Source organism: Hyperoodon ampullatus (assembly GCF_949752795.1).
Source record: "Hyperoodon ampullatus genome assembly, chromosome: 1".
NCBI classification, from domain to species: domain Eukaryota; kingdom Metazoa; phylum Chordata; class Mammalia; order Artiodactyla; family Ziphiidae; genus Hyperoodon; species Hyperoodon ampullatus.
In genome coordinates, this window is record NC_136914.1 from 31,696,246 (window position 1) to 31,840,424 (window position 144,179).

Sequence of the window (144,179 nt, forward strand, 5' to 3'; positions counted from 1 at the left end):
TCTGTGGACACTTTAGTTAATTCCTCTACCAAACTTATAGCTGCTAATGTCGGAGCTCACAGGCCTGCAGCTCCGCTCTGCTTATAGTTTCTGTTGCCCGGTAGGGTCCACAGAGAAGTTCATCTTATTTTCAAGAGCGGCTTTTAAAGAAAATCATCCCGTTTTATATTTCTTTTTGCTCTGCTTCATGGGAGAGACTGGGGAAGAGCTCAGAGCATAAACATTTCTTAAAGACTTCAGAAAAAATTTTAAACTTAGTAGCTCATTGCCAGCTCTATACCAGCTCTATACAAACCTCAGAGGACAATTTATTATTCTGACTGATGTAAACTTTTAAAAGCCTCAAGAGGCTGAAGTCAATAAGATGGAATTTTTAGCATTAAAATAGTGTATTTAGTTTTAAAAGTTCCTAGTATGAAATATGCATCAGACACTATGCTGGGAGCTTTATAAACATTATTTCATGAAACCATATTAGCTCTCTGAGGAAAGTGATATTATTCCTATCTACAGAATAGAAAACAGGCTGAGATGAAATAATATGTCTGAGGGCCTCTGACACCAAAACTAATATGCTTGTCTATAACATACCTAGCTACCTAGCTTTTGGTTAGACCTATTAAATTCCAGGTTGTGATTTTATTTACTCTTCTCATGCAATGGTTTATGTGTCAACTTGGCTGGACCACAGGGTACCCATATATTTTGGCCAAACATTCTGGGTGCTTGTGTGAGGGCATTTTTGGATGAGATTAACAATTAAATTGGTAGCCTGAGTAAAACAGATTGCCCTTCATAATCTGGGTGGGCCTCATTCAATCAGTCGAAGGCCTTGGAAACATAGCTCTTCCTGCCTGATGACCTGTGAACTGAAACATTAGCTTTTCCTGGTTCTACAGAGCTTCTGGCCTTTGGACTTGAACTAGGACATTGGCTCTGCAGGTTTTTGGACTTGCCAGCCTCCATAATCACATGAGCCAATTCCTTATAATAAATCTCTTTATATATGTAAACATATACATATATATATATATATATATATATATACACATTTGTTGAAAGCCTACCACATTCTTCATGTGGAAAACGTATTGGTATCATTCCGTGTAAGAACAGAAATGACTCAGACAAGCCATATTTTTAACAGAATTAAAGTTTGGGTAGTTTATTTTCAAAAGAAATCTATATAATTATTCAATAAATTTGTTATGTTTTTGATTCCAGTATTTTCATGTTTCAGACATTTGGGGGGTATTTGAAACTACCTGAAAACATTTTATTCCTGTGTAGTGTTTTCAAATTATGAAAGCAAAAAATTTCAATAGCTCAGAGCTAAAAAGTGTCTGATGAACTTGCCGACCACATGAACAGAAGGTGAATTCATCCCCTGATGACTTTCTCTGTAGAGTAAAAATGTCCTATAGGGTAAAACATGCAGATCTTTTCCCCCTGAAGTTCAGGTCCTGAATCAGTGCATTATGGCCCTTTTTTTTCTTTTTCCTTAACTGCTTTATTGAGATATAATTTACATACCATAAAATTCACCCATCTAAATTGTACAATTCAGTGACTTTTCATATAACCGCAGAGTTGTTTATCTACCACTACAATCAATTTTAGAACTTCTTTTTGCCCAAGAAGATACTCTGTACTTCTCAGGCATCATCTCCCCAACCCTCCCACCTCAGTAACCTCTGATCTACTTTGTCTCTATGAATCTGCTTATTCTAGATATATCATGTAAATGGAATCATACAGTTATTTGAACTTTTTGTGCCTTGTTTATTCGCGTTCATCATGTTATAGCATGTGTCAGAATTTATTCCTTTTTATGGCTGAATAATATTCCATCATATGTATACACCACAATTTGTTTATCTGTTCATCAGTTCACGGGCACTTGGGTTGTTTCCGTCTTTTGGCTGCTGTGAATAATGCTATGATGAGTATCTGAATACAAGTATCTGAGTCCTGTTTTCTTCTGGGTTTATACCCAAGAATGAAATTGCTGTATCATATGGGAATACTATGATAAGCTTTTGAGGAATCACCAAACTGTTTTCTACAGTGACTGCATCATTTTACATTCTGACCAGCAATGTAGAAAGGTTTTCAATATCCACATCCTTGCCAATACTTGTTATTTTCTGTTTTTGTTTTTTTTTCAAATTATAGCCCTCCTAGTACGTGCAGTGTTATCTCATTATAGTTTAATTTGCATTTTCCTAATGATTAGTGATATTGAACATGCTTATTGGCCATTTATGAATCTTCTTTGGAGAAAAGTCTATTCAAGTCCTTTGCCCATTTAATAAATTGGGTTGCTTGTCTTTTTTGTTGAGTTATAAGAGTTCTTTATATATTCTGGACATTAAACCCTTCTCAGATATATGAATGAAACTTCTTTCATTCTGAAGTTTGTCTTTTCACTTCTTTTAATAATGTTTGTTGATGCACAAAAGGTTTTAACTTAGATGAAGTTCAGTTTATCCATTTTTTCCCCTTTTGTTGCTCATGCTTTTGTTGTTATATCTAAGAATCCATTGCCAAATCCAGGGTTTGGAAGATTTCCCATATATTTTCTTCTAAGTGATTCATGTCATATTTATGTCATCGATTGGTTTTGAGTAAATTTTTGTATATGGTGTAAGGTAGGGGTCCAAATTCATTATTTTGCATATGGATATCCAGTTGTACCAGCACCATTTGTTGAAAAAACTGTTCTTTCCCCATTTGATTGTCTTGGCATCTTTGTTGAACATCAACTGACTGTTAAATATGAGGGTTTTATTTCTGCACTCTCACTTCTGTTCCACTGATCTAAATGTCTATCCTTGTTCTAGCTTTTCTGATTCATTCCTTTGCCATACTTTTATTCTCTTTTTATGATCTCATATAATGGTGCTCATTTAAAGCAAAAAGACAACTGGGAAGGAAGTGACAGAGAGGTGCTGTTTTGAGTTAATATCAGAGCTCTTTTTTCATAGTAATATGTTTATTGGCTCTCAAGTATACAGACTTGAAGAGAGGTAAGATGAGTTCTTAAAACAAAATGTCTGTACTTTGCTAATAATCAGACATTTTCTCTGATGCTAGTATACTGATTATTCCAAAACCGTAAACCTTTATTTAAGAGTGTCTGTGATTCTTACTTTTGCTGGTAAGCAAGACAGACAAAGCTCTACCTTAAACTAGGAGCTGCAGATGGACTTTTTATATTCTTGTAGTTAAATACAACTTAACACTGCAAATTGAAAAGATTCTATACTGTCTACTCCCAGGAATTTACTGCAGTGCCATGCACATAGTGGGTACTCAGTAAATGCGTGGTAAAAGAATGAATGAACCTTGAAGTAGATTTCTCTTAGTTTCCTATCCAAAATATGTACCAGTTTATACACATTATCAATATAATTTATTTCCCTTTACATGGGTATCAGTCATTTTGATTTTTTCCCAAATAACCTCATGTCCATGTAAGCTAATTTATTTTAGCCGTTATTATAAATTATTTTGTGGCATTTATTTTATACTAATAAATCCATCATAAAGCATCCCACAGTATTCTCTGTGTAGAAATAGGTTTCAGTCGGTTATGAATAGGAATTGAGTCTAGTTGATTGAGAAATGAGTGATAATTCACAGGGGTCTGTGAAAAGAGCTGGCTTCATTAGCTCAGAAGGCATCTCCTGCAGGGGCCACATTTCTACCCAGATGAACGATGGAGCATATGTCTTCTGACTTCCTTTGCTGTCAATAGATCTTCTCTGTCTGTAGTTATACCAAAACTGATGGATCATTTCTTTGAATGGTCTTGTGGTCAGAGTATAGAGAATTGGGTTCAAAGCACTGTTGATAGGCAGAATAAAAATCACTACCCAAGACGTTATGGTACCTGGAAGAGAAAAATGAAATTCCTTGACTGTTTATGGATGTTTACAAGGTATGGACACACCTTGTCCTTGTTTCCCCTAACCCCCAGCCCCCCACACTGACTTTTGAGTCTTAATTTTTTTCCCCTTGATGTCACATAATTAAATACCAAGTCTGTATGTGTTTCCAGGATGCCAGTGTTTGAGGGAGGTGCTAACACTATCAAAAACCAGGTTTTTTTTGCTAAGTAGCTTTTCTCGAATACATCAACAAAAGTATTCTATTGGGTAGAAATGTGTTTTACCAAGTGATTATATATTACTCGGATATGATTCCATCTTAGGAAAAACAATATTGTTTAGTATTTAAATCATACCTTTTCAAGTGTTTTACTTATTAGATAGTACATGTAATATTTCTCAGAATATATAAACTTAGCTTTAATAGATTTCTTTTCTGCTATTTATTTGGTTTGAAAAACAGGTATGCATTTTTAGGCTTTTGACTAAATATTTATTTCAGTAAAAACATCTTTGGCTAACCTTATCTTAAAATTACTGCAGTATATATGCAACTACCTAATACTCAGATTTTTATTATAATTTAATTTATGCTCTCTTCCCTCTTTTACTTATAAAATGTAAGGCACTATCACCACCAACCATGGGATAAAGCAAAATTAAAGTAGTATGTTTATAAATTTTTAAAGTGTGAATATATATTGCAGTATACATACAGTTAACAGGATTTTATACATTTTTTATTGTGGTAAAATATACATAACATAAACTTTTCCATTTTAACCATTTTTAAGTGTACAGTTCAGTGGCATTAACTACATTCACATTGTTGTGCAACCATCACCACCGTCCATTTCCAAAACTTTTTCATCTTCCCACACTGAAACTCTGTACCTTTAAACACTACCCCCTCCCCCTCCCCCCTCCTCCCCCTAATCCTGACAGCGCCATTCACAAACTTTTCGTCTCTGTGACTCTGACTACACTAATTATCTCATATAAGTGGAATCATACAGAATCTGTCCTTTTGTGACTGGCTTATTTCGGTAGCATAATGTTTTCAAAATCTATCCATGTTGTAGCATGTATCAGAATTTCCTCCCTTTAAAGGCTGAATAATAATCTGTTGTGTGTATATAACTCATTTGCTTTAAGCATTCGTCTGTTGAGGGACCCTCGGGTTGTTTCGCTCCCACATTTTGGCTACTGTGAATAATGCTGTCATGAACATGGGTGTATGAATATCTGTTTGATTCCCTGCTTTCAGTTCTTTTGGGTATATACTCAGGAGTAGAATTGCTGGGTCACATGGTAATCCTATGTTTAAGTTTTTGAGGAACCACCATACTGTTTTCTACAGCAGCTGTGCCATTTTACATTCCTACCAGCACAAGAGTTCCAATTTCTCCATATCCTTGCCAGTACTTGTTATTTTCTGTTTTTGAGAACAGCCATCCTAATGAATGTGATGCGCCTTATTTTTAAATATCAAGAGTGCCTTCTTCTGTCGTCTCTCACACTCTGGTGTAATGTTCCCTAAATTGCTATGTATTTCAGGAAGAAAAATTTCTTATGTTCTAAAAAAAAAAATGAAGTAATTATTTGATAATCATTTTGACCTGTGTTCCTTTCTGGTCATCTTAAGCATGGGATTATCAGAATTTCAACACAGTGAGTATAATTTATTGGAATCATTGTTCCTTTGTTCCCATAGTCATTATGTTTTTTGGCATTTGTGGAAAAAATTTGAACACGTGGCAGCCTGCAGCTTGCACCAGGAGAAGCTGTAGCCCCCGCCATGCTCTGGCTCCAGCCCACCACCCCTCAAGGCAGCAGCTGCCAGTGGCCCAGGAGAAGCCCTGGCTCACATGGGGCTCTGACTGTAGCCCCTTCATCTCCAACCCCCAAACCCCCACCAAGGCGACAGGCCTGACATGCCCTAGGAAAACCCTTGCCCCTGTTTGTTTCAGATTCAGCTCTCCCACCAAAACCACTGGGCATGTGCAGACCGCATAGGGGTGCTCCCACATAAGGACACAAATCAAGCTCAGGATAGGCAACTGTTTTACCTAATTTCACAGAGACAAACAGAGAAAGTCAAACAAAATGAGATGACAGAGGACTATTTTCCAAATTAAAGAGCAAGATAAAACCCCAGGAGAAAAACCAAAAGAAGTGGAGATAAGTAATTTACCTAACAAAGAATTTAAAGCAATGGTCATAAAAATGTTCACCCGCCTTGGGAAAGGACTAGAGGATCACACAACTGTAACAAAGAAACAGAAAATGTAAAAGAGAACCAATCAGAGCCAAAGAATACAATAACTGAAATGAAAAATACACTAGAGGGTATCAACAGTAGAGCAAGTGATACAGAAGAATGAAACAGAAGAATCCTTAGCAACCTGGAAGACAGAATAGTGTAAATCACTCAATCAGAACAGCAAAAAAAAAAAAAAAATGAGGATAGTTTAAAGGACCTCAGAGACAACGTCAGGTCTTTGCATTATAGGGTTCCCAGAAGGAGAAAAGAGAGAGGAAGGGGGCAAAAAATGTATTTGATTAAATAATGGCTGAAAATTATTTCATTTAACCTGAAGAAGGAAGCATCTGATCCAGGAAGCACATAAAGTCCCAAACAAAATGAACTCAAAGAGATCCACACTAAGACATATAATAATTAAAATGGCAAGAGTTAAAGCGAGAATTTTAAAGGCAGCAAGAGAAAGGCAAAGAGTCACAAGGGAAACCCCATGAGGCTACCAGCTGACTTTTCAGCAGAAATTTGCAGGCCAGAAGGGAGTGGCATGATATATTTAAAGTGTTGAAAGAAAGGAAAAAACCTGTAATCAAGGATACTGTACCTGGCAATGTTATCATTCAGAATTGAAAGAGCAGCAGCAGCATAGCACAGTGAGATCACCTCGGTGCTTTGTGGTGACTTACAGGGGTGGGATAGGGAGGGTGGGAGGGAGGCTTAAGATGGGGGGGATATGGGGACATATGTATGCATATGGTTGACTCACTTTGTTGTACAATAGAGACTCACACAGCATTGGGAAGCAATTGTACTCCAATAAAGATGTATTTTTAAAAAAAGAGTTTCCCAACAAGCAAAAACTAAAAAAATTCATCACCACTAAACCAGCCTAACAAGAACCGTTAAAGGGACTTTTTCAAGTAAAAAAAAAATGACCGTAATAAAAGGTAAAATATATAAAGGAAAAAAATCTTACCGATAAAGGCAAATATAGAGTAAAGGCAGTGGATCAGGTACTTAAAAGAGCTAGTACTAAGATTAAAACCAAAAGTTTGTAAAATCAAAATCAACTCTAATTACAATAAACAGTTAATGGATACATATAAAGATGTAGAATATGACATCAAGACAAAACTTCAGGGGGGAATAACAATGTAGAGCTTTTAGAATGCATTTGAACTTAACTATCAGTTTACGTGTGTGTGTGTGTGTGTGTATACATATATATAATATATATATAATATATATATAATATATATTATATATATATATATAATATATATATGGCATGGTAACTACAAACCATAAAACAACAATAGATACACACACAAAAAAGGGAAAGGAACCCAAACATAACACTAAGGAAAATCAAGGGAAGATGCTAAAAGAAGACAAGAACAGAGAAGAACTACAAAAACAACCAGAAAACAAGTAACAAAATGACAATAAGTACATACCTACCAATAACCACTTTAAATGTAAATAGACTAAATGCTCCAATAAAAAGACATAGGGTGGCTGAATGGATTAAAAAACAAACCCCATCTATATGCTAGCTACAAGAGAGTCACTTCAGAGCAAAGATACACACATACTGAAAGTGAAGAGACGGAAAAAGGTATTCCATGCAAATGAAAATGAAAGCTGGGTTAGCAATACACATATCAGACAAAATAGACTTTAAAGAGAAGTGTGTAACAAAAGACATAGAAGGGCACTTATATAAAGGGGTAAACCCAAGAAGAGGACATAACATTTGTAAACATATGTGCACCTAACATAGAAGCACCTAAATATGTAAAGCAAATATTATCAGACATAAAGGGAGAAATTGACAGTATTAGAAGATGGTAGGAGACTTTAATACCACACACACATCAAGGGCTAGATCATCCAGACAGAAAATCAATAAGGAAACAGTGGCTTTAAGAGACACATTATACCAGTTGGACTTAATAAATATCTACAGAACATTCCATTAAAAACAGGAAATTAGGGCTTCCCTGGTGGTGCAGTGGTTGAGAGTCCACCTGCCGATGCAGCGGACATGGGTTCGTGCCCCAGTCCAGGAAGATCCCCCATGCCGCGGAGCGGCTGGGCCCATGAGCCATGGCTGCTGAGCCTGCGCATCCGGAGCCTGTGCTCCGCAACGGGAGAGGCCACAACAGTGAGAGACCCGCGTACCGCAAAAAAACAAAAACAAAAACAAACCCCAAAATACCAGGAAATTACACATCCTTTTCAAATGTGCATACAACATTTTCCAGGATAAATCACATGCTAGGCCACACAACAAGTCTCAGTAAATTTAAGAAGGCTAAAATCATATCAAGCATCTTTTCCAACCACAATACTATGAAACTAGGAGCCAATTACAGGAAGAAAAGTGGAAAAACACAAGTGTGTAGACTAAACAACATGCTACTAAAAAACCAATGGGTCAACAAAGAAATCAAAGAGGAAACAAAAAATTACCTTAAGATGAATGAAAATAGAAACACAACCCTCCAGAATCTATGAGACACAGAAAAAGCAGTTCTAAGAGGGAAGTTTACAGTGATTCAGGGACACCCCAAGAAACAAAAAAATCCCAAATGGACAACCTAACTTTCTAATGAAAGGAACTAGAAGAAGAACAAACAAGGCCCAAAGTTAGTAGAAGGAAGTAAGTAATAAAGATCAGAGCAGAAAGAAATGAGATAGAGACTGAAAAGTAGTCGAAAAGATCAGTGAAACTAAGAGTTCGTTTTTTGAAAAGATAAAATATTGCTAAATCTTCAGCCAGACTCATCAAGAAAAAAAAGAGAAGGGATCAAAATAAATAAAATTAGAAATGAAAAAGTAGAAGTTACAACTGATATCACAGAAGTACAAACAATCATCAGAGAATACTACTAACACTTATATGTCAACAAATTGGACAACTTACAAGAAATGGATAAATTCCTAGAAACAAAAACTTATGAGTGAATCAGGAAGAAATATGGAAAAAGGTATTCCATGCAAATGGAAATCAAAAGAAAGCCAGAGTAGCAATACTCATATTAGACAAAATAGACTTTAAATGGAAGACTCTTACAAGAGACAAAGACTGACACTACATAATGATCAAGGGATCAATGCAAGAAAAGGATATAACAATTATAAATGTATATGCATCCAACATAGAATCACCTAAATATATAAGGCAAATATTAATGGACAGATTTTTTATTTCTTTACAGGAAGAAAAAATTCATACCTGGTATTTCTACCTGAAGCAATGAGAGAAATTTCAGTATAAAGATGGGTATCCAGCATAATGCATCGGTAAATACAATAAAGAAAAAACGTTTGGCAAGGATCATCTCCTTCCTAACTTGATTCCGTACTTCGGTTGCTGTTATGGCACTTTGATGGATGCTGTAAAACATGCTTCCATATGAAAAAACTATGATGATAAATGCTGCTAAGTTAATACCTATGAAGAACACAAAGATGATGATTAATGAATAAGAACATTCTTTCAGAACAAGCAAACATACCCTTAGCTGTTATTGTAAAGGAGAAGATACAAAGACCACAATGTGTTTTTTGTTCTTTGTAAGAATTACTAAGGCACAAAAATCATTAATTAAAAAAATTTAAATATTGTTGAAGCTATAAGAATGATGAGGGCTTCCCTGGTGGCGCAGTGGTTGCGAGTCCGCCTGCCGATGAAGGGGACACGGGTTTGTGCCCCGGTCCGGGAAGATCCCACATGCCATGGAGCGGCTGGGCCCGTGCGCCATGGCCGCTGAGCCTGCGCGTCTGGAGCCTGTGCTCCACAATAGCAGAGGCCACAACAGTGAGAGGCCCGCGTACCGCAAAAAAAAAAAGAATGATGAAATGTTTAATTTTAAAATGGCATATTAAAATTAGATTATAGTGATTCAATGACTATCTTGGGCTTATTAAATTAATCTGTCTTGTGTTAATTTTTTTGCTAATTCAATTGCTTTATTATATTTTGAGAACATTTTTCACAAGAGGACATACTTGGTTGTCTGCTCCCAAGCCAAAGACTTGTGTGGCTACTTTGAATTTGTTCATATTATAAAGGCAAAGAGTTAAAATATGTTTTGCTTAGTATTATTAGGGTGATTGCATGAAATCCAAGTGTTTAGCATCTTGTCTTTTATTAAAGTGTATCATATAAGAATTAATATGATGAAGTGGTAATTTAGAAAAAATAATCCCTTTAGGGGATTCTGATACAATCCACCCTCAATGTCCATTCTGGTTAGAAGATCTGAAATAGAAAGTTGTAGATATTAAAAAGCATAATGAGATTCAGATTGTGATTTATTCTAGCATTTGAATGAAAGGGCTTCTAATACAGAGTTTCTTACCGAGAAAAATAGCCACTGAATAAATCTGGGCTCCAATACTTTCTGTATCTTCTGAGTGAAGAGGGAAGCATACACCATTGGTGCCGTAGTAGTTTTTGAAAAATTCTTTATTGCTCAGTGGAATGAAAGCCACGATAAAACCGATAATCCAAATGAGAATCAGAACTGTAATGGTTCTGCATTTTCCAGGTCTTAAACATCTGAAAGGATATACAATGCAGATATATTTTTCCACCGTCAGAAATGTTAAAAGTAACACTGATACTTCTGTGGACAGAATGGCCAGGGACCCCAGAAGCTGGCAATGAATACTCTCCATCCACAGCTGTGCGTGCTTGTTGTATTCTCCCCGAAACTTCAGGTCAAAGGCTCCGATCACAAACAAATAGATTCCCATCAGGCAGTCGGCACCTACAGGGATCAGTGAATTTCACAAATTTAGAGAAATAAATAGGTAAGATGGAATTATCATTAAGCAGAATTAAAAAATTTTTTTATCTATTTATTTTTGGCTGCATTGGGTCTTCATTGCTGTGCGCGGGCTTTCTCTAGTTGCGGCGAGCAGGGGCCACTCTTCGTTGCGGTGCGCGGGCTTCTCATCATGGTGGCTTTTCTTGTAGCGGAGCATGGGCTCTAGGTGCGCGGGCTTCAGCAGTTGTGGCTTGCGGGCCCTAGAACACAGGCTCAGCAGTTGTGGTGCACGGGCCTGGTTGCTCTGCGGCATGTGGGATCTTCCCGGACCAGGGCTTGAACCCATGTCCCCTGCATTGGCAGGGGGATTCTTAACCACTGCGCCACCAGGGAAGCCCCAGAAATATTTTTAATATTAGCCCCAAATAGCCAAGTTCCTTCTATCTTGGGGGCGGGGGAGGGAAGTTTTATTCTAAGAGTTCATTTATGGGTAAGGACCACTTCATCAACTCTCCCTGCTAAGCACTCTTACAGCATCCTCTGCAGCCAATTATGTAATCATTCCTCTGTTTTCGTCTAACACACAGTCTGTAAGAGCAGGAATCTTGTCTGTTTTGCTTTCTGTTCTAGTCCCATCACCTAGCAGTGCTGAGTAAATGAGTAAAATGCATGAGCATTCAATTAGGGACAAGATTGGGATGTTATAATTTGGTTCATCTCTTCCATGGAAAGTCTCCCAGCTTAAGAAACTTAAGTAATTCAAAATCCCAGAGAAAGTAATCCAGAAGTTGCTATGACAGAGTAATGACTATGAATTTTGAGGTCTGTCATTTTGAAGATGTGAATAATTATGAAATGCTCTGTAGTCAGTATAATTCTGAGGGGCTTAAATGAGTCACCCAGGGGTGGTCAAAGCAACACTGTTCTCTCTGATTCTTCCCATCTGAACATCTTTCTCTGTCTCTTTCCAGACTCCTCCATCCCCCACATCAGCTGTTAATGTGATACACTTCTTGGTGTATTTGCTTTTTAAGCAAATATTACATATCAGAGAGTAGGTGAGATTTTTTTTTGACCGCACAAGCATTCTATACAACGATCCTAAAGTCACATCATTGTATACATCGTAAGGCAGGCCCTAATCTTTAAACACCGAGGTTATATTCTAGCCTTTATCAGAGAAATTGAGCAAACTCAAAATTGTGTGGCTAACAATACAAAGTAGTAAACCATTTCTGAGTTCTGTTTCTTGGGTAGCTTGCAATGAAAAGGCAGTTCGACATTATACTTTGAGTGAGGGCGAGGGTAAGACATGGCACAGCACTTGTAAAGAGTAGAACATCATATAGATTGATTCTTGCTTGAGGTAGTATGGGTAAATTATAGGCCACTTGACCAAGATTATAAACACCTTGAGGACTGGTTTCTTGCTTTTATTTAATTAATTAATTTACTTTTGTATTCCTCATTTAACAATACCTTGCAATCACGTTTCAAAAACTTAAAAAATTGAATACTACCTAAAACACTTTCTTATTTAAATATTTCAAATTATGAATGGAAAAGAATGTAGAAGCTCAGAGACCAGAAAAACAATGTTTGAAGTCAGCATCCATGAACTGGACATTCAAACAAGAAATAAACACAGCTCTGGAACCATGAAAGGGTCCAATTTGATTATAGTAAAAAATTTTACATGCTTTGATAAAATATTATTATTTTATTGAATAATAAAGATATTATTTATAATATCTTATAATTTTAAATAAATTATTTAATAATATTAAATTCCCTTTCTTCTTCCTTCAGAGACGAAAGCAAATGAACAAAAGCTTCTTTATGAGAAAAAAATTAATGAATGAGCACTTCATTAATCTGTGTAAGGTGACTGAGTTTTCTTATTTTAAAAACTTATTTTCTTTCTTATTGCTAAAGTAATTTTATTTTCATTGTAGCGAATGTGAAAACAACATATAAGCAAAGGGGAGAAATTTTAAAAATCTCATAATTCTACTGCACTCGTTACTTATTGTCTAATAGCAACACTTTCATATATTTTGAAACTGTAATTCCTCTTCAGCCAGGAAATACTCACAGCAGAGGGAAATGATTGACATGGCATGCAGCTTGTTCTCAGATCTGATATAAGGTCGCATACAGATGACAAAGATGTTTCCAAAGCACGTAACTGCAGACACAACCCAGACGAATACTCTCTGAATAATGCTCGCCAAGAGATCCTCTAAAGATGAGATTCCATCAGTGTTTGGTTTACAGCTGCGAACATGCGGTGCATAGCCACAGTACTGGAATTTCTTAAAATAGCTGATGTGCAAAGAGAAGGGAAAAGAAGATTTTAAACTGAAGTCAGTGTCACTCTACATTTATATCTATTTTCTACATTCTCTCAGTAGAAAGAAAACATCTTAATATGAGACTCAGAGGAATGAATGTAAAACATTAGGGATACTGAAGATTTAACCTTAAGTTTAATTCTCATTAACTTGGTTTTTAAAAGAATGTGCAGGTGAGAGCCGCAAAAAGGCGTAAAAAACATACAAGTGTTAGAAATGTCTTAGAATATAAATCAAATGTTAGCATGTGATCAGGACAATCCACCCAAGGAAACTTGTTACTGGGTTTTCAGTGTTTAGTGCATGTGTTAATAAATCCACTGTTACATAACTCCTATGGTTGCTGCAACTGATTTTCCTTCTTCAAACCCAGGGGAAGAGAATTTGTCCTCTGTGCTTCTATGGCTTTTCTAGAATAGAATTTGTGTGCTCTGTAGCTACTTGCCAACATGCTTATCCTCACACTAGAGTTTGGTACATAATAGGGTGTTTGATAAATATGTGTTGAGTGAATTCTTTCATCAGTAGAGAGACCTCCCTTGTTAATAAAACACCACCGGGATAATCAGTAATTACTACTGTGCTACCACCAACACCAGCACCGTTTATTGAGCATCTTCCAAGTATCAAGAATAACTTCTCAGATCAGCTCCATGAGGTTGAGGTCAGTATCACCATACAAGAAGATGACTCTTCAATGGAGGCAAATTATCTGCTAGGAAATTTTCTAATAAATGCAGAAATTAGGATTTAAATTAGATCTTTCTGCCCCTAAAGTGATGTACTCTGGCAAAAAATATAAGTGATCTTTATAGTGTAAGGAGTTGTAGTAATACAAGATAAAAACTTGACAATTACAGTATATTGTCCTGTTGTTTAACTCTTGCTTCCTGGATCCCAGGATCTGCCATGGTTTCTGCTCAATTCAGTTCTGCTCCTTGTTTCTTGGGTTTTATGACCTACACCATTTTCTTCCAATAAACTCTGCTTTGCTTAATTTAGTCAGAGTGTTTTATGTTGTGTGCAACCAAGGAAACTCTTATAAGCATGCTCTCTGAGGAATTATGGGAAAAAAACTCCCAGTATCCTCTGTTAGATTTAAAATACAAGCAAGATTATAGAGTGGTGGTGACTGCCATGCCACTTTCTAAATTATTGGGAATTAATTACCTTGGCATGCAGACCATTCTAATATATTTCATATATATACTGCTATATATTACATTCAATTAAAGAAAATGTTTCTGAAGCATGTAATTGATGGCATGATGAGACACACTGTTTGAATAAAAGATTTTTCATGGTTTACCATTTTATCTGTACACCCTTGCACATCATGCCCTGACATTGTGGGCAATTTTCACTGAGGAGGGTTTCTCTCTTCCCTTCCTCCATTTACATGAATTATTTATAATTATTTTATGTTGTTTATGTAACTTCCTCATCTGGTCGCGTTTGTGCCATGTGCACAAATTACTAGCTGAGTGGACAAACATGACTATCAGTGAGTGGCATCAGGGCTCGGGAGAGTTTACAAGCCTGAGTGGGTTCCCTCCACACTCCTGCTCTCTGACATTCAGACAAAACTCCTTTCATTCTGCCAGACCATGGAAAACTAAAAATCACCCCACCCAATACCAACGCTTTAAGAGTTAATTATCGTTTAGGCAAATTAATCAGTAGAAAATATTAATAGATTGGATGCATTGGGTATGGAGGTATTAGCACAATACATGTGGAAACATAAAAGACTAAAATCAAGGTGAAGAACAAGAAAAAACATCTGCTTACATGTGAGAGAGATTCGTGAGAGGTCTAAACATCCTTTGTTGGATATTTGAAATTTCAATTCCTTCTAGGCTGCTAAAAATATCAAATTAATTATCAAACAAAATATGTTATGCAGGGTATAATAAAATGAGTTTTTGTGACAGACAGTTTAGTTAAATGCTGTTAGTTAACACTTATTTGGAATGAAACATTTGTACTTAACCTTCCCTAGGCACTTCCCCAACTCCTTAAAACATTTTTTTATTAAAAAATTTTTTTTATTGAATGAAATATTCTTTAAATTCTACAGTGTTTTACAATTTTCAAAAGTTTCACACACATGATTTCATATGATCCCATAATAACCCATTTTTTTCTCCCAATGCCTTTTTGATTCTGCTATTTATATGTATATATCCTGCTTATTTGAATTTTTTGGCTTCTAATAGAGAGTGGAACAGTGTTTTTTGCATAGTAACTACTCAATATATATTTTTGAAATAAATGAACAAGCATTATCTTTTAGACAATATTGCAATAGCAGAGGCATTTTACGTTCTTGAAGTTTTTCTAATAATTTTAAATAATAAATGTTTTTCTAATAAAATGCCATTTTACTGAGGGAACACTTAAAAGAACTGAAGCTTACCTTCTTAAGGCAATTCTTAGATCCTAACATAATTTGTGTGTGTGTGTTTATGTGTGTGTTGCAATTAATGACTTATATCATCTAGAACATTCCATCTTGGGATAACAATTGCTATAATAAATTCTTAGATACCCAGTGCTAATGAAGGAATAAATATGCATAGATGTCTTCAGAGGATCAATCAAACAATCCAATATAAGCTTCTGGTGATTACAGAAATATATGAAATTATTAATCATTTTCTAATTTGTAGCTTATAAATACGAAAGATTAAACTAATAGCTATCTGTTTGTAGCCCAGCAAGCACTCATCCTATATGATTTTCTGGAGTTCAACCAATATCCTGGGACTAAAGCTTCTGATTTGAGATCCTATCAATCTTATTTTATAGAATTTATTAGCTATTAGTATGTAAATAAAAATTACATCATAAAACTATCCCCATAGGTGTATACTTACAGAGACTTGAGTTTGACAAGGTAATCAAATTGGTTTGCTTGAATTTTCTGGATTGGGTTATAGGAAAGATTCCTGTTTTAAAAAAAGAGCAGCAATAGGTCAATTCTTAAAAAGTATTTGAGTAAAGAGAAAGTGTGTCTCTTGACTTAGGGTTACTTTTAAACAGTAACAAAAAAAATACAACAATGTCACTTGACCCCTAGGGCTCGTTGGACATTCAAATGGATTAATGGAAACAGAACTCTTAGGCCAGTGCATGGCTGTCAGTAAGTGCATTAATGACAGAGCTGAGAGAACATAAGCGTGAAGGTGGGGAGGCCCAGAGATGGTCCCACCAGAGGAGCAGCAGGGTACCCAAAGGGAAGCTACACCACTTCAGGTTTTGCCTATCATCAGGTGTGGTTTAAATGAAAGAAAGAAGAATCTCATTTAGCCAAAACTTGAATTAGTGAAATCACATTGAATGCTTTTTACAATAAATCATATCAAAGAGTGGCATATTGTGTTAGCAATTTGTGAGGCATGAAATGAAAAGTAAAAGGCTCTATAGTTAGAAACAAAGAAACAGAGGTCAGAGTGACAGTGTAGCTGAGTGTAAATGGAGAAAATTTCAGAATCTTTGCAGAACAACACCTTGAAACACGAATTGTTGATTAAAGGGAACTTCTCAGGGTAGGTTCACTTTTTAAGAAATTTATTGCAGATTAGACCATTAGTTGGGTGAGGGAGGGGCAGTGACTACAGAAAGAAGGGAAGAGAGGAAGGATGACAATAAGAAGAAATGTGTTGTATGAAAGAAGGGAAGGGGACTCAACAATCTATGAACAGAAGGAAACGACATTAACATAATAAAAGCCATATAGGAAAGCCACAGTGAGTGTCATAGCCAATGGTGAAAGGCCGAAAGCTTTTCCTCTAAAATCAGTAAGAAGACACGGATGCCCACTTCTGCCATTTCTATTCAACATACCACTGGAAGTCCTAGCCAGAGCAATTAGGCAAGAAATAAAAGGCATCCAAATTGTGAAGGGAGAAGTAAAATGATCTCTGTTCACAGATGACATGATTTTATGTGTATAAAACCCTAACGATTTCACACACACATACACAGAAAAACTGTCAGAACTATTATAATAAACAAATTAAACAAAATTGCCATATGTGAAACCAACACATAATAATCAAACAATAATCAATAATCAAATGCATTTCTATACACTAACCATGAGCAATCCATAAAGAAAAATAAGAAAATGATTCCATTTACAATAGCATCAAAAGAACAAAGTACTTAGGAATAAACTGAATAAAGGTGAAAGACTTGCACTTTGAAAACAAAATGTTGCTGAAAGAAATTAAAGAAGACATCAGTTAAAGAAGACATTCTGTGTTTTGGGACTGGAAGACAATATTGTTAAGATGTTAATACTACCCAAAGCAAATTACAGATTCAGTGTAATCTCTGTCAAAATCCCAATGATTTTTTTGCATAAATAGAAAAATCCATCCTAAAATTCGTGTGGAATCTCAAGGGAACCTGAATATCTAAAACAACCTTGAAAAAGAAGAAAAAAGTTGGAGGTCTCACTTCCTGATTCAAAACTTACTACAAAGCTACAGTAGTCAAAACAGTGTGGTGCTGGCTAAAAGATAGTTGTATAGAACAATGGAATAGAATGGAGAGCCCAGGAACAAGCCTTTGTATATATAGTCAAATAAGTTTTAAAATGTGCCAAGATTGTTCAATGGGGAACGGACAATCTTTTCAACAAACAGTGCTGTGAAAACCAGATAGATATCCACATGAAAAAAAAAAAAAAGAGCTTAGACCCTTAGCTTCCACCATGTACAGAATTAACTCAAAATGGATTAAAGGCCTAAATAGAAAAGCTAAAACTTTAAAACTCTTAGAAGAAGTCAAAAGAGAAAAGTTTCATGACATTGGATTAGGCAATGACTTCTTGTATATGATACCAAAAACATAGGTAACAAAAGAAAAAGAAAAACAAGAATTGGACTACATCTAAATCAAAACGTTTTGTGCATCAGAAGACACCGTCAACAGAGTGAAAAGGCAACCTACATAATGGGAGCATACATTTGTAAATCATATATCTGAAAATCATTTAATATCTAAAATATATACACTCCTACAACTTAACAACAAAACCCCAAACAACCCAGTTTAAAAGCGGGCAAAAGACTTGAATAGGTATTCTCTAAAGAAGTTACACGAATGGCCAATAAGCACATGAAAAGATGCTCAACATCATTAATCATTAGAGAAATGCAAATCAAATCCACAATGAAACACTATTTCACATCCATTAGACTGGTGATTATCAAAAAATATAAAATAACAAGTGTTGTTAAAGAGGTAGAGAAATTAGAATCCTTGTGCACTGATAGTGGGAATATAAAATAGTGTAGCCACTATGCAAAAGAGTATGGTGTTTCCTTTAAAAATTAAAAATAGAGTTGCCATATGATCCAGTAATTCTACTTCTGGGGTTATATACCCAAAGAATTGAAAGCAAGCTCTTGAACAGATATTTGTACACCCACATTCATAGCAGCACTACTCATAGCAGCTAAAAGGTGGAAGCCACCCAAGTGTCCACCAATGGATGAATGGATAAATGCCATGTGGTACTTACATACAGTGGATTATTATTCAGGATGATAATATTCAGAACTTGGGACACATGCTACAACCTGTGGATGAACCTTGAGGACATTATGCTAAGTGGAGTAAGCCAGTCATAAAGGGGCAAATATGTATGATTCCACTGACTTATGAGGTACTTAGAAATGCCAAATTCATAGAGCCAGAACAGAGTGATGGATGCTGGAGGGGCAGGGGTTGATGGGGAGTTAGTGTTTAATATGTATGGAGTTTCAGTTTGGAAAGATGGAAGAGTTCTAGAGATGGATGGTGGTGATGGTTGCACAACAATGTGAATGAAGTTAATGCCACAGTTGTACAGTTACAAATGGTTAAAATGGTAAATATACATAATTATGTATATTTTAATCACAATTTTTAAAAATAAAATAAGTTAAAAAACAAAGATACAAAATTCGTATCAGTCTTACAACTGTGAGAGATCCTTCAGATCCTTAAAGACAAGTGGTGAAAGATTTTCAATCTTATTACTTCCTAAATCCCTAGGGAAACAATTGCAAATGTTATTATTTCCTTAAGACTTTACTCATAGTTCTGTAATTTATTAAAAAACCATTAGACAACTTTCAAACAATGCCATTAGTGAGTTATATTAGTTAATAGAAGTCAAAACTTTAAAAAGGGAGTGAGGTGGTAAAAGATAAAAATATTTTATCCCATTTTATTGCTCACTCAGAGACAGTACTTGGTGGTATTTGATCTAGTTCTAATAGATACAATTTTCTAGTTCAATTAATATATGTGTTGTGCCCTTCATCCTCTCTCTTCTTCCTCCCCTTCCTCCCTCCCTCCTTCCCTCCCTCCCTTCCTTCCTTTGCTAAAGTAGAAATATGCTTTGGAAACTTAATTTTTTCCTTTGCTTGGGTGTATTATAATTTTCAACTGGAAGTGGATTATTTCAGTTTCCAGTTTCTTCCACAGCTGATATACACCGGATCTCATACACACCTGGGGCAGGATATATTGTATGTTACTTCATATATGTATAGAGGTTGGGCTGCCTAAAGTGGTATGAACTTGTAGCTTAGTTGTGAGATTTCGGACAGTAGCAGCTCTTACGGTAGATTTGACAGTAGCGACTCTCATGAGAAAGGCCTCAGATTCCTCTAAACAAGACAATCTTTCAATAGGCTTGAGTTCTTCAATGCCATCAAGAGATACTAAGAGAAAGCCTAACTACTTTCCCTGTCCATCTCCAAATCCTATTTGTTGCTACAGGGAGAAGCATGGGAATAGATCTATTTGTTATTGCAGTGCTTACAAATCAAAAGTTAGGTTATTCAACTTGGAAGGGCAAGATAGATTTAGACTGAGTTTTTAAAACTAAAAAGTAGCTAATGTAATCAATACTATACATGTCTTTGCTGTAAATGTTTTATTTTTATACTGTAAACTGAACCTTGAGGCTGTTTTTGTTATTTATGTTTTCATGGGTGAATTGTCTGTGAAGATAGATGGTCTAATTTGACAACAAAAGGAATGTCTCTAAAATTTCATCCCTTTCTTAAAATCCTTCAATAGCTCATTGTTGCATAGAAGATAAAATAAAAACTTCTTAGTGTGATATAAAAAAGCCTTTAAATATCTTGCCACTGTCTAGCTTTCCAGCTCAGTTTCCTACCACTTTCTACTCAGTCAAATGACTTTCACCAGGGCCTGAAGGCACCTCAGTATTTCAGCCTCCGGGTTTTTGCACGGGTGCTTCCTTCTGCCTGGAATAAGCTTTAATTCTTGTCCTTCTGGTGAACTCCCTATTCATCCTTCAAGATTCTGCTCAGATAAACAACAAGGATTTACTGTACAGCACAGGGAACTATATTCAATATCTTGTAATACTCTGTAAGGGAAAAGAATCTGAAAAAAGAATGGGTGTGCATAACTGAATCACTTTGCCGTACATCTGAAACTAACACAATATTGTAAATCAACTAAACTTAAAAAAGAAACAAAAACGATTCTGCTCACATGTCACTCCTCTGTGACCAGGGAGGTTAGGCATTCTCTTCTCTGTTCTCCCGTATGTAGCATGGATAGCACATACAGCACTTATAACATCATATTAAAACTGTTTCTGTACATACGTTCTCCTCTTCTGAAGGACGTGAGCTCTTTCAGTGCCAGCCCTGTACCTATTCATCTTGGGCTCTCCAGCATCTAGCTTAATTTTGGGCTAGCTATTCTTTGTATTCTTTGTATTCTTTGTATCCCTACCTAGAAGGCCATTAACAGACTCGACCTGCTTCATATTTAGGTAAAAGTGGTGGCACAATTCCAGTTCTTTGTATGGGAATCCAAGTAAAAGATTGATCATGTTAGTGAGGCAATGTGAAAAACAGATTTAGAAGAGTCCACTAGGATATTAAATCTTGAAATATCATGTTCATCTGTTTCTGATGGGAGTGCTGTTTTGGCTATTAGAGCCAATTCTGACATATAGTTCTTTTATCATGAATCATGTAATGGGAACCATTTGGCCTAGACCCTAAGTGATGGGTAAAAAGACCATTTTCTCAGTTTCGTTTTAGGAAAGTTGGTCTAAACTTAACTGGACTTGAGGTCCATTTCCGAATGGGCTCAGAAAACACATTATAACCTAGAGTAGTTGACTTTAAAAGCACAAAGTAAATCAAGCATGTAGCAAAGAGTTTCTGCCATCAGAACTATTTAGAGTCTACTGTGAGAAGTCAATTCTGATTGTTGCCAATTTATTTGCCCGCATTAACTCTGTCAGTGGGATCAAGCCAGGAGGGGCACAGAGTGTAGTCCAAACCCTCTCTCAAAGGGAGAGTCACTCATTTGAGGTCTAGACCCACCCATTTAAAGCCATCACCTCTTAGAAAACATGCCATTTTCATCCCTGTAAATCCGATTTTTCAAGCCAACGTTGGGTATGGGATTTGGCAGGGTTCAGGCAGGACTAATTCTTGGCCTTGGTGCCCCTCTCTGCCCCTTTGTTGCTCTTTCTTTTACCTCTGAACCTGCATTAGCACTGGTTACGGACTAAGCTGTTGTGTTCCATGCTCACTACTGGTTACTGATACTTAGAACCTGCACCTCAGTGCCACCATGCAAGTCAGGATTGGCAGAAATTACCTTCTGGCATTCAGATCACGGTGGCAAGTAGGATAAAACAAGGAAAAGTATGGACCCCTCGACTAGCTTGTATTTTCATGGCTAGATACTACCGTTCGAGTCACCTACACGCACCTCTCCCTACTACTGAGAATAAAATAATTTCCTATGTGTTGATGGTCTGGTTCACTAGCCAGACACTGGGAGCTGTTACAGCAGGTGCTTGGTTCTGATATCTATCGAGATTTTCTTATGCGCTTTGTGAATGATTGGTACTGTCTACTGAAAAATGTTTCAAGCAAATGGTCATGGAAAAACGTTGGGGTTTCAGTGGCTTGTTTATTGATGTTTTGGAGCAGAATGCTGCATTGGTTCCCGAGGAAGGTTTCTGTCTGTGGCATATGTATTCCCTCCACCTGTCTTCGTTTGCAGGTAAGGTGTCCCAAGAAACAGTTTAGTTACATTCTTTAATTTTTTTTGGGGGGGTGTACGCGGGCCTCTCACTGTTGTGGCCTCTCCCGCTGCGGAGCACAGGCTCCGGACGCACAGGCTCGGCGGCCATGGCTCACGGGCCCAGCCGCTCCACGGCATGTGGGATCTTCCCGGACTGGGGCACGAACCCGTGTCCCCTGCATCGGCAGGCAGGCTCTCAACCACTGCGCCACCAGGGAAGCCCTACCTTCTTTAACTTTTATGGACAAATTTTAATGAATCAAAGTTCTGCCCAGTTAATTGTCAAACATGTATCTTCTGTCCATTCTCCAGATTCTTTCTAGAACTCACAAAATCAAACTGGTGGCTAGCCTAAACTTTAGCAAAAACCCAATTGAAGAAATTAATGGTAAAAAACTGTCTGAAGGAACTGTACTTCATTTATTGTCCTGTGTATGTTTTATTTGGACAATCAGCTCCTATGTGCTTGGACCACAGGCTTTGAGTTATCAGAGAGTTGTCTTAATGTCCTTTGGAACTGTGTCATTGATCTTAAAAAAGGGACATTATAAATAGCTCTCTTTTCCATTATTACAGTCTGGGATGTTGCCCATGGTAGTGTCTAATTTCCTTATGGATCCAAGATTATCCTTTGGTTTCAGAATCAGCAGAGTGGTGTCTTTTTATCTCCTGGTTTTTAAATCCTAACTCTCCAGGAAACTTAAAGATAAATTTGCTCTCCCTCTCCAGCAGTGGGTTAGAGTGGTGCAAGATGTATTTTATTTATTGATCTCCCCAGACTTTATTCTTTCTCCACAGCTATGTTTCCTTTACCTTACTTTCCTCAAATATTTATTTTATAGTTTTCCTTTACACATATTTTTTAAACTATCAGAATTCCTTTGTGGCTCAAGGTATGCAGAAATAGTGCTAGGAAGAGAGAAAAATTAATCTTTCTTAAATGTATAAAAATGTATACGTGTGACAACTATGAACTGGAACAGTAGAAAGAAAATTCTTATCAATATATGTGTAATCGAGCTTACAATTCATCTAGTTTCTGGAGCGGTGCAAACGCATTTTCACTGAGGTGATTAATTTTGTTTTTCCTCATTACCCTGAAAGTAAAAAGAAAAGGATGTTGTAGCTTCCAGAGGTAACTGATAGGTGAATTATTGGAGATGAGATTAACAGCCTACAAAAACAAAGATAATTCCGTGGAGTGCACTTTTCACATCAAGAGAGGTTGAAGTAGCGTCATAAATTACCCAGTCTGTAATAACTTTAATCTTAAATTTCCCAGATCTTTCAATGATGATAAAAGTAAAATAGTGTTCAAAGTTCTAAGTGATTTAGGGAAGAGCTCCACAGGGGAAGAGTGAAAACCTCGACTCCTGAGAATACAGACTGAGGTTCAGCCCAGGGAGCTGTCTTAGGGTCGCCTCTGTAGGCTTCATGGTGTGTCTGTTGAACAAAATACCTCCCACACAATAGCACTGGTGCACATTGGGCAGTTGATGTGATTTAGGGTGGAGATGCTGCAGGAGGTCTACTTCAAGCTGGACCAACTCAGAAGATCTCTAGTTTGGGATGCTGAATGAGACTGTAAGTCCTGACAGTTCATCTCTGCCCTGATGTCGTGTTATGAGATAGCATAAAGGACTAACTCACAGGAAACCTTTAAAAGATTTCCAGTTCTTGAGGCATCGTGGGACATGCCTGGAAGCTGGCCTCGTCCCATCCTTAAGTATTTATTTCCTCTCAGCACTCCAAACCATTACCACTTTCTCCCAGCATCCTTGGACCAGAAAAGCACAAGCACCTGACAAGAGGAAACTCAAGAATGATTTCTTCATACAGAGGGTTGTCTAAAAACAAATACAAGTAGAATAGAAAAGAAGGCCTACATATTTTGGATATTTATTTGGCCTGTGTCCTTTAAGTGCAATTTGGTTTCCTTTGGGCAATTACCATGAGCTGTTTTGCATGACTGATAGAATCCTGCATCTGAAGACTGCTAAACTCACTGCAGAAAAGTTCACACATTTCAGTGGCTTTGAACCCACTGGAATGGGGCGGAGGGCATAACTGGGTAAAAATTTTTGTTGTGTCAGTGGTAGCTATTGCATTGCCCATACACAGGGGTCCTGTATATTCTAGTATGATGATTTTCAAACTTTTCACATGGTAACCGATAGTAGGAAAATGCATTTTGCTTTGGGACATAACATACACCCACACAACCCAACATTCATGGAACAATACATTTAATCATCTGAATTGCACTCTGACGTTTTAATTCAATTCAATTCTATACTATTTCATTTTAAAAATGTGGCTCGGGACATACTACATTGCTTTCATCACCTGCTTGTGAGTTTCAACCCACAATTTGAAAAATACTCTTCTGGAAGAATAAACTGCAAATGAGGCAGTTATACTTTTATACTGAAGGAAGCCCCAGTATCCCTCACTGTTATGGAAGAGGCACCCTGAATTTAAAATAAGCCAGAGAGGAGTATAAGGAGAAATTATACTCGATAACATTCTAAGGTTTATCCTGGTGTCCGCAGTTACATCCTCAGGGAAGTGAACATTCTACAGTTTCTAAAAGTTATAATTAATTTCCCCCACAATCTTTGCAGTAATAATTTTTATAGATTAGGACTTTAACTTGGTGTTTCTCAAACTGAGATCCAAGGGCAGATTCTAGGTGGTTTATGAGAAATTTTTTTCCCATTAAATTGGGTCTTACTTGTAAGGTTGAGAAAAGCAGGTCTCACATAAGATAGTACCATTGTGATGACCCATGTATGTTGTGAATCTGTGGTTATGCCTGGTTTGAACTTCAGTAATTTTGCCAATGTGCTTCCTTTTCAAAAAACTTCAAGTTGAGGGGAACATTTGCTGTAATTACTATGCATGTTTATGGTAGATTCTGTTCGCATAAATGATTCATTTTATTTGTAAAGAGATAAAACGGTACTTCAAAAGGACAAAACATTACTTACAAAACAGTTAAATTACTGCAGGAAATAAAAGTCAAATTCCTTAAATTATGGATATGGTTGCCTTCAAAGTCCCTGAAATATAAAAATAAAAAATGATAAAGCTAAATTTTAATCACACACAAAAGTCAGTCGGTTAAGAATGATTTGTTTTCTAGTAAAATATCATTTTCCCACATACTGTTTATTTCATAGGGATTCTCACATAATGTAAGTGTAGCCACTTACATAATAGCCGAAATGATATATTTATATATAATGTTTCTTTTTTTCTGTGTTAATAGTAAAAATGTTTTGAGTTGCATCGGTATGAGGTGTTCATGTGGGTACATATGTATCCTAAAGAATGTGAAGTGAATGAAAAAAGCCCCATGGAAAGCTTTTGTTGTGGTAACTACCAGCTATATAAACAGAAAGCACGTAGTGATCCGCATTAAACACCCGTCCAGAGGTACCACTGGCATTTCTCTGAGTGGCGTGACTCTGCTACAGTCCACAGAAGATTCTACTATTGCTGCAGAAGATGCTACCGCAAAACAGTGTTTAACCTCTACCTCCCTTGCCTAGACACTCCCAGAAAAAATTCTCCATAGCCTTTTACCCCTGAGAACATACTTTCTTGCTTTATTATATGGCCACACAGGCCAGTGCAGAGGGAGACCCACAGCTGCCCTTGGCTCTCCACTCCCGACTCAGGGCACTGCTTGCAGACCTGACTTGAGCTCCCTTGCCACGTGTGATGCTAGGTCACCAACGGGAGTCTGGTCTGAGCAGCATACTTGTCAAAAAGTTGATGTTTTATTGTCTCTGCTTCATGGTTTTCATGAAGGCGTTCTTCTATTGCCTGTCTTTTATCTTGTCGTAGGGTTTATGGTGGAAGTTCATAGAACAGAGTTAGCCGAGCTCAGGGATACACTTTCAGAAGCAGATGCTGGCTCTTAAATCTACTCGTTTTACCCCAGCACTTAGCTTACCAGTCACCACACCACGTAAAGCCATTCAGGAACAATTGCCACTAAAATATATGAGCTGAAGTCTGACACACCTACTAAAATCTATGCAGGAAACATGAGTAACATTAATGGACATGCCTGTTTTTTCTGCTGGAGAGGCTGTATCTGGGACAGTCAGTTTTATTTTGGCACTGCAATAAAAATGGATGCTGACAAATCAAAGTCTATCTGGAAGATCTGGAAGGCCAGCATGTAAGGGTTCTAGAAATCAAGTCAATGGACTAAAAGGGTGTATTTATCACAGAGAAGAGCAAAGAAGAGAGATATATTTGAAGTCAGGCATAGGGCTTTTCTCTGTTGCATCAGACTGCAAAATCAGATTTACTTGTTGAAGGACACAAAGCATTTCAAATTTAAGCTCACAATCCATGGTGTCCAGAGAATAAGCTTCTTCTTACTATAGTGATCTGAGAAGGGCATATACTATAACAAGGTTTTTGTAGACAGGATTTCTGTACATATGGAATGTTGTGTTAAAATCTTAAATCTTGATTCTAGATCACCCTTCTAAAGAAAAACTTCTATTATTCTATTAAACTGGAAATAAAGCACTTGTAGTACTATCTTTTTTTGATCATTAGTCTTGGCCCAGGCATTTGGCCTTCCATAACGAAGGTTATCATTGACACAGACTGTTCTATTTCCTTTTCTTATTTTGTTGTTGTTACCAGGAATCTACCACCAGGGGGTGACGTTCTCCTAAGCCTCACAAAATTTCTTGATGATGTTACTTTCTTGTTAGTTACACCTGTAACTTTTTTTTTCTATTAAGGTAGCAAAAATATTTAAGTTAATATTAATTTACTATTTGTAAAAGTCAGTAAGAGGCATAAACTAGGGACTTTTGATTAAATTGTTAAATTCAATGTTGAGTTTATTTTAATCTTTATTTGTGAATTTGCTTTGGCTTTCTTCCTAAAATTAGAGGTTTTAGTTCTTGATATGCAGGGGTATGGCATACAAATCTGTTCCTTGTGCAAGGGCTCCAAGTTCTAATGGACCTGAGGGGGTGTTTTGCTTACTTAATGCCTGGATCACTTTTCCAACTTAATGATCCTCTGAATCTAACCACATTATGTTTCCCTCTATACATGGCAGAACTGGCTGAAAATGAAAATTTGGTTCTTGGATCTGAAGAACAACAAGAACAGAAAATAAAAACACCAAGAATCCTGCCCTCTCAATTCCCTCTCTCATCCCCTAGGGGCTTTTTGTAAACACGCAAATCTCCTCTCCCTCTACTTCCTCCCGTACTTTTCTGGCTCCTATCTCACAGAGAAAATTGAGGTGATGAAGGAGGGGAAAGCCTTCGCCTTTCTGCCTGACATCCGTGATTTACCTGTATGTGCACCTGGTCTCCTACACCCAGGATGAGATGACCCTCCTTCTGCTATAGGCTAATCCCGCGTTTTCTGAGTTTTGTTTGTGAACGTGTATGTCCTAATATACATGGTCAATTCTGGTGAATGTTTTTTGGGCGTTTTTCACTTTCAGTTTATATCTATTAAGATTAAGCACAGGTACATAGAACAGAGACCCAACTATAACAGCATAACTACACAAGGATTTAACAACAACAACAAAATCTAGGGTTAGGTAGTCCAAGACTAGTCTGGTAATTTTACCAAGTTGTTAGAAACCTAAGGTCTTTCATATTCACTGTCCACAGGTCCTTGTCTTTGTGTTCCAGGATGTTGCTAAAGCTTGAGCCATCATATCCATCTTTTCTGGATAAGGAAAGAAAGGGAGGGTCTGCCTGTTTCTCTTTAAGGAGGTTGCCCAGAAGTTCCACATTATACGTCTTCCTCCTCATTAGTTAGGGCTCGGCCACGTGGCTCTGTCTAGATGTGGAGAAGTCTGGGAATGTAGTATTTTAGCTGGGCACTTTGCCGCCCCAAATAAATCTGTTCTGTTATCGAGAAGGGACTTTGCGCTTTGATATGTACCAGTTAGAGTTAATTCGTTAACTATGTTATTTAGTTCCCCATATCCTTTTTTTTGATTTTCCTTGATCTTTCATGGACTGAAAGAGGTGGATTATTATTTCTTACCGCTTATGTATGTCTATTTTTCTTTTGTTTTGGTTGTTATATGAATCTATTTGGTGCATATATATACTCCTAATATAACATCTTATATTGGAAACTGCACACTATAGCATTTAAATGTCCTTCTTTGTACTGCTTAATGCAAATTGGCCAAACTTCTACCTACTTCGATAAAAAATGATGCCTGCATTCTTTGGTTTGCATTTACATGGCATACTTTTGAGCAGTCTTTTATTTTTAATCTTTCTTAATCCCTTAGTTACAGCTGGATTTTTTGTACATAGTACTGAGTTAGGTTTTGCTCTGTAATCCAACTTGAAAATCTGTTTTTCTTTTTAGTGGGTAATTTTAGCCCACTTATGTTTATCGATCTGACTAATGTATCTTAACTTAGTCTGCTATTTAAAAATATTATTATATGGTTTTATAGATTAAAAAATCTTTCAACAAATGGCTTAAAATTTTTATTTCTTCTAACTTTGAAAAAGGTTTGTATATTCTATTGGTAACCTTTATAATTATAACTTCACCCAATACACCATATCTTCTCTTTCTTAGAGAATAACAATAGCACTTATCAATTTCCTATTATAAGAAATGATGAAATTAGTATATATTGTCTTCCTGCCTTTTCTTTCATCTCTCTCACCATAGGACTTTGATCAATTATATGCTATTTATTAATATTCACCTTAGGAATATCAAATATCCACATATTGGTAGATTTCTTAGTTTTAAATGACATCTCTTGATGCCAGGCTATTTTTCTTTATAGTTTTATGGTTTCACTTTATTCCTTTGAAACTGCTTACTCACTTAAGATTATTGTGGCTCTTGCCAAATTGAGCCCTGTATCATTGTGATATTTCTCTTTATCCCTGGTGATAGTCTTTGTTCAGAAGGCTATTTTTTTCCAATGTTAACACAGCCCCTCCATCTTTTAAAAAAAATTAGTGCTGCATTTCTTATCTTCGTTTTACAGCTTGAATATCTCTGTTTTCTCTGGTTGCCTCAAGCTTTTTTCTTTGCTTTTCTTTATCTTTGGTTTTCAGCAGTTTGACTATGATTTGTCCAGTTTTTTTTTTCTTTTCTACTTATGCTTGTTTTCTTTTCTGAGGTTCTTAGATATTTTTTGGTTTGTTGTATTACATCATTTTAGAAAATTCTCGGTCATTATCTCTTCAGATATTTCTTTGAAAAATGAGCAGGACCCTATGTCCCCCACCTCTTGTTTGTAGAAAAGCTTTAGCCTCCTAGGCCTCCCCTGAGTTCCAAAGAGCAGATTTAATCAGAGAAGTGAGAAAATGGTGAAACAAAGGAAAATAGTCAAGTAAGACAAAATAGTAATAGTTTAGCCATAAAACAAATTCAGGGTCCTTTAGTTCCTCCTCAAGGGCAATAGATAATACCCTGAGCCATATCCTTGAGTTGTTTTGCAGACACTAAAACCCTCACCAGGTGGAGGAAGTTAATAGCATGCTGATCACCAGCATGTAGACCCCAGGCTTGTTGGAACCAGAAGGTTGATGACTGAGATTCCCATAACATCACCCTGTTACCTCACCACCAACCAGTCAGAGAATTGTGCACGAGCTGATCACACACCCTGCAGTTCCCTTCCTCACACTGCCTTTAAAAACCCTTCCCTGAAAACCATCAGGGAATTTGGGTCTTTTGAGCATGAGCTGTCCCTTCTCCTTGCTTGGCACCTGCAATATATGCTGTACTTTCCTTCACCACAATCTGGTGCCAGTAGATTGGCTTTGCTGTGTGTCTGGTGAGCAGACTCAAGTTTTTTTTGGTAACATCTTCTGTCCTGTTGTCCTTCTCTTCTTTTTCTGTGACCACTTTAATGCATTTTGAGACACTTTTATATTATCCTGTAACTTTTGGATTCTCTGTTCTATCTTTATTTTATGCTCCGTTCTCATTTTGATTCAAATGAAAGCTTTCTATTGGCCTATCTTCAAGGTCATTGATTCTTTTGTTAGCTGTGTTCAGCCTGTTGAAGTAATTCTCTGATTCTCTTTAAAGCTTCCATCTGTTTGCAGACATTTTCCATGTGTGCATGTTTTGCCCACCTTTCCCACTATATCATTTAACTGATTAATCATAAGTATTTTACTTTCCTTGTTTGGTAGTTGTAACATCTGAGTTATCTCTGGGCCTAGTTCTGTTGATTGTTTTATAATTTGACAAGGATTGTTTCTCTTGCTCTTTCTGGGATGGGGCTTTCTCAGCATTGTTGTCCCACATGCCCCAGAAGCCCTAACCCACTTTGCAACAGTGCAGGATCCTGGGCTGGAGAGGTTTATTTGCCCCTATTGCTGGAGTAGAGAGCTTTGGCTGATACCGCTCCTTTGGAAGCAGTGGATCTATGCACAGTCCCTGGCTGCAGGAAGATCTTCTGTCCCTCTCCCCATGGTGTAAAGTTTATGCTTCCTAAGAGGGAAGAGTCTAGGGGAGAAGGTGGGGTTTGTGCCTGCATGCCACCAAAGACTCTGTCTGGTTTCCTTAATTACTCCCAGCTTTCTCCATGAGCTGGTGGAGGCCAGAGAAAAAGAGGCTGTTAGGAATAGCTGAATCCCTTGAGTGTGTGATTCCCAGTATTCCAAAGGGTTACACTAGCCCACACTTAACCTTTACAGGTTTATTAAAATTTTAGCAGTTTTATTTGTACCTGCTCTATGAGGGTCAACTCTTCACCTTGTGCTCTGCCAAAGGTGAAATACTGTATATGTCCCGTCTCTCTTGGTCACTCCTTAGAATTCAGTTTACCTGCTTGCCTTATGACTGACAGGCTGGAGAAAATTAAGACTGTGTAGATTGTAAAGTTCTTTCTCATTGGTAGAGTGGGAGCAATATTGTCTTGAGGCTGTCTACAGCTTCAGCACAGCATTGTTGGAATTGAATTGTCATATATAATAGGCATCCTTCAGTGACTTTTTCTTTATACTTCATATTATGATCTTGAAATTGTGCCATGTCGATTGAAGCAGGGCAGGTGCATTCATCTTTATTGCACCTGTGTGTGTATCCCACCTTATTTGTCCATCCTTTCCATGGCTTCCAGGACCTTGCTCCATAATGCATCCTTACTGTTTTTCATGTTTACAAATTCTTAGCTTCTTAGCTTCTTCTGCCTATATATAAACTTGCTTTGTCTCATCCCCAGATAAAAGTTTACTTTACCCTCTTGCTCTTTAGCTCATCTTTGGCTATTGCCCCATCTGTTCATATGCTTATTTATTAGTTATATTCCTTCCTTTTTGAATTTCACATCTTTTAGTGTGGTGTTTATAGTATTTTTTATTGCTTTGAAAGAACGATATTAAAGGTTTTAATCTGTCGTCTGTTGTATATCTTGCAAATATATTCTTCTGGGCTGTCATATCTCTTTTTGTTTTATTTGTATTTTTCTACTTAACCATAGTTAAACAAATGTTTGCCGACACATCCAACAGATTTTCTAGTTTATACTTTGCTAAATGAAAGTTCATGTGCAAAGTAAAGATATTGTAATTAATTTAAAAAAGTGAATTCTTATAAAGCAAAAATTATTACTAGAATTAAAATTGGGACAACATTCACTCTCAGGGATGCATGTGGAGTGAGTTGTTTTGGATAGCTAAAATTTAAAGATTATAATTTTAGTAACAAAAATTTAAAAAGTCCACGTCTTTAGTTATAAATCCTAATCATTTTTTATTTTGATCTGAAATATACATTTGGCTGCCTTTTTAAAAGCAAAGGAAAGATTTCTTATTGTATGGGCATAAAATCTCCCACATTTGCTTCTGGTCTCAATGCATGAATTTTTAATTTACTCACATAAATATTAATCAATTTTACTTCATTACTAAGTTTGGATCACTGTGCATGTAATAATCATTAATGAATTCTTTTGAGCCCAAATTTAATCACCACAAAGGATATTGCACTTAGTTTGCCCTTTCCTTGATGACTTAGTTCGTCATTACTGAGGATACTATACTGTCATATTAAGATGCCCTCTGGACTTACTAATGATTTGGGGGATGTTTCTCTTCCCCTAGATGGTTCCAAACTAGTGTGTTTTGAGTTACTCTGTCTGCTTTTTATCGCATGTCTTGCTCCTGCTTTATTATCAGGTTGCTAATTGTTACTTACTAAAATCAACGTTTCTAACTGCCCCTCCTACTTTCAAGTTGGCTCTTCTAGTCTGTTGTGAGCTTAGAACTCCAACGACCAAATTTTTGGGAATTCCCTACAAGTAAAAGACAGAGGGAATTTTCATATATAGAGTATATGCAGGTTATTGACTGAACATTTAAATAAATATTTTGGATTTATTTCTTCATTTTTGCCTGTATTTTAAATAGACACATTTACTGGGTAATTGAGTTCTGCATAGGTAGAGTGATGCTAATTACCACAAACAAAACTACTGTGTGAAAAACTCTGTGGAACATATTCTGTTGTGATGAGACTTCAAAAATAAAGTCTAAGTATCATATTCTTGTTACACAGAATTTAGCAATGAAACTAAAGTGGCTTAGTCTCTCTGTATCAAATGAACAGGTGAACAGACTGACAGGGGGAAGGGGTGATGTTATATAGATATCATAACATCCCTTCTGTCTTCCTTCTTCCTGCCTCCAAAGTATATTTTGTTTTTAGGAGATGTTTTATTTTGGTAAGAGTTTAGAGGAGTTAGTTTAGATAATAAGGATGTTTAATAAGAAAATCATGCTAAAAATATTAACAACTGCCATTTGAAAAAACCTGACATCCAAAATGAACTAGGCAAAACCAGAAAAGTTAGTTGTCTTCTGTAAGAAGAGATAGAGAGAACCCTCCTACACTGTTGGTGGGAATGTAAATTGGTGAAGCCACTATGGAGAACAGTAGGGAGGTTCCTTAAAAATCTAAAAATAGAACTACCATATGATCTAGGAATCCCACTCCTGGGCATATATCTGGAGAAAACTCTAATTTGAAAATATACATGCACCCCAATGTTCATAGCAGCACTATTTACAATAGCAAAGAGATGGAAGCAACCTAAATATTCATCAACAGAGGAATGGATAAAGAAGATGTGGTACATATATACAATGGAATATTACTCAGTCATAAAAAGAATGAAATAATGCCATTTGCAGCAACATGGATGAACCTGGAGATTATCACACTAAGTGAAGTAAGTCAGAAAGCAACAAACACCATATGATATCACTTATATGTGGAATCTACAAAAACGATACAAATGAACTTATTTACAAAACAGAAAGAGACTCACAGACATAGAAAACAAACTATGGTTACCAAAGGGGAAAGGGGGGGAGGGATAAATTAAGAGTTTGGGATTGACATATACACACCACTATATATAAAATAGATAACTAATAAGAACCTACTGTATAGCACAGAGAACTCTACTCAATACTCTGTAATGACCTATATGGGAAAAGAATCTAAAAAGAGTGGATGTATGTATATGTATAAGTGAATCAGTTTGTTGTACACCTGAAGCTAACACAACAGTGTAAGTCAACTACTATATTTCAATAAACATTTTAAAGAAGAGGAGATATAGCAACTTACAGCCAGTGCAGCCTGGGCATGTGCTGACAAAGAGGTTTGTCAGGCAAGCGGGTAAGGACGTTGTTCATCAGTGCTCTGAAAAAGAGAAACAAAAAGGAGTCTCATTTTTCTGTTTCTTTTCTCAACTGAAGTCAGACGTGGTTTTATCATTATTCTTATGAAGCCGTGAACATCTACTAAGTTCGTTGTCTTCTCACTCAAATTTTTTTCTGTAAGTCTTGATATATTTAAGTGCTTCTTAGTAATAAAATTAGACAAACGGTAGCCATCATATGGAGGAAGCAGTAACATCAGCAACTGAAGAAAAGTCCTGTGCCCTTCAGTAGTGGATACTGAAAAGGAGGTGATTTTAAACAAACGTATTTTTCTTTACCAAGATTAATATAGGATAGTACTGGTGTGCTTAAGAATATTTCAATAAAACATGGCAGTGGGACTGTGTTCAGTTTTGATGGGCTGACATTCTAGAAAATGGAAGATCTTATAAAACTGTTACAACTACAAAATAGCCTCATAGGATATGACTAGGAGATGGTTTTTAGTTGAAAATTCCCTTTTAGCGTTTTAATTCCAAATGTCATGCTGTTAAACCCAAAGCAGTCATTTTTATTCATGCCTTTTCCTTCAGTTGAAATATTTGCATAAATTTTTAGTACTTACAGGAGAATAAGAGAATTAAGTCCATAAAATGTTAGTGGGGAAATTCGACTGAGATGATTCTCTTCAATTATCCTGCCAGCCAGAAGAAAAAAATGGGTTCATTTACATATTTTTCGAACATAAAGACTAGTACTATAAAATGCCACATAAATTAAACATACAGCCACTCTAGTCTGTGGAGATCTTCAAAAACACCCGGCTTCAAGAAGGTTATTCTGTTATGACTGAGATACCTGAAAAAAGAGAAATAACTACAGTAAATTTGATACCTTCTTGATATCTTATAACAAGCAAAGGAAGAACAATAATCGTCCATCTTAAATTTTCTTATATGTTGTTCTCATCAGGCCATCTCCCTGCCTTCAGAGCCCTGAAAGTTCTTTATCACTTACCTTTTAACGTCTAGTTTTTCATTTCCCAATAATCAACCAACCATCAGCCAATCCCTCACTCACTCTGTCTATTCATTTATTCATCAAATTGTTTTGAGCCCCTAAGCTACGGCATTGTGTTAGGTGTGGAATCACTTTCTCTGAGGGGCTTTGCATCTAGTAGAAGACAGCATGTGAGCAGGTAGTTATTGCAGCAGCAGAGGGAAAAGAACAAGAAATACAGTTCCTCTGACTTTTCAGCGGAGGAGGTGCCGGCCTCTGCTGGGACTGGGGAAGCAGAGCTTGGAGGGGAGAGGGGACAGGGAGTGTTAAAGAAAGAGGTCTCTATTCCTGCCCTGCAAATAGGTTCATCTGTGCCATTTTTCTAGATGCCACATATATGCATTTATACGATATTTGTTTTTCTCTTTCTGACTTACTTCACTCTGTATGACAGTCTCTAGGTCCATCCACGTCTCTGCAAATGGCACAATTTCATTCCTTTTTATGGCTGAGTAATATTCCATTGTATATATGTACCACATCTTATCTTATTTGCAAAGCATAAATAGAGACATGGACGTAGAGAATAAACGTATGGACACCAAGGGGGAAAGGAGGGCGTGGGATGAACTGGGAGATTGGGATTGACATATATACATTATACTGTGTATAAAATAGATAACTAATGAGAACCTACTGTAGGACACAGGGACCTCTACTCAGTGCTCTGTGGTGACCTAAATGGGAAGGAAATCCAAAAGAGAGGGGCTGTATGTATACGTATAGCTGATTCACTTTGCTGTACAGCAGAAACTAAGACAACATTGTAAAGCAACTATATTCCAATGAACATTAATTACAAAAAAAGAAAAGAAAAAGAAAGGAGGCTCAGTTGAGAAGAGCCTTGGATGAGGTGTATCATTCACAAAGCAAAGCGTGGGTGGGAGTGATTCCAGGCAGAGGAAATGGCTTATGCAAAGGTGAGAGGTGTGATGGTGACAAGGTGGGGGGTCACGGTGAAGAGGCTGTGAGGGGATGCGGGAGATGCCCCTGGAGGCAGGCATGGACCTGCTCGGGAGAAAAGACACTGAATTCCTTGCTGGAGAGTCAGACCCATTGTACTTTGACCCGACTTTACTTCTCACTCTTCTGCAGAGTGAACCAACTCTTCCTTCTGTTATACTGATCTCTTACGTGTTTATTTCTTTGTTTTCTTCCAAAAGCAAGCACAAGCCTTTTAACAACTTTCAAAATCACCTCCCTTCTTTTATAGAGGCCTTATTTATTTTTTAAAAAAATTATTTATTTTATTTATTTATTTTTGGCTGCTTTGGGTCTTCGTTGCTGCGTGCAGGTTTTCTCTAGTTGTGGTGAGCGCAGGCTACTCTTCGTTGCGGTGCACGGGCTTCTTATTGCGGTGGCTCCTCTTGTTGCGGAGCATGGGCTCTAGGTGTGCGGGTTTCAGTAGTTGTGGCTGGCAGGCTCAGTAGTTGTGGCACATGGGCTCAGTAGTTGTGGCACGTGTGCTTAGTTGCTTTGCGGCATGTGGGATCTTCCTGGACCAGTGTTCGAACTCGTGTCCCCTGAATTGGCAGGCAGATTCTTAACTACTGCACCACCAGGGAAGCCCCGGCCTTAGAGTCTTTATGTGGCCTTTTTTCTTTTTGTTCTGAAGAAAACTTTTGGACACAAACACAACCACACACAGCCCAACAGAAGCTGGTAAAGAAAGGGAAATAGTTGGAAAACTCTAATTCCACTTAACTTTGTCCTTTTGGTTTGGTAAAGTGGAGGTGAGACTCTCAAAATACCTAAGGTTAACAATGGTAGCAAAAGTATTGGACTCAAATGTGTGCAAAATTCCTTTCCTTCCGTTTTGTCTTAAAATGGCAGAGAAATTGTCTTGCGTGTTTATTTTTGTCTCAGTTTCTCTAATGCAGCAACTCACGGCTCTGAATCTGCTGTCAGACAGTTTGGTTCCTGGCTTTGCTACTTGTTAATAGTGTGACCTGAAACAAACAGCAACTTCAGAAATCCTCAGTTTCCCCAACTCTAAAACGGAAATAACACCAGTACCTAATTCACTGGGCTGTTGAACATTTGAGCCAGGCATGTCAGGAACACTTGGTGCATATTAGTAGAATGAGGTCTCTGTTCAACCTCCCACTTCAACTTCTTTCCTGTTCTTTTTCCTCATTGACTATGATCCTCATGCAAGTATTTGTTCAAATTCCTCTTCCCCTGATACACGGACCACACTGATTTCTCTTTTTGCTACTCTGACAGATCTTAGAGCTGACATCCTGTAAAATCTGTCCTTCTAGGAATCTCCCCTTCCCCATCAGATTTGACTTTTCTTGGGGGTAGCAAAGGATAAGGCCCCATATTAGAGCCACTTCCTTCCCTTGCAAGCCTGGAGCCCCAGTTGGGCACAGGAAGATGTTAAGAATCTCTTCAACACTTGCCCTGAACACCTCAGGGTTTCCCTTAAGAGCCACTAGAAATCCTCTAGAAAGGTACTTGATCCACTCCCCATGCCCTGTGCTGTCTGATTTGCCCCATCCGCTTCATTTTTCAGAGTCATCCTTCACTTCTCTGGACCCAAAATAATCACTCCTTTTAGGGAATCATCTTAGCAGTTGTGGTCTGAACAACATAGGTTTAAGTCTTAGTTAAGTAAACTCCCTTGCCATTCTCTAGTTGCTGTGTGTACGTTGGCATTGTTTCCCCACTGTAGACTGTAAGCTTCCAGAGAGCGAGCGGGTGCCTCTCCCCGATGGAAGCACAGGGTTCTACCTGAAATACTGGGTCATAAGGAGCTGGAAGGCAGTAGGTCTGACTTGTCTTTCTATGCCCCACACGGTGTCTCGCTGAAGACCTTGCACACTGTGAGGGGTAATGAGTGTCTATGGATGAATGAAGAGCAGTATCTGATGTTTACCCATGAAAGACAAGAACCGTGTGACATTTTAACAGCCAGACAATATTCTCGTGCCAGGAAAAAACCAAGGAGCAGATGGAAGACGCTTAAGTTTACTCTCCAGGCTGTATTGTCTTTCAAGAGCCTCCTGCACATCCATTGAACCTTAAACCAGGCAGATGTTGCTCAGCAAGTTTTGAATAGATTTGTGAGAGGCTGTAGAGAAAGGCAGGCAGAAGCATGATGAGGAGGAGTCCAGTACTGACTTTGAGTAATTTGCTAAGACACGAAAGAGCAGTGAAGGGATAGACGCAGCTACAGGGGTTACTGTTAAGACTTTGGGTCCCCGGTGACCTTCTCTGCTAGTAAACGATTAGGTGGCCTTCTTGACTCAACCCCAAACTCTGATACAACCAGTGAGGAATCCGACCAGAAACAGTTTTTTGGGTTAAGGAGTAAAAACTGGGGTAGGATAGAAGGCAAGGGGCCAGAAATAGAAATACAGGGAGTTGTTTATTAATGTGATTTTTGGGGTTATATTTCCATTCAATAACTTCTAGGTGGTAAGTTTCAGCTGCCTGGTAAAATGCAGCTGAAATGGAATGGAACTTTGAGAAAGACTATTTTAAAAAGCTTAGCTCTTAACCACAATGAGATACTACTTCACACCCATAAGGATGGCTGTTATCAAAAACAACCCAACACAAAACAACAACAAAAATCCCAGAAAATAGCAAGGGTTGTTGAGGATGTGGAAGAATTGGAACGCTGTGCGTTGCTGATGAGAATGTAAAGTGGTGCAGATGCTGTGGAAAACAGTATGGTGGGTCCTCAGAAAATCAAATGTAGAACTGCCATATGACCCAGCAATTCCACTTCTGGGCGTACACCCAAAAGAATGGAAAGCAAAGACTCAAATATTTGTACACCAACGTTCATAGCAGCATTATTCACAATAGCCGAAAGGTGGAAACGACCTAAATGTCCATCCATCAAGGAATGAATATAGAAAATGTGGCGTATTTTATATATATATATATATATATATATATATATATATATATATATATATGTACACACACACACACACACACAATGGACTATTATTCAGTCTTAAGAAGGAAGGAAATTCTAATATATGTTACAACATGCCTGAAACTTGAAGGTATTATGCTAAGTTTAAGACATGATGAAAAAGGCCTCACACTAAAGGGAAAATATTACCTGATTCCACTTCTGTGAGGTCCCCTAGAGTAGTCAGATTCATAGAGACAGACAGTACCATGGTGGGTGCCAGGGGCTGGGAGGGGCCTTGGGGAGTTAGTGTTTAGTGGGTGTGGAGTCTTAGTTGGGAAGGTGAATAGTTCTGGAGATGGACAGTTGTACGACAGTGTGAATGTTCTGAACGCCACTGAACGAAACCCTTAAAAAGGATTAAAATGGCAAATTTGTTATATATGTTTTACCATAATTTTTTAAAAAAAGCTTTGTTCTTTTAAACTTATAATGCTTTATGTATTTGTAAAAGAATTAGTGGGAAAAGAGTAACTGGAGAAGTCTTTGGGTTTTTTCCTTCATAAATTTTAATCATCACCAGGCTTTCTCATGTTGATAAAGTTCATTCAATCCTCATTCCCGTCACCACGGCTAATGTATATTGAGTTTCTACTATGTGCCCGGCACAGTGTGCCCAACTCTTCCCACGGATTTTCTCATTCGTTCCTTACAACAATCCTGAGGTAGGTACTGTTGTAGTTTGCATTTTACGGTAGAGGGAGCTGATGCTTAGAAAGGAAACTAAGTTCTCAAGTTCATACACCCAGTGAGTAGTGAGGTCAGGACTGGGACTGCAGCCCGTGTGACTCAGGGTCCCATGCCCTTGGCCCCAATGCTGTGCTGCACCGTCCACTGTCTGCTCGTCCCGTGGGCACTGTCGTGGGCGGGAGGGCCGTGTTGGGTGGGATGGGTCGGGCTGGCAGGCCACCATGGACGGGCAGACTAATTGGTGTTGGTACTTACAGTTTAGTAAGACTGTAGAGTCCTCGGAAAGCATAGACAGATACGGATCTAATCTTATTGTTTTGCAGGCACCTGTGAAAATGATTATTAAAAGGAAAACGTAAGGAAATGGAGTTTCAGTTTTGCAAGATGAAGAGAGTTCTGCGGATGGATGATGGTGATAGCCCTGCAAAGATGCGGGTGTATGTAAGGCCTCTGAACGTACACTAATGGTCAAGCCAGTACATTTTATGTTGTCCGTATTTTACCACAATATCTTGTGATAACCTATAATGGAAGAGAATGTCAAAAAAGAATACATATATTTATACATATATGTATAACTGAATCACTGTGCTGTACACCTGAAATGAACACAACATTGTAAATCAACTATACTTCAATAAAAATTTTTAAAAAATGAAAGAGGAAATGTCAAAAAATTCTTAAAAATTAAAAAAGATAAACATAACAAAATAATTTAGCAGAGCTGGGTATCATGTCATTTTGTTTCTTGATTAAGTTCACATATGATTAGGCTAGTTTTTATTTGGAACTTTCAGTTATAAAGGTAGACACATGAGAGCTAAAATTTAATGTTTGAATTTTTAGTGAGTGAAACTTCAGTTTTAGTGTATGGTAATGCACTCACTAATCAAACAAGGCTAGAAGCCTTTTAAAATTTTTAACACTTTTTGCTATAATTCTACAAACTTGACAGTATTCAACACAGTGTTGGCAAAACTACAAGGTTGTGACATTGTTAAGACCCCAAACCATATTCCATGTAAACCACAAACTGGCCAAGCAAGCCAACTTGAATTGTATTAATTTGACACCTAAGTTTCGCTCCAAAAATGGTTTGAGGAAACTTACCAAGAATATATATGACAAAAGAGAAAAACAGAAATAGAAAGAATCAGGTCGACTGAGAAGATCGACAATATTCCAGAATGTAGAGGGTGAAACAAGTTTTAGGGGAAGCATACATTGGTATCTTATTTTTAGCCTGAAAGAGTCCCCAAACTTCCAAAACCAGAAGTATAATTTTTGCTAAAAGAAAATTTCCAGGAACAAGAAGTAAAAACAGTAACACTTGGTTTTCATATTAAAAAACAAACAACAAAAAAGGATCAGGTCTAGAAGAAGATAAATTAGCTTGGAAGGCCAAGGAAGTATGCTGGCTGCGGAGTTCACTGAGGTCATGATGGAGGTTGGACCTGGAGTTAACAGGAGGTCAAAGGAAACAGAACCTGGAGCACAAGCTGTTGCATCCCACACACCCATTTAAGCTCTGCACATCTACGTACACTGGCCCCAGATTGTGAACGAGGGCAAAAGTAAGGGCTTCAAGTCTTATTTCTTCTGCTGATGCAGGTCACCATTGTTCTTCAGGGTTTGCTGAGTTTATGTATAATTTTCACAGATTTTAGGAGTGATAAGGAATAAACCAGTATGAGCTAGCTCTCAGTTAATTAGAAATTTTGACTAAAGGAGAGTCCCTATTTCTCCAGCATGCAAGAAACCTAACTTTGATTGTAAAATGTTAAGTTTGTTATACACCTAACACTCTCACAGAACACGCTGTGGTCCAATCGTTTACTAGGCAATGCATCTTTCTCACTAATATACAGAAAAACTTTGACAAGTATTTATTCATTTATTTCTAACTACTGTAATTTTCCAGTAAGCAATAGATTATATTGCCTGGAGGTGGAGCCAAAGTACATCTCTAATCACCAATTAGAACTTTTTTGGTAATTAGGCTATTTTGATCTATTACTTGGAACAAATTGGTTGTTCAAGAATTAATTCAATGTTCACTGTGTAAAATTGCTAAACTATTGAATCCTGATGTTTAGAGTTGAAGCCCCGACTCCTTTTAAACCATGTGGACATAAGGTGGTGCTACAGACCAGAAAAATTCTTCCTACTCCAGAAATCAGAAAATAAAGTAAGGAAGTATCCTCTTGAAGTTTGTGTATCAGGTTTAATTTTGAAAAGCTCTTCTCGATTGATAAATGTCTAGAATACAGTTCTGAAAAGTCATTTTTATTAGAATTTAATTTTCTGATGTGAAATATTTTTCTGCAGGTAATCTGAGCTTTGAGAACATTTCATCAAACAAAGTGGATAAATTTTTCTTCTGATTCTGCTCTATCACTATTATCTTAAAGAAAAAGTACAGATAGATGATATCTGTATACCAGGGGTCTCTAGTGTAAAAACAAATCCCAAACCAATGTAGGTGTGAAAATGAAACTGGGAATTCTGAGGCGTTTTCTAGATAGTGTGATTCAGGCACAGAATATTTAAACCCAACAGTTTAAGCCTATGACAATACGATTTAGCCACAAAGTTGACCTAAATAACAGTTAACCATCCCCTGGGCCATTATGGATTCTGTGAGTACATAGGTAATCTTAGAGTGAAGAGAAGCTAGCATTTCAGATAAAACTAAACCAATGAGGCAGATGTGAAAATGGAATTAAGTCCCTAAAAAACGTGCTTGGAGGTTTCAAACCACAAGGACTTTCTATCTTAGGTAGAGATTGAATTTGCTAACATATGGAAGAAAATTCTTCTCTACCTAATCTTTTTTATTTTTTAATATTTATTTATTTATTTGGCTGTGCCAGGTCTTAGTTGCAGCACAGGGGATCTTTGTTGCCACGTGCAGGATCTGTAGTTGCAGCATGTGGGATCTAATTCCCTGACCAGGGATCGAACCTGGGTCCCCTGCATTGGGAGCGTGGAGCCTTACCCACTGGACCAGCAGGGAAGTCCCTTCTCTATCTAATCTTGAGGGCAGCTCTGGTAAGGAGTCATTACATCTTTCTGTAAGATGGGCATTGAAATGCAGAGCGTAAAACCTCTTGAGTATCTTCACTTAGGGGGAGTGTGGTCGGAGGGTTCATAGCACACGTACTCTGGTTTCTTTGGGGATAGGTATCTGAGATTTTTCTAGGATAGCTTCTAGAATTACTCAGGAAAAAAAATGTTACCTGGTAGTCTCCAGCCAATGGCTAAATAATTCCCCAAAGAGGGATTAGACTTAAGCAGTGGTGCAGTGTTTGTCTCTGCAGAAGTGGGAAGAAACAGATATGCCAAAAATGTTAGTCAATTCAATACTAAGAATTAAAATTTTCCTTACAGCTTCTGAAGATCATGGTACTTCTTAAAGCCATCAGGAGGAAGTTTCCTTATTAAGTTCCACTTGAGTGACCTGAAATAAATGTAAATTTTGGTTCTTACTTAAAGGTTTTTTCTTTACTTTTAAAAACAATATGAATAATTATAAACTTTATTTACTTTAACACTAGCTTTCAGGAAACATTTTGCTTCATGATGTCACTCTTGTATTCATAATATCATTTAAAAATTTTTAAAGAGATTTTATTTGAGAGGTATTTTTATTTATTTATTTATTTTTTGCAGTACGCGGGCCTCTCACTGTTGTGGCCTCTCCCATTGCGGAGCACAGGCTCTGGACGTGCAGGCTCAGCGGCCATGGCTCACGGGCCCAGCCGCTCCGCAGCATGTGGGATCTTCCCGGACCTGGGCGCGAACCCGTGTCCCCTGCATCGGCAGGCGGACTCTCCACCACTGTGCCACCAGGGAAGCCCAGCACATACACTTGATTGCATCTTTTGTTTAGATAAAATGTGGTGATACTAAATACGTCATAAGATTGTTATGAGGGGCTAAATAAGTGAACATATAGAATAATTTAGAGTCAGATCTATCATATAATAAATGCAAATAAATATCAGCAATAATTATAATTGACCAAGGAACAATGATATCATCTTAAGTGACAAGGCATTATTAATAATGACAATTACACCTGAATTATGATACAATTTTACAGGGGCTGTTCTGGCTGTCAGGATGAAGCCATTCTTTTCTACTTACATTAAAGTCACATTTGAAGAAACTGATGGAACAGCTCGTAAATTGGTCTCATCACAATCAAGCTCTAAACCTCGGCAAAGACATTGCACGGGCACAGAACCGACCACTGAATAAAGAGGAAGCAGTAAGGAATGGGGATGATGAGGGACCAGGAACAGGAGGGTAATGAAAAGAAAGAAACAAAAAGCTATAAGAAAATCATATACAAAAATGTGTCATGTCTTACATAAGCAATTTATGCAAAGCTTTAAATTAAGGTTCCAAAGTTTTGCTTTTAACATTAAAATGATGCTAGAACTTGAAGATAAGGAAACATATACATTTACCAGCCCATGCATTAAAAAAAAAAAAAAAAAGTAGCAGCCTGCCCCTCTCCATTTGTTGAAAAATGAATGACGTCATCTGCTCTTTCTTATCCTTGGAGAGTAGCTACATCCCAGGGTGACAGGACAGGGTGTGATGGGTGTTAATGTCCATATTAAAGCTGCTGTTTAAGAATAAAGTATTAATAGTTTTAATGGAAGACGAAGCCCTTTTTAACTAGCAAGAAAGAGAACTCAACTCTGAACTATAGTGCCGGTAGATTTTTTTTTTTTTAATTCAGGAGTTCTTCAAAAGACTTCTTTTGGCTTATGTAGGGATGTAAGGATGCCTACAGCTTCACTTGAGGAAGTGAATATTTCTCATGCATAGCCATTCTGTTCTCACTGATGAGAGTTGGAAAGAGAGAGGAAATGGAATGTATGCCTTTGACTACCTTGTAGGGCTATAGCAGTAGTCCTAAAGATGTGACCTGATATTTCTAAAGTCTGTTAGAGACTTGCAGTGGTGTGTTCATATAGCTAAGCAACGAAATGGGATTATTATTCAGAGTAATAGACATCATCTGACTGCTGACTTGATGGGGAATGGACGATTCCTGGGAGCAATGAAGTGTGATCTTTTCTACGTTTACTTTGAAACTCTGCACTTGGATCAGAGGTTACAGCCTCGAACATCTACAGGGGCAGGCAAAGCGGGCAGAGACTGCACCCAGGAGTCCCAGTGGGACAGCTTCTCCAAACTGTTGTCCTATATTTCGACAGGAACATCTGTGGCCAAGTCAACCAACTTCCTCAAAGAAGCCAGAAAGGCAATGTTTTGTACTATATAATTACCTACTTAAAAATAATAATGCCTAACTTAAAACATTTTAAATCATCATAGGACAAACAAAACTTCTTGTGAGAACTGTCTGTTTGCAGACTTTTAATCTATAACCTTTACAGTAAAGCTTCTGAAGGGTAGAATGTCATCGTCATGGTAAAGAAGGCACGCTGAGGCAAAGCTGGGGGATGACAGTGATGCACACGGTTGGCTCCAGCCTTGGAAATAGTCAGGTGTCTCTTTGCTCAGCTATGAGGCCACAGGTGTTTTCCCTCTCCTCCCAAATAACTCTGCAGACTCCCTACAGGATCCTGAGAGCTCATGATCGATCGTAATTTAGGTTTTGTGTGTTCTGTAAACAGAGTCTGTGCCAAGAACTTTGAAACAGGTTTATGGTTGTAAGTGACCATTCTGGCGATGGAGCTCTGATAACTGATTCTCTCTCTCTATTCTCTGCTAATGTGAATGTTGTGGGGAAGGGATGCACAGGGTTAGGATGGAACATGAGGGTCCTGAGAGGGACAGTATGAGAGGTAAAAATGGAGGGCGGTGAAGTTGGCATTAACCCAGTGTGTCCTTTCTATTATGCAGACTGAATTCAGGTAATCCATATATGCTGATTACAAGGTTACCTGTGATAGGGAAAAATGACACCTAAATATCCAACCAGGAAAGAAGGATAAAACAAATTGTCACTTATAGAGTATTTTGAAAAGTTTATAATATGGAAATCTGATTATGCTAAAATGCTACCTGAAAATATGATAAAAATGGATTGCATAGAAAATTTCAACTATGTTAAAATAAAAAAAGATGAGTAATGCACCAGCAAGTTAATGCTGGTAGCTTCTGAGTGGTGAAATTATGGCTGAGTAAACAATTCTTTCCAAATCTCCATACTTTCCAAATTCTTGAAATTTTAACTTTATTAATATATTGGTTAGTGATGGATATGTTTTCCATGATTTTGTTCTTGAGAGGTGACTTTGTAAATGTGAATTCCTCACATTCTTTCATCCAGCCCAAAAGTATTATAAGCCATTTTCAGTTAAATTTCCAATAAATCCTTATTATAATCTGATTTAAATAAAGCAGTACAAAAAAATAATAAATCAGTACAATAGGAACCTTAATTTAAGTTTCACCCCTTAATTTTACATTACACCTCCTATTTCATTTTTACACTGCTTTTAAGCTTGAAAAAAGACATTGAATTATTAATTACATCCCTCCCCTATCTTTCTTGAAAACTTTTAAAAAATTATATATTTGTTCATTACTAAGAATTGATAAAACATTGTCTTTGTATTTTTTGAAACTTTTTTTTCGTGTAGCTGCATTCCTCTTATGTAAGTATACTTAGGACACATTTCTCCCAGAGTTCATCATCAGGCAAAAATTTATTTCTCTTGCTAACTTGATCTGTTTTCCCCCTTTGTTTATTTTTGCTTTACAGACCAGACTATGAAAAAGTTATGTAGCCCATTATTTTCCCTCTTTGACCTAATGTCTACAGAATTAAGAACTACGCAGTAACTTTTCTTAGTGAGGATTTCCTTATCTAATTTTTCTTCTCCATTCCTTTTCCCACTCACCATGGAATTTTTGTCTCTTATGTCATGTTAATGGGTTAAGTCTGTTCGTAGCCATATTTTTATTGTAAATTGCCTAACATCCTTTTGGGAATAATGTGAAATATAAAAAGATTAAATTAAAATTTAAGAAATGAAAAGAAAAAGATGTACAATAAAACAAGAAAATAAAAACTACATTTTGAGATCATATGGCTTAATCCATTAGTTTTTTGCCTTGTATTAGTAGTTAAATTATACCTGTTAACTTTTTCCTTTCCCAAAAGCTTTTAGCTCTTTAATGATAAAGCAATCTGATCTCCATATTTGACAAGAAGACAACATGAGGTTAAGACAGATTGCTGAGTGACCTGTGAGACTTACAGGAGGGATGTATACCCCCTTAAAGTGGGGATTGCTAGCAGTTTTTTTTAGTCTCTTTTGAGTAAGGAAGTCAAAAAAAATTTTAAAAAATTTAAAAAGCTGTACTTTACAATTTGTGGTAGAACATAAAGGGAAAAATACAGTGAAGTATCCTTTTCCCCAACCCCTGCTTTTTAACCAAGGTTTGAAAAGCTAGGATTAAAGTTACAACTTTAAGACACACATTTACATTTGAATAATTTATTAGAATAGACAACATTTATTTAAAAGGAATTATGTATATAGATCTTTCTGATCTTAAAAATTATCGTTTATCCTCAATGTTATACCCTCCTACAGACCCTTTCCAGGTTTTTTTTTAAGTTTTCGGTATGTGACTAAAAGTAGCCGATTATAATTAATAAGGCTTTTTTGGTGGCTGTAAGGTATGGCTTAGACTCCAGAAGCTTTCTCACTTACAAACGTTAAAATCCAAACAGCTTCTCTGCTCTTCTATTTTCAGTTTCCTTTATATCAGAGTTGCTTTTATATCAGAGTTTATAGTGATTGTGAAAAGGGGGCATGAAAAATAGCAACCCTGATGGACTGACATTAATTTTGTTCACAGCAATACTTGGTATGATTTATTACTGTTGCACTTATGATCCTTGAGTGATCTTAAAATAAAATCCTCAAATTAAGGCTGCGTGTCTACTAGAACATTATAATTTTGCAAATAGAAAACTATAAATTTTTAAAAATGTTGGATCCAACTTTTAAGAACATGGTGTCTTACTATGAACCTATAGACAAGGACCGTCAGTCCCTCTGATTACTTACAGCATTCAGATGTTTCTGCCACAAAAGGATACCAGGAAGTCATTTTGTAGTAATTGGCAAAGTATTTGTCAAGTTGCATAGACCATCCATTGTTGTCACCTAAAATAAAGATCACAGAGCAGAAAAGTTCAAGAACAGAAATATTCTGTTGTGCTGGGGAAAACAAGTCCTCTCTTTAAAATAATTTAATGACCTATATGAGAATAGAATCTTAAAAAAAGTGGATACAGGTATATGTATAACTGATTCACTTTGCTGTACAGCAGAAACTAACACAGCATTGTAAATCAACTCTACTCTGATAAAAATTAATTACAAAAATAATGAGTGATTGACAAACAGAGGAACGTCATCTGGGAGCTTGTCAGCAATGAGAATTTCTGGGCCCTTCACCTAGAGATCCTGATTTCATAGGCCTGAGATGGGTCCTGTAATCGCCATTTTTACCAGGCATTAGAGGTGATTCTTCAGCACATAGTGTTTGTTTGAACCACACTTCAACAAACAGAACTTAAAAAAAAATTTTTTTTTATTTTATATTGGAGTTTAGTAGATTAACAGTGTTGTGTTAATTTCAGGTGTACAGCAAAGTGATTCAGTTATACGTATCCATATATCTATTCTTTTTCAAATTCTAATTTGAAATTTACTACTTTTGGTTATTACAGAGTATTGAGCAGAGTTCCTCGTGCTCTACAGTTGGTCCTTGTTGGTTATCTATTTTAAATATAGCAGTAACAAACAGTACTTTAGATGTATTGAAACACAGCACACTGCTCTTAGCATCTTTATTATAAATCCCTCAATCTTCTTCAATCCTGTAAACTGACGTTGGAGATGGATGCATTAACATGGGAGATGGATGGCCATGATTGTTAAATAGAAAAAGAAAAAACATGACCAGCACAATCTCATTCTTTTTTTTTTTTTTAATGCACTGTGGTATCACGGATCATGTTGAGTGATTATCTTCTGAGTGCTTACATATTTTCTCTTCTATATTTTCTGATTTTGATATTAGACTCATCATTTTTTAAATAAAGTGAAACAAAAAATAGTAAAACTCTTCATTTGGGGGGAAAAATTTTTTTTTCTCCACAAGATTCCTCATGACCTTGCAGTTATTTTTGAACGAGACATGAGGCCAGTCAGGAGGTAGAATGGATGTGAATGGGGGTGCAGGAGCAGCTTCTCTTTATCATCTGCAGATGGTACCAGCCTTCATCCCACTGCAGGTTGGGGGTGGGTTTGAATGGGATCCTTTCCAGAGGTTCTAACATTTTTTCAGGATGCTGTTGGGACTCATAAACATATAAACAGGTGATAGAAATGATAAAAGTTTATCCTATTTCTTTAAGTTACTATTAAATCTGGCATCTGTTTTATAAGTTATTTCTGCCATGTATGTGTAATTCAAACCTGAGATCGAGTCTAGAGAGTACAATTTTGTTTAGTTGTGTGCATTTGGTGAAATTGACAACCATATCCATGGTTTTAACACTTATCAGAGGATTTCCAAATTATATTTCCAACTTGCACTTTATTTTGTGTAACATGGGATCAGTTCACTACAGGCATCTCAAACACAACATTCTCCAAAAGGAACACATTATCTGTCTCCATGTAAACTTGCTATTCCTCCTAAATTCTCTGGATTGGTGAATGGTCCCTACAATCTCTCAAACTGCTCAAAACAGAAAAGTTAAGTTTTTTGGAATATGCTCATATCTGATTAAATATAATTTGTACAATTTTCCTCCATCTCCATGTTATTTTCTTATTTTTTCATAGCTCATTAACTCTTCCATGAAGATTACATTTGGGGAAGGAAAGGTATTCTAACATAAGTGCTATGTATGCCTGTAAGAGTATACTTCCTATTAAAGTCCCACTAAAAACAAACTGGAAAGAAGATAGACTATTTAAACATTGTATTTATAGCAGTTTCCATCCTTTAGTATTACTTATTAGTTTTAAAACTTCTTTATTACAGAAGATTTCAAAATAAACACCAGTAGCAAAGTAGTATAATGATATCTCAAATATATTATTATATCTCAATGATATTATTATGATGTCTCAATGATATCATTATGATATCTCAGAGATGACTGATGGGCCTCAAGTTTACCAACTGCAGATGTCAGCCTGAGACTCCAGCTGAGTGCCAGTAACTGGGTGGACAAGAGAAGCACCCCAGAAACAGCAAATCTCAGCTTCTGAACACCCAGGAACCAGGTCAAGGTGCCTCTCTGATTGTAAAGAAGGTGGCACCTTAGGCAGAGTAAGAGGAGGAAGGGAAGGAAATCTGAAAGAATGGGCTTGTTCAGGCAAATAGAGACGGTAGCTTGTTGCGACTGTGGGATTTAGTGCATGTTTTCTTCCTCTGCATTCTATCTTCGGTTTAGAATGCTTTCTTGTTCTTCAGAAGCTGGTAACTTAGATCTATGTTGTCCAGACCCCAAGCAGCTCAGGTTCTTGTTATAGAAAAGCTTCTACCAAAGGGACTCACTCCTGCGAGACTGGAAGTTTGTGGACACCAGTCTTGTGGGTACCTAGTGGAGGTGGGGCAGTTATCGTGGCCAGTCTCAGGTTCCAGCTTCCTGGGTGAGGAGCTGATGAGCAGTAGTAATGGGGTAGATGCTTGCAACTATGGTGGTGTTTCCCTCACCCCTGACTCTTGCTTCTATTGTCTTTATAATGATTCTATAAACACATTCTTCTTTGTATGAAATCTCTTTTTTCTTAAGCAAAAAAAAAAAAAAAAAAAAAAAAAAATCTAGAGTGGTTTCTCTTTCTTCCTTCCAGAAGGGATTGCAGATAACAGAATCTCAAGGATGGTAAGGTTGGGCTGTTTATCTGACCTGGATGGTTTTGAAGATAACGGTAGTCCTGCCACCATTACAAAATGGTACTTTCATAGTCTATGGCACACAGCAACCCAAAAAAGTTGTTTCAATGATCACTCTTGGCTTCCTGTGATTATGAGCCTCCTCGAAGGATAGACTCTGGCAAAGTGGATGCTATGGTAACTCATCAGAATGAAAATGGGAAATGTCAAGGGCTGTGGAATGAGATGACTATGGAGATGGCCCTGGAGAGATTAAGGAAAGAAAATGACAAGCTCAGGGTATGATGTCATCAGTTCAAGAAAATTCAGAGAACCAGGGAGCGGCCATGACTACCCTAAGATAACCTTTTATCTCTTGGGACCTCAGAAGTCAGATAGAATCTGATCCAGTGGGTTGCTAAGGTTACAACATAAGCTGAATTCACATTTTGTCCTGCCTTTTAAGTGCACATTAGGACACTGATTTGGAAAGAGAGGGACCCTGCGAATTGTAATGGGACTTTTGAATGTGTTCAGTTGAATTTGCAAACCCTAAATCCTCATCCCACTGAGCCTTTCTGCCCAGCATAAATGGGTCCCTTCTCCTGTCTGACCAGGTTACTTTTTTGTTGGAGGCCTGCTAGTTACTTTACTTGACGAAAATAACTTGTCAACTCCCCTAGTAACTCTATTTCGTCATTATTGTGAACTCTACTTACAGATGGAAAAACGGATTCTGAGAACTTTAAGTGATTTGACTAAGAAACAGAATTATTAAAAATAACCAAAGAATTAAAATAATACCATTATTTTAATGTTTTCTTTTCTAGGTCCAAAGATGATTGAATCAGTTTATATTCCTCTTATAGAAATTCCAACTTTTATACAACATTGTCTTTAAATATTTAACTGTTACTATCTGTTACCTATTTATTGTTCTATTGCCTGTTTCATTTCCATTCTTGAGGCACTTACATCAGCATTGTGTGAATTATACAAAAAATTATTTAACAACCAGAAGTAGTTATTAACTGGAATTTAAGCCCATCATTATTATTATCCATGGATCAATGGAACTATTGTGAATCATTTGTAAAAAAAAAATTAAAAATAAATTAATTTTCATACTAATGTTATGAATTTTTATACATTTATAAACGTTACAGATGAAACACGTGGTAAGAGAAGTCTTTTGGCTCTGGGTATGTTGAGGCACTGATTACTTTTACAGACGAGTTTTTGTGTATCTACAGAGCGAGGGTGGAAATGTCTGAAGGACTCAACCCCGCAGGCTGCCAGGGCCTGGTTGGGGGAGGGGGAGAGGGCGCCCATGCTCACATTCGTGTCCTGACCCATCCTCCTGGACCTCAGAACACAGTGATGGGACTCAGGTGAGGTGCTGCATTGCAGGGCTGGGCCTGTATCCACAGGTGGTGTCTCACTGCTGCTGTGACATTCATGAGACAGAGTGGTTGGGTGACCGCCAGAAGACGTTGCTTTTCCTTCTCTCTTGTTCTTCAGCAGGCCCTGTATTTCACTGAGCTTTTCAACTGAACTGTTGCAATTTGCTGCATTCTTACCAGTAATAGGTGGTGCGGTGCTTAACATCTGTTCTAAAGGGGTTCATTATACCTGGTGTAGTTGCAACACTTTAGTCCAACAAATCCAAGTGATGTAGTTATTTATGCTACTTCTCTTCTCTCTTTCTTAATCTTATTCTTTTCTCTCCTTTTCTACCTCATTGTACCTCAACACACACACACACACACACACACACACACACACACAGAGTTGAAAAGAGAGGGAAAAGAGAAAGAGTGGTGATGGGGAATTTGAGAATGCAGAAGGAAACAGGACAAGACGGCTTATAGTTCTCCAAGTGAGAGCATATATTTTGCGGGGAGATCTCTTTTTAAATAGCAGCATCTTCAAACAAACAAGCTTCTTTGCAATTAGCATTTACCTTCTTTCCTGCCTTCCCAAAGCATTTTCTTCTTCCCACCCATTACTTCCTCTCACCAGAAAGCAGGGACACAGAACGTAGAAGATGTAGCCAAAATTGCAAAGTTGGAACGTTAGCATTTTTAAGGAAACAGCTTTTGGATTATGTGTTTCTATATTTTAAATCCCATATCCTTCACATTTCAAGGATGTTTGGGACAGTGAGCAGAATGGTTTTTCATACTTTACTTGTGATCCCACTGAAATTTGACTCTCTGATTTTTTTTGAGGTATCACAGGGTAGAGAGCACAGTACAAGAGGATATTGTGTTAGGGGATATGGTTGCTAGTATGTGTTGGTAGTGTTGCATGAACAGCATTAAGTATATATATTTACTAAAAATAGGTTTTTTTTAAACTAAAAACATGTAATGATGTTCTGAATAAGAATGAATGACATAGACCAAGAAAAACTGGTGTTGCATACTGCGTGAATAAGTATGTGCTAATTCAATGAATGAATGAACGAATGGGTCTCTGTCCTCAAAGACACTTCAGAGAAAACCCAGTCTCCCTGATATAATAAAATTTGGGAACTGGGGCACTTAACAAAAACACAGATTTCCAGGCTCCTCTACTGGAGACTCTGATTTATTTGGCCAGTATGGGGTCTGGGGGTCTATATATTCCATCAATGCCCTGGGGGAGTCTGACAACAAGTTTTGGAAGAACTGCATTATGGGATTTTCTCCGACTAGAGCACTTCTTATGTTGCAGTGGAGGACGGCTAGATTTAGCAAAAGAAGAATCCTGTCAATCAGAAGGATCAGATTTCTTTTCCTTAGTAAAGTTGCTGAAGATGAATGCAAGTGGTCCGTAATTTAAGGGCACTTTGCTCATATATCTTGTTACACTTATTATAATCTGCTTCATACTGTGCCTATTTACATATGTATTTTATCTCCTTATGAGAGTATAATAGGAATTAATCTTCTTAGCTTATGTATTTTTATTGCCTCAGTGACTTCTAAGGTCTTTTTAATATAGTTAAAACATGACTTTTACTAGCTCTCATAAAGTATATAAAATAATAAATCATTATTTCATTTGCACCTAGTATTTGTTATAATTTAGTTTTATGGAAAAGTGGGTTAGACACACCAATCTGAATTCTGGAGAATGCATCTCTCTCCTCCATGCTCTCACATTCCCTGGCACTGGCGCGGGGGGTGGATGTGTGGCGTGTCAAGGGTTGAGGTCTGGATGGGAATGGGAAAGGTCCAAGTTTCTTGAAGGCACTGCATAGTTGTGACGGTGCTATATTAGGCTTTCTTCAAATTGCTTCCCAGGATTCTTCTTGAGAAGAGAGTTCTGTGGTTAAATATGCTTGGGAAATGCTGAATCCTGTATCCTCACTTGGAATTAATAATGCAGGCTAGTACGATGAAAGGAGAAATCAGCCTTAAAGAAATAGCTTTAATTTTGTTTAACTCTTTTATATGCCATCTTTTAATACATGTTGGGAACTGTTTGCTTCTGCATTTGCACAAGAAGACTCACAGACTTAGAGAACGAACTTACGGTTACCAGGGGGGACGGGTGGAGGGGAGGGAGTTTGGGATTGACATGTATACACTACTATATTTAAAATGGGTAACCAACAAGGACCTACTGTACAGCACAGGGAACTCTACTCAATGTAATGCGGCAGCCTGGATGGGAGGGGAGTTTGGGGGAGAATGGATACATGTATATGTATGGCTGAGTTGCTTTATTGTGAAACTATCACAACATTGTTAATTGGCTATATTCCTATATAAAATAAAAAGTTAAAAAAAAGTCTAGATGAGTGATTTTCAAAGTGCAGATCTGGGACGAGTAGCATCAGCATCACTTGGGAACTTCACAGAAAAGCAAATTCTTTGGCTCCACTCCAGGAGCTTTCAATTAGAAACTCTGTAGATGGGATCCAGCATTTTGCATTTTAACAAGCCCTCCGGCTGATCTGATGCCTGCTAACGTTTGAATTAATCACTTTCAAGGGGTTCTGAATTTGGTAATAAAATTGTCTGCATTGGGAAGTGAATCATTTCAAAACTTTAACAGGTGTGCTACTCACCCACTGTGTTAAAATGCAGATTTCTGGGCCCCATTCTTACCTACTAGATCAATGTTTCTGGGGGTGGAGCTCAGGACTCTGCACCTCTCACCAGCTGGCTGTGCCAGAGCACGGTTCCCAAACAGTCCTGTAGGTTTGCAGGGGCCATTCCTGGGTTCTTTTCATGTTTGGATTTTGAGTATTGAAAGTCGAGGGACTCATGCCTCTGTCAGAGAGGAAGCCAGGACAAAGAAGAGTGCCATGATGCTGTGTGTTAAATGCTCTACACTTTCATGAAACTGAAGGCATAAATCCTATTGGCTACAATGTGGTTAATTATAAAGTGTGGATTTATGCCAAGCAGAGCATCCCTGATTGTCAGATATTTCAATTCTCAGCACCCATTCTTGGGACATAGTGGATCATCTTTTTCTCAGTAATTAATGATCCCCAGAGTAGAGGTGCCCTGGGCCATTAAAATAGACCTTGAGGTGTTGCGTGGTCAGACAGACCAATTCATCAGAGCAGTAGTGTGAGATCTCCTTGAATCTGAATGACAATAGCTGTTTGCTGATGGAATACATATGCCTCTTTCTGGGTACTTTTATTTTTTATTTTATTTTTAAAATTAATTTTTATTAGATGATAGTTGATTTACAATGTTGTGTTTCTGCTGTGCAGCAAAGTGATTCAGTTATACATATACATATATCCACTCTTTTTTAGATTCTTTTGCCATATAGGTCATTACAGAGTATTGAGTAGAGTTCCCTGTGCTATACAGTAGGTTCCGGTTGATTATCTATTTTATATATAGTAGTGTGTATGTGTCAATCCCAATCTCCCAACTTATCCCTCCTCGCCTTTCCCACTTGGTAACCATAAATTTGTTTTCTACATCTGTGACTCTATTTCTGAGTACCTTTAGAGGCAACTCTGAAGAAATTAAGGCTGTGACATTATCCTGGGGATTTTTAAAAAGAAATTGAAGCCACTACAGAAACTGCCTTTTGTGTCCTATCTCATAGGAAGCGTTCTGAGCTGAAAGTCTTTGTGGAGTTATCTCAAACATCATTGAAACATTGTTGGATAAACATAGATAAACATATTTGAAGTTAAAATGAGGTTTGTATTTATAGAAAAGCCAGGGGTTCAGCTACATGCATTTTTCCAACTCTATTTTGAGAATAATAAATAGAAAACCAGTCATTTTTGAACGTACAATGCATAGTTGTGTATCGATACACATATTTATGACTTGTGTCACTTTTCCTCCTGTCTTTTTAACCTTAAAAAAGACACACTACCAACTTTAATGGAATATTCTAAAATGAGAACAGGGAAGTTCTACATCAAACTGCCTGGCATTGCCATCATCCTGACAGCTGTGTAAAAGGAAATGAAGGGATATTTAGCGTTCCAGAATTTTAAATGCAGGCCCAATTAAAAATTAAAAGGATCTTTGAATACACTTCAAACATTCTTATAATCCTATTAAAAAGGTATGTATCATCACCATCATACCCATAAATAAATACTGTTTGTCTAAGTCTCATAGATTAGTGACAGGCAAATAATCGGGGTTATTAATAAAGTTTTCTTTCCCTTGAATTCCTTGCACTCTGCCCTTTTCCTATAGCAAGAGGCTAGAATTTTCCACTTTCATTGCCTTGGAAAAGGGATGACACAGATGTCTGCAGATAAAAAAGGAATTAAATTCTTAGTATTTGATTGTCAAAGGCCCAGGTTTGAGCACTGACAATAGATGTGGAAAAACAAATAAAGAAGAGCTGGGCTTTGTTGTTTCCAGACCAGACAAGAGACTTGGACCAGAAAGGGAGAGGGGAAAGGTCTGCCTGGGCTGAACCAGGGGGAAATCAGAAACTCCTCACCTTCATTATATTTGCAAAGACACTATTTACACATAAGGTCACATTCTGAGGTTCTGGGTGGACATACATTTTTAGCAGATTCTAACTTACTGCATCACCCAAAATGTATTAGAGGAAGCTTCCGTTTTCCCTGTGGATCAAAGGAATACAAATATGGAAACAGAGGGACCAATGTCTTCATCCTTTTCCTGTAGACAAGGCTGTTAAACTGCAGAGCAGGGTGATGTTCAGAGGCTGCCGAGGTCAGCATCTGAACTTGGGTTTCCAATGTGGAGTGATTCAACCTGCCTCCAACTGGGATGAGGATGGGTCAGCATGACTGTGATGGGGAGCCTTTTTCTGCACAGTCATTTGTTTATAATACAGAAGGAGTGCTAGCAAATTCTAATCTGGAAACTCAGAGTTCCTTTGAAATAAAAGTCTGGATGTAATCAATAAATTTCATAGCGTTTGAGAATTTGATGGTATTTTATTTTATTTTTTTAATACATATACATATATCACCATATCTCCTCCCTCTTGCATCTCCCTCCCACCCTACCTACCCCACCCCTCTAGGTGGTCACAAAGCACCGAGCTGATTTCCCTGTGCTATGCGGCTGCTTCCCACTAGCTATCTATTTTACATTTGGGAGTGTATATATGTCAATGTCATTATCTCACTTCGTCCCAGCTTACCCTTCCCCCTCCCTGTGCCCTCAAGTCCATTCTCTACGTCTGTGTCTTTATTCCTGTCCTGTCCCTAGGTTCTTCAGAACCTTTTTTTTTTTTTTTTTTACACTCCATATATATGTGTTAGCACACGGTATTTGTTTTTCACTTTCTGACTTACTTCACTCTGTATGACAGTCTCTAGATCCATCCACCTCACTACAAAATAACTCAATTTCATTTCTTTTTAAGGCTGAGTAATATTCCATTGTATATATTGCCACATCTTCTTTATCCATTCATCTGTCAGTGGACACCTAGGTTGCTTCCATGTCCTGGCTATTGTAAATAGAGCTGCAATGAACACTGTGGACATGACTCTTTTTGAATTATGGTTTTCTCAGGGTATATGCTCAGTAGTGGGATTCCTATGGTAGCTCTATTTTTAGTTTTTTAAGGAACCTCACCATGTTCTCCATGGTGGCTGTATCAATTCACATTCCGACCAGCAGTGCAAGAGGGTTCCCTTTTCTCCACACCCTCTCCAGCATTTATTGCTTGTAGACTTTTTGATGATGGCCATTCTAACTGATGTGAGGTGATACCTCATTGTAATTTTGATTTGCATTTCTCTAACGATTAGTGATGTTGAATATCCTTTTGTGTGTTTGTTGGCAATCTGTATGTCTTCTTTGGAGAAATGTCTATTTAGGTCTTCTGCCCATTTTTGGATTGGGTTGTTTGTTTTTTGGATATTGAGCTGCATGACCTACTTGTAAATTTTGGAGATTAATCCTTTGTCCATTGATGCGTGGGCAAATATTTTCTCCCATTCTGAGGGTTGTCTTTTCGTCTTGTTTATGGTTTCCTTTTCTGTGCAAAAGCTTTTAAGTTTCCTTAGGTCCCATTTGTTTATTTTTGTTTTTATTTCCATTTCTCTAGGAGGTGGGTCAAAAAGGATCTTGCTGTGATTTATGTCATAGAGTGTTCTTCCTATGTTTTCCTCTAAGAGTTTTATAGTGTCTGGCCTTAAATTTAGGTCTCTAGTCCATTTTGAGTTTATTTTTGTGTACAGTGTTAGGGAGCATTCTAATTCATTATTTTACATGTGGCTGTCCAGGTTTCCCAGCACCACTTATTGAAGAGCCTGTCTTTCCTCCACTGAATACTCTTGCCTCCTTTATCAAAGATAAGGTGACCATATGTGCGTGGGTTTATCTCTGGGCTTTCTATCATGTTCCATTGATCTATATTTCTGTTTTCGTGCCAGTACCATACTGTCTTGATTACTGTAGCTTTGTAGTATAGTCTGAAGTCAGGGAGTCTGATTCCTCCAGCTGCGTTTTTCTTTCTAAAGATTGCTTTGGCTATTCGGGATCTTTTGTGCTTCCATACACATTGTGAAATTTTTTGTTCTAGTTCTGTGAAAAATGCCATTGGTAGTTTGATAGAGATTGCATTGAATCTGTAGATTGCTTTGGGTAGTACAGTCATTTTCACAATGTTGATTCTTCTAATCCAAGAACATGGCATATCTCTCCATCTGTTTGTTTCATATTTAATTTTTTTCATCAGTGTGTTATAGTTTTCTGCATACAAGTCTTTTGTCTCCTTAGGTAGGTTTATTCCTAGGTATTTTATTCTTTTTGTTGCAATGGTAAATGGGAGTGTTTCCTTAATTCCTCTTTCAGATTTTCCATCATTAGTGTATAGGAATGCAAGAGATTTCTGTGCATTAATTTTGTATCCTGCTACTTTACCAAATTCATTGATTAGCTCTAGTGGTTTTCTGGTAGTGTCTTTAGGATTCTCTATGTATAGTATCATGTCATCTGCAAACAGTGGCAGCTTTAGTTCTTCTTTTCCAGTTTGGATTCCTGTTATTTCTTTTTCTTCTCTGATTGCTGTTGCTAAAACTTCCAAAACTATGTTGAATAATAGTGGTGAGAGTGTGCAAACTTGTCTTGCTCCTGATCTTAGTGGAAATGTTTTCAGTTTTTCACTATTGTTTTCAGTTTTTCACCATTGAGAATGATGTTGGCTGTGGGTTTGTCATATATGGCCTGTGTTGAGGTAAGTTCCCGCTATGCCTACTTTTTGGAGGATTTTTATCATAAATGGATGTTGAATTTTGTTGAAAGCTTTTTCTGCAACTACTAAGATGATCATATGGTTTTTCTCCTTCAATTTGTTAATACGGTTTATCACATTGATTGATTTGCATACACCAAAGAATCCTTGAATTCCTGGGATAAACCCCACTTGATCATGGTGTATGATCCTTTTCATGTGCTGCTGCATTCTGTTTGCTAGTATTTTGTTCAGGAGTTTTACATCTATGTTAATAAGTGATATTGGCCTGTAGTTTTCTTTCTTTGTGACATCTTCATCTGGTTTTGGTGTCAAGGTGATGGTGGCCTCGTAGAATGTGTTTGGGAGTGTTCCTCCCTGTGCTATATTTTGGAAGAGTTTGAGAAGGATAGGTGTTAGCTCTTCTCTAAATGTTTGACAGAATTCACCTCTGAAGGCACCTGATCCTGGGCTTTTGTTTGTTGGAAGATTTTTTTAAAAATAAATTTATTTATTTATTTATTTATTTTTGGCTGTGTTGGGTCTTCATTTCTGTGCGTGGGCTTTCTGTAGTTGTGGCAAGCGGGGGCCACTCTTCATTGCGGTGCACGGGCCTCTCACTGTCGCGGCCTCTCTTGTTGCAGAGCACAGGCTCCAGACGCGCAGGCTCAGTAGTTGTGGCTCACGGGCCCAGTTGCTCCGTGGCATGTGGGATCTTCCCATACCAGGGCTCAAACCCGTATCCCCTGCATTGTCAGGCAGATTCTCAACCACTGCGCCACCAGGGAAGCCCTGTTGGAAGATTTTTAATCACAGACTCAATTTCAGTGCTTGTGATTGGTCTGTTCATATTTTCTATTTCTTCCTGGTTTGGTCTCGTAAGGTTGTGCATTTCTAAGAATTTGTCCATTTCTTCCAGGTTGTCCATTTTATTGGCATACACTTGTTTGTAGTAATCTCTCACGATCCTTTGTATTTCTGCTGTGTCAGTTGTTACTACTCATTTTTCATTTCTAATTCTATTGAGTTGAGTCTTCTCCTTTTTTTTTTTTTGAGAAGTCTGGTTAATGGTTTATCAATTTTGTTTATTTTCTTAAAGAATCAACTTTTAGTTTTATTGATCTCTGCTATTGTTTCCTTCATTTCTTTTTCATTTATTTGTCATCTGAGCTTTATGATTTCTTTCCTTCTGCTACCTTTGGGGTTTTTTTCTTCTTTCTCTAATTGCTTTAGGTTTAAGGTTAGGTTGTTTATTGGAGATGTTTCTTGGTTCTTGAGGTAGGATTGTATTGCTATAAACTTCCCTCTTGAAACTGCTTTTGCTGCATCCCATAGGTTTTGGGTTGTCGTGTTTTCATTGTCATTTGTTTCTAGGTATTTTTTGATTTCCTCTTGGATTTCTTCAGTGATCTCTTGGTCATTAAGTAGTGTATTGTATAGCTTCCATGTGTTTGTATTTTTACAGATTTTTTTTTTCCTGTAACTGATATCTAGTCTCATAACGTTGTGGTCAGAAAAGATACCTGATACGATTTCAATTTTCTTAAATTTACCAAGGCTTGATTTGTGACCCAAGATATGATATATCCTGCAGAATGTTCCATGAGCACTTGAGAAGAAAGTGTATTCTCTTGTTTTTATATGGAATGTCCTATAAATATCAATTAAGTCCATCTTGTTTAATGTATCATTTAAAGCTTGTGTTTCCTTATTTATTTTCATTTTGGATGATCTGTCCATTGGTGAAAGTGGGGTGTTAAAGTCCCCTACTATGATTGTGTTATTTTTTATTTCCACTTTTATGGCTATTAGCATTTGCCTTATGCATTGAGGTGCTCCTATGTTGGGTGCCTAAATATTTACATTGTTATATCTTCTTCTTGGATGGATCGCTTGATCATTATGTAGTGTCCCTCTTTGTCTCTTGTAATAGTCTTTATTTTAATAAAATAAAGATTTTGTCTCATATGAGAATTGTTACTCCAGCTTTCTTTTGATTTCCATTTGCATGGAATATCTTTTTCCATCCCCTCACTTTCAGTCTGTATGTGTCCCAAGGTCTGAAGTGGGTCTCTTGTAGACAGCCTATGTATGGGTCTTGTTTTTGTATCCATTCAGCCAGTCTATGTCTTTTGGTTGGAGCATTTAATCCATTTACATTTGTTAGTTATCAATATGCATATTCCTATTACCATTTTCTTAATTTTTTGGGTTGGTTTTTTAGGTCTTTTCCTTTTCTTTTCTTTCCTGCCTAGAGAAGTTCCTTTAGCATTTGTTGTAAAGCTGATTTGGTGATGCTGAGTTCTCTTAGCTTTTGCTTGCCTGTAAAGGTTTTAATTTCTCTGTTGAATCTGAATGAGATCCTTGCTGGGTAGAGTAATCTTGGTTGTAGGTTTTTCCCTTTCATCACTTGAAATATGTTCTGCCACTCTTTTCTGGCTTGCAGAGTTTCTGCTGAAAGATCAGCTGTTAACCTTATGGGGATTCCCTTGCATGTTATTTGTTGTTTTTCCCTTGCTGCTTTTAATATTTGTTCTTTGTATTTAATTTTTGGTAGTTTGATTAATATATGTCTTGGTGTGTTTCTCTGTGGGTTTATCCTGTATGGGACTCTCTGCACTTCCTGCACTTGATTAACTATTTCCTTTTCCATATTAGGGAAGTTTTCAACTATAATCTCCTCAAATATTTTCTTGGTGGTTTTCTTTTTCTCTTCTTCATCTGGGACCCCTATAATTCAAATGTTGGTGTGTTTAATGTTGTCCCAGAAGTCTCTGAGACTGTTCTCAATTCTCTTCATTCTTTTATCCATATTCTGCTCTGCAGTAGTTATTTCCACTATTTTATCTTCCAGGTCACTTATCCGTTCTTCTGCCTCAGTTATTCTGCTACTGATTTTTTCTAGAGAATTTTTAATTTCATTTATTGTGTTGTACATCATTGTTTGTTTGCTGTTTAGTTCTCCTTGTTAAACACTTCTTGTATTTTCTCCATTCTATTTCCAAGATTTTGGATCATCTTTACTATCAGGACTCTGAAATCTTTTTCAGGTAGACTGCCTACTTCCTCTTCATTTGTTTGGTCTGGTGGGTTTTTACCTTGCTGCTTCATCTGCTGTGTGTTTCTGTGTCTTCTCATTTTGCTTAAGTTACTGTGTTTACAGTCTCCTTTTCACAGGCTGTAGGTTAGTAGTTGCTGTTGTTTTTGGTGTCTGCCCCCAGTGGCTGAGGTTGGTTCACTGAGTTGTGTAGACTTCCTGGTGGATGGGATTAGTGCCTTTGTTCTGGTAGATGAGCATGGATCTTGTTTCTCTGGTGGGCAGGTCCATGTCTGGTGGTGTGTTTTGGGGTGTCTGTGACCTTATTATGATTTTAGGCAGCCTCTCTGCTAATGGGTGGGGTTGTGCTCCTGTCTTGCTAGTTGTTTGGCATAGGGTGTCCTGCACTGTAGCATGCTGGTCGTTGAGTGGAGTTGGTTCTTAGCATTGAGATGGAGATCTCTTGGAGAGCTTTTGCTGTTTTATATTACGTGGAGCTGGGAAGTCTCTTGTGGACCAGTGTCCTGAACTCGGCTCTCCCACCTCAGAGGCACAGGCCTGACAACTGGCTGGAAAACCAAGACCCTTTCAGCCACTCGGCTCAGAAGAAAAGGGAGGAAAAAAGAAAGAAAAAAAGAATAAAATAACATAAAATAAAGTTATTAAAATAAAAAATAACTATTAAAAATTAAAAAGTAATTAAAAAAGAGAAAGAAGAGAGCATCCAAAGCCAAAAACATATCCACCAATGATAACAATTCCTAAAACTATACTAAAAAAAAAAAAAAAAGAAAGAAAAACAACGGACAGACAGAACCCTAGAACAAATTGTAAAATCAATGCTTTACAGACAAATGACATGCAGAAGCATACACATACACCCACACAAAAAGAGAAAAAGGAAAAAAATATATAGTTGCTCCCAAACTCCACCTCTTCAATTTGGGATGATTCGTTGTCTATTCAGGTATTCCACAGATGCAGGGTACATCAAGTTGATTGTGGAGATTTCATCCGCTGCTCCTGAGGCTGCTGGGAGAGATTTCCCTTTCTCTTCTTTGTTTGCACAGCTCCCGGGGTTCAGCTTTGGATTTGGCCCTGCCTCTGCGTGTAGGTCGCCGGAGGGCGTCCGTCTGTTCTTCGCTCAGACAGGACTGGGTTAAAGGAGCCGCTGATTCGGGGGCTCTGGCTCACTCAGGCCGGGGGGAGGGAGGGGCACGGAGGCGGGGCGAGCCTGCGGCGGCATAGGGCAGTATGACGTTGCACCAGCCCAAGGCACGCCGTGCATTCTCCCGGAGAAGTTGTCCCTGGATCCCGGGACCATGGCAGTGGCGGGCTGCACAGGCTCCCGGGAGGGGAGGTGTGGAGAGTGACCTGCACTCGCACACAGGCCTCTTGGCGGCGGCAGCAGCAGCCCCAGCGTCCCACGCCCGTCTCTGGGGTCCGCGCTTTTAGCCGCGGCTCGCGCCCGTCTCTGGAGCTCCTTTAAGCGGCGCTCTTAATCCCCTCTCCTCGCGCACCAGGAAACAAAGAGGGAAGAAAAAGTCTCTTACCTCTTCAGCAGTTCCAGACATTTCCCCGGATGCCCTCCCGGCCAGCCGTGGCGCACTAGCCCCTTCAGGCCATGTTCACGCCGCCAACCCCAGTCCTCTCCCTGCGCTCCGACTAAAGGCTAAACCTCAGCTCCCAGCCCCGCCCGCCCCGGCGGGTAAGCAGACAAGCCTCTCGGACTGGTGAGTGCCGGTCGGCGCCGATACTCTGTGCGGGAATCTCTCCTCTTTGCCCTCCGCACCCCTGTTGCTGCGCTCTCCTCTGCGGCGCCGAAGCTCCCCCCTCTGCCACCCGCAGTCTCCTTCCGCGAGGGGGCTCCTAGTGTGTGGAAACCTTTCCTCCTTCACGGCTCCCTCCCACTGGTGCAGGTCCCGTCCCTATCCTTTTGTCTCTGTTTTTTCTTTTTTCTTTTGCCCTACCCAGGTACGTGGGGGAGTTTCTTGCCTTTTGGGAGGTCTGAGGTCTTCTGCCAGCGTTCAGTTAGGTGTTCTGTAGGAGTTGTTCCACATGTAGATGTATTTCTGGTGTATCTGTGGGGAGGAAGGTGATCTCCGCGTCTTACTCTTCCGCCATCTTGAAGGTCTTCAGTCCTTTGTTATTTTTAAGGTGCTTCAGGTTATATGATTCCACTTTCCTGGCCAAAATTCTATTTAACGCATACTAAAGACCATCATGAGATCTCAAAGCACATTCATTATAATGTTGCTGATCTCCGTTTTCCAGGAGTAGAGAATGAAGGCTGAGAGAAGTAAGATGTGAGGGTGTCAGAGGCAGGGACGGAGTCCCACCCCTCTGATGCTATTTTAATATTTCACTTTTACTACCAAGTTGGCACTCAGTTTGAAATCGACAAAGATAATTCCTGAATGAGAGTCTCACACCTTTTTGTAATCAGGTTCCCTTGGTATTTACCCAGACATATTCTCCCAAGTATCTAAGAGTTTTAGCTGAAACAGTGAATGGTCCCTCCTTTTTTGGTTCGTCATTGTCACACTAAACACTACTGTAATGACTCAAAGATTTCTTTTTTAGCCTCTTTTCTGATTGCATCTGTGATAGTTCTGCATGGAGATGAATAAATGGGTTAGTAATACATGGCGGAAACATATGGGAATTATATCAAATGGCATAATTCGGGAAAAATTTGTACATTTCCATATTGGAGTTTATCAGTAAAGATCGAAGTTATAAAAACGGTGCAATCAATTTTGACCAGGACTTCCCTGGTTTGGAGTTCAGTCAAATGTAAACAATTCCTGGGATAGAATGAAAAAGATGTGAACTCCAGAGTAACTGCCTAGTAGACATATATATATATATATATATATATATGTATATAAATTCTATATTGCCCAAATATTTTAGAAAGAAGGGATCCTTGTGAATGCAACTGAAAACTTTAATCATTTTATATCAAAAACTTGATTTAAACTTTTCCTTGCATTGTGTCCATAAAAAATGTTCAGTGATTTGATACCTTATGCTTTTTGTACTGAGATATTTTACTTTTAAAAAATATTTTATATTCTTTTGTTTTTTATGGGTTTTCTAAGAGAACTGGAAAATTATAGTCAAATTAGACTACTTGTTTAAGATGTCTATGATAATACAAAAGTAACAGTTCTTTCTAAATATAATTAGTTTATATTATAGTTCAATCCATAGGGAGTCAGTTTAACTTATTTGGTGGTGTTTCATTTTTTTTAAGTGACTTCCTTAAATTTTATTACCACTATTTCCGTTTGACTTTTTTCTCCACTTTAATAATTACTATTGGTGTCAAAGTTAAGTAGCTTAAGGGAATAAGGGAGAGCTTTTTGGAGCTACTTATTTTAGGATGTATCTTTTAAAAGGTCTGACCAAGAAAAAAGTCCCCCCTTCCATTAGAAAAATATTTTTTATTTGACAATATACTAAGCTGTAAATGATCACTCTGAAAGTGATTTTTAACTGTGGGTTTTCCTTTTATATCTAAGATATTGTATTTTATGTGATTGCAAATATCTTTAATGCTGCTTATTCAAATATGCATGAGATTGACATATTCTGAAAAGGACCAACTTTCTGACTTGGTCCTTTTAGACCAAATTTAAATATGGATGTCTTAAAAATGAACAGCTGGGGGAGCATAAATTATCCAGACACTATAAAATGAAGGAAAAAACCACAGCTAGTGAAGGAAATTAAAGTAATGAGAAGCAGGAAGAAATAACTACATCTCATAATTTTTATGACCTGGACTGTAAAAATGGTGTGAAATTCTGACATCCCTCTTGGGACGTTCGAGCCCTTTCATGCATGAATAGGAGCAGCATCTCAACTGGCCATCTTTGAGGTTTTGAGCGTAGTTCAATTTTTTGGTATTTCCAGATGACTGCCACTAGTAGAGTGTCAATTTTTCGTATAGAAACAAAAAAAAATTGATAATAATTGCAATAATGGAGTTTGGTAGCAAGTTAGAATGCTTGCACGCCATACTGAAGTCTTGATTCAAGTTTAGTTCTGCTGTGGCTACTATTTCGCGTGCATCCCTTACTTCCTGCTCACTTGGGTTTAGGTCAGTGGTTCTCAAAGTCTACTGTGCATCTGAAAGACACAAAGAGCTTATAGAAACTGCAGGGCCAGTGGCAGAGTTTCTGAGTCAATAGGGCTGGGATGGAGCCTGAGAACCTGCATTTCTAACAACTTCCTAGATGCCGCTGATGGGTTTGGTCCTGAACTACATTTGGGGATCTGCTGATCTAGGTGAATTTCAGGAGAGTTATGTGATCCTGGCATAAGAAGACCAGGAACAGTTTAACATAATATTTGTTACAAAGACATGTCTTCATAAGAATGGATTATGATTTTCCCCAATTTCCAATTTCCAAAATTGGATGTGGGGATTTTTAAATGTCGACAATGGTGAATAACAAAGATTTTAAAAGAGCATACTCTTTTTCGTTTTTAAAATCTTAATTACTTTCCAAATGTCACCTGTATTTTTAATAATTAGTAATAGTTGATTAAATAAATGCTGTTTATTTTCACATGCTAATATTTAAGGTATTTATACGCACATGTAGCTAGAACTTAAGTTATTTGATCCATGCTCTGAATATTTCTTTTTCATAAAAGGTAGTAGTACACACCATTCCCTGCTCATGTCCGAGATCCTTAAGATGATACATTAGCAAGATCTTTTTTTTTTAACATCTTTATTGGAGTATAATTGCTTTACAATGGTGCGTTAGTTTCTGCTTTATAACAAAGTGAATCAGTAATACATATACATATGTTCCCATATCTCTTCCCTCTTGCATCTCCCTCCCTCCCACCCTCCCTATCCCACCCCTCTAGGTGGTCACAGAGCACCGAGCTGATCTCCCTGTGCTATGCGGCTGCTTCCCACTAGCTATCTACCTTACGTTTGGTAGTGTATATATGCCCATGCCTCTCTCTCGCTTTGTCACAGCTTACCCTTCCCGCTTGGGGAGAGATTGCTTACACTACCTTGTCTCAACTTGCTTCATACTTCTCTTCACACCTACAAACCAGTACTTCCCTGGTTTGGAGTCCTATCAAATGTAAACAATTCCTCGGGTAGAATTTCAAAGAGGTGAATTCCAGAGTAACTGCCAAGTATGGTAGTCAGTAATCTGGTCTGCCCAGATTTACTGCGTGCCCATTATATGACAAGCATTTCTACCCCTGTAACTCACTTAATCCTTACAATAAATTTATTACTCCAATTTCACAGTAAGGAACGGGACTTAGCCCAAAGAAATGATTTGCTGAAGTAACGACAGACAGAAAGAGGCACTTCCAGGATCTGAGCCTGAAGCTTCTGTTGCCTGGTTGAGGAATCTTGCTACAACTTTGTTTCTATTTTAAAAAGAAATCACAGGGAGATCAGCTCTGTGCTTTGTGCCCACCTACAGAGGTGGGATAGGGAGGGTGGGAGGGAGACACAAGAGGGAGGGGATATGGGGGTATATGTGTACGTATAGCTGATTCACTTTGTTATACAGCAGAAACTAACACATCATTGTAAAGCAATTATACTCCAATAAGGATGTTAAAAAAAAAAAAAAGAACAGTACGGCCGACTTAAAAATTGCTTCAAAATTTAAAAGGCTAGATCTCATGTTAAGTGTCCTTACCATAATAAAATTTAAAAAATTTTAAGTATAATGTTGGTATTTAGTATACATTAAGTGCTTAATAAATATCAGTTCCTTGTCAAAAAAAATAAAAATAAATGAAAGAAGGTGAGGGAAATTTGTTGCTTTTGCGATTACTGTCATAAACTACTCACAACTACTGATTTTATATGGACAGATTTAGAGTGCTAGTTGGGAGAAACTGATTCCAGCTTGGGATGAAATTGTTTTTCTAGATTTCTGTTTTAGCCAATGACACGAATAAGGAAGCTTTTTGCCTTTTAAAAACTCTAAACCTTTTGCAGAGCTGTTAAGTTACGAACACTTTATTTGTCGAAAATGCACATGTACACAAATACACAACATTTCATAGTTTTCAGGGGATTTACAGACCCCGCACCGTGCCCGAAGATTTTCTTGATTCTCAGAGTCCACTGACCATAAGATAAAAACCACCCTTCTGGGCAACTCAGCCCAAGTTTGGGGTAGGCGTGGCAGGAATGTTTTTACAGCTACTTGGAAATTAAAAGCAAATCCTTGGATTTTTTCTTTGGAAGTAAAGGTGTTAAAATCTATATAATGAGCAGCGTATAAACTTAATGGAGTGAGCTAAATAATAATTAAAATCTAATTTATGAATACTGAGGTGGATTTGATTTGAAAAAGAAAAGAATGGAGGACAAGAGAAGGATGAAAATAAGAAGGGGAGTTGAGAGAGAGTAAAGGAAGGAATGCGGGTGGGCAGCTAGAGAGGAGTAATAGAAGGGGAGACACATGGAAATGACGGGACAGAGAGGGAGAGGCTGGTCACAGACCTGCAGATAGTGGAAATCACTGCAGGAGGAGGAGGGAAAGAAGAAACAGTTATGGAGGATGCATCTCCAACCTGATTTTGCTTCCCATTAAGTACTGTTTCCACAAGAGTCATGCCCATGCTTGTCATCAGAATTCAATTCTAAGTTTGAAGAAATAGACCTGAATGTCTTTCCTAGTGTTATATTCTCTCTATTAAAATTCACCAGGATTCAGAGTAATGAACATCCTTCAGGACCAAATATAGAAATCTGCATAATTTATCTCCCCCCAAAATAAACTACAGTTACATTTTCAGGAGATGGGGGAAAGCTTACCCACCTCCTCAATAACTATCCCTGAATCAAGAGGACACATACACACACACACCCCTACATACACACATAACTACAAAATCAAGAGTGTAGAAAAATATCACTTCTTCAAATATCAGCTACTGTTTCAATAAGATAAATAAACAGACAAATCATGGTTGCTCCTGGAAATATTTAAATTAAAAGACAGACCTTCCTAAGGTCATGCAGGTGGGACTCTTTGAGTCACTGCGAGTTAATATTAATGTCTGTGGGAAAAGTAAATGTAATACCAACTGTGTCAAGCATGCCTGCAGCCTGCCCTCCCTCTGTCTGAGGTCCTTGCACTTAACTTTGAGCTGCTCTCTGCAGGAGGAGCACTCCATTTCCCCTGCTGGAACAGGGCTGGCCTTATGACGTGCTTTGGGAGGGATGTGGCAGAAGGACCAGTGTCCCTAGCTGTCTCAGCCCAGGTTGCAGGCACGGGGAGAGAGCCAACCCACAGAGGCCTACAGAGGCATCGAGAAAGCGCAGCAGAGGCAAGAAGACCGTGTAGCTGATCTCAGCTGAGCCCAGCTGGGATTGCTGCCCCACAGAATCTGAGCTAATACATAGGAAAGAATGGATTTTTTTAAAATTGTAGTATAGTTGATTTACAATGTGTTAATTTCCAGTGTACAGCAAAGTGATTCAGTTGTACATATATATGTCATAGTAAGTAAATATATATATATTTTCTTTTACAGATTCTTTTCCATTATAATTTATTACAAGATAAAGAATATATTCCCTGTGCTGAACTCTCCTCAATACACTGTAATGGCCTATATGGGAAAAGAATCTTAAAAAGAGTGAATATATGTATATGTACACCTGATTCACTTTGCTGTACAGCAGAAACTAACACAACACTGTAAAGCAATTATACTCCAATAAAAATTAATTTAAAGAAAGAATATATTCCCTGTGCTATACCTAGGTCCTTGTTGTTTATCTATATAGTGGTGTGTATGTGTTAATCCCAAACTCCTAATTTACCCCTCCCCATCCCTTTTCCCCTTTGGTAACCATAAGTTTGTTTTCTATGCCTGTGATTCTGTTTCTGTTTTGTAAATAGGTCATTTGTGTCATATTTTAGAATCCACATATGAGTGATATCATATGATATTTGTCTTTGTCTGATTTACTTCACTTAGTACGATAATCTCTAGGTCCATCTGTGTTGCCACAAATGGCATTATTTCATTGTTTCTTATAGCTGAGTAGTATTCCACTGTGTACATATTACGTATACACACACACAAACATATATATGTATAAAACCGCATCTTCTTTATAAGAATGGATATGTTAAGCTAATAAAATAAATGTAAGATTTCCTTAAGTGCCATATATTTTGTACTTCAACTTCATTTTCTCATTTCCCATTTCTCTCTGTACCGAGAGGTCTCAGCAACTTGACCCCGGTCCTCCCTCCCCTGGTGCTCCTGGGACCCGACCCCCGTCCAGCTGTAACTCGGGGCATGCTCACCACAGTTGTCCTCGTCCTCCTGGTTCCCACAGTCGTCCACGCCATTACAGTGGAGCAGCTGAGGCAAGCATTTGGTGGTGTTGCCGCAGGGGAAGTAGCCCAGGGCGCATGAGACATCCTGCCCGCTCCCGGGAACAACTGCGAGGAGGGAAGGGAGAGAGGTTTACCCAAGGCACTGCAAACAGCGGTTTCCCCACGTTCCACAGACCTTCCTTCTTGTCAGCCTGGCAGGCACTACCGTCCGTATGCAGCCTCACCCTGCGCACCAGCCTGACGCCAACTATTTTCCAAGAACCTCCACCCCTAAAGGATGTTCTTTTCCGTGTCCCCAGAAGATGCCAGGATTCTCCGCTCTTTGCTTTTTCTCATGTTTCCCGCCTGGAATGTCCTCACCATCCCTCTTTTTCTATGAAATGTCTGCCCATACTTGACAGTTGAGCTCAAGTCCCCTCTTCTCTTTCAAAAATGTTTCATCCAATCATTTTAAAAATCAAGACTTTCTTGCATTGTTACCATTGGCTTAGAATTACGGCTGGTCTGATACTGGGGGAAGAAGAGGAGGGGCGGTAACAGGAAAGCACTGCCCAAGCTCACTCATACGGGGGGTAGTTCCCGAGGGCAAGGTCCTGCGCAAGACATTGTGCTATAGCATCAAATAAAATAGTTCCTGACCTTTTCACATTGGCTTCTTTTACTAAGTAATATGCATTAAAGGTTCCTCCATGCCATTTCATGGCTTAGTAATTCACTTCTTTTTAGTACTAAATAATATTCCTTTGTCTGAAGGTACCACAGTTTATCCATTCACCTAAGGAAAGGACATCTTGGTTGTGTGCAAGTTTTGGCAATTTTTAATAAAGCTCCTATTAACATATATGTGCAGGTTTTTGTGTGGAGGGACATAAATTAACTGTGCCGTTTAAAACCTCATATTTATATGATTTCAAAGATTATTGTAGAATCCAAGATAATCTGTTGCTTATTATCTTTACTAAGTTTGTAAATCATTGAGACCTTATAGAATAGTAATAATAGTCAATTATAAAGAGAAAAACAGAATAGTTTGAACAGTCAATAAAGCTTATTGTGTAAAAACGTATTTGTGGTCTATCATCAAAACATGAAAAGAATAAAAGTGACTATTTCCTTTGTAAGATACAGTGGAACATTTTGATAACAAGGCAGGTGACATTCTCCTAGGGGAGAGATCCATCTATGTCAGGTTTTGACTGTCCTTGCTTGTTTCAGAGAACATCATTTGATAAAGGAAATAGTCAAATCTATTTAATAATGAGCTTTTTACACATAATGTTCTCACTTGTGAAATTATTTAAAAATTATTTATCAATCTCTTCTCAACAAATTGGTTAGAACAGAATCAAGACACAGGATTTGTATACCACAGGATATCATTGGTAGAACATCACACATTTCAGAGACCTGCAGTGTACATATAAATACATTGATCTGTGGTGAGACTGTTTTACGTATTTATTAATTTTTTAAGAACCAACTTTAAAAATCAAGGGTTTCAGAAAAATTCTTTGATGAATTGTAAGGCTGCAGTCACAGAGACTGTTTGAAGACATTTTAACTAAACATACCTGCTTGTGTTTTCATCCTGCTGTTTTGAAAATTCCTCTCTAACTTACTTTTATGAATATTGTACTTTTATGTCCTGTCTTTAAAATTTATATTTAGAAGCAGGTATAGTTGTTCTTTTTAAAAATTATTTATTTATTTATTTATTTAATTTTTTGGCTGCCTTGGGTCTTTATTGCTGCGTGCGGACTTTTCTCTCTAGTTGTGGCAGGCAGGGGGCTACTCTTCGTTGTGGTGCGTGGGCTTCTCATTGTGGTGGCTTCTCTTGTTGCGGAGCATGGGGTCTAGGCATGCCGGCTCAGTAGTTGTGGCTCGTGGGCCTAGTGTGCGTGGGCTTCAGTAGTTGTGGCACATGGGCTCAGTAGTTGTGACTCGCGGGCCCTAGAACACAGGCTCAGTAGCTGTGGCGCATGGGCTTAGTTGCTCCACGACATGTGGGATCTTCCCAGACCAGGGCTCGAACCCGTGTCCCCTGCATTGGCAGATGGATACTTAACTACTGCACCACCAGGGAAGACCCAGAAACAGGTATAGTTCTTTAATGATAGTGTCATGAAATTAGTCCTACATTTTCAAATATTATGATTCAATAAATAAATTTGGAATCTTAGAGACATTTTAAAAATAACTTTTTTATTTTGAGATGATCTCAAACTTAAAGAGAAGTTGCAAATGTATTATTAAGAACGTTTTCCCCCTCTGAACAATTTGAGAGTAAGTTCCTGACCATGTTCCATCCCCCTAAAAACTTTGGTGTGTATTTCCTGTAAGAAAAGACATTCTCCTACTAGAAGGACATTCTCCACACTAGAACCATCAAAATTAGAAAATGAACATTGATCCCTTACTGCCATTTAAATTTCAGAACACATTCAAGTTTCACATATTGACCAAAAAATGTCCTTCATAGTGAAAGGATCTAGTTCACAGTCACTGCTTGCCTTTTGTTGTCACAGTCCTTTAGTTTCCTTTGATCTGAAATCATTTCTCAGTCTTTCCTTATCTTGAATTATTTTTTAGAGTGTTCCTGAATTTTGGTTTATTTCATCATAATTAGATTTAGGTTAGGCACCTTCGGCAAGAAATTCACAGAAGAGATGCTCATGTCAACCTGTCAGGTAGTGCAAAATCTGCTTTGTCCCATTCCTGGTGATGATCACTTCGGTCACTTCATCAAGGTAATGTCTCCCACACTTCTCCACTGTAAAGTTAGCCTTTGTGATTAATAAGCATTTTGTAGAGGGGGTCTTTGAAGCTATGTAAAAATCCCTTCTCCAGATGAAGGTATTCCCCTGCTCTCTCCTGAATCAGGAGGAGAACAACCCTTATCACTAGAGAAGGAAAGTTTTCACTGAGATGAGTCTGCACAAACAAACTACTAAAACAAGCCTCTCTTCCATTGGTTTCCCCATGGGTTTACCTGCCCACAACTTACCACCTATAGAAGCCCAATCACCCCCTTCCCTCTCTTGTCACTTTCCCACAATTTATCATCTTTGTTAAAATAGTACATAAGCCCTCAAGTTGCTGTACCAATTTACATTCCCACCAACAGTGTAGGAGGGTTCTCTTTTCTCCAAATCCTCACCAATGCTTGTTATTTGTGTTCTTTTTGATGATGGCCATTCTGACAGGTGTGAGGTGATATCTCATTGTGGTTTTGATTTACCTTTCCCTGATGATAGGTGATATTGAGCATCTCTTCATGTGCTTGTTGACCATCTGTATGCCTTCTTTGGAAAAATGTCTATTTAGGTTTTCTGCCCATTTATTAATCTGGTTCTTTGTTATTTTGATATTGAACTGTATGAGCTGTTTATATATTTTGGATATTAACCCTTTACTGGTCATATCATTTGCAAATATTTTCTCCCAATCAGTAGGTTGTCTTTTCATTTTGTTAATGGTTTCCTTTGCTGTGCAAAGGCTTTCAAGTTTAATTAGGTCCCATTTGTCTACTTTTGCTTTTGTTACCTTTGGCTGAGGAGACAGTTCCAAAAAAATATTGCTACGATTTATGTCAAAGTGTATTCTTCCTAGATTTTCTTCTAGGAGTTTTATGGTTTCCAGTCTAACATTTACATCTTTAATCCATTTTGAGTTTATTTTTGTGTATGGTGTGAAAGAGTATATATCTTTTGTGGCTCCATAGCAACCGAGACAATTTGGTCCAGTTCTATTATTTTTCTGTAGTTATTAAGAAAGGAATAAAGAATGGCTTTTCAAAATATAAACTTATAATATTGGAGCTGCTCTGTTAAGCCATACATGCCTTACTCTATCTATCCCTCAATCCTGATAAGCTACTCTTCACTGAGAATCTCTGTTTAGATGGTTCTATGTCGTTTGGCTCTAAATAAGGAAGATTCAGTGATTTCTGGATGTGAGGCCTAAACGGAGTAAGCAAACACTTTTTCATCTCTCCGTTTATGTTAGTCTTGGGTGTGTGTGAATTTGCAAACACGCACACACCAGGCATCAAAGCACGAAGGAAGAGAACAGCAGCAGGAGGACAATGAATGGCTTCATTTGAATCATTGTTTTTTTTTCTTTGCTTATTTTTAAATTAAGTTTTTTAGTCTTAAATGTGATAGCAAGCTCTTTTAGATAAGGAGTGAATAGATGAGACAGAAAAATTTAAGCATATGGGATTTAGTGCAAATGTTGCTAAGCTTACCTCACAGGGAAAATACGTGGCTTAGGAGTAGATGTATTTCTGAATAAGTTTTTTTTTTTTTTTTTTTGCACTGGGTAGTTTTATTTTACAGAGGGGGTAAGTGTTAGGTGGTGTCAAGAAGAGTGACATGGAGCAAGTAATTTTTATTATCATATTTTTCTTTTACAAATACACCGAAGAATCCTGCAATGCTGCCAGCATTGGATGCAATCCTGGGCCACAAGTCGGCACATTCCTTTGCAAATGGTCCTTTGATGGCAGAACCTTTCATCTTGCCTTTGTTGTTTACTATGACCCCTGCGTTATCTTCAAAATAAAGAAACACACCATCTTCTCTCTGGTATGACTTTCGTTGTCGAATTACCACTGCTGGATGTACCTTCTTTCTGAGCTCTGGTTTGCCTTTCTTGACGGTGGCCATCACCATGTCACCCATACCAGCAGCAGGAAGTCTATTTAGTCATCCCTTGGTCCCCTTCACAGAGATGATATACAGATTTTTGGCTCCTGTGTTGTCAGCACAGTTGATCACGGCTCCAACGGGAAGACCCAAGGAAATCCGGAATTTCGCACCAGAGGACCCACTACCTCCTCACTTCGACATCTTGAGCGCCAGACTCTAAATAAGTTTTTGAAGGCTTTCTGACCACAGTAAATCAAGTATTAAATATATCTGGATATATTTTTGCAGTGGGAATTTGTAAGGCACTGGGACAGGGAACTTAATAATTTCAACAGAGAATGGGTAGCAACAGACTCAGAACTGAAGTAAAACACTTAGCAGAGCCCTCGTGATGCAGGGGGCAGTTGATGACGGTGACAACATGGCAGGGATGAGGCACTGGCTCTGTCAGCATGGTATACGTTAGTACTTAATGTTGGTATAAGTGCATCTTGCTTTTAGTGATACTTGAATTAAATTTTTTGCAAATACAGTTTGTTTTCCTTTGAATACTCTCATACAAAAATCACTCATAATTTAAGAAATTTATAAATTATTATTTTTTGAAAAGCACCCTAACTGAAAAGTTACTCTGATGCATAAGAAGTCAGGTAAATATTACAGTCAAAATTTGAAGCAGTTTGGAAAACATGCTTAATAATTTTAATTGCAACAGCAGAAATATTTTTGGATGAAGCACTTAAATCTCTTTCTTCTCCTGGAAATCCTTTGAGATTAAGTGGATGGAAAAACAGATGAACAGTTATATGTACTGGTTGCCAAGTGAGACACAGTACTGAGTGAAAATCAGTGGCTTTCTTTTTTTCTGCTGGAGGACAAATTATTGTCATTCCCTTATAACTAAAAAATACGTATCTGCATTTCGTGGGTCTGGGGGAACTGTAGTGCACAGAAAAGGGAAAGACGGTCCAGACTTTTTGCAGTGATCATAGCTTCTCTTTTACGTAATTGGGTTCCAGAGTAATTCAAGGGCCAAAGCCAAAGAGGAAGTACAGTGAAGCATTTTAATAATGTGGTTTTGAGGAAACTGCCCTCATTAACTATATAGTGAGGTGATTGTGCTGGGGCTGGTTATCATTTTTGGGGGGAGACATGATCTGACCTGGCTTGTGTCCAAATCTTGAATCCCTCTATCAGAACTAAAATATTAAGGGTTTCAATAAACATATCTTGGAAGCTAAGTTCCTAGGGGTTTATCACTAATGGAATAAAACTGAGCTTTTACTTTTTGACAGACCTTGACAGTAGCGCACAAGCACTTACGAATGTGTCTAGGGAACTCATTTTCTATGGAAAACACTAACTCAGTGAAATTATAACCCTCATTCTGTAACAACATTAAATGTTAAAATGGAAAATGTCAGCATGGTTAGTCTGGAATCAATGCAGTCACTGTTTAGAGGCAGTTCTGCTAACTTAGGTTCAAATAAAGGAGGTGAGTATTGTTTAATTGTTTGTAGTGTTTCTGAATAGCCATGGCTTTTGCAAACACTAAGGTAAGAGTCTCATTGGATTCTCTGACTTATCACCAGCATTTGAAATCCTTTTTATAGACTATGGAAAATATGCAGTATTCCTATTTTCTTGGGTAACTACCCACAGCATAAAAGGTATAGAGGCAGTTTGCTAAAATACTTTGTTAGGAAGCAAAATTTACAAAAACAAAATATGAAAAACCATGTACAAATGCAAACTTTCCCTATATTTAACCCACTTATTTTATAGTTTCTATTTTAAATGCTAACTATCAATAACTATTTCAGATATCCAACAACAAAATAAATAAAAATACCAGTAGTAATAGGGGGTTGTTAAATAAATATATAATGTAATTATAGAACTCTGCATTCTTGTATAGATATTCAGTTCAACAACTTGGAAAGTGATGTAGATATACACCTACTAATATAATAAGATATTCAATACATATCATTGAGTTACAGAAAGTATGTTGAATAACAGCCTATATAGTCTGGTTTTATTTGTATAAGATATATATTTATATCATTTATAAAATTCTGATATACTAACAAGAAACTAATGCCAGTGGTTGTTTTAGGGAAGTGGGACAATAATGGTAAGAGAAAGGGGTGATTTTACTCTTCAGTTTATATCCTTGGGAAAATTTTGACTTTTTTTTTTAAAGTGACTATTCTTTAATAAAAATAATCTGGAAGAGGGATAAATTGGGAATTTGGGATTAACAGATACACAGTACTACATATAAAATAGATAAACATCAAAGACCTACTGTATAGCACAGGGAACTATATTCAATATCTTGTAATAACCTATAATGGCAAAGAATATGAAAAATAATATATATGTATATGTGTGTGTGTATAACTGAATCACCTTTCTGTACTCCTAGAACATTGTAAGTCGACTATACTTCAATAAAAAAAATAAAAAATAATCTGAAGCTATTTACAGATGATTCAAATGCATGAAAATCTGGTTTTTTGGCAATAGATGAAAATACACTGATTGTAATTAGCTGGTTTTCTTTAGACCGTTTGAAACGAGGTAGGACCAAGCCAGTGGCTCTCAGTCAGGGATGATTTTGCAGCCAAAGGGACATTTGGCAAAGTCTGGAGATATTTTTTTATCATCACCTCTTAGGGGTGTGCTACTGGCATCTAATAAGTAGAGTCCAGTGATGCTGCTAAGTATCCCACAATGCACAGGACAGGTCACCCCGCAAAAGTGTTATCATCCTAAAATGTCAGTAGTGCCCAGGTTGAGAAACTCAGAATTAGGCATTGGTGAAGCACCAGTGGGAAAGCATCCCGTGTCAGCAGCCTGTGAACACATGCGCTCATTTGCAGGACAGGCAATTCATTACGCCTGTGGCTTGTTTATCTTCTAGTGGAGATTTTCTAATTGATTTCATGAGATCTTAGAAGTAGATGGACATTGCCAAGCAGAGGGACCAGTGCAGCTGTTGTATCTCTTGAAAGGCTGTGATTGCTGTTGTTTTGGCAGGTAACATGGGGAAAAGGCTGCCGTTTGTTCTGTGCTATGATGCCAGGGACGATTTTCAAATTAGTTATAAGGAATCGTTTCTTAGCTACAAGAACCATTAAACAATGGATTGGGTTATTAAGAGAATCTCTGGAGGTTTTGAAAAATTGGATAGATAATTTAAGGATATTCTGCCAAAATTAAGGGGATCAGCCACAAATATTTTCAGGCTGCTTGAACTAGTTCCATCAATCTATGAATAACATAAACAGATGTTTAAAAGAAGTTACCATTTAAAGGAACATTTTAGACTTCAAATTTGAGATTTTGCCATGTGTGTACTCTGATATACACAGAAAACCTTTAAAAATTCAATTGTCTATACCTCAACAAAGCTGAAAAAAAACCAAAACCAAAACAAAGCAAAAGAAAAACACACCAATGTCCTGACAAAATCCAGGCACTCAATATCCCTTCGTGATCTTGTCTTAGTCCAGTTTCTCATTTTAAATCTTTTGTTAATGTTCTTTCTCATAACTTATGCTGGGCCAGATGAATTGGACACTCAGTTTCCTAAGAATTATGCCTTTCTTATTGTCTGTCCTCATTCCCGTCTGACTGCAGAACTTACACAGCATTGACCCATGAACCGATCTGTTTGTGGTCCCCAAATGTGCCGTGCACACTGCTGCCTCCTTCCAGTGAGATGGGAGAGGGGCCTTGATGCCGCTCGGCAGTGTTCTCTCTCCCATGAACTCTCCCATCTCCTAGACGATTATTTCCTTCCTTCTCTCCTTGAGCCTCCAGCACCTCCTGAGGCCACCCGAGGAGCCTCACAAATCCCCACATGGACCCCCCCTTATGAGCTCCACCTCTTCCATGCCCCCTTCACGTTGTCTAAATCCAGTCCCTCCCCTGAGCTCAGCCTCCATCTCTCTCTCCTGTGCAGGACGGATCCAGCAGTTCTCCCTTCTCTCTCAGCATCGTCCGTCTTCACCTCTTTCCTGAAACATGCTCTTGTGTCTCCCTTCTTAAAAACAAGACAGAAGAAAACACCTTCTTTCCCCATGCCAAGTACATCCCCATTTCTCATCTCCCTTTTTTAGAAAAACTTGTCAGAAATTCTATACTGGTATCTCTGATTCAAGTTTTGGGTGTAGCTTTACTTCTAAAGATTTGGAGATCTATTGAACACAAAAGTAACCTTCTTTTATGAATTTGGGTTATTGTGTTTGTAACAGGGAAGAACAAACCTGACTCCATATTGGAGCTGCTTCTTTTACTTTAACCTTTATGTTCTATTGCTTTTGCTACAAGTTAATCACTAAAGTGATGTTGCCTACAGCTTAAAGTGTCCACAGTGGCCCATCTCTGGGAACCCTGCCTCCCATGCCTGAGTGTTAAGCTAAAATACTTGTGTTTAGCTCCCAGGAAACATCCTGACCAGGCGCACCTCTGAATGGCTGCAGGAAGGAAGACATGAACACATCTCCTCTCCAGAGTCTGGTTGGACCAGGAAAGACTTACAACAACTTGTCACATTTTTCACTTTACCTCCTCACCTCTCCCTCTTTATTCTATAAGATAAACTAGCATCCAAACCCTGGGCAAGATGTTTCTTTGGGACATGAGTCCACCATCTTCTCTGTCTGCTGGCTTTCTGAATAAAGTCGCTGTTTCTTGTCCCAACACCCTGTCTCTCAATTTAATGGCCTGTCATGCAGCCAGCAGTATGAACTTAGACTTGGTAACACATTGATGCCTTAGGGGCTTTGAGGGCACTCATTTCCTATAACTTTGACCACAGACTCCTGTGCTTTTGGAGTCCTGTCAAATTTTTATGGTTTTTCCTCCACAATTCTTTATCAGCTGTCACTTCAACTATCATTAATCTGTCTGCTCTATAGAGTCAGTGCTCTGATTACCATTTCTAATTTATTACTTAAATCTACTATGGCTAAAAATGCAGATACTCAGACATTATGTGTAGACCTCTTGGTAAAGTGAGCCAATGAGCTATGAATGAGGGCTTGATAAAGGACAAGATTTCCTTCTTTCTCTTTTTTTAATGCCTGGGTTTTCAAGAATCAAAGTTTTGGAGATTCTAGGATGAGTGATCTTTAGTTGGGTGAGATGTTATTGTAAACATTGCTTAGGGTTCAGTATTCTGCCATAATAAACATCCAGTGAGCATATATCGAATGAGTGCACATGCTTCCCAACACACAGAATAGCTGGAAGTTCTAAATTTTGTATTTATACACTTCTAGCATAGGCCTCAAACTATGACACAACTCTTTTCTCAACTGTCCAACCATCCCATTTGATTCCTTCTCAGTTCATTGATGACACTAGTAGTGCAGCCAAGAAATAAAGACCATAAAACAAGGGCTGTTGTACATCTTCTTAACAGGCTTTCCATCCAGCAGTGCCTTTCCACTCCCCCTCTCCCAGCTGTGATTCCAGTCTGGATTAGCTCATGTCTGGCTGGTACACTTTTAATGGCTTCCTTTGGATTACACTTTAGCCTTAGAGCCAAAGCCTCCACAACTGGCCCCAACCTACTTTCCTAAACCTAAGAGTCCAGTACATTGACCTTTGCACTCTGATCAGTAGTTTTTTCTTTCATTTTTTAAGCATTCACTATATTTGAGGCACTAGCATGGAGCACTTTACATACCTTATTTTATTTCATCCTCGTAACAATGCCATTGAGTAGTTATTAATATTATCATGATCTTACAGCTTAGAAGGTAAGGCATAGAAGAGTAACTTGCTTGGGGAATCACAGAACTAGGAAGTGGCAGACCTGGGATTCAGACACAGGTCTGTCCAACTTCAGAACATGTGTTTTTAACCACTGCCCTCTACTGGTCCCCCCACCCCCTCCATTGACCTGCTTATAAGACCCCTGAAAAACCATTCATATTTGTGCTTCCCTTTCTTAGCTCGTGACAGTTTTGCCACATATCTTATTATCAGCTAAGTCTTACCCTTCAAGACCAAGGTCAATTACACCTTCAAACTGACTCCCTCTCTGACTATTTCTATTCTGGGTGCACTGTCCCCCTTTTAAATCTTTCAGTGCAGGGATGAGATGCTGGCTGCTTCATAAAGGTATTTTATGTTTGTGTTGCTCTGGGTGCCCCAAGATGTTTCCCAACAAGGCCAAAGACAAGAATGATGCATCTAAATAGACATGGTCCCATTGCTACTTGACAGACGTATTGGAGATGGAAGCTCTACAAATTCAGACTCAGGATTCAGAGGAGCAATGATTTCCAAGGAAGACAATAGTTTATCACCCCACTTGTCCCTCCTTTATATTTAGAGAGTAAATTAAAAAAGTAAAAAGGGAAAAATAAGGTTTTCTCATTATTTTTGCTTTTTGGAGAAGTTTCCAGAAACAAACAACTGGATTGATGAAGCCTCATGGAGAATTTTATATTTAAATGTCCAAGGTATGGGCAAGAGGGTCCAAACAGAGCAGAGTGGAACATAGGCACCATGTATTCTGAGCGGCAGATCTGACAATGCTGATAGTAGAGTTATGTTCTATTCTTGGGTGTGCCTCTCAACTGATGGGTGAATTTGGGCAAGGGTCTTCACCTTGCCGGATTTCAGCTTTCTTTTCCTGTCAAAGGTGGAGACAGTACCAGTGGTTGTAATATTATTTGACTCTAGGAGGAAGATGAAGTGATAATAAAACTGTGTGAAAGTTCATTTTTCAAGTGGATGTAGAAGGGAGTGAAGATAAATGAAGAAAAATTGAGAAGGCATCTAGAATAAAATTGAGCAGGAGAGAATGAGTAAATCTACATAGCGTTGGAGGAGCCAGAGAATCTGCATGTTGCCCACCTGTTGTCCATTTCCCCTTTGCCTCTCAATGCCTTCAGTCCCGGCTGAGGAGATGCCTGGCTTCAACAATAAGGCTACTCTTGTTTCCCACTTTTCCTGCTGCCTTGGCAATTAAGCACGGTTCTGGGACTAAATCCTGACCAATGAGATCTAAGAAGCAGAAGTCTTCTAAAGGAATTTCTGGGAAAGCTAACAGGGAAAGATGGAGCTACATGCCACTCTTCCCTTTCGTCCTGCTATGAACATGGACTTGATGTCTGGAGCGACAGTGGCCATCTTTCCATGAATTAGGAGATAAGCCTGGAACATAATAACCAGCACAAAGGATGGTGGACTGGGAAATACAGGAAAAGCCGAGGACCTTAATGGCATGGCTGGACAGCTGATCTGGTGTCAGCAAACACTTTCTGCTGGATTGTTTATGTGAGAAAAATAAATTCTTATTTGTTTAACCCACTGATGATTGGTCTTTCTCTTTGTTGCATGTAGAGTGCATTTCTCACTGATAGAGAGGGGATGGATGAAAACAGAAATGCAGGCTCGCTACCTGGAGGGGAACATCAGAGCTCCGAGGGTGAAGGAACCCTGGAAATGATTGCCAACCAGGGAAGGGAAAGTGCGGGTTAGGGTTAAGGCTTCAGAGATGACCTTGAAAATTAGGATAGATAAATGCAAGTCTCTGTTTGAAGATTGTCTGAAGACAATTAGAAGAATAAGGGACAGGTTAAAACAGGAAGTCCCGTGAGTCACAATTTTAAAGAAAAAGAATTGAAAATGTGAGGAGATGCTTTACCAAGAGATCAGACTCCAAACACAGCAGGTAGCTTTCCTCTGGTGTATTTCTATGACAACTTCTGTAACAGTCTTGTGTTTGCATCAGACAAACCCAAATTGAGGAATATTCTATAAGACAACTGGCCCACGTTCTTCAAAACTCGCGTCATTGTCTCCAGATTAAAGGAAGCTACAGAGCTGAGGATGCTGAATGCAAGGTGTGATCCTGGCTGGAGCCTGGATTAGGAAAAATATATTTTTTTCTATAAAGGACGTAATTAGGAAAATTGATGAAATATGAATATGGACGTTATATTAGATAGTCTTATTTTATTAATGTTAAATTTCTTGAATTTAGTCATCATATGGGGGCTAAGAGAATGTAGTTTTTAGGAGATCCAGGCTGAAATGCTTAGGTGGGAAGAGTCATGATGTCTGCAACTTACTCTCAAATCATTCAGCAAGAAAACATATGCATGTGCGTGAGTTTGGTGAGAGAGAAAAAGTAAATGTGGGAAAATATTAATGGGTGAATCCAGGGGAAAGGTATATGGGTATTCATTGTACTACTTTTGTAGATTTGAAAATTTTCAAAGTACAATAAAAAAAGCTTGGTAAGTATTTTAATCTTTTAAACTTATTGTAGCTGAAACCGTTTGTAAAGTTTCCAGGTTTTAGATTTTATTTTTTGGCTGAGACACGTGGCTTGCAGGATCTTAGTTCCCCAACCAGGGACTGAACCTGGGCCATGTCAGTGAAAGCGCTGAGTCCTAACCACCGGACTTCCAGAGAATTCCCTAGAATTTTTATTATTTGAAGAATATTTAACTCACTCCCATCTGCCTGGTATTTGGACACATACCCACACAGTTTTTAAGTAAATATGAAATTACCTGGATACCGTGTGTTTGTGTGTGTGTGTGTGTGTGTTTCATGTGTGCTTTAAGCTTTCTCAGAATTATGGGTGTGAGACACAAAGAATTTTAAATGCCAGAAATATTATTTATAAGATATGTCATTCCATATCATCTGTGTGTTTATGACTTGGAGTCTAATTTTGGAGTGATTTTTTTTCCATCTTTGAAAATATTTTTCCAAGTGATATTTTTTTCCATCTTCAAGTCAAAGGACAATTTCAAAGGCATAAAGGCTATGAGAGTTGGACAAAGTTTTATTGGACGTGACACAAATGCCTCACGATGCATAGTGGGGACATTACCTTTTTGGGAGGATATACAATAAGCAGGCTTCTAAATGCCATTATGGCGCAGCTCAGAGCAGGGACTGTTAGCCAACTGCACATCTGCAGGCTACAGATTAAGTGGCCACTGCTTCCTTTTTAGAATTCCCAGGTGGCTGTTATTTTGTGAATGACATATACCATGGGCTTAATTTTAAAGTTTTTCCCTACAGCTATGTATTATTCAGCAAAAATTCAAACAGGCTCATTTAAATCTGAAAGTAGTGTTTTCCTGATTCTGCCTCTTCTTGGAGTTACCACAACTGCAGACCATAGCAGTTCCCAACGCTTGGTTCCTACACCTGCACCCCCATGTCCAGCACAGGCTGAGTGTGCCTGCTGCTGGGCAGGGAGGGTGTCTTGGAAGTTCCCAGTGTGCCCTTGTGGACTCTCAGTAGGTCTTGTCACTTCTCAGTTCCCTCTTCCAGAACATGGAGATTAGTAAAAGTCCCTCCCAGGGTTTTTGGTGTGATTAGACAAAACTAATGGATGTGAAAGAGCCCCTTACTGCCTTTCACAGAAGTCATATGTATTAAATGTGAATTCCCCTTTTTAAGTCCACTGGTCTTTTTTAGTTTATATTGGAGTGTAGTTGATTAACAATGTTGTGTTAGTTTCAGGTGTACAGCAAAGTGATGCAGTTACACATATACATGTATCTATTCTTTTCCAGATTCTTTTCCCATTTAGGTTGTTACAGAATATTCACCAGAGTTCCCTGTGCTATACAGAAGGTCTCTGTTGGTTATCCATTTATCCACTGGTCTTGATTTCAGGTAATTTCTATTGTAACTAACAACTGTGTTAAATTATATTTAACAGACTCTATACTGTACAACCCATGAAATTGTAAGCAGCGTGGGCCAAATATTGGCAGAGATGCTGAGAGTCACATGTGGTCCACTTGAAGGCTAACACTCTCTCTGAGATCAAGTAAAGGTTGCTTATGCTTTTCTTTTCTTATAAAAGTCTATCAGGAACTAGTTAATACTCCACTTAATCTTTTGTAGAGCTCTCCCATCCTCAAATCATTCATGGTTGAGTTCTAAGGAAGATAGCCACCTAAGGGTACTTTGTTTGTGTTGCCAACTGCCTGACATTTTATTTCTGTTTATGCTGCCATCTGAAATTAAGAGTGAAGCCTGTGGAGGTGGGGTTGGGGGGGAGCGTCCCTTGGTGTGGGAGCTCTTCTCACTCTGCCCTGGATGGTGCCCCTGGAACATCCAGGTCATCCCTTAGGAGGCTGAGGCCAAGCGGTGACATCATTTCCTGTTCACAGCGAGCCCCTCGGAACACAGTGTGGTGCTGTGTGGCTGACAGCGTCTTGGTGCTCTGGCAGGGTGTCAGGCCTGAGACTCTGAGGTGAGAGCCAAGTTCAGGACTTTGGTCCACCAGAGACCTCTTGGCACCATGTAATATCAATCGGTGAGAGTCCTCCCAGAGATCTCTCTCAATGCTAAGACCCCGCTCCACACAACGACCAGCACGTTCCAGTGCTGGACACCCCATGCTAAACAACTAGCAAGACAGGAACACAACCCCACCCATTAGCAGGGAGGCTGCCTGAAATCATAATAAGTTCACAGACACCTCAAAACACACCACTGGACATGGTCCTGCCCGTCAGAAAGACAAGATTCAGCCTATCCACCAGAACACAGGCACCAGTCCCCTCCACCAGGAAACCTACACAACCCACTGAACCAACCTGACTCACTGGGGGCAGACACCAAAAGCAATGGGACTATGACCTGCAGCCTGCAAAAAGAATACCCCAAGCACAGTAAGTTAAGAAAAATGAGAAGACAGAGCAATACACAGCAGATGAAGGAGCAAAGTAAAAACCCACCAGACCTAACAAATGAAGAGGAAATAGGCAGTCTACCTGATAAAGAATTCAGACTAACGATAGTAAAGATGATCCAAAATCTTGGAAACAGAATGGAGAAAATACAAGACACGTTTAACAAGGACATAGAAGAACTAAAGAGCAAACAAACAATGATGAACAACACAATACATGAAATTAAAAATTCTCTAGAAGGAACCAATAGCAGAATAACTGAGACAGAAGAATGGATAAGTGACCTGGAAGATAAAATAGTGAAAATAACTATCACAGAGCGAATTGAGAACAGTCTCAGAGACCTCTGGGACATTAAACGCACCAACATTCGAATTATAGGGGTCCCAGAAGAAGAAGAGAAAAAGAAAGGGACTGAGAAAATATTTGAAGAGATTATTGTTGAAGACTTCCCTAATATGGGGAAGGAAATAGTTAATCAAGTCCAGGAAGCACAGAGTCCCATACAGGATAAATCCAAGGAGAAACACGCCAAGACACATATTAATCAAACTGTCAAAAATTAAACACAAAGAAAAAACATTAAAAACAGCAAGGGAAAAAAAAAAACAAATAACATACAGGGGAATCACCAAAAGGTTAACAGCTGATCTTTCAGCAGAAACTCTACAAGCCAGAAGGGAGGGGGAGGACATATTTAAAGTGATAAAAGGGAAAAGCCCACAACCAAGATTACTCTACGCAACCAGGATCTCATTCAGATTTGATGGAGAAATTAAAATCTTTACAGACAAGCAAAAGCTATGAGAATTCAGCACCACCAAATCAGCTTTACAACAAATGCTAAAGGAACTTCTTTAGGCAGGAAACAAAAGGGAAGGAAAAGACCTACAATAACAAACCCCCAAAATTAAGAAAATGGTAATAGGAACATACATATTGATAATTACCTTAAATGTAAATGGATTAAATGCTCCAACCAAAAGACACAGACTGGCAAAATGGATACAAACACAAGACCCATATATATACAGTCTACAAGAGACCCACTTCAGAGCTAGGGACACATACAGACTGAAAGTGAGGGGATGGAAAAAGATATTCCATGCAAATGGAAATCAAAAGAAAGCTGGAGTAGCAATTCTCATATCAGACAAATTAGACTTTAAAATAAAGAATGTTACAAGAGACAAAGAAGGACACTACATAATGATCAAGGGATCAATCCAAGAAGATATAATAATTATAAATATTTAGGCACCCAACATAGGAGCACCTCAGTACATAAGGCAAAGGCTAACAGCCATAAAAAGGGAAATTGACAGTAACACAATCAGAGTAGGGGACTTTAACACCCCACTTTCACCATTGGACAGATCAACCAAAATGAAAATAAATAAGGAAGCACAAGCTTTAAATGATACTTTAAACAACCCGGACTTAATTGATGTTTATAGGACATTCCATCCAAAAGCAACAGAGTGCACTTTCTTCTCAAGTGCTCATGGAACATTCTCGAGGATAGATCATATCTTGGTCACAAATCAAGCCTTGGTAAATTTAAGAAAATTAAAGTTGTGTCAAGTGTCTTTTCTGACTACAACACTATGAGACTAGATATTAATTAAAAGAAAAAAACTGTAAAAAATACAAACACATGGAAGCTAAACAATACACTATTTAATGACCAAGAGATCACTGAAGAAATCCAAGAGGAAATCAAAAAATACCTAGAAACAAATGATGATGAAAACATGATGGCCCCAAACCTATAGGAGGCAGCAAAAGCAGTTCTAAGAGGGTAGTTTATAGCAATAAAATCCTACCTCAAGAAACAAGAAACACCTCAAATAGACAACCTAACCTTATACCTAAAGCAATTAGAAAAAGAAGAACAAAAAACCCCCAAAGTTAGCAGAAGGGAAGAAAGCATAAAGATTAGATCAGAAATAAATGAAAAAGAAATGATAACAAAGATCAATAAAACTAAAAGTTGGTTCATTAAGAAGATAAACAAAAGTGGTAAACAATTAGAAAAAAAAAGAAAAAAAGGGAGAAGACTCAAGTCAACAGCATTAGAAATGAAGAAGCAAAAGTAGCAACTAACACTGCAGAAATACAAAGGATCATGAGAGATTACTACAAGCAACTATATGTCAATAAAATGGACAACCTGGAAGAAATGGACAAATTCATAGAAAAGCACAACCTTCTGAGACTGAACCAGGAAGAAATAGAAAATATAAACAGACCAGTCACAAGCACTGAAATTGAAACTGTGATTAAAAATCTTCCAACAAACAAAAGCCCAGGACCAGATGGCTTCACAGGTGAATTCTATGAAATATTTAGCGAAGAGCTAACACCTATCCTTCTCAAACTCTTCCAAAATATAGCAGAGGGAGGAACACTCCCAAACTCATTCTATGAGGCCACAATCACCCTGATACTAAAAGCAGACAAAGATGTCACAAAAAAGAAAACGACAGGCCAATATCACTGATGAATATAGATGCAAAAATCCTGAACAAAATACTAGCAAACAGAATCCAACAGCACATTAAAAGGATCATACACCATGATCAAGTGGGATTTATTCCAGGAATGCAAGGATTCTTCAGTATACACAAATAAATCAATGTGATACACCATATTAACAACTTGAAGGATAAAAACCATATGATCATCTCAATAGATGCAGAAAAAGCTTTTGACAAAATTCAACACCCATTTATGATAAAAACTCTCTAGACAGTATGCCTAGAGGGAACTTACCTCAACATAATAAAGGCCATATATGAGAAACCCACAGCCAACCTTGTTCTCAATGGTCAAAAACTTAAACCATTTCCACTAAGATCAGGAACAAGACAAGACTGCCCACTCTCACCACTATTATTCAACATAGTTTTGGAAGTTTTAGCCACAGCAATCAGAGACAAAAAAGAAATAAAACGAATTCAAATCGGAAAAGAAGTAAAACTGTCACCGTTTGCAGATGACATGATACTATATATATAGAATCCTTAAGATGCCTCCAGAAACTTACTAGAAGTAATCAATGAAGTTGGAAAAGTAGGAGGTTACAAAATTAATGCACAGAAATTGCTTGCATTCCTATACACTAATGATGAAAAATGTGAAAGAGAAATTAAGGAAACACTTCCATTTACTATTGCAACAAAAGAATAAAATACCTAGGAATAAATCTACCTATGGAGAGAAAAGATCTGTATGCAGAAATCTATAAGACACTGATGAAAGAAATTTAAGATGATACGAACAGATGGAGAGATATACCATGTTCTTGGACTGGAAGAATCAACATTGTGAAAATGACTATAGTACCCAAGCAATCTGCAGATTCAGTGAAATCCCTATCAAACTACAAATGGCATTTTTTTTCCCACAACTAGAACAAAAAATTTCACAATTTGTATGGAAACACAAAAGACCCCAAATAGCAAAAGCAATCTTGAGAAAGAAAAATGGAGCTGGAGAAATCAGGCTCCCTGGCTTCAGACTATACTACAAAGCTACAGTAATCAAAACAGTATGGCACTGGCACAAGAACAGAAATATAGATCAATGGAACAGGAAAACCCAGAGAGAAACCCACGCACATATGGTCACCTTATCTTTGATAAAGGAGGCAAGAATAAACAATGGAGAAAAGATAGCCTCTTCAATAAGTGGTGCTGGGAAAACTGGACAGCTACATGTAAAAGAATGAAATTAGAATGCTCCCTAACACCATACACAAAAATAAACTCAAAATGGATTAAAGACCTAATTGTAAGGCCAGACACTGAAACTCTTAGAGGAAAATATAGGCACAACACTCTATGACATAAATCACAGCAAGATCCTTTTTTGACCCACCTCCTAGAGAAATGGAAATAGAAGCAAAAATAAACAAATGGGACCTAAGGAAACTTAAAAGCTTTTGCACAGCAAAAGAAACCATAAACAAGACAAAAAGACAACCCTCAGAATGGGAGAAAATATTTGCAAATGAAGCAACGGACAAGGGATTAATCTCCAAAATTTACAATCATTCATGAAGCTCAATATCCAAAAAACAAACAACCCAATCCAAAAATGGGCAGAAGACCTAAATAGACATTTCTCCTAAGAAGATATACAGATTGCCAACAAACACATGAAGTGATGCTCAACATCACTAATCATTAGAGAAATGTAAATCAAAACTACAATGAGGTATCACCTCACACCGCTTAGCATGGCAATCATAAAAAAATCTACAAACAATAAATGCTGGAGAGGGTATGGAGAAAAGGGAACCATCTTGCACTGTTGGTGGGAATGTAAATTGATACAGCCACTATCAACTAACATTGTGTTTTAGGTCAATTATACTTCAAAAACAATCAAACAAACAAACTCATAGAAGAAAAAAATCAGATTTGTGGTTAATAGATGTGCGGAGGTGGGGTGAGGGCAAGGGGAATTGGATGAAGGTGGTCAGAAAGTACAAACTTCCAGTTTTAAGATAAAACAAAGTCCTCCAAAGCATCCTGGGCCTGATCCTAGTATAATCAGCCACCAAATCTTTGTTTCCTCAAAGGACATGAACCCTTTAGAGTCCCATAGCAACTCTGGGGTCTACATATTGTCTATGGAACCACCAGACTAAGGAGCCTTAGTTGTTTTTTAGGGCAAGGGGAGGAAAGGAGGAAAGAAAGAGAAAATTAAAGGAAGAAAGGGATAAAGAGAGAAATATTTTAAATTAAGACTAGCTTTTCAGTAAAACTGGTGGTGGTTTTTATCACAGTTGTACTTTGTTATCAAATGATGGTGAAAATCCTAAAGAGGGTTTAGATTTAGAATCTAGAATACACATCTGCATTAACTGAATAAATACAAACTTATTTTGTATAATTGGAAAGACATTACTTGGTCCAACTAAAGGTGAATCACTTGTCTTTTCATAAATGCATTTGTTTTTAGCTTTCTGTGACCTGTGGTTAAAACATTTCTTGTCATGTTAGAAGCCATTAGCATGGTTTTTCTATAATGCATATAGTATTTGCAAAAAGAGCCCATTTTCAGTCATATATCTGAAGTTTAGTACTTGAGTTAATAATTACCGCAAGAATGGTATAATGTATTCTGACTTCAAAGATGTTCTGCACAAGCTATTTCTCTAGATAGTATGACTATGGTTCTGCAATTTTTAGGGAGATTAAAAATGTGTTGAGAGTTGAAAGTATCTTGATGCATTTTCAAAGATGCCCCTTAAATTTTCAGCACCATTTCACCCTATGCTTATTGTGCCATTCCTAAAGGAAAATACTAGAAATGAAGTCATCAGGGTACACCTGTGCATCAAAGTTACCATGGGTAGTGTTACTGATTAGAATGTAAATGTGTTAAAATAGAGTAAAATTATATTCTTATACTTATTAGGTTTTGGACCTATGAACACAGTATTTTAAATTATTTTTATATATGCTACTTCTCCACTGTTGGGGGGTTACAGCTGCTGAGTAGAATCTCTTGAGTTGTTGACTGGACTAATACTTTCTTAGTTAACAGCCCTGCTTTGCAAAGCTACTTATTGATTGAAGAGGATGGACTATACCTCGAGATAGTCAGTATCTTCTATTTGATTCAAATGACCAGGTATATGGACACTTTGTCCACCTACTGTCCGTCATTGTACGCTCCTTTGTTAACTGTGTTTTCTGTTATCTTTTTTTTAAAGATTTATTTATTTATTTATTTATTTATTTATTTATTTAATTTATTTTTGGCTGCATCTGGTCTTAGTTGCAGGATCTTCCTTGAGGCATGTGGGATCTTTCGTTGCGGCATGCAGGTTCTTCGATGTGGTCCGTGGGCTTCTCTCTAGTTGTGGCGTGCGGGTTTTCTCTTCTCTAGTTGTGGCGCGCAGACGCCAGGGCTCGTGGGCTCTGTAGTTTGCGGCACATGGGTATTAAACAAAAACTTTGTGTTGTATTCCACATGTATTTTGTATATTTCATAATGTATATTTCCTAGTGAAAATGTACTCAGGTTCTAGGAAAGCAATGTCAAAAGCAGCAGCCAACTTGTGTTGGCCGCAGCCGCTTCCTCTTTAGAGATGGAGAGCAACCTCCACGCTCCTTTAGGGTTTGCTTTCAGTTTCTCACATTCTAGACTATTTTGGGTAAGTTGCCAGAGTTACTTCCTAAAGAAAAAAACTCTATATCATTCTGTGCAAAACCTCCCTTCCAACTGCTTATGCACTAAGTCTGAAGTCATTCTTGAATGTGGCTCACAAAGGCTTCCTGGTCTTTCCAGGGAGCTCCTCCAACTGCATCTCCCAGCCTGTCCTGAGCCCTACTCTTAATGCATCCACCCAACTCCTCCTAGTTTTGCTAGGTCTGGCCCCGCCCACGCTCCACCTGTGTCTGCCCTGCCTCCACCTCTTCCCCCGGAAGCAGTAAGTGGTAGATCTGAATTGAGTTCAACTTGCTTGGTCAGTTTGCTCATCTGTCCCGTAAAATGAGAGATAATATACATAACTCTGCACCATGATTTTGGTGTTAGTATGGCGAGTGGAAAGAACTCAGATAAACGTGAATTCATGTCCTGCATTAAGCACTTAGGAGCCTGTGATCTTGGCAAATTCCCAAGTCTCTTTGAGACTGAGTCCCTCCTCTGGTGAAGGGAGGGTCCATCGCCCTTCATGGCTCATGGGAGGATTTAATTAGACAACACTTTCAAGTGTTATCATTTAATCAGAACATCAATATGGTAACTGACTCACAATGTAGAAATAAGATAGCATAAATAATTCATGTTAATCATCAGACTATGGCAACTTTGGCCTAGCACATTTCTTGTGTCTAATCACATTATCAGTCATATTAAAAACTTGCAACAATTTCCCCAGGCTGAAGTTAAAAGTAGTGTAGCTTCCTGGGAGCTCATTGGAGACATGTGAATGTGATGGTGCAGATTCTAGGTAGGATGGGAGCATCATGACAGACTACTCTTTGTTCCTCTTATTTATCACAAACACTGTTGTTTAAGACATTCCATCAGAAAGGATTTGTGGAAGAAAGTTAATAGTTAAACACAATTTTTCACAATTTGAATGACATTTCTATATTTCGGTGTTTTTGTCTATAGTATTGTAATTAATGTAGGTTAGAACAACAGGAAAAGAAAGCACTAGGTAAAATGCAGGGAAAAGAGATTGAAAACAAAAATCACACAAAAGGTAGGTGTAAGTGAAATAAGAGGAACCGGTCTGGGCAACAGAATGGAAAGTGGGAGGAAATAGCACAGAAGGAGCATAGGATTTTGAGTCAGAATCCGAATAGGGTGGGCACTTTTTTGGGTGATTAAAAAAACCTACCAAACAAAGATACCCCTCTGATAAAGTGAATAACCATATTTACTACCATTATGAAAGTTTTGTAAATTCTGTTTTTTCCTTAGAAATTTATTAAAAGTGGGAGTAAACGTGTATCTTCATTAGTGTCCATGTAACACGGTTGGAAATACAGCTAAATATTTCATATTATATATTTTGCGTATTCTCAAAGAGTTCATATTTTACTAATGTATGTCATTGTAATTATTATGTCAAACATCTGTGGCTTTGCATTTATAATTCCTGCTTGTCAAATGCTCCATGCTTTTAGGATGTATCCAAATATACTTCCTTCTTGGTTATTCCTTTATTTTTTTTTAACCCCTCCCCACTCATAGGAGGCAGGTGGACTGTACTTGATTGCTCAGGGAGTGTAGAGCTCAGAAGAACCTTTGTAGAAGAGTCATCTGCCAAAAATAGCCAATGGCAAAAGCCAGATACTTGAGAGAGAGAATAGTTTTGAAACTTGGTATGCTTTTTTGAATTTGAGCATCTTGGCTTGACTATCAACACCAAATGCTGAAGGACACAGAGCATTGAGCCTTTCCACAGCCTGTAGGGAAGGTCAAGCTTGCTTCCCTGAACTTGGTGATGGTTGCTTGTGACAACCTCCTGTCCCCTTGGAATTTAGAGCTCCTTAGGTGAAGGAGGAGGTGGGGGTCACCAGAGAGTGGGGCTGCCCAAGCAGAGGTGGTTAGAATCTTAGATTCTAATACACAACCCAAGGAAAGGGCATGACTCTGGCAGAAGCCATGTGCTCTGCATGGCAACAGGGCCCGGATGGCTGTGGGTCTGAGTCAGCCCCACGTCTCCCTTGCTTCCCGACACAGGAGGAAGGACCTTTGAGGTTTCCTAGGCTCTCCTGAGAAGGCTGGCTAGGCGCAGACAGTCCGTGTGAAGCGGCCTCTTGCTTGGGTGGGAAACATGGGTTATCTGGCCGGGTAGACAGAGAAAGTGGAAGTGTTTACATGCTTGGGTAGGCGCCGATGCCCACACCCAGAGGAACGAGTTACATCTCACGAGAAGCTGGCAAAGTTACGTAGATAATTCATCTCTCTACCTGCCCCCTCATGTGGATGTTTCCGAAGCTGCCCTCGAACCTAAAAGCTTTTGGGAAGAATTGGAAAAGGGTGGAGCAGGTAGACAATTCTTAAGTGATTAAGATTATATATTTTTAAAAAGTGCCTGATTTTTAAGCCAAGCTATTTCAAATTAGCAAGTTTATCGTCCTACTATTTTATGCAGGAGTCACAAGCTCTGAGTTGAGTCACAGAAACATAAAATTTCATTTTCTGCACATCTGACTGTTGAATTAAGTAAACAAGGAACCCCTTAGATGGAGGTGGCCCTCAAGCCATGGCAGCAGAGGTAAGCAAACCAAAACCTAAGCCCATAAAGCCCTCAAGGTCATGAAACCAAAGAGCTGGGACAACCGATCAGAAACAGCTGACTAACCTCTAAGCAGTAGCCAAGCAACAATTTCCTCACTTGGCCTCTGCAACTTTCTCTGTATGTCTCCCACTTCCCTTTCCAGTTTGGTGCTGTTCAATTCAAATCCATTTTGTTCACATAAACTATTAAAAATTTTAATTTGCCTCAGTTGATCTCTTAACATGAGATTTGTGGCCTAAAAGTATGGAAATTTGATATTATATATGATATCTGGTTTGGGTATACTTAATACTAATGATGGAACAAAACTGTTGGTGTGTGTGTGTGTGTGTAATAGTTTATAACATTTCCCACCACCCTCAAACTTCATGACAGAGAATACTGGCATTGCCTTTTGACCTTCCTCTGTGAACTCCTCCTCTACCATGGGCGTTCTGAGGGGAAAAAAGGGCAAAGAAAGTTTTCTCCTGAAAAATGGGTCAGAATAGAAAGGAAACTTTGTGCCCAAGAACAGCAGAGGAGTGTAGCGGGAGTGGAGGCTGAGTGATGGGGAAATGAGAGGAAGATGGGGGTCCAGGCGGCCTTGGATTGGACAGAAATCGGGGTATAAAGAGGCAAAGGCTCCTGGGCATGGAAGACAGATGGACAAGAAGGGAGACCATGGGATTTGCTAAGACTCCTTTTAGGAGATCATGTGTAAGGGGCTTTCTTTAACTCCTTTCAGAGGCATGAATAAAGGTGGATGCCCTTATTCTAGATGAGTGTCTTTACCTACGAACCCACTCCAGGCCAGTACCACATATAATGGCTTTAAAGGATTACACTAACATCATCACCAACACATACACCTTGTCTTATTCCTTCCCCTGTCTACATCACGGCCAGCTGGGTGGTTACATCTCTGAGGGTTTGCTTTCTGTCTGCAAACACGATTTTTATTCCATACCACGTGGCATCATTCTTTCTTTGTTCTGTAACATGCGCCTTGTTAAATTCCATTCTTGATCAGTCCTACATTCATTTTCCATTTGTCTATTCAGGCATTCATGATGACTATGCCACAGGCAAACTGTTGAAGGGATACAGTAATAATAACATGCTTGGCCTTGACCTATCTGTTCTCATTTTAATTTAATAATTCTAGCTCATGTTTATGCATGTCTATCTAGTAAGATATACATTATATCTGTCTTAGATTCTGAACTAAGGAACTTCAGAGATAATGACTGGAATGGATCATGAGATTATATGGAAGCTACATAAACTAGCCTAGAAACTTTGAAAAAAGATGCCTAAGAGCCAGCAGCAATACAAAAAGATTTGTACAGGTTTTTTTTTTTTTTTTTTCTGATTAAACTGGATTTGATGAACAAATGAGTTGTCACGTTATTTCAGGTCAACACTGGGGATGAATGCTCAGTTGCTGAACTTCAACAAACAAAAACTATCCCTTTTTCCAGGGAGCGCAAATTTTTATGCTGTGAGCTCAGAAGATCAGGGGTAAAGACTGCAACCAGAGGGCAGAAAGAAAAATCTATATTTAACGTAGCCAAACCAGCCATCTCTCCTGATCATAACACAAAGAGGAGGGTTAAGTGGAGGTCAGGAGAAGCTAACAGACAGCCTGATTGCTGACGTCTTCTCATCTAAGTTTGAAATGTGTGAGAACGCAGAAACATTTATAAACCATGAGGCAGTTTTGCAATTTCCAACAAATCGGCCACAGCTAAGAAAGTCAAAATGGGAAATCTTCTGGACCGTTAAAAATGAGTCAAACATTTCCAGCCTGCTCTGGGAAAAACCTGTTAAAATATCAAAAGCCTGGGGTGAGCAGCAGAGGATGAGAGAAAATGTTGAAAAAGAAAGACGAGGATTAGAGGCTTTGTGAGTGAACTCGGGTGGAGGCGTGATTGGTGTTCTCGGCGCCCGACACACCTCAGAACTTAATCAGTTATTTCACTAATTTATACTTGCAGTATGTGTCCTGAGTGAAGGCTTCCAAAAAAGCCTTTCTCAGCTTCTCTGATTTCTCCCAGTAGATCCAGGTACACACATTTATAAATTTTGTTCAGAATGTGTCAGTTCATGTCCATTTGCATATCTTGGTCTGTAACATTTTAATGTGAAATCTGTAAAGAAAGATGTATCTGTTGAAATGGCCGCAACTACAGAACTTTGCAGGGTCGTAACTTCCTTAACACTGCAAGGATCAGGTATTGGAACCATCTCACTAAATACTGCAAAATTAGCCAAAAATGTCCATGAATCCCGGTAACTAACTGCAAAATGCGGGTGGGGGGATGGGGTATAATGTGCATATTGTGTGTTTAATAGGCAACCGTCCTCTGTGAAAGTGCTAATTCGTGAGGAGGGCATCTTAGAGAGAAGAGGTGGGTAGAAATAAGAATTCTGGTTGCAAGATTTGGAACCAAGAGATTCTCTCGTGTGGATTTTGTCAGGAGGGGTGGTGAGCCTAAGGAATAGAGAGGACGGTTCAGATAAAAAAGGGGAGAAGGAGGAACTGGTTGATTAGAACTGGGAATCAATATCTGGGCCACGCGGGGGCCAGGAGGGGAGATGCTGCTGAGACTCTACGGGGGAGGGATGAAAAGGAGGAGAAAGTGAGCACAGAGCAGGACCAGAACTTGAAGGAAGTGGGAGAGTGCCCAAGGAGACTTGCTTACCTTCCACCTTATCTCTCTATGCCTGGAGCCAAAATGCAAAGACAGTCTCACCCCACATGAAAAGTAGAACGTTGGACTGGCCTGGTAGCCGAGAGTTTACTACCAGTGTGGGGTTTACTTGCTACTGAAGAGTGAATTGTGAATACCTTTGGGGAGCATCACGCAGCAGCGAAGATGTCTTGCACGGCTTGCGTAAGCGTCCCTTCAAGCCCCATGATATTGGAAAACGCGTGAGCCCATCTCAGGAAATGTTGTCTGTGCTGCGGTGAGGCAAGGGAGGGAAGCCAGTGTAGAGGCCTCTATTCATAGGAGCAGAGTCTCACCTGCATCCCATCTCTCTGGTACCAGCCTCGGCGTAGACGCAGAGACAGAAGACACGATGATTTGGGGGGTGGAAAGGAGGAAGGGGTTATGGGAGGGGTTAATCACATAGGTATTTGCTGCCTAAGCTATTGGAGGGTAAGATAGAGAAAAGAAAGCGCCTGTCTTGAAACGAGAAGCAGTGAGATTCTGATCGTCTACCAACTAGTCCCGGGACGTAGACAGTTTTCTCCTGGACCCGTGCATGGCAATCTCAGTCTCATCCCAGCAGCACACGCCCAAGGCCTCTTTCACTTTAGCGGGACACCCCAGGGGCCCCATTCATTCATTGGCGTGGCATGTGATGAAAACGCTCTATCTTTAAAGACAAGATAGTTGTCTGGGGAACAGCATGGGAGCGAGGGATGCAGAGAGTGGAAACATCCACGGGGTCTGAATTTACTCTGACAATTTGAAAAGTCCCTTTCCTTAAACTTGGACCTGAGTGCAAGCATGGACTTGGGAAGGTGTCATCAGGACCCTTCTCTCCTCTGCCCAGTCTATCCTTGGTTGAGAAAATGTTTATCTGCCAGGCAGGGTGTGTGAAACATGATGACACAAGGTCAGTGTATTGCCAAATCTTAATTTTTGAGGCTAGGATTTTGGTGGATAATAAATGTAATAATCCCGGGTTTAATAACCCCAGTCTAGGTTCTTTCTATTTAAAGGTGATGTTTTACCCTTCTGATTTTTCTTGCCTATCCTGTCCGTCCTGTCCTACATATGAAACTGGAGACCCACTTTTAAAAGTGAGTAAAGGATAATAAAGCTTAAAACAAAAGGGAGCACAGTTATCTGGCCTCAATTTCTTCCTACATGAAAAATGAGCGTGTTGTACGCTGTGAGCTTTACATTTCCTTTGAACTCAAACATGTCTAATTTTATAAAACTTAAATTTATAAAGTACTTGACAGACATAAGAGGAAACTGTTTTGTCAAATTGCGATTCACTGGGGACTCAGACTGCTGGAGATGGAAAAAGAGACGTCATATAATGTTTCTTTAAATGAATTAGGTAAGAATCAAGAGAAAAGACTGTTAGGGGAAAATAGTGCAGCGAAATGGTTTTTCAGTGGATTCGAGCATGTAGTTGTGTGACCTTCAAGCAGACACTCAGCCCTCTATCAAAAAAAAAAAGGATGATTTAAAATCTCAACTGCCTTCTAAAAGGGGTGAAACTTACTATTAGAGAATGTAACAGATTATCTGCTGTCCCTTTTCATAGCAAATCACGTGGGCACCTTGACTAAAGGTGGGCCTGGATTTTGGTTTAGAGACAGGGGCTAAGGAGAGAGGTCTGTGTTGTTCTTCACCATAGAATGAGGACTTGAGCTCCTGGGGCAACGTGGGTAGGGGGCAGGTTGAGGAGGAAGGGTGGGGAAGGAGAGGGGGACAGAGGAGCTGGCAGAGTGACCAGAGGTGACCAGAGTCCAGGGCTCCGTGTGGCCTGGAACAGCCAGTGAAAAAGCCGAGGGTCCCCCTCCCCCAAAATAATCTTCACATAGTTTGGGAGCACTGAATATTTTTAAAAGACATGTTCATTATTATAGAAGACGTAAGAAATAAGGTGGCTCTAGTTAATTCAGGTAATATTGGAATCATAAAACAAATCTATTTAACAGAAAATCAAATCTCCAAATTATTACATAAACTACAACTATTTTACAGGAATGTCAATTCCTAACACAAATAACCAGAGATCTCACTTAATACTGTCCTTTTTTTCTGCTCAACATTTACCTTTGCTGTGATAGAGAATAAAAACTAAATTTGAAATACTCACAACTTGCCCCTGTTTATTTCCAAAGAAGGAAACAGCTTTTGGTTTCAGTGATGGAGACTACTTATTCCGACCAGGGTGATGGGTGGGGATGCAGAGCTGAGAAGAGGAGAGAGTGTTGGACCACTGCGCGTGAGACAGGAAATAGGGCTGCTGCGACTGTGGACACAAGGGGAGAAAATATCCAGGGGGCGGGAGAAGTGAGCTAAGATGAGAATGAAGTCACTACGTACTGGTACTTCCTGTGGGTAAAGCTCTGTGCCATGGGCCGTAAGCAAAAGTGCTTTCCAAGCAAAATCCTGGAACCAGTACAGGTTGAGTCGAATTTTCTATTCATTCGCATTATTTACACATCTATCCTCATTCATCAATCCCCGGTGCACGATGAGAAGTGTATGTAAAGCAGATGGTACCGGCCCATAGGAGGACATGCATAAATATGGAGCATGGATTTCTCAAACTTCCCTGGGGTGAGGACAGCCTGCTCTAATGGAAACTTTGTTTATGTTTGGATTTACCAGTTCTGTGACCTTGGGCTCGTCAATATTTCTCTACTGCTTAATCTCCAAAATGGAAAAATATCTAACGTGCTTAATTAAAGGCCAGTGGGCTAGATGAGGGGATCTGTTCAGGTCTGTTTTAATTCTAAGATATTGTAGCTTTAGAAAGCATTAGCACTGAATCATGTTTTACTAGCGTAGGCCATTCAAGGACACAGACTTGGATTGAAAACTCTTTTTGCAACACTTACTAAGGGGTGATGCCAGGCTTGTGACTTAATATTTCTCATTTTCTGTTTCCTATTTTGTAAAGTGAGAATATCCCTTAAGGTTGTTACAGGGATAAAGTCAGATCATGTTTGTAAAGCATTTAGCACAGTTTGTGGTCCATGGAAAGCTCTCGATAAATGGGAGATATAACGGCCACCACATCCATAACCACAGTCCTAGAACTTGACACTAAAATGGTACAAATGTGTACAGTTTGTTTGTTGAGAGATTTTTGATTACTGTTTCAAACTCCTTACTAGTAACTGGTCTGTGCAGATCTTGTTCATTGATGGATGAATGCATAAAGAAGATGGGGTATACATCCACAATGGATACTACTCAGCCATAAAAAGAGAATGCAGCCCTGCCGTGGATTACATTTACAGCATGGATGGACGTGGAGGGCATCACACTAAGTGAAGTAAGGCAGATGGAGAAAGTCAAATACTGTATGATTTCACTCATATGTGGAATTGAAAAAACAAAACAAACAAATGAAGTAAGACAAAACCAAACTCATAGATACGGGGATTAGATGAGTGGTTGCCAGAGGGAAGGGGGTTGGGGGCAGGTGGGTGAAATGGGTGAAGGGTGTCAGCTGTATGGTGATGGATGGTAACTAGATGTGGGGTGGTGACCACTCTGTAGTGTATACAGATGTTGAATTATAAAGTTGTACACCTAAAAATTATATAATAAAAAATGCTTATTTTTTCAGACAAAAAAATAAGCCTAACTAGAATACCCAACTCCAGGCATTTCAGTTTAACAGGTTTGTCCTAAGGTGTGAAATTAAGCTTGCAAAACGATTTAGTTCACAAATGTAATAATTTGTTTATCTTTATACAGATGCTGGTGCTGCATTTGCACAGACTTGTTAATTTTCTGTTTGAAATGTAAAGATGTGATTCCAAATTCATAGTAAGAACAATATAAAATTGTTAGCAACCTTAAAAAATATCAGGTGAACTGTTAGATACTCTGTAGTCTGCATATTGGAAAGTTTTTTCTTCCATCATTTGGAGGTGGGTAAATATGCCAGTATTTTCCTGTTTCATGTACTAAAGGTCTGCTTTTTGTGTACTGATGGTTAGTTCAGGAAAGGCTCTTCCTGTCTCCTTCCTCGTGGTTAAAGAAGACAGTTGATAGAAGATATGCCAGTACCAGAACCCAAGGCAAAGACCAGGTGGTCTTGTAGGTAGCCACTTGGAATCCAAAAGTGAGGACCTTCCCAGATGGGTTGAGCCTTGGCAAAATACTAAAATGGATCAGGTTCATATCTGGGCCCTTCTATTTCCTATTTCCTTACTTATTCCCTGCCTAAACAAAGTGTTAAGTAAAATGATTGTTTTTTGCTTGATGATACCATTTAAGTAATGAGTAAAGCATGTGCTGATAAGGAATTAAGATACAATTCTTCCAGGGGATTGTTCTATAACTTTTAATTTTGCACTAGTTTAGACTCACAAGAAGTGGCAGAAATAGTACAAGAGGTCCTATATACCCTTCACCCAGCTTTCCCTAATGGAACCATCTTATCTAACCGGAGTACATTATCAAAACTCAGAAATTAACATTAGCACAATACAGCTAATTAGACAATAGATGGAGGAATTTTTTAAGAATAAAAAATTCTCAAGGCTGAAAGGAAATCTTTTCTGAATCTTAATGTCACCCCTCTCTGTGCACCCCTAGGTTTTTGCCCTTGTCTCAGAGTTTGGTGACCCTAGATAACTTTCTCTCTCCTTCACTCTAACCCTTCAGAGCAGGGACCATGCTGTAGACACCCTTTAGTCTTATTGCTTATTAAAGTAACTGGCATTTGATAAATAATTTTGGTTAAAAGGGTGGCTGATAATTGCTTAGGTGTATAAAGGGCTTTCCGTTTTCAAAGCCCTGTGGTATACATTATCTCTACTGAGAATGTTCACGGTCTGGGAGAAAGAGCATAGACTACGAAAGCATTCAAATCTTGTCATTTATTAGCTTGAGCCTTGTGACAAGGTACTGAATGTCCTTGGTCTTTCCTTCCTCATGTGCTTAATTGTATCTACCTAATAGAGTTGTTCTGAAGATCCAAGGAGGCCATTTAACGTAATAAAGAACCGGACACAAGGGCTCTGGGTGGTAGATAGGGTAAAAGACTTTATTGCCATTTTACAAACTAAGGCTCAGAGGGTAAGTCATTGTGGAAAAGCATAGAGCTAGTACAGAGCAGTGCTGTCAAGCACCTTAAATCTTCCATAATAGCACACTGTCCTTTCAAGGCAACAGGAGAATGGGTTAACAAACAAACCACTAACAACAACCATGCGGTTAGTTACAGAGATTTAAGACGTTGTCATTATGTGGTTGACTTCTTCTGCTATATGCCCAGGAAATCCTCTCATGGGTGGGGCTTGATGATGGGATAAACTAACTGGTGAGTCATAGGTGTGGGTTGGGGGCCCCTGTCAAATGCCCCTCCAGCCCACCCACCCTGTTGACAGCATGTAGCCAGAAGTCTTGCTTGCCTAATTCTGCTTCTGGAAGGCATGGAGGGAGGAGGACTCAGAGTGCATTATCAACATATTTTAAAAGTCCAAAGATAAACTTAAAAAGTTGGAGGGTTTGAAAATTATCATCTTCATCACTATTACCTATTTTCTGCTCATGAAGATAATTTTTTATTGACAAAAGAGAACATAAAACTTTTTTACTAAACATAGAACATTTTTACCAAATGACTGGTAACACATCAGCCAAATTGCTTCTCTACCTGCCCTGAATACCTTTTACATTCCCTTGAATCCCTCATCCTAGAATGCCTATTTGGAAGTATTCCTTTGGCTTATTCAATCTGCTCATTTTATTGAAATTGGAGAGGAGATAGAGAAATATGTTATGGATTTATGAGGGTGTTGGCTGCAAAAGTCAAAACACTTGGATTATATTAGAAACATTCAGCTTTTGGTGATGGTGTGCACTTTGACTTTTCATCCTCTAGTTAAAAAATGGGAATGTCAGCAATAAGATCAGAGATGGAGAAAGCTAGGAACTAGAATGTTTCTAAAAGATTTGGAGCCATTTCCTTGGTTACATGCAACCCCACATCTTCGACTGACAAAGTGAGGTGTACTAAGAGGTCAGGAAGACTGGAGATAAAGGAAAAAAATCACTTCGGTGCAGTGCCTGCCATCAGAATTGAGAGAGTTAGGGCTGAAATTTACTTTGAGGTATTCTCCAATAGCATGTTTTAGTGTAAATAAACTTCTGCAAACTTTTAAGAGACAGAGGAATGGAAACATGCTTGTGAATTCTAAATTTGTTACAGCTTAATAATTCCCAGCATCACAAGGTATGAAAGGGACCCAGAAAGTTTTCTTTCTTGATTTGCTTTGACTTTCCTCATCATGTATTACCTAAGAAACAAAAACATTTTATTTCTATTTACCTAATAAACTTTCAATAAGGTTTAATGAAGAACAACTCTTTCCTTTGATCAAAAAACAGATTTTCTGAAAATAAAACATGTATACGGAAAGGAAGCAAAAACTGTCATGATAGCCAAAGTAAAATGTCCATTTGGGCTCCTCATGTGTTTGTGGTTTTCACCGCTTTCTGCTTTCCCTGGTTTTTCTTTCAAGGAATGTGAGAAACCGTGCTAAAAATTAAAAAAAGGAGTTTTCTGAATGCATCTTTCCCTAAGGAGGCGTACCTATGATACAAATCACAAAGGGCTAGGATAATGAAGCGTTATAAACACACAGGAGCCGGGAGCAAATGTACAGACCTCCCCAGGATGTGTCAATGGGCACATTCCTTGAACGCAATCTCTTTAAGGACCACTCCTCTTGAAATATACCATGGCTTATAAAACAATTGTTAATATCAAACCAATTGGTGGTTACGAAGCATAGGTTTACATGGCATGTTAGTATTCTAGTTTTTAATATAAACACCAGAAATGTATTCAGAGGAATCATTCTGAAGTGAGATAACAGTTTTATCAGAAAAAGCAGTTGCACCTTAAAAGCATACATGTCAGTAATAAACATTTGTACTTTTGATTATTTCATAAAATCCTAAGGTAGACAAAATTAAATGCTGAGCATACTTACAATATTTTCCAAAAATCAAGATGTAGAGGAAGACAGGACCAGATGTCATTTCCTTCTCTCAGAGAAACTGATTAATGAAAGTGAATACAATTTGGTCCTGGCTTCTGAGTCGCATCGGCTCACGGTGGTTGTGTGCTATTTCTGTCTGCAATCTTAGCAGCTACAAAGCAGCTGCTCCCCCCTCCTCTCCCCTTGACTCTCCCTCTCTCTTTCCATTCCCTCTTTTTTCTTTCTTCCTCTCTCAGAATCTCTCCTCCCCACCCGCCTTCTCCAAGGTCTTAATATCCTTCTTTACACACACACACACACACAGGCACGCACACACACACATGCACGTGCACACACACACATGCACAGACAAAGCTGAGCAAGGATGAAAAGTTTCAGACAGAGAACACACAGGCTCTTCTTGTTGACTCTAAACATCATGCTTGCATGCCTTGTGACAGTCTACAAAGGAGGGTGTGTATGAACTCTGACAAATGCCTGAACTGATCAAAGTCATGCAGAGAGACAGAAATCGAGCTTGGAGATACATCACAAGCCCAAAGTGTTTTTTCCCCTACAACGTGGGACTGGGAAACGAACAGAACTACACAGGGCAAAAATGCCTTTGTGGAATTATCTATAAGGCAAGAATTAAAGTGTAACTTCCAGCAATCTTTTATGAGTTGTCTGAGTTTAGGCATTTGAAGGATAGGATATTGTTCAAAGAACAATCTAAAGGAATGACAAAAAAATCTTAAATTTTCTCAAACTTGTGAGTTTTACTACGGTGGAGACCATGCTGGGTCATTGGCTGTGGAGTAAAACCTTCCTGGGTTTGAGTCACAGTCTGCTTCTTGAGAGTTGTGGAGTTGCTAATTCTTGGCCGAGCCTTGCCTCTCGGGAGGAAAACATCTCTCCAGCCAGGTAGCTGTGATGATCAGCGCAGAGCACACTAAATGTCTGGCATGGGTTCTAGAGCATTGTGGGTGGTTACTAAATGGCAGCCATTCATAGGATGATGACTTTCATTATTTTTAGCAGTGGGGGGAAAAAGCATGTAAGTGTAAAGAACATTTACATGGAATGCATTTTCTTTTTTATTTTAATTTTTATTGAAGTATAGTTGATTTACAATATCATGTTAGTTTCAGGTGTACAGCACAGTGATGCAGTTATACATATATGCGTATATATGTATATACGTACATATTCTTTTTCAGATTCTTTTCCTTTATAGGTTATTACAAGATATTGAATAGATAAGGGCAGGACAGGAATAAAGACGCATATATAGAGAATGGGCTTGAGGACATGGGGAGGGGGAAGGGTAAGCTGGGATGAAGTGAGACAGTGGCATGGACATATATACACTACCAAATATAAAATAGATAGCTAGTGGGAAGCAGCCGCATAGCACAGGGAGATCAGCTCGGTGCTTTTTGACCACCAAGAGGGGTGGTATAGGGAGGATGGGAGGGAGACGCAAGAGGGAGGAGATATGGGGATATATGTATACGTATAGCTGATTCACTTTGTTATAAAGTAGAAACTAACACGCCATTGTAAAGCAGTTATACTCCAATAAAGATGTTTAAAAAAAAGATAGAGTTCCGTGTGCTCTACAAAAGGTCCTTGTTGTTTATCTATTTTATATACAGTAGTGTGTATCTGTTAATCCCAAGCTCCTAATTTATCCCTCCCCCAAACTTTCCCCTTTGATAACCACAAATTTGTTTTCTATGTCTGTGGGTCTATTTCTGTTTTGTAAATAAGTTCTTTTGTGTCATTTTTTAAAGATTCCACGTATAAGACATATATCATATGATATTTGTCCTTGTCTGGTTTACTTCACTTAGTACAATAATCTCTAGGTCTATCTATGTTGCTGCAAATGACATTAGGAATGCATTTTCTTTAAACTAGGCTATATCATTCTTATTTTGCAACAGGATCATTTATTGCTAGAACAAAGGGTAGCACTTTGACATGAGAAATTTGTTTGTGAAGTTAGTCTCCTAACCACTCTTCATGTAGAATTTATTTAAATTACTTAACTTTATATCATTGACTCCAATATATCATTGACTCCTATTTCTAAATGGTGGCTATATGGTTATACTGACACTGCTTTTCTTTTTTCCTGTAGAAGTAATTAATACCATGAAATGAGAAATGAGGTATATGAATCCTCACAATTCCTTATTCATTCAGCAGATTTATTTAATGAAAACCCCATTCTTTTGGTAGAACTGTTTATGGTTAACTGGATTTGAGTGCTCATTTCATGTTCAATAAGTGTTTCTTAAATGTTTATTGTTTATAATAATACTATAATTGTTTTAAGTGGTTAATAATTTAAACAATTATTCTAGAAATAGTGCTTCCTGGAAGGATGCTGTGGGACATGTCAAGAGCAGACCCATCAGAAACTTCTCAACAGTAAAGCTGAGGAACTTGCTTGGGGAAGTGTCTGGAATAAAGTAAGCTGTTAATACAGAAGTTTCCAATGCTATCCTGATGTTATTTTGTCAGCTTTGAACATTTTGCCTGACGTCACAGACATACACAATTGACCAGCAGCCAGGAAATACTCTTTAGCAATATATACTTGCAATGTATTTTTAATCTCAAATTATCCCTGCAAAACTTCAAAATAATTTCTCATTTCATTAAGATGATATTAGATTTTGGTAACATAGCTATTTACCCTGAGGAACAGTTTTAGACATTTGATTTTTCAGGATAACACTTTTTTCTTATTTCTAGCAAAGACAGTGAATCTGGAATATTAGTTTTATATAAACATGTTGGTGGAAAAAAACCGAGCGTATCAGAGTATCCCTTTCATACATTGCAGCAGACACTATTTTTTACTTAGGGCCAGAGCGTTATCTACTGTGAAGGGCTGTCTTTTGCCTTGTACTATAGTCTGTTAAGCAGCATACCTGGCCTCTACCCACTAGGTGTCGATAGCACGCCCAGGTTGTGACAATTAAAAATGTTCCCAGACATTGGCAAATGTCCCCTGGGGGCAAACTTGCTCCTGGTTGAGAAAAACTACACTGTAGCAAAAGACTTCCCTGAACAATGTTTAAATATTGATTTTTACCAGATAATTGAAACAGAATTCTTTTTACTTATATTTAAATTAAAGTGTTTTCTCATTTTCTTGTTCATTTTTCTTGCCGTTTTTAAAAATTTAATTTTATTTAAAAATTTTTTTATTGGAGTATAGCTGATTTACAATGTTGTGTTAGTTCTTGTTTTGCAGTTTTGAAGACATACTTTAAAAAGTTTTAAAAACAAATAGATGGGGCTTCCCTGGTGGCGCAGTGGTTGAGAGTCCGCCTGCCAATGCAGGGGACACGGGTTCGTGCCCCGGTCCGGGAAGATCCCACATGCCGCGGAGCGGCTGGGCCCGTGAGCCATGGCCACTGAGCCTGCGCATCCGGAGCCTGTGCTCTGCAACGGGAGAGGCCACAGCAGTGAGAGGCCCGCGTACCACAAAAAAACAAACAAACAAACAAAAAAAAACCAAAAAAACAAATAGATGTTGGTGGGGAGAGGGATAAATCAGGAGCTTTGGATGAACACACACACATGACTATGTATAAAATAAATAACCAACAAGGACCTACTGTAGAGCACGGGGAACTATATTCAATACTCTGTAATAACCTATATGGGAAATGAATCTGAAAAAGAATGGAACTATGTATATGTATAACTGAATCACTTTGCTGTGAAGCACCTGAAACTAACACAACATTGTATCAACTGTAATATAAAATAAAAATTAAATTAAAAAAATAGAGAACAAATGAAACAAAACAAAACAAAACAAAAAACCCAAACAGACATTGTCCCTGTCTTGCTTTCCCTTCCTGCCCACGTTGTTCAGTGATCAACGTGCACTGTGAGCTCCATAGAATCTGTGATGTCATGGCCTCTGCTTGGCTGAGTGCATCCTGGTTTCCACTCCACATCTGTAGCTGACACAGGCTTATAGAAGTCAACAGCTTTTCTTACCTTGGAACTTCTTCTTGAAACCTTATTGTGGCTCTCTGAATAGTAACAAGATCTTTTGTTTGAAAATTACTTCTCAGAACAACCCAGTGAGTCAAGCCAGATGACCATTATTAACCTGTCTGTACTACGTAGATTCAAGTTTCTAATCTTGTGGTTTTTCCATCCTGCTATTACTGAAATACACTATAATGTTCTTCAGTATCATATTTTAAAATTAGATAATGATATTTAAGGGCTTTGGTCCATTCTTCTGAATCTATTTGCCATCATCATTTTCAGCAGTAGAAACAGTCATTTTATTAAATGTTTGTTTGATTGTAGACCTGGGAAAGTCCCAATGAAAGAGGTTGGTAAAAATCTTAATTAGGGCCTCATGATGTAGAGATATTCAGATAACAGTAAGCCAACCCATACATTAAAAATAAGTGCAATCCAAGAGCTAAAATGTATGCTGTCACATCGTTCATCCTATGGATCCATTTCTAATAGACAGCTGTCAATCAGGCAACACTTTTGAGATACTCATCATTGCTAAGCCACATCAAAAGACAATTTTAGCTGTCTCAATTTAGCATTAATTAAACAATTCTGGAATGAAATGACTTCTAGGGAATGATATCAAACAAAATGTGCACCAGAGACAGAGCAATGGATAGGTACAGGTATTTCAAAATATATTTTGCACAAAATCTAAACAATTTCACCCTAGATAGAAATGATCTGAAGCTATTATGTCATTTTAGCAGAGAATCAATGATTAAATGGTAAACCAAGTCCCATGTGGATTCATGTGTTGCCTTTGAGGGATGTAATAAGGACACAACAGAATTAAGTGATCCTCTGCTGAACTGACAGTGTGAAGATGAGGACAGTCTTAGCTAGCTCAACACCTAGTTAACTATTATCTATGATCTATCATGCATCTATCTCATCTCATCTCTCTCTCTCTCTCTAATTATCTATCTATCATATATCCTGTATCTATCTAATCTATTATCTATCTACCTAATCTATATATCACCTATTATGTATTATGTATCCATCTAATCTATCTAACTAACCTATTATCTAACTAATCTACTATCTATCTTATCTATCATCTATCTATCTGATCTACCTAGCTAATCTATTATCTAATCTATCTTATCTAATCTATTATCTATCTTACCTATCTATCATGTATCTAATATATCTAATCTATTATCTATCTAATCTATTCCCTATCTTATCTATCTGTCTATCTTTCTTTCTATCTAACTATCTATCTATCATCTATCATCTTACTCAGTAAATACCAGTTGATGGCATTTGTTAAATGCAAACTATCTCCAGAGTTTAGTATTATTAACCTTGCCTTACTTAGTTCTCTCAGACTATTGTAAATGAAGGCACTCAAGTTTCAGGCTCATTCTACCCAGATTGAGCCTACCTAGTGCAAGATGAACAGAATGAAAGAAGCAGTACAGTGCAGCTGATTGAGCAAGGGGGTGGGATCTGGAAACTAGACTTGCTGTTCCCTGTCTGGCCACCTGCCCTCTCCCTGAGCATCCTTCCTCCTTGCCTTTTTCCTGTAAACCCTTTGTACATGCTCAGACATCAGAGTCCAGCTTCAGGTTTCTAGATTGCATTCAGCTCCCCTGAAACCATAGCAGCCTTGCCTCTAATGCCAGCTCACTTGCCTGTGATTTGGTTTGCTTTTCACTCCATGGGGTCAGCCGTACAGGAGATTAAGTGCCCTTAGCCCTAGCCTAAGAATCCCAGTCTGTGGCAGATACCTCTGCTTGGTGCACTTGATACTACCTGATTTATGCAAGGGGTGTCTCCCACATGCTGGAAGGAAGAGTAAATTAGAAAAGTAAAGGTAGCTTGTTCCAGCAGGACCAGTAGAAGATGGAGAGTCACAGTCCCAGTTTTGCCACTGATGAGATGTGTAAACTCTGATAATTCACTTAAATGCTCTGGTCTTTACTTGCCTCATTCGGAAAACAAATAGCTGACGTTTTAGATACAATATAGATGTGTCATTTCATGATATGTAATACTCTGCTTCAAAGTAATTTATAGGGGTTGAGTCAGGATGGCGGCAGGGAAGGACATGGAGTATGTGTCTTCCTACAGCTAGGGTGACTGCCTGACACTGGTGGTGGACCTCAGTGCCCAAGGAGATGGGAGGAACCCCTGAACAACCAGGTAGGACATGGGGGGAGTAAGAGGGGAGGAGATGTGGAAGCTGGACAGAACCAGTACCCCTGAGGGGCGGCTTGGAGGGGGGAGGGGCTCCCATGCCTGAGGGATCCTCGGGGGCTTGGAGGATCAGGGGGAGTGCGCCTAGCATTTCCCCTTCCCAACCTGACGTTGGAAAGCCTGTGGGGCTCCAGGGCCTGGTTCTCCATTCTCCGGGGCCCCCTCTGGGCCACATTGGTCCTGGGGGTGTGGGAGGGAGGGGGCCACCTCTGGATAGGAGAATCGGGGGAGGCACGGTGAGCGTTTCCCCCACCCACTCGGCCCTGTGAGGCCTGCTGGTCTCCCAGGCTGGGTCCCCAGCCCTCCAAATCCCCCTCTGGGCTGCATTGGTCCTCAGGGCGTGGTGGGGGGGGGAGAGGAGGAAAGACGGAGTGTGGGGGGAACCCTCCAGTACTGGAGGATCAGGGGAGGCACCATGGGTGTTTCCCGAATCCATTCAGGCCCAGTGAGTCTGCTGGGGTTCTGGACCTGGTCCTCTGTCCTCCAAGGCCAGAAGCACACCTGGGCCCTTCCTGCTGCATTGAGCCTAAGCCCCAACACCACCCCCCAGAGCATTTCCAGCCCTGTGGATCCTAAGTGTAAGCCCCACCCACTGGCTAAACCCCGCCCCTGCCTAACCCCACCCCCCACAGCCAAGGCCTTTTCCTGCTTTTTATTTCTTCTCCTTTTTTTTTTTTTTTACTACTGTGGTTCCGTTTTACCTTCTGGTTGTTGTTTTATATATATATATTTTATTTTTTATTCTTTCTAACATATCTCTTAGTTTTCTAAGAGAAAACTTGTGGGATCTTGGCTCAGAAGCTGGGTGCTAGGCCAGAATTTCTGCAGTGGGACCTCTGAGTCGGAACCACTGGGCTAAGAGAGAACCTTAGACTCCAGGGAGTATTCATCGGAGTGAGGTCTCCTGGAGGTGCTCATACTGGCACCAAGAGCAGGCTCTACCCAACAGCCTACAAACCCTGGTGCTAAAGCCTCAGGCCAAACAACCAGTAAGACAGGAACACAATCCCACCCATTGAAAAAAAAAAAAAAGGAGACTGCAAAAAAATATGTCACAGATGAAGGAGTAAGGTAAAAATCTACAAGACCAAATAAATGAAGAGGAGATAGGCAACCTACCTGAAAAAGAATTCAGAGTAATGAGAGTAAAGATGATCCAGAATCTCAGAAATAGAATGGAGGCATGGACTGAGAAAATACTAGAAATGTTCAACAGAGATCTAGAAGAATTAAGAACAAACAAACAGAGATGAACAACACAGTAACTGGAATGAAAAATACACTAGAAGAAATCAATAACAGGATAACTGAGGCAGAAGAACGAATAAGTGAGCTGGAAGGCAGAATGGTGTAAATAACTGCCCAGGAGCAGAATAAAGCAAAAAAGAATGAAAAACTTGAAGACAATCTCAGAGACCTCTGGGACAACACTAAACTCATGAACATTCAAATCACAGGCGGCCCAGAAGAAGAAGAGGAAAAAAAAGGGTCTGAGAAAATATTTGGAGAGATTATAGTGGAAAACTTCCCTAACATGGGAAAGGAAAGAGTCACCCAAATCCAGGAAGCACAGAGAGTCCCATACAGGATGAACACTATGAGAAACACACCAAGACACATATGAATCAAACTAACAAAAATTAAATTCAAAGAAAAATATTAAAAGCAACAAGGGAGGAGGAAGGCTTTCAAGATGGAGGTGGAGTAAGATGTGGAGATCACCTTCCTCCCCAAAAATACATCAAAAATACTTCTACATGTGGAACAACTCCTACAGGACACCTACTGAAGGCTGGCAGAAGACCTTAGACTTCTCAGAAGGTGGCTGACAGGGTCATGGTGCTCCGGCCGGGTGTTAGGCCTGAGCTTCTGAGGTGGGAGAGCTGATTTCAGGACATTGGACCACCAGAAACCTCCCAACCCCATGTAATATCAATTGGCGAGAGCTCTCCCAGAGATCTCCATCTCAACACTAAGACCCGACTCCACTCAATGACCAGCAAGCTCCAGTGCTGGACATCCCATGCCAAATAACTAGCAAGACAGGAACACAACACCATCCATTAGCAGAGAGGCTGCCTAAAATCTTAAGTTCACAGACACCCCAAAGCACACCACTGGACATGGTCCTGCCCACCAGGAAGACAAGATCCAGCCTCATCCACCAGAACACAGGCACCAGTCCTCTCCACCAGGAAGCCTTCACAACCCACTGAACCAACCTTACCCACTGGGGGCAGACACCAAAAACAATGAGAACTATGAACCTGCAGCCTGCAAAAAGGAGACCCCAAACACAGTAAGTTAAGCAAAATGAGAAGACAGAGAAATACATAGCAGATGAAGCAGCAAGATCAAAACCCACCAGACCTAACAAATGAAGAAGAAATAGGAAGTCTACATAAAAAAGAATTCAGAGAAATGATAATAAAGATGATCCAAAATCTTGGAAATAGAATGGAGAAAATGAAAGAAATGTTTAACAAGGACCTAAAAGAACTAAAAAGCAAACAATCAATGATGAACAGCAAAATAAATGAAATTAAAAATTCTCTAGAAGGAATCAATAGCAGAATAACTGAGGCAGAAGAATGGATAAGTGACCTGGAAGATAAAATAGTGGAAATAACTACCACAGAGCAGAATAAAGAAAAAAGAATGAAAAGAATTGAGGACAGTCTCAGAGACCTCTGGGACAACATTAAATGCACCAACATTTGAATTATAGGGGTCCCAGAAGAAGAAGAGAAAAAGAAAGAGACTGAGAAAATATCTGAAATTATAGGGGTGGGATAGGGAGGGTGGGAGGGAGGGAGATGCAAGAGGGAAGAGATATGGGAACATATGTATATGTATAACTGATTCACTTTGTTATAAAGCAGAAACTAACACACCATTGTAAAGCAATTATACTCCAATAAAGATGTTATAAAAATTAATTATAGTTGAAAACTTCTCTAATATGGGAAAGGAAATAGTCAATCAAGTCCAGGAAGCACAGAGAGTCCCATACAGGATGAATCCAAGGAGAAACACGCCAAGACACTTATTAATCAAACTATCAAAAATTAAATACAAAGAAAACATATTAAAAGCAGCAAGGGAAAAACAACAAATAACACACAAGGGAATCCCCATAACGTTAACAGCTGATCTTTCAGCAGAAACTCTGCAAGCCAGAAGGGAGTGGCAGGACATATTTAAAGTGATGAAAGGGAAGAACCTACAACCAAGAATACTCTACCCAGCAAGGATCTCATTCAGATTTGATGGAGAAATCAAAAGATTTACAAACAAGCAAAAGCTAAGAGAATTCAGCACTACCAAACCAGCTCTACAACAAATGCTAAAGGAACTTCTCTAAGTGGTAAACACAAGAGAAGAAAAGGACCTACAAAAACAACCCCAAAACAATTAAGAAAATGGTAATAGGAACATACATATCGATAATTACCTTAAATGTAAATGGATTAAATGCTCCAAACAAAAGACATAGGCTGGCAAAATGGATACAAAAGCAAGACCCATATATATGCTGTCTACAAAAGACCCACTTCAGACCAAGAGGCACATACAGACTGAAAGTGAGGAGATGGAAAAAGATAACCCATGCAAATGGAAATCAAAAGAAAGCTGGAGTAGCAATTCTCATATCAGAGAAAATAGACTTTAAAGTAAAGACTATTACAAGAGACAAAGAAGGACACTATATAATGATCAAGGGATAAATCCAAGAAGAAGATATAACAACTGTAAATATTTAGGCACCAACATAGGAGTACCTCAATACATAAGGCAAATGCTAACAGCCATAAAAAGGGAAATCGACAGTAACACAATCATAGTAGGGGCCTTTAACACCCCACTTTCACCAAGGGACAAATCATCCAAAATGAAAATAAATAAGGTAACACATGCTTTAAATGATACATTAAACAAGATGGACTTAATTGATATTTATAGGACATTCCATCCAAAAACAACAGAATACACTTTCTTCTCAAGTGCACATGGAACATTCTGCAGGATAGATCATATCTTGGGTCACAAATCAAGCCTTGATAAATTTAAGAAAATTGAAATTGTATCAAGTATCTTTTCTGACCACAACACTATGACACTAGATATCAGTTACAGGAAAAATCTGTAAAAAATACAAACACATGGAAGCTATACAATACACTACTTAATGACCAAGAGATCACTGAAGAAATCAAAGAGGAAATCAGAAAATACCTAGAAACAAATGACAGTGAAAACATGACAATCCAAAACCTATGGGATGCAGCAAAAGCAGTTCTACGAGGGAAGTTTATAGCAATACAATCCTACCTCAAGAAACAAGAAACATCTCAAATAAACAACCTAAACTTACACTTAAAGCAATTAGAGAAAGAAGAACAAAGAACCCCAAAGTTAGCAGAAGGAAAGAAATCATAAAGATCAGATCAGAAATAAATGAAAGAGAAATGAAGGAAACAATAACAAAGATCAATAAAACTAAGAGTTTGTTCTTAGAGAAGATAAACAAAATTGATAAACCATTAGCCAGACTCATCAAGAAAAGAAGGGGAAAGACTCAAATCAACAGAATTAGAAATGAAAACTAAACCTAAAACTACTATAATGTTATATGTCAGTTATATCTCAATAAAAAATCTTTAATGGTTCTTCATTGCTTTAAGAATAAAACAGCAGTAAGTAATTAGACACCAGTACACGTATAAGTGTAAACAAATGCAATAATACACATTTTAAAATCATTGCTAAATACTGTTCCATAGATTGATATTAGCAACAACATTAATATGTGTCTTTTTATTGTCTTAATCAGGGGTTAGCCCTTTTTCAAAAATCATATAATTTATTCTTTACTGAAAATTTTAGAATAATTCTTCTATTAGTTGTTGAGAGTTAAAAGTTAAAATGTATAACGATGATTCTGGAATTGTCCATTTCTTCATTAATTCTCATATTTTTCTTCTTGTATTTTAAAGCTCTGTTATTAGGCACATACATATTTATGATTGTTATATCTTTCGGATATATTGGCTCTTTCATTATTAAGAAATGTCCCTCTATATCTCCAATAATATGCTTTGTCTTGAAGTCTACTTTATCTAAAAATAGTATAGACACTCTAAGCTTTTTTATGCTTACAGTTTTACATGGCATATTTTCTGCAACTATTTAATTTCAATCTATTTGCATATTTACATTTAAATTGTGTCTCCTTAAAATAACATATATTTGAGTCTTTAAAAAATTCATTCTGATAACCTCTGTCTTATAATTGGGGTGTTTAGTCCAATAATGCAATTACTGGTATGATTAGACTTAGGTCTACTCTTTTACTATTTGTTTTCTGTTTGTCCTCTTTATTTTTGTTCCTCTGTTCCTCCTTTATTGCTTTCTTTTAGATTAATTGAATATATATTCTTTGGAACTCCATTTTAATTTATAAATTTGGTCTTCAGTTATACCCCTTTTCAGTGTTAGCAGTTGCTCTTGGGATTACAGTGTACATCCTTAACTTTCACAGTCTACCCAGAGTTAATATTGTCTGACTTCATGTAAAATGGAGAGATTTTACAACACTATAGGTCCATTTACTACCTTCCCATCTATTGTGTTATGTCACGTATATTTCATCTACTTATGCTGTAAATCTCAGAAGAGTGTTATGGTTTTCACTTTAAAATCATATGCATTTTAAAGAAATTAAAATAAAATAATCATCTATTATTTTAGAATATATGTTTACAATTTTGATGCTCTTCATTCCTCCCTGAAGTTTGGAATGTCCACCTGGTATTATTTCTCTTCAACCTAAAATATCTCTTTCAACTTTTGTTGTAGTGCACAATTGTTTGTCATGAATTCCACTACTTTTCTTTTTATCTGGACATGTGCTTATTTCACTTCATTTGTAAAGGATATTGTTACTGAATTTACAGTTCTGGGTTGTCTATTTTTTTCTTTCAGCACTTTAGAGATGTTGACCCACTCACTCTGGTTGCCATAACTTCTGATGGGAAGTCAGCAATTAGTAGAATCATTGTTCAAATTATGTAATTTTTCTTTATTTATTTATGTATTTTTCTGGCTGCTTTAAGATTCTCTCTTTACGTTGAGATTCTGCAGTTTGATTGTGGTATGTCTAGATTTATTTATTTTGAATTTATCCTTCTTGGAGTTTTCTGAGCTTCTTGAAACTGTTAACTTATGTCTTCCATTAAATTTGGGAATTATTGATTCATTATTTCATCAAATATTTTTTCTGCCCCATTTTCTGCTTCTGGGATTGCAATTACCCATATGTGAGACCTTTTGATATATCTTTCATTCTGTTGGAAAGTTCTCTCAGAAATCTACCAGGTTTCCAAATATCTTCAGATTAGAGCATATTTAGAGATATAGGTTGATATTAATTAGTATTTCCCTTTTTGCTCTGGGTGTTAGAAAGCTGAAAAAAAAAAAACCCAACAAAATTGAGGCTCAATCAGGGAAAATATGTTTTGCATATATGATGCCTTTTCACACTTACATTTTCCATTTTATTAACCTCATTAAATATTATTATTTTGCAAACCATCTTTAATTATTTCATAAGAGCCATAATATAATAACGGAGTAACATACAATAAATGCTTGCGAAGAAAATAAAAGAGGCTTCCCCACAAAACTTATAGAAAATAACTCCCAATTGCCCAAAGCATAACCGTGAAAATTGACTCACCAAAAGAAATGTAGTTAAATTTTCATCTAATGAGTATTATATATTTTGAATTATTCCATTTACTATGTTAGAGAAGAGATGAGCAAGACATAGTCCTAGGCCTCAAAGAATTTAATACTGAGAGAAATGTAAAAATGTACATAAATAATAACTTTGTGATAAGTCATGGTGACCTTTGCTATTACAGAGAGGAAGCAAAGTTCTGTGGAGCACAGAGAAGAAATTGTGAGGAGTTGGTATTTGATGTGGGTCTGGGAGAATGTGTGAGATTCTGACAGATGGAGAAGAAGTCACCAAATCACACGGTGACCTCTATGCAAAGTCAGCAGCTTCTGAGGTTTGGGGGAAGACCAGTCATGTGAAGTGGGTCGTTACGTTAACAGAGGAGACCATGGCTCAAGTAGGGGAAGAGGGTTCCACAGAGCTGAATTCCAGGAGAGACCTCACAGTAGCTGAGAAGTAGCAGAGAGTTTCAAAGCTACAGATCTAAGCTAAGCCAAAGACCAAGTGGCATCAGCTCTCAAAAATGTGCTGTTACAGTAGGTGGCGGTGTGGTGGTGGTGGTGTGAGTGTTTGCAGCTGCAAGCAAGAGGACCAGACAAGTTCTTCTGGCAAAGGAAATGGTGCTCCAGCTGGATTTAATTGTCTTCAGTACCAAGTAGAGCTCCTCCACGGCACACGTGAGGGAACATAGGCTGACTGATGAGTTTCTGTTGGATAGTCAATTTTGGTTGCAGCTTGTTTTCATGACAGAGAAGGAGAAAGAGAGAGAGAAATGAGAAATAAAGTGAGACAAACAAGTTGGGAGTAGAATTTTACAGACCTCATTATGGTAAAATTAAAAAAAATTATGGAAAACAAAACATGTGCACAGTTGATAATCAAAGAGTAGCTAAGGGTTTGTAATGAAAAGCTCTCAGTCACACTTCTTCCTTCCCAGAGGAAGCTAATTTTCAATGCTTTCTTCTTGAAGTTTCAGCATTTCTGCATATAGAATACACATACCATTAACACTTGATTTATTAATTTTAAATACAATTTAGACACGATTTAATTTTAGACACGGCTTTCTGCTATAAGAGATAAAATTCATCTCACTTACATAATTTACTCAATTTCCTTTTTACTTTATGCCAATATAGTTATTATTTTACTTTTGTTCCTTAAGATAAATTTAAATTATGTATTTTTCATTGAAGTATAGTAGTGTACAACATAGTGATTCATAATTTTTAAAGGTTATACTCCATTTATATTTATATAATATATTGGCTATATTCCCTGTATTGTACAATATATCCTTGTTGCTTATTTTATACCTAATAGTTTGTACCTCTTACATTCCTACCTCTATATTGGCCCTCCTCCTTTCCCTCTCCCCACTGGTAACCACTAGTTTGTTCTCTATATCTGTGAGTCTGCTTCTTTTATGTTATATTCACTAGTTTGTTGTATTTTTTAGATTCCACATATAAGTGATATCAGACAGTATTTGTCTTTCCCTGTCTGACTTATTTCACTGAGTGTAATGCCCTCCAAGTCCATCCATGGCAAAATTTCATCCATTTTTATGACTGAGTACTATTTCATTGTGTGTATATATGTATAACACATCTTCTTTATCCATTTTTCTGTTGATGGACACTTAGGTTGTTTGCATATCTTGGCAATTGTAAATCATGCTGCTATGAACATTGGGGTTTATTTTGGATAAATACAAAGCAAGGAGTGGAATTGCTGGGAATTGCTCTATTTTTAGTTGTTTGAGAAGTCTCCACACTGTTCTCCTTAGCAGCTGCACCAATTTACATTCCCACTAACAGTAACAATGTAGGAGGGTTCCCTTTTCTCTACATCCTTGCCAACATTCGTTATTTGTGTTCTTTTTTTTTTTAATGATGATCATTCTGACAGGTGTGAAGTGATATCTCATTGTGGTGATTTGCATTTCCCTGGTGATTAGAGATGTTGAGCATCTTTTCATAGTCTGTTGGCCATCTGCATGCCTTCTTTGGAAAAATGCAAAATTATTTTCTCCCATTCAATAAGTTGTCTTTTTATTTTGCTGACAGTTTACTTTGCTGTGTGAAACTTTTAAGTTTAATTAGGTCCCATTTGTTTAGTTTTGCTTTTATTTCCTTTGCTTTAGGAGACAGATCCAAAAAGAAAAATATTGCTACAATTTATGTCAAAGAGTATTCTGCCTGTTTTAAATAATTAATTAAATAATGTATTTTAAATTCTTGTTGCATACTATAGGCAATAACTCTTACTCCCCACATTGGAATGTGACTTTCTTTCAAATTTTATTTCTCTTTTTCACCAAATTTCTGGCACTTTACTTTAAATTGTTAAGGTTGATAAGATATAAATTTTATTTAGTAATTATAATTAATTGTGCTTTTATTTAGTGATGGATTCTGAAACTTGAAAATCAGCAAATACTATTTACTTTGTTATGGCTATGTTAACTACTTTTGCTCTGGCTCCCATTATGCTTTGATTATATTTCATTTTTTTAGGCATCTTTTGTTTTTTTTCCTGAAGATTTTACTTATGTTTCTAATTTGTTGCATTTGTTTTTGTTACCCTCACAAGTTCTTAATAATTTCTCAAGAATAATACTAAATCTGCAATATTTTTCTGGGATAGATTCTTCCTGGAACTATGTATCTTCCAGCTACAAGGTTTATAGTGAGTTTATAACTATTTCATTCCTTTATAACAATTTTAAAGGGTCTTGATAAACAGCAGAGATCAATACTTGTGGTCACTCCTCCAGTTGGACCTTTGTTACTCTGACCTTTACTGAAGCAGGAAGATGCCTGCTAGAACCTAATTCTAACCTAGGCTTTAAAAAAAAAATGTTCAGTCTTTATGAACTTTGTATGTGTGAAACAGAACTCTTTTCTACCCAACCCCTATCCCAACCAGCTCCTCTTTAAAATGCAAATGTTCTGAATGGGTTCAACCTTCATTCTCAAGGTGCTCTCCTAGGACTTGTTCACATCTTATTTTTAGGGTCTCAGGGAAATCTCATCCTATCCTAGCTTCAGTTACCATCCATTTGCTGATAAGTCCCGAGTCAGGATCTCTGGCTGAGACCTCTCTTTGGAGCTCCTTTCTTGCCTGGTAGCCCTGTCCAGCAGCATCCTAACGTCATCCCAGCGTCATCCCAGCGGCAGCGCGTTCAGAGCCGCTCACAATCTCTCCTTCATCTGCTCCTCCTCTTGTGGTCCTGGCCTCACCCAGGGGAACCATAACCTCTTTGCTGAAGTCAGGGATCTGATAGTCACTCCTGTCTCCTTTTGTTTTTTTTTCATTCCCTGGGGTCCCCCCAACCGTCAAATGCTGTCACATCCATCCCATAAATATTTCTTGAATTCATTCTTTTTCTTAATCCCTGCCGCCACCATTTGAACTGATGCTGGTTGTCTGAATTATTCCAAACTTCCCTACTAGTCTCTCTTTTTTTTAAAAAAATAATTAATTAAAATTTTCTTTTGAATTCTATTTTATTTATTTTTTATACAGGAGGTTCTTATTAGTAATCTATTTTATACATATTAGTGTATATATGTCAATCCCAATCTCCCAATTCATCCGACCAGTCTCTTTGACTCTCCTTACATCTGCCTGGGACACACTTCCCTCTCTGTTTGCTCTAATTTCTATTTATCTTTTAGGCACTTTTCCTTTAGAAAGATAGGAGAGAGGCCTATATGAGGTTAGAAACTCTTGCTAAGTATTTTCACATCTCCTCTCCTCTCTGTAACAGTGTCTCACTTTGTAGTATAATTTTCCTTTGTTAGCCTGTTCTACTGAGTAATTAAAATTGTGTCATTCTTACTCAGTATTATGTTCCTGGTGCTTAGCACCATGTGTGGGACATAACAGAAGCAAAATACATATTTCTGAGTGTTGAGCAAATGAATGAATGTTGTGTTTAGTATTCTTTTGGAAGCTTTCCCCCCATTTTGATCATTTTAGTGTCTGAATAGAAAATTAGGTTAATCGTGTATCAAGAGACATCTTTTGACTAATACATTTCTCACTTGGTTATTAAACAACCATTATCTTGAATTTAACTCATGAATGGAATTTTTTCTTCCATTACCTAAAAGCATTTCTCACTTTTTAGTTCTCTTCCTACTTGTCAGGGCTGTGAATGTGTATCATTTGCTCTTCTCTGGGGTCTCCTGGTTTCTTAGCGCTCTTTCATAATAATCGACTCATTTAAAATTTTTTGTGTTTTTAATTTTATAGAAGCATAATTGATTTCCAATGTTGTGTTAATCTCTTCTGTACAGCAAAGTGACTCGACCATATATATATATACATATATATATATGTATATATATATATACATATATATATGTATATATATATATTCTTTTTCATGTTCTTTTCCATTATGGTTTGTCACGGAATATTGAATATTGTTCCCTGTGCTATACAGTAAGACCTTGTTGTTTATCCATCCTATATATAATATTTTGCTTCTGCTAACCCCAAACTCCTACTCCTTCCCTCCCCCACGCCTCCTCCCCCTTGGCAGCCACAACATTTAAAAAAATTATCAAGAGAAGTTTTCAATTAGAAGTATAGTAAAGGGTTTTATCTCCAAAGGCAATATATAATTGAATAGAGATAAAACCTTTGTAAATATACCTGACAAATTAGAATACATTTGAGTGATTATCTTGATGGAACATATTCTAAATATCTACCATCTAAATTCTAAATTTAGAAACTGCCTCAGCAGTGAATTTAATACATGGGATGACAGCTATGTGAAAACACGATGCCCACATCACTTAATGACATTTTACATAGGTTAGAAAAGTTATATCCTGGTAAACACTGAAAACTATTTCATTCAGAGTGGGAAATGTGGGCAAACCAACAGTTTTTAGAGTCACTTATTTCAAAATCAAACATGTGGAAACTGAAGGGGATCAGGACCTGCCACCCCAAAATGGCATAAGGATTGTTTGGAAGATGCAGGAAGAATTCTCTTCCCTCCCCTCTTCTGCCTAAAAGCAGGACATAAATTTCCCTTTGTGAAGGTATCCCCTTCTTCTGTTTCAGGAAGAGAAGAGTAACTCTTATCACTGGAGATGGAGAGTTGGCCACAGATGGGTCCGCATAAACAATCTTACTAAAATAACCCTTATCTTCCATTAGTTCCCCCAAATATTTCCTAGTCATTTTGCCACAATTTAGTGTCCTTCAAAGACCAACCCCCCTTTCCTTTTTGAAAATGGAATATAAACCCCTGAGTCTAAATGCTTCTTTGGGTTTCACTTATTTTCTGTGAATTCCTATGCATGTAAAATACTAATAATATTTTTGTTCCTTTTCTCCTGTTAATCTGTCTTTGGTCAGTTAAATTTGCAGGCCCCCAGGTATTGAACCTAAGAGGGTAGAGGACAGAACAAGATAATTTTAACACTGTCTGAGAAGGAAAAAGATGGGATCACCATCGGAACTGTTTCGAAGCCTCTGCTTAGTGAGTCTTATTTATGGCTAGTTTCTCGTGTATTGAGAGGGTCCCCCAAATGGATTTTTCAGGATGGAAGAAACTTTGCTTTTTTATGAGCATAAGGAAGTGAGTCAATGGAAAAGTGAAAATGCTAGAGAGAGAAGACTTAAGTGGGTTTTCAGGCCCCTGAATAGTTGGTGAAGTTTGGGACCTAAGACAGGGGTGGGATTCACTTTACAAAAGGATGGAAAGACAAAAAATATGAAATGAATTATCTACAATAAAGAGGTGAAGATGATGACAGTTGAAGGATCTTGTTTTTACAACAAAGTAGGAAGCAAAGGCCTCTGGTTAAGTTGCTGGGAGGGAGGTGTTACATGGGGTCTTTGATCCTCAGGATTTGGTACTACATCTGGTGATTATGGGTTAAATTGTTTCCCTCTACCTGTACCCACATTCATATGTTGAGGTCCTAATCCCCAGGACCTCAACATGTGATTTTATTTGGAAATAAGATGTAATTAGTGAAAATGAGGTTATAGTGGAGTAGGTTGGGTCCCTCATCCAATATGACTAATGTCCTTATAAAAATGGGGAAGTGTGGACACAGATGCACACAGAAGGAAGACGATGTGAAAAAACCCAGGGAAACAGCTGTCATATATAAGCCAAGGAGAGATGCCGGGAGTAGATCTTTCCCTCACAGCCCTCAGAAAGAACCAACCCTGCTCACATTTGGACTTTGGGCTTTTAGCCTCCAGAGCTATAAGAAAATAAGTCTCAGTTGTTTAAATCGCTCAGTCTGTGGTACATTATCATGCAAACCTAGCAAGCAAATATACCGGCCATGGTAATAGGAAGCAAAAACATGCTGACCTGAATGGATGAATGAATCAATAAATGCAAGAGTAAGTGGGGAAGTGATACTCAGGGCTGAGAACTAGAGAAATTTCTGTCAATCCTTAGGTTATCACAGGGGGTAGAAATAGTTTTTGGAGTTCAGTTGATGATTTGGAGAAAATAGTAAATTTGAAATCAAATGCAGACAACTTGAAGGAAGGAATAAATTAATGGTTTAGAAATAATGAAATGGAACCAGGCCAAGATTAACTCTTCTTCCTGTCCCATTGAATTAAAGAGGAATTGGAAAACACGAACCTTTAACAAAGTGAACAGCAAGGGGTGTGGTATAAGAGCACTCATTTGGGAAATTGGGATTGACACATATACACTAATATGTATAAAATAGATAACAAATAAGAACCTGCTGTATAAAAAATAAATAAAATAAAATCCAAAAAAAAAAGAGCACTCGTTATCTTTGCTGCATTAGATCTCAGGTTCATTGATTTGTCATTGAACTACTCAGGCAGGTCTCTTTTTTTTTTTAATTAGAAAATGTGTCTTTATTGTTTATCTTTTTTTCTTTAAATTCTTTTTTTAACATCTTTATTAGAGTATAATTGCTTTACAATGTTGTGTTAGTTTCTGCTTTATAACAAAATGAATCTACTATACATATACATATATCCCCATATCCCCTCCCTCTTGTGTATCCCTCCCACCTTCCCTATCCTACCCATCTAGGTGGTCACAAAGCACCGAGCTGATCTCCCTGAACTATGTGGCTGCTACCCACCAGCTATCTATTTTACATTTGAGAGTGTATATATGTCTATGCCACTCTCTCACTTTGTCCCAGCTTACCCTTCCCCCTCCCCATGTCCTCAAGTCCATTCTCTATGTCTGCATTTTTATCCCTGTCCTCAGGCAGGTGTCTTTTAAGCTACCAGCATTCACAAAGCAGTCGGGTGTCAAACCAGGAGCCGAAAGATGTGTGTGCATACTAGTGGTTCCTCCTTTGATAATTTTGGCATTCTTGTTGAGTAAGTCCTTTAGATATTTTCCTGTTGTCTACCTTGATAAAATTGTGAATGTTTTTAGAGGTCTTTCTTCTCATCTCCAAAGGTGCTGTGAACACAAAGTGATATGCTGTAGAACCCACGAGGAAGATACAATTGCTTTCTAGGTGGTAAATGTCAGAATTGACTTATTAAGTTTCAAAGATGTGTTTTATAGACAATATCTATAAAATTGAATAACAGGTGACAATGAGTGGATGACTTCGCTATTGACAATGGCAGAATATTAAGAAATAAGACACTAGGTTGTAAATGTGGTTTATGTTATATTGGCATTTTGATTTCTGTAGGAAAATATTTACAAGATGTTGGACTCATGGAAGTAGGGATACCATGGTCATAATGTTGCTGAAAGGATCCTTTATGTGACATTGTCGTCTCGGGTGTTCGTGGACCCTGCAGCTTGCACTTGTGGAGCTGTGGAGAGTCCCCAGGTGAGATTCCCAATGACCAGAGGTGCTGCTCTTCACTGGGCATGGGTTCTTCTTACTGGAAAAGGCTTCCTATTTCTCATTTCTATTCTTCCACTGCAATTGCTATGCTCCTAGAATTACAGAGCTAACTTTAAAAAATTATCTCTTGAAGTCACACTATTGACATCTATCCAGGGGGATCATACAGAACATATGTGTTAGTGGGTTAACTTTATGGTGGGCTCATTAGCCTGGGAGTAGGTAATCTATGAGAAAATTTTAATGTTAAAATTTTTTAATGTTAAAAAATTTTAATGTTTTAATCCCATCTCTTATGTTGATGCAGATAATTAACATGGTTTTCCTGCTCCAGGAAGTCATCTAAACCTAGTTCTTCTGCTGTAGAACTGGGAGAGCTACCAAAACACAGCCTTTAACACAGGGTATAAGGGAAAATATGCTACAAGTAAGTCCCCTACATAGGAACGAGTTCCGTTCCAAGAGTGCGTTCGTAAGTCCAATTTTTTTGTAAGTCCAACAAAGTTAGCCTAGGTACCCAACTAACACCATCGGCTATATAGTACTGCAGTGTAATAGGTTTATAATACTTTTCACACAAATAATACATAAAAACAAACAAACACAAAAAATAAACATTTTTAATCTTACAGTATACCACCTTGAAAAATACAGTAGTACAGCACAACAGCTGGCATACAGGGGTTGGCATCGAGTGAACAGGCAGGAAGACTTACTGACTGGAGGAGGGAGAGGAGGTGGGAGATGGTAGAGCTGAAGAATCATCAGCAATAGGAAACGGAGGGCAAGCTGCAATTTCATTCATGCCTGACGTTGATGGCACAGGTTCCGGTTCCTTGCTGGATTCAATTCTATCTACCCTCTTGAAAAAATGATCCAGTGGTGTCTGGGTAGTAGCTCTTTTTCTCTCATCATAGATGATGTGATAAGACTGGATTGCATTCTGAACGGCTGCTGGAACCTTTGTGTACCGTTCTACCTTCAGGTCCTGTGCCTGAAGAAACTAACAGTGCCTTCTCAAATAAAGAAAATCCCCTTGCCATTTCCTGCATCATGAATCTCTTCAGTTCTTCATTTACTTATTCTTCCTCTTGTCTCTCTTCATCCTTTCCCTGGGCCTCCAATTCCTGGCGCTTCTTAGCAGTACCAGCCACTTCACCGCTGCTTTTGCACTTGCTTCCAGACATCCTGATCTTGAAATAAAGTACTTGAAATAAAATACTCTATACAGTCCTGTACAGTAAAGTACACAAAAGCAAAACCACTTGTAGAGGATGCACGCACGTGACAATGTACGCCAGACATGTGAACTAACTTATGTGACTGGACATGCGAACGCACGTTCGCATCTTTGAAAGTTCGCAACTTGAAGGCTTGTATGGAGGGGACTTGCTGTACAGTCCTGTGTGAGTCAGGGTTCTCGAGAGATACAGACAGAGAGAGAAAAATATATATACAAAGAGTTCTATTATCAGGGGATTATGGAGGCTGAGAAGTCACACAATTTGCCATCTGCAAGCTGGGGACCCAGGATTGCTAGTGGTGTAGTTGAAATGCCTGAGTGTCAGAGGGCCAAGCTGAGCTAGAAGGCCTGATAACCAGGTGTGCCAAGGGCAGAGAAGATCAATGTCCCAACTCAATCAGTTGAGCAGAGAGTGAATTCAACCTGCCTCTGCCTCTGTGCTCTCTTCAGGCCCTCAAAGAATTGAGGATGCCTTCCCATGATGGAGAGGGTCACCTGTCTTACTCAGTTCACCAACTCAAATGCTAGTCTCCTCCAGAAACAACTCCACAGACACACCCAGAAATCATGTTTCACCAGCTCCCTGGGCATCCCTTGGCCTAGTCAAGTTGACACACAAAATTAACCATCACAACTACTCAACCCAAGAATTTGGGATTGACATATGCACACTGCTATATTTAAAATAGATAACCAACAAGGGCCTACTATATAGCACAGGGAACTCTGCTCAATTCTGTAATAACCTAAATGGGAAAAGAACTTGAAAAAGAATAGATACATGTATATGCATAACTGAATCACTGTGCTGTACACCTGAAACTAACACAACATTGTAAATCAACTACACTCCCATATAAAATAAAAATTAAAAAAATAAAGAACAAACAAAAAACCCAACAACCCAACCCATGAAGCTGCCTTCTCTTTAGAACTTGACCTCAGTTCCATGTAGCTGTTCATCTACTCACTACCTCACGTTACATAGTTAACTTTTCATAGCTTTCCATGGCCATATTTGTACCTCTTGTCCTGGCATAGATTTATGTTTATTTTTCACTATCTCTCCCTTTCTAATCAGGATAATGCCACCTACCTTAGCCTGTCCCATGAATTCAGCCTACAGTCTCTTAGGCAAGGCTTTTTTGTCACTCCCAACTTGGGACCTACCAAATTGCAAGACAAAAGCAGGTCCTTGGAGAACCAAAGGGGGTCTAGTAAGAAACCAATGGCATGCTTCTGAATATCAAGTTATTCATGTTATTCATGTTTATTATTCCAGCTAACATTTATTGAATATGTACCCTGTGCCAAACAACAGAACCAAGAATTTTCCATGTAATGGAAATTAAGATAAGGAAATTAAGACTTAGAGAATTAAGGAACTTGCTCAAAGTCACAGAGCTTCAGTGGCATTTAAGTGATTGGGATTTGAAACTAGCTCTGTCTCAATTTGCAGTGTGTGCTCCTGACAAGTGAGGTACTCTTTGTCTTTGTTTTCATTACATTTGGGAGATGGTGGCCTCAGTGCTGCCAGAGAGCAAATGTCTCAGTAGATCCCTTAGAGGATGATCAGTAGCTGTTTCTAAAAACTGAGTGTCCTTCCTCAGATTGGTCTCAGACATTTATTTAACTCTGTCTCATATTAGGCATATTTCCTGTAAATGTTTGCAGTGTGAGGTTGACTGTCCTTGTTCTATGTTTTCTTCAAAGGTTATAATGCCAGTTTGATGTGAGGGAGTGATTTTTGCCTTCACATTCCTGCTACATAAGAATAAAGAGACAGCTGAGGTTTCCTTACGCAATTGCTGCATAACCTGCCCTGGCCCTCGCCCCCATAAAGGATGTAAACTTGCATGACCCTGGTTATTATTCCCAGGGTGATTTGAGAGTTTACGTGTGCCTATGTGTGTATGTGCATACACACTGGGAGAGCAAAGATAAAACGTGATAAATCTTTTTTAACCTTAAGATCTCTTCCTTTTATTTAGTAGTTGCACAAGAATCACATGTGAAACTAATTACAGAAGGTCACACTGAGTAGAGCACCGTTAAAATGCTTTGGGTTTGCTTTATTCATTAAAAGATTGAATGTGGGGGAAAAATCGGATTTTTGTAAAAGTTATTTCCAAAAGAAGTCAAATAATTCTATTTAAAATCCTAGGTTAGGCACCCTTCTATTTCAATGAAATGATTCCCTGAAAGATGCACACCTCGTTTTGTTTATGAAGATCTCTAGTGTATTTTGTTTGGCCTTTTCTGTCCACTCCACTCAACAAATTGGTTTTTTACCCAAATGTTTTATACATGCTGTATTATTTGACCATCTGTTGTCTTTGGCACATTGTTTTTCTCTTTGGGTTTTATTTATTTATTATTTTTAAAGTTGTCTCTCAGTGAATTGCCCATTTAATTATTTATTGAGATATTCATGTTATCATGTGAAATAAAGACCATTTATTGTCTTTTAAAGGATCACCACTGCCCTACTTCGTAAATATGCACAATTCCCAGCTTGTATATAATATGTGTTTCATGTACAGCTATCAGTTCTGGGTGGTGGATCAGTGGAGATTGGTCAGGAGAAAATGATAGAGTATCCAGAGAGCTTGTGGATGAGACATGAGAGGAAAGCATGAGGTTACAAGCTGGAGAAAACAAAATGAATTACATTGAATCGGAGAAAAGCAAGTGTCATAAATTCAGAGGATGAAGCTGACATCAGAGTCAAGGGATGGTGTCATCACAGTCAAAGGTGTCATGGGAAGTTCTACCAAGGACCTGGAGGAGAAATTTGGAGGCAGGGGTGTGATTAGGACAAGAGGCCAGGAAATAGGATCTAACAGAACAGAAATACAGAGACCAGAAAGTGTCAAGAGTCCAATAGCATTTGGTGGGCCCATACAGGGGTCTTACATGGATATAACTCCTCATCTCTGGAAATGGGAACTCTATGTCTGGAAGTTGGGTGGTACTTCCCAGCCTAGAGAAAGGCATGGCATTGAGGTTTTGGATAAATTATCTCAGTAGGGGGAAGGCTAAGTAATCTTGGGTGTTGACTTCTTGAATGGCATATTTTGAAAAATACTGATAGAATATTGGTAACTGTAAAGATCACTTGGGAATTATGATATAAAATCTGTTCCAGATACCCACTAAACTGTCTGATCAGGAGTTTCAGCTATAGATATTTGCCCATCTTTTAAATATTACTATTACTAATATTACTACTATTGCTTTGTTTTGTGATAATCTTAAAATATATCTCTACAGCACATAAAGAAGAAAGCATGAAATTACTATAGAAATTCCAGTTTGAGGTTAGTATTCTCATGAAAATAAGCAGTCCATTTTCCCTATACAACCTATTCCTAATCAGCGCACATCAACCTTGCTGTGTCAGAAAACTCCAATTTTGATGGCAAGAGTTACCAACCACTTGAAGTCAGCAATATGATTCATGGATGCAAAACAGGCAATTTTTGGAAAGGTCAGGTGCTGGTTTATGCAACTGGTCTGATGACAGACACAGCAGATGGCTCAGAAAGGCAGACTTGGGAACACTACATGTGGATCTTTCCATAAACATGAATCGTTCTTGAAAAATTTGTTCGATTTATTGGATATGGAAGTCTTCTTCCCCATCAGGTTTGAATGTTTCCACTCACCTATGTCAAGACTAAATTTCACCATTAATTTTGGAAATCTCAAAGAGAAGAGCTTTGAAAGAGGTACAAGTGTTTACTTTTTTTTAAAGAGATATTTGAAACCCTGACAAGGGTCTTGAACAATAATTTGTATAAATTGGGATGCTCTCATGGAAAAAGAGGTTATTATGAAAACTACTGGGATCCTGGGATACAGAGATAATGTCGGTATTATAATACTAAATTAGTAAACTTACATTTTATTTGAGTCATTTAATGTCTTTGTACCTCAATTCATCCTTTGAAAGTGTAAGTTAAGTTGACACACAGTACAGATAAGAGTTTATGTCTAATCGTTGGAATTTAGGTATTTTGTATAAACTAATGACACTGTCTTCCAAATGAATTCATAAACCAATGAGATTTCATAAGAATCAGACATGGGAATGGCAAGCCCTGTTTACTCTTTGTTTGAAACTGACACATGACAGATAAAGGAAATTTACTATCCATTGATTTTTCCCCCTAATGTAGCAATTTTCTTGAGCAAAACAGAATTACTCCTTCTTCTTTCAAATTATTTTTCAAGACTCATTTGAATTTGCTCATTGTGTTTTCATTCTGAATAAATCATATGTTTTTAAATAGACCCTCCTTCTAAATATTTTATAAACAAATTTTGCCTTGTAGATTAAGTCTGTTGTCCTTTAGAGTAATGATTTGGCTCTGAGACTCCTGTCTAAAATTTAAACCAAGAGTATAATATTTGTCAAAAATCATCCTGAATAAAATTAATAATAAAATATTTTATGGAATTTCACTCAATTTACCATGAAAACACTAATTCGGAATCTCTTGTTTAAGGAAAAGGAGATATCAGTAGAAAAAAGAGCATACATTACTAAGAGTGATCTTTAAGTGAAATCATTGATTGATTGGATTATTTTATTCATTCTGTAATGAGATTCTTGATTCAAGTTACATATAACTTAAAAATAATTTAATTATTTGGTTTTAGGTGATGCTAGACATCAAATTTGGCTGTTTAATGGGAGCTTAAAATTTGATGCATAGATCTTTCCTCCAGATATTCTGATCCAACTGGGCTGGATTTGGCTTTGGTCTTGGGAATTTTAAGAGTTTATAAGGTGATTCTAATGTGCAGCCCTTGCTCTACAGACAGGACATGACTCTGTCATCAGCTTCTGACACCACAGCTTATGAATTTCAGGACAAGACAAGAGTAACTTAACTCAGGTGGTGACTGAGAGTGGTGATAATACCAAAGTTTTGGTCAGTTGCTCATGTGTGAGGATGACCAAAAGGGGGAACTGTTAAATTAATTAAACAAGGAGGCTGTTAGACATATGATGTTCTAATGCCATGGTGGCCAACATAAACAACCTCAAATCTAAGCTTATAAGCTCAAGGTTACAAAATTGAAAGCTAAAGACAACCAATCACAAATAGCCAACTAGGTGGTAAGCTATAGCCCATCAATAATTTGCTTTCTGTGCTTTCACCTTTTCTCCATAAAACTCCTTCTTGTTGGTGGAGCTCTCCTAATCACTTGCAGTTTGGTCCTGCCTACTTAGAACTGTTTTTTGCTCAAATAAACTCTGAGAAAAAGACATCAGCTCCAACAATAATCTTCATTAAATAGGATAAGGTACCTGAGGATACAAGGTACAAGACCTTGTATTATGTCTACCACACCACCTCTAGCTAAGATGAATATTCAAGGTGGTAGATTCTGTTTTATTCTTCTTATCTAGAAGATTCCACCTTGTAAAATATTGCCTTGGGTTGTCAGTTATGAAATTGTCCTAGGTTTCTGGAGTGTTTACCTGACTTATTCTCTACTGTGTACTATTTCTCTGTTATTGTAGTGATGGGTATAAACCCATTCTTAAACAATGGAAATAAACTTTTGACCATTTCTAATCATAGTCTTCAGGCAACAATATCACAACATAACAGGAGAATAAAATAATTTCCTAAGACTCCAGTGTGATTTCTCTTTAGAAATCTTTGAGAACAATTTAATAATATATAATGAAAAACCTTGCTTTCTTCTTCATAAATATTGAATGGTTACAAGGGCCTGGGAGACCTTTGTTCTGGACAGACTTTGAAAAATTTCTGGAGAAAGCTGATTGACTTTCTTATAAGCATAATTATTCAGAAAATATACCAGATCCTTCCTAGCCAATGAAGAGTCAGAGCACTGCATCCTTTAATTAAAATAAGGGCTGCTACTCTAGGAAGTGAAGATAGGAAAGATGACATAAATCATTGTATCTACAATCACAAATGTCATCTAGGTGTTTTGTCTGGTGTACACCTGGGTGACTGACTGCCCATCCCCCAGGCTCCTGAGTGTAACTAAGTAAGATGATCACTGCTGATTCCCAATTTGGAGAAATTTGAGTTTAGAATGAACTGCAACTGAGGTTATCTATGAAGGTGATGATGACACATTTGTACAGCAGAATTTACCTCTAAATTGCTTTAGTTTCTGAGAAGCTCAGGAAGGCTCATCATGATGACCTTTCAATATTCCTTTGGCTGAGAATTAATCTATTTTGCTAATTATATAACTGTATTTAGAAATGATTCCAATATCATCACTTTCCATGTTAAGCTGACTCAATGGAAAATTAAACTAATTCATGTAACAAAATGGAAACTCTTTTGCGGGGCTCTCACTGTTGTGGCCTCTCCCGTTGCGGAGCACAGGCTCCAGACATGCAGGCTCAGCGGCCATGGCTCACGGGCCATGGCTCACGGGCCCAGCCGCTCTGTGGCATGTGGGATCTTCCTGGACCGGGGCACGAACCCGTGTCCCTTGCATCGGCAGACGGACTCTCAACCACTGGGCCACCAGGGAAGGCCCAAAATGGAAACTCTTTAAGCAAGATCTGTATGAGGGAAAATATAAAATAATGCAAAGCCGGGAAGAAAGACTGTAAACATGCAGGTAGTAGTGTTTTACATAGTTACTAAATTTGAGCAAAAAATGTGGTTCTAAACTTCCTGGTTTTCAAAGAAAAGGGGGAACAAGAAGATTACATGTGTTGTCTATAAACAGAAAACACACTAGTTCTCAGGGAAATGTTCACGTAAATCTCAGAAAAGAGAGACAAGTACAGTATCCAGAAATCATTGTCTGAAGGAGGAGAGCGTGACTGTACCCTTGTTCCTATTGGGTCAGTGAAACCTCTAGATGATGTCACTTTTGTCAGGAACGTAGAAAAGGCTGGCGTTATCTCTTGGTGCTCAGTGGATGCAAAATGTGCTATCATGTGTTTTCAGTGAGGCTTCATCATCAACCAGGCCTGAGGATTTGTGAGGAGTTGTGTTTACATCAGCCCACCAATCCCCATGGAATGTCCATACTACTGTTACACACATCGCAGTTGTATTCATTTCTGGAACTAGAATGACATCTGTGTAAACCATTTGGATCCCTGTTGCTTGTACTTTATATAGTATCTATCAATTGTTCAGGATAGAATTTAAGACAGGGATATTTACCCCTAGCAGTGCCTCAGAATCTCCTATGGAATAATGTGTAAATATTCCCAGACCCCATATGAGTTCCACAGAATTGGAATATCTGTGGGTAAAGGTCCAGCATCAATATTTTAAAATAGTTTTGCAGGTAATTTTGATGCAAAGCCAGGATTGAAAATCACTACAGTTGTAGTTGCTGCTGTTTGCCAAAGAAAATAAATTTATGTGAGGAGGAAGAGGAAGGGGGGGTGGAAAGCAAGGAGGATCTATTAACAAGTATCTTAAAAATTGATTGGCACTCTGTATTTCATAATTGCCTCAGAATAGAGCCAATTCCCCATAAAAATCTCTTCATGTGCTATTTATAAAGAACATGGCATTTAAAAACTATAACAATATAGCTATTAATTATTCCTCTAAAACATTAAATTAAAATTGACCTCTTAATATCTTGAAACTTCTGTAATAATAACATTATCCCAAATAGAGGTCACCCCTGGCCACCTGTGTTTCATGCACTGATCTCATATATATTCATTTTCTACTCTCCACTTACATTAGATAGTTTGCTTAAGAGGCTCCAAACAGTATGAGGTGGGAGAATGTGCAGTCAAGTGGAGTTAAATGGCTTCCAGAAGTTTCCTATTCATACATCTTATTTCTGTGGTTCCCATGGCCTGGAACAGATGGCCTGTGAAACACAGAGGCTGTATGCAGTGTGACCTCAAACACCTCTGATGAGGTAGTGGTCCAGACAGGTTATTGACACTAAAATAGTTTTCAATGTTTGATGTCTAGCTTATCTCTGTAGCTAGGCTGTAGTTTATGCTTGTCATGAACTTTATTAGTGCTTCTTTTATATCCAAGCCTCACACACTATTTCAGTGTGATTCTGACAAGTTAGACTGTGTTTTAAATAAGAAAACTCATTGTGTGGTTTAAACCAAAAGAACAGAAAACAATCCCATTCACTATCACAGCAAAAAGCATAAAATACTTAGGAATAAACCTACCTAAGGAGGTAAAATGCCTGTACTCAGAATATTATAAGACACTGATGAAAGAAATCAAAGATGACACAAACAGATGGAGAGATATACCGTGTTCTTGGATTGGAAGAATCAATATGTGAAAATGACTATACTACCCAAAGCAATCTGCAGATTCAATGCAATCCCTATCAAATTACCAATGGCATTTTGTACAGAACTAGAACAAAAAATCTTAAAATTTGTATGGAGACACAAAAGACCACGAATAGCCAAAGCAATCTTGAGGGGAAAAAATGGAGCTGGAGGAACCAGACTCCCTGACTTCAGACTATACTACAAAGTTACAGAAATCAAGACAGTATGGTACAGAAATATAGGTCAAAGGAACAGGATAGAAAGCCCAGAGATAAACCCACACACCTACAGTGAACTAATCTATGACAAAGGAGGCAAGGATACACAATGGAGAAAAGACAGTCTCCTCACTAAAGAAGTTGTGGCACATATATACAATGGAATATTACTCAGTTATAAAAAGAAATGAAATTGAGTCATTTGTAGTGAGGTGGATGGACCTAGAGTCTGTCATACACAGTGAAGTAAGTTAGAAAGAGAAAAACAAATACCGTATACTAATGCATATATATGGAATCTAAAAAAAAAAAAGGTTCTGTAGAACCTATGGGCAGGACAGGAATAAAGATACAGATGTAGAGAATGGACTTGAGGACATGGGGAGGGGGAAGGGTAAGCTGGGATGAAGTGAGATAGTGACATGGACATATATACACTGCCAAATGTAAAATAGATAGTTAGTGGAAAGCAGCCACATAGCACAGGGAGATCAGTTTGGTGCTTTGTGACCACCTAGAGAGGTGGGATGGGGGGTGTGGGAGGGAGACACAAAAGGGAGGGGATATGGGGCCATATGTATATGTATAGCTGCTTCACTTTGTTATAAAGCTGAAAGTAACACACCACTGTAAAGCAATTATACTCCAATAAAGATGCTAAAAAAAAAGTGGTGCTGGGAAAACTGGACAGCTACATGTAAAATAATGAAATTAGAACACTTCCTAACACCTTACCCAAAAATAAACTCAAAATGGATTAAAGACCTAAATGTAAGGCCAGACACTACAAAAAATAAATGCTGGAGAGGGTGTGGAGAAAAGGGAACCCTCTTGCATTATTGGTGGGAATGTAAATTCATACAGCCACTAGGGAGAACAGCATGGAGATTCCTTAAAAAGCTAAAAATAGAACTACCATATGACCAGCAGTCCCACTACTGGACATATACCCTGAGAAAACCATAATTCAAATGAGTTATGTACCACAATGTTCATTGCAGCACTATTTACAATAGCCAGGTCATGGAAGCAACCTAAATGCCCATCGACAGATGAATGGATAAAGAAGATGTGGGGGCTTCCCTGGTGGTGCAGTGGTTGAGAGTCTGCCTGCCGATGCAGGGGACACGGGTTCATGCCCCGGTCTGGGAAGATCCCACATGCCGCGGAGCGGCTGGGCCCGTGAGCCATGGCTGCTGAGCCTGTGCATCCAGAGCCTGTGCTCCGCAGTTGGAGAGGCCACAACAGTGAGAGGCACGCGTACCGCAAAAAAAAAAAAAAAGAAGATGTGGTACATATATACAATGGAATATTACTCAGCCATAAAAAGGAATGAAATTAAGTCATTTGTAGAGCTGTGGATGGACCTAGAGACTGTCATACAGAGTGAAGTAAGTCAGAAAGAGAAAAAATCGTATATTAAAGCATATATGTGGAATCTAGAAAAATGGTACAGATGAACGGGTTTGCAAGGCAGAAATAGAGACACAGACATTAAGAACAAACGTATGGATACCAAGAGGGAAAAGCGGGGTGGCTAGTGGTAGGATAAATTGGGAGATTGGGATTGACATATGTACACTAATATGTATAATATAAATAACTAATAAGAACCTGCTGTTTAAAAAAGGGTATTTCAGTTCACATGATAGGGATGAACACATGAACTTCTCATGACATTGGACATCTTCAACACAGTTGCAGTATGCACTTAAAGAAATAGGATAGAAATATCAGTATCATATTTATTAATATTTACATATTAAGTGCTCATCTGTACATGACCTGCAGCAAGGAGATGTAAAGCATGAGAAGTCGTGTAACACAGGTCCCCACTTTCCAGGAATTTACAGTCTGGTTGATTAGAAAAGACAATAAACTTTACAATGGTTAGAGAATTCTGTACATTTAACGTGGAGCTTACCCACTTTCTTCATTGTTACTCCTGATATTCTGAATGTTGGTAGAAAATCCTGCAAAAGCATAATGATTGACTCCATGACACATCTGTGAATTCCTATTTTATCTGGGTCTTCAATTGCACTTTTACTTCTAATCAATCCCTTTTTTAATTTTTTGAAACAACTGTCTCACATCCTTCACCCCACCAGGCATTGGTTCTTCATTTTAAAAACCACTTTACTGAAGAAGGATTGACATAGAAAAGCTGTACATATGTAATGCATATAACTTGATGAGTTTGGAGATAAATATACACCTGTGAAACCATCACCACAGTTTATGCCATAAACACATTCATCACCTCTAAACTTTCCTCCTGTTCTATTTACTTATTGATTAATTAGTATTATTTTTGTGACTAATTCTTGGGTACATAATCCTTGTTTCTGTCATTCCTGAGATTGGATTTGTCCGTCTCCATCTTAATGACGTGGGTCTGCTCTAAGTTTAAGTTTGATCACCATCAGCTTGGTTCACTTGGGTCATTATAAGACTTGTGTTCCTTCATTCTGACCCAAATCACCCTTTGTAGCCTTTTCTAGCCTCTGTATTTGTCTTGCAGTTTTGTTGTCTTTCCGTGATTTTGGCTTTTTTGCTATGAGTTTTCTTTTTGTTCTTGGATATGTTTCTTTTTTTTTTTTTTTTTTTTTTTTTTTTTTTTTTTTTTTTTTGCGGTACGCGGGCCTCTCACTGTTGTGGCCTCTCCCTTGCGGAGCACAGGCTCCGGACGTGCAGGCTCAGCGGCCATGGCTCACGGGCCAGCTGCTCCGCGGCATGTGGGATCTTCCCCGACCGGGGCACGAACCCGTGTCCCCTGCATCGGCAGGCGGACTCTCAACCACTGCGCCACCAGGGAAGCCCTTGGATATGTTTCTTTTGAAAGTCTCAGTCTGTCTCTGTATGGTAATAACTGCTCACTAACTTGTCAGCACTCCAGTCCTACCTATCCCTTCAGCTATGACATTGCACTAAACACACGCAATTTCCTGTGCAAGTAATGCATGATCTTTCATATATTGGCTTCTACCTGCATTTCCATCTGCTCTCCAAATGCACAATTTTTCTGCCATATTGCACTATTTATTGTCACCCCAGCAAGTCTGTATTCTGTCACCACTTGAGAGAGTTCAGGCGTGGTCTGTGCATTCTCATCTGAAGCAAAAGGGAAAACAATACAAAGGCATAATAAAATAATGAACAAAGAACATGGGAAATTTTTCAATAAAGAAATATGAAAAAACAAACATACAGAGAAAACCGTAAAATACCTAGGTAGTCAAGTGATGGTACTGAGAATAAAACATCAATTTCGGCTATCAAATTGATACAAAATTTTAAAATGATAAATCCCAGTATTGGTGATGTGTGATTGTTTTAATGGTACCTGGGATATATGTTGAGCAGGTATGGTAAGACATGCAGACACAGAAATGATTGTTGTGAAGGAAGAAGTTTCCATTATACTCACAACCCCCTACAAACGGGAGGCCTGGCTGCCATGTGAGGTCACAAGGGAAAGCACCAGGGCAAGATGAGTAGACAGAGAGAGGGGAGAGGAAGTGCTGGGTAGGAGCCTTTATTGTGGTTTTCATGGGAAGGAATGGACCAGGTAAGCAAGCTAAGCAGGTTTGGGAATGGGTACTTTGAATGATTTTGGTGGGCTCGGGGCTGCTAGGGTGACCCCTAGTTGTCCAGTAACCGGCCTTGGGGTGATGGGGCATGGGGATAGTGTTCCCAGACAGCAAGAGCCTGATAAAGTGAGGCATATGGGTCTATGACCCCAATTGATTGCATTTCATATCAAAGACGTGCTTCTAGGCAAGCCCTTTACTCTCTCTAGGAATTAGCTAACCTGGAATTAGTGACTCCTTCCCATCAGCAAGGCTCCAGACGCCAGAGCATCAAGAATACAGCAAATTGGGACTTCCCTGGTGGTGCAGTGATTAAGAATCCCCCTGCCAATGCAGGGGACATGGATTCGAGCCCTGGTCTGGGAAGATCCCACATGCTGAGGAGCAACTAAGCCCGTGAGCCATGGCCACTGAGCCTGTGCTCTAGAGCCCATGAGCCACAACTACTGAGCCCACATGCCACAACTACTGAAGCCAGCGTACTTAGAGCCTGTGTTCTGCAACAAGAGAAGCCACTGCAATAAGAAGCCCATGCACCGCAACAAAGATAGCTCCCTCTCACGGCAACTAGAGAAAGCCCGTGTGCAGCAGTGAAGACCCAACACAAGCAGCCAAAGAGGAAAACAAGAATACAGCAAATAAGAAGATATAGATAATACAAGGAATATGGTTAATCTTGTATACATACCATGAACAATTATTATCTCTCTTGAATCATCGATTTTCTCTCTAGAGGGAAAAAAAAAGAACTTAGAATTGTGAGAAGAGACTTGCAGGAGAAAAAGTTAGAGGACTTTTCAGCATCTGATTTCATGAATTACTGCAAAGCTACAGAAATCGAGACAGAGTGGTACTGATATTAGGATAGATAAATAGATCAATGCAACAGAATGGAAAGTCCCCAAATAGACACCCAGACATCAATTGCTCTTTGAAAAGTTGCCAGCTCAATTTAATTCAGTGGGCAAAGAAAAGTCTTTTCAACAAATGTGGCTGAGATAATTGGTACATATCTGGGAAAAAGTGAACCTTGACATTCACCACACTCAGCTCTCCAAATTGAGTGAAACATGTACCTAACTTAACAACTAAAATTATAAAATTTCTAGAGGGAAAAAAAACTTCTTCCATAAAAATAAAATCTTCTACAATATCTTCATGATCCTGGGGTAGGCAAAATTTCTTAGAGAGGACAATGAATCCACTAACTAATAGAAAGAAAATGAAGAGCTCTCCCTCATTGAAATTAACATGTAAAGAACAAAGTAAAAAAGATGAACAGCACAATAAAAATGAGCAAATCTCTTGAAAAGACATGTCACTAAAGAGGTTATTCAAATGGTATATACTCAACCTGACCAGTTACCAGGGAAATGCAGATCAAGTCCACAGTGAATTCCCACTTTACTCCCATTGGAATAGCTAAAGTTGAGAAGACTGGCAACACCAAACATTAGTGATGAAGAACTCTCACTTTGGAAGTTTGTGAGTGTTGGTTTGAAACCTTGGGAGTTTCCCAGGTGAAATTCAAAGCTGGCCCCTGTACACAGAGCTCAGGGGGAGGCTGAAGGACGAGGAGGGCCCCTCCACATTGGTAGATGGCAGCTTTAACAAATAAGGGAACCTACATATGAGGCAGTCTTGGGCACCACAAGATGAATAGATTTCCTCAGTCTCAAGGTTTATAGAGAGACCTTAACGGGGTTCATTCATATATTCAGTCTGACAACAGTTATTCTCTCAAGGCTGCATCCTTGAAATGGCCCTAGTGTAGGAACAGTGGGCAGATCCTACATTCCAAGGACAAAGGGCAGGAGTGAGGAGTCTCCCATCGTCTGAGTCCAGGTCTCAGGTCACTTGGTGGTCATGTCCTCTCAGTGACTTCCTCCAACAGGTAGCTTTATATAAAATTAAGCATAGGTTTATCTTATGATATGTTATGACCTGGTAGTTCTACTCCTAAGTATTTACCCAAGAGAATTGAAAACACATGTCCACAAAAAGACTTGCATAAGAATGTCCAAAGCAGCATTATACATAATAGCCTAAAACTAGAAATAACCCAAATGTTCATCCACAAGAAAACAGATACTTACACTGTAGTCTACTCACACAATGGAATATGAATCAGCAACAAAAAGGAACAAACTACTGATGTATGTAACAACATGAGCAAATCTCAAAAATCCTGTGTCCGGCAAAAGAAGCCAAACAAAAAGCATACATAATGCTTGGAAGTGACACGTGTCAGTTCATAGTGCATTGGTCAAAGCAAAAGTGTCTCCACCTATGTACGACAAGCCAGGGGATGTATAATTATCCCATAGGAGGAGGATTGAAAAATTTGAAAAATAATTCAATTTATCACACTTAGATTATGGTATAGGAGCAATCTCCATATTATAGAAATTATTGCTTTGTGTTTTGATATTTTTGGAAAGATTTTAATTTATCTTTTGACTAAGTTTTGGCAATGTAGACTAAAAAAATGTTCTTTTGTTCTTGGTCCTATACTTAAGTAGAATCAATACTCAAGCCCAATCTTTCTGCAGTAATTTTTCTATTCATCACTTGTTTAGCTGAAGTTTATCTTCCAGCAGTTTCTTAAGGAAAGATTTATGCAAATTTTGTTCTCTGGGTTTTTAAAATATTTAAGAGTATTTTTCGGTTGTCTTTATGCTTGAATGACAGTTTGGCTGTGTATAAAATTCTTGGGTTGTACCTTCTTTGTTTGCGGACTTTGTGAGTGTTATTCTATTGTCTTCTAATGATGAATTATTTTTTTTTTACAGAAGTCACATCTATTCAGAACTTTAATACAGAGGTCACTTGATCATTTTGCTTAGATACCTTTCTCTAATTCAGTTTTATTACAGGTGTAAAATGCAGACAATGATACTGCCTATCTCAGTGTTGTGAGGATTAAATGGGTTACTACCTGAAAAACATAAATATAAATGATTATTATTATTTATTAATATGGTTCCATTTTCCTGTAGAAATGTTCTTTTCAATCTGTGATTTAATTCTTTTGTTTCTGGAACATTTCCTTAATTTATGTCTTTTTTTTTTTTTTCTTTTCTAGTCCTTTGATTTTCTTGTTTGGTAACACTATATATGCAAACGTTGGATCTCCTTCACCTATCTTCCTAAGCCACCATTTCCTTTCTAATATTTAAAAACCTTAGCTCTTTCTATTTTACTCAATTTTTGTATAACCGTGCTCTAGTTTCTTACTGTGCTTATTTTTTGTTGTGCGGCTTCCAATTTGATTCTCATTTCTGTGATGGCTTTTTTTCCTTGTGCTTCTTTCTTTAGCTGATCTAGCTTATTTTCCACCTTCTATTGTTGTTTTGCTGTGACTGCTCTGAGTTCTAGTATCTCTGATTTGTATTTTTGTTTTAAAAAGGCTCTTGCTTCATCATGCTTTTCATACATAGCACAGTATATTTGGCTACCATTTTTATTTGCTCCATGTCATTATTTCTTCAGTAATTAGTCTACACACCATTTATTTATTTTCCTTGCTGTCTGCCTCCTTTTAAAAAATAGATCTTATGCAGTTTTCTTTTTTCATTATTGTTTATATTTTTGAATGAATTTTTCCTGAATAATCTTTTTTCTTTTTCAGGAGAGCTTGATAAAGAGAATTCTACTTATGACATGGGGCTGAATACATTCTTTTAGCTTTTAATCCTCTCTAGTCAATTCAAAATGGCACTATAGTCTGTTTTTAATCATCCTTGCCTCCCACTCAGATGGTTGCCAAAATATAGCTCCTCTATGTGTTTCGTAAATTATCTCTGCTCCCTGAGATATTTTACACTTGATGGCAAATAGGATCCAGGGAGCTTTCCACTATTAGTTTACATGCTTCATTTATCTTGTTTCAAGTATGCAATAGTTCCTAAAAATATCTCAGGGCATGCCACTCACTTTAGAGAATTGAGTTTCTGCTGGTGTTTTTGAGTTTTTCAGCTGAAATTGTTCTTTCTTCGTATCTTCCTGTACTTCCTGTCTGACCTTCCCAACTTTTTGTACACTTTCTTTTGTTTTACGATTTGGAGACTCAGATTGCTCTAGTTTAACCAAAGGTAGATTCATATTTCTGTTTCTCACCTTCTTTATGGAGGGAGCAATGCTTCATTTATTTCATTATGATGAGATCTGAAGTTCCTCCAGGCTCATATTTATGGAACCCAATCTATAAAGGTGATCAGTGGAACAAAAGGGTCTCAGTTTTACCATGGTTGGCTCAGGTTGGGCTGTAGTATGTTTTTGTGTAGCAAATTTCTTTTCTCCTCATCATGTATATATGCACATATCCAAATCAATATCTATATGTGTATTTATTTAGGAAATAAACTGAGAGGGAAAATTCTAAAATATTGGTTGTGATTCTCTATGCATGAAAGGAAGCAATGAAGTCCAAAGTCTTGTAGGTGTACCAGAGTCTAAGAAATTTCTAACTGTCTAGCGGGTCACAAATACTGAATGGGGGAGGTGTAATAAGGAAGTCAGTGTGTGGAGCAGAAGTGTAGGGACAGGCAAATCAGGGGTGAATTAGTGAGCAGTGTGGGAGGGACATGAGGTCGAGAAGCTCTGTTTATCTCCAAACTTGCATTTCTGAGCCATGTGGGAAAATGTTGTGTGGGTGTTTTGGTCTGATTTAAAGGCCAGTGTGTCAGGAGGTGCAAGCTTGCCATATAGTATGTTCATCCCTCCATGCTATATTCACTCTACCAGCGTGGAAAATTCTTACTTGTTCTTTAAGGTACAGTTCGAGGATGATAAGTTCTCTCTAGCTTTCCAGGCTCCTCTCATCTCCCCAGTCCACTTGGATTTCTTCTTGCTTCTCTTAGCTAGTTAAACATGTCTCTATTATAGCACTTAAAAGGTACATTTAAATTATGACTTGCTTGTCTGCTTCCTTTTTCAGTTATGAATTCTCTGAAGGTGAGGATTTAATCTTACAATTCCCAGTTCCTACTACACAGCTTGAGATACATTGAATTCTTAATAAAGTTCATTGGATCATGTTTTCTTAAAAATTTTTATTGGGGTATAGTTGATTTACATTGTTGTGTTAGTTTCTGCTGTACAGCAAAGTGAATCAGTTATAAGTATACATATATCAATTTTCTTTTTTTTTTTAGCTTCTTTCCCCATATACATCTTTACAGAATATTGAGTAGAGGTCCCTGTGCTATACAGTAGGTACTTATTAGTTATCTATTTTATATATAGTACTGTATATATGTCAATCCCAATCTCCCAGTTTATCCCTTCCTCCCTTCCCCTGGTAACCATAAGTTTGTTTTCTACATCTGTTCATGTTTTTTTTTTTTTTAATTTATTAGCATTAATTGTCTTGGCATGATGGATGACTTAACAGTTTGATAATGGCTAGTTCAAAAGTCTTCAGTGCATCAGTTTAAAATTTGTATTGATGTTTAAAATATCTGTCTACATT

At 38.2% G+C, this 144,179-nt stretch overlaps 1 protein-coding gene and 1 pseudogene across 5 annotated transcripts; both read right to left on the reverse strand.

Annotated features, from left to right (window-relative positions):
* Nucleotides 1-3,593: 3,593 nt before the first annotated feature.
* Nucleotides 3,594-104,552, reverse strand: RXFP1 (relaxin family peptide receptor 1; the record flags this gene model as incomplete). Of its 4 annotated transcripts, none has more annotated exons than XM_079715725.1 (18): nucleotides 3,594-3,895; nucleotides 9,395-9,613; nucleotides 10,524-10,934; nucleotides 13,030-13,259; nucleotides 15,080-15,151; nucleotides 16,168-16,239; nucleotides 19,264-19,335; nucleotides 23,404-23,475; nucleotides 25,369-25,440; nucleotides 34,013-34,087; nucleotides 34,673-34,744; nucleotides 34,834-34,905; nucleotides 39,986-40,057; nucleotides 43,119-43,190; nucleotides 43,880-43,985; nucleotides 47,800-47,898; nucleotides 70,649-70,786; nucleotides 104,504-104,552. In XM_079715725.1, 18 exons carry the CDS (start codon nucleotides 104,550-104,552, stop codon nucleotides 3,594-3,596), a joined length of 2,277 nt encoding a protein of 758 aa, XP_079571851.1. The 4 variants fall into 4 exon arrangements, with proteins under 4 accessions (XP_079571851.1, XP_079571850.1, XP_079571852.1 ...); XM_079715724.1 differs by having other exon boundaries at nucleotides 43,880-44,066; XM_079715726.1 differs by lacking the exon at nucleotides 47,800-47,898.
* Nucleotides 75,031-95,808, reverse strand: LOC307067969 (large ribosomal subunit protein uL14-like; annotated as a pseudogene). Its single transcript has 3 exons — nucleotides 95,684-95,808; nucleotides 95,164-95,243; nucleotides 75,031-75,515 (listed from the first exon to the last, which is right to left on the reverse strand). The product of its transcript is annotated as a large ribosomal subunit protein uL14-like (transcript).
* Nucleotides 104,553-144,179: the final 39,627 nt, after the last annotated feature.